At 37.2% G+C, this 144,179-nt stretch overlaps 1 protein-coding gene and 1 pseudogene across 47 annotated transcripts; one reads left to right on the top strand and one right to left on the bottom strand.

Annotated features, from left to right (window-relative positions):
* Positions 1-36,416: 36,416 nt before the first annotated feature.
* HFM1 (helicase for meiosis 1) lies at positions 36,417-143,598 on the bottom strand. 47 transcript variants are annotated; one of them, XR_014052639.1, is made up of 38 exons: positions 143,343-143,500; positions 133,026-133,133; positions 131,498-131,807; positions 125,052-125,317; positions 124,752-124,799; positions 113,040-113,110; positions 112,463-112,595; positions 111,584-111,735; positions 110,942-111,019; positions 110,591-110,749; positions 108,362-108,562; positions 108,190-108,278; positions 103,444-103,487; positions 103,236-103,337; positions 102,683-102,828; positions 101,615-101,709; positions 100,872-101,005; positions 99,998-100,045; positions 97,887-97,967; positions 90,434-90,525; positions 88,891-88,997; positions 88,750-88,797; positions 84,277-84,374; positions 84,066-84,194; positions 77,846-77,931; positions 77,247-77,330; positions 76,966-77,123; positions 75,485-75,588; positions 74,885-75,031; positions 56,690-56,770; positions 56,327-56,442; positions 50,316-50,395; positions 49,193-49,299; positions 44,534-44,647; positions 43,099-43,189; positions 37,967-38,073; positions 37,717-37,868; positions 36,417-36,973 (listed from the first exon to the last, which is right to left on the bottom strand). XR_014052639.1 is itself a non-coding variant. In XM_081486457.1 (38 exons), exons 3-38 carry the CDS (start codon positions 131,785-131,787, stop codon positions 36,904-36,906), a joined length of 4,104 nt encoding a protein of 1,367 aa, XP_081342583.1. In that variant the 5' UTR covers positions 131,788-131,807; positions 133,026-133,133; positions 143,343-143,500; the 3' UTR covers positions 36,417-36,903. The 47 variants fall into 47 exon arrangements, 28 of the variants coding, with proteins under 28 accessions (XP_081342583.1, XP_081342582.1, XP_081342589.1 ...); XR_014052636.1 differs by having other exon boundaries at positions 143,455-143,500; XR_014052635.1 differs by having other exon boundaries at positions 36,417-36,970; positions 143,455-143,500.
* Positions 114,929-115,421, top strand: LOC145504956 (LIM domain transcription factor LMO4 pseudogene; annotated as a pseudogene).
* Positions 143,599-144,179: the final 581 nt, after the last annotated feature.

Raw genomic sequence — 144,179 nt, 5'->3', positions numbered from 1 at the left:
TTGGTTATTTTCAAGGCAAAGGACATTTTCATATTCTCCATATGGTCGCTTTCAAAGTCATCATAACGTAGGGGAATAAACATAGATCTCAGAGTAAGTCAGAGTGCATGTGTGTGCGCTACGTCGCTTCAGTTGTGTCTGACTCTTTGCGACCCTATAGACTGTACCCCATGGACTCTCCTCTGTCCATGGGATTCTCTATGCAAGAATACTGGAGGGGTTGCCATGCCCTCCTCCAGAGGATCTTTCTGATCCAGGGATCGAACCCACATCTCTTACATCTCCTGCATTGGCAGGCGGGTTCTTTATCATTAGTGCTACCTGGGAAGCCAGAATAAGTTAGAGTTGGGTTCAAATCTCTGTTTTGTCTTTTATTAACTGCATACTCTTTAGCAAGTTTGTTTTGCCATGTATATAATGGGGTTAATAATGCCTACCTACTCAGGGATATTATATAGCTTAAGCAAGTTCTTGTATATAAAATGCCCACAACATCCAGTAGACTAAAAGTTAGAGCAATTTAAATTTTGGTTTTGGTTATTCTATTAACTTATTTTTATACCTATATATCATTTTGTACATTAAAAAACCCTAAGTACCACCATCTCTCAGGCTTCCCAGGTGGTGCTAGTGGTAAAGAACCCATCTGCCAATGCAGGAGACATAAGAGCCTTGGGTTTTATCCCTGGGTCAGGAAGATTCTCTGGAGGAGGGCATGGCAACCCACTCCAGTATTCTTGCCTGGAGAATCCCATGGACAGAGGAGCCTGGAAGGCTACAGTCCATGGGGTCGCAAAGAGTCAGACACGACTGAAGTGACTTAGCAGGCACACACAACCCTCTTTCATACCTATTGCCCAGGTTATTTTCTTAGGGTAATAAGAAAATAACTTAAAATGCGAAGGATGGTTTTCTTTTCTTAGATACCACACATATATTTGCAGAGGCAGATAGGTAACTTTCCAAAGTTCCTCAAGCTTCAGATCATCATCATATTTAAGAAGGGAACGTGCCCCAAGTGAGATCATTAATGTGCAGTGCACAGTGGAAGATATATTCCTCCCTAACCTGTAACAGGGCTTCCCTTGTGGCTCAGATGGTAAAGCATCTGCCTGCAGTGCGGGAGACCTGGGTTCGATCCCTGTGTCGGGAAGATCCCCTGGAGAAGGAAATGGCAACCCACTCCAGTACTATTGCCTGGGAAATTCCATGGTCGGAGGAGCCTGGTAGGCCACAGCCCATGGGGTCACAAAGAGTCAGACAACTGAGTGACTTCCCTCCCTGTAACCTGTAACACATACTCTCTGAAGAGCCCTGTAGAGCAGGGTGTGGACCCAGCTGCCTGCTGGTCAGAATGACCAAATTCTGTATTCTTGTGTGTGAAGAAAATTAAAAACCAGAACCCAGCAATCACTTTTTCTGATCCAGCTCTGTGGTAGCAGCTAATGAACATTTAATTGTGATTAGTTTCATTCCACCTTAGAACATCTGACAATAAAACTGTTGGCAGAGCTGCAAACAATAACCAGAAAAGACTGAATCTCTAGGAAAAATAACCAGGCGACAAAAGGGGTCTCTTGCTCTGTCCGTCTAATTGCCGTTGTATTTCTGATCTGACAGTGCCCTGTGCAATGGGCCTTTTCTGTCCATCCTCATTCTTGGGTGCATAGTCACTCAGGAGTCCACCTTCTCATTTCTTTCTCCTGCTGGATGGCTTTTTTGCCTTGGTATAGCTCAAAGATGATGGGGTCCTGCATAGCCAGTGCCAAGTCTATGGTCAGGAAGATGAGTTCAGACAATGTGGGCAAGAGGGTAGAAGCCCCAGGCTGTTGAAAGGCTCTGGGCAGACCAATGTCCTCTGAGAGGAGAAAACTGTCAGAAAATAAATGCTTCCAGGTGCTAGAGGAGAACAAAGGAGTCCTTTTTTTTTTTTTTTTAATCACAGAAGTTACCAATCTTATAGATATAAAAAAATTAAAAAGAAGAAGCCCACAATGAAGAAACTTGACTTTAGCTCTTTTTAAAAATTAAAAATAAGGAACACAATACACTTGCCTTAACAAATCTGGCATCGTTTTATGGCTGGTGAAGGGGGTGGATATGAGTGAAAGGATATAGAAATTTGAAGGATTATGAAAGAGAAGCTCGGCTCAGGCACACATCAGGCAATCGCTTGAGTTCCAAATACATCTTTACCTTTAGGATCTAGAAGAAGGTGAGAGCGCAGCACCTGCGTGAAGCCCTAGAAAGAATCTTTGTAAAGTTGGTGTCTCTCAAGCAGCGCAGGTGAAAGAGGAGCCCCAGCTCAGACAGAGGGCAGCCTGCAATCAACCGGTCCAGCAGGAAAAGAGCCCCAACTGGATGCTGAGGTAGAACGAAGAAAACCTGGTCAACCCTGGGCCAAAGCTGGAGAGAAGTAAGGTGAGCGGAGCTCAGGATCAAGGAGGACAATCCCGGCCACGTCCCTCCCCCTGCGCATGCGCCCTCACATCCACGCCACACCCTCGGGTCTTGAGACCAGCAGCCCATCGTTATCCCTGTTTACCACGTTCCTCAAGAGAGGCCCCAAACTCAGTGATCATTCCTCATACACTGGACACTTTATGCACATCCAATCCAGTCTGTCACATCTTCTGACCCCCTCTCTTCTTTTCTCCTGATGTTCTCCTGCTGTGCTACCTGGAATTCACTGTCAGTTGGCAGCAATATGCCTATTCAATCCTCTGCTTTTCTGAATGCTTCTTACTTTGTGCTGACACATGCTCTTCTGAGGACATTGCTTCTCTCGTGACTTTATGTGGTAGTGGCTCCCCGGCTTCGAATTAACTGATTCTTCCCCCTTTCACTGACCCTGAAATCCCTCATGTCCTCTTTTCCCAGCTTAAGTCTATGTTGGGTCATTATAGTCACTCCCAAATTTAAGCCTGGCCTCCTCGCCTAAGCTACAGTTGGATATCCACTTGCCTATTTGACATCTCCACCAGTAGGTTTCTCAAGCTCTAACTTGTCCAAAATCAAGCTCAAAATCTTTCCCATCTGCTCTTCCTACAGTCTCCTCTGTTTTAGTAAATGGCAACCCTTTCTTCTAATTGCTCAGGTCAAGACACTTCTTGTCATCTTTAGGTCCTTCTCCATGTGCCTCTAGTGAGATATAATTGACATGTAACAGTGCGTAAGTTAAAGGTGTACTACATGATGATTTGATAAATGTATACACTGGGAAATAATTACTCACCCATCAACTCACTTAGTTACCTTCTTCGTGGTGAGAACATTTAGGTTCTACTCTCTTAGCAACTTTCAAGTATATATAGAGTGTTGTTAACATAGTCACCGGAGAAGGCAATGGCACCCCACTCCCGTACTCTTGCCTGGAAAATCCCATGGATGGAGGAGCCTGGTAGGCTGCAGTCCATGGGGTCATGCAGAGTCGGACACGACTGAGCGACTTCACTTTCACTTTCCTGCATTGGAGAAGGAAATGGCAACCCACTCCAGTGTTCTTGCCTGGAGAATCCCAGGGACGGGGGAGCCTGGTACGCTGCAGTCCATGGGGTCGCTAGGAGTCAGACACAACTGAGTGACTTCACTTTCACGTTTCACTTGCATGCACTGGAGAAGGAAATGGCAACCCACTCCAGTGTTCTTGCCTGGAGAATCCCAGGGACGGGGGAGCCTGGTGGGCTGCCATCTATGGGGTCGGACAGAGTTGGACACGACTGAAGTCACTTAGCAGCAGTAGCAGCAGCAACATAGTCACCATGCTATATATTAACACACCCAAAACTTACTCATTTTGTAACTGGAAGTTTGTACCTTTTGACTGCCTTCTCCCACATCCTCCACTCCACCGTCCAGGCAACCACCAATCTACTCTCTGTTTCTGTGAGTTTGTTTTTCCTTTCAGATTCCATGTGTAAGTGAGATCATACGGTATTGGTCTTTGTCTTGTTTCACTTCACATAATGCCCTCAAGTTCCATCCATGTTGTTGCAAATGGCAGGATTTCCTTCTTTCTCATGGCTGGATAATATTCCATTATATATAAAGATATACCACATTTTCTTTATCCACTCATCTGTGGGTGGATGTTTAGGTTGTTTCCATGTCTTGGTGATTGTAAGTGATGCTGCAATAAACATAGGGGTACAGATAATCTTTTCAAGATAGTGATCTCATTACTATCTCGTTACTACTAGATAGATATCTGAGTGATTCTCTCAGATATCTACCTAGAAATGGAACTGCTGGATCATATGATGGTTCAATTTCTGATTTCTTGAAGAATATTCAAGATTTTCTAGAGTGGCTGCACCAATTTACAGTCCCACCAACAGTGCACAAGTTTTCCTTTTATTCACATCCTTGCCAACACTTGTTACTTCTTGACTTTTAGATGACAGCCATTCTGACAGGTGTGAAGTGTTAACTCATAGTGGTTTGGATTTGCGTTTTCCTGATGATTAGTGATATTGAGAACCTTTTCGTGTACCTGTTGGCCATTTGTACATCCTCTCTTGAAAAATGTCTGTTGAGGTTCTCTGAGTCCTTTCTTTCTCTCATATCTTATAATCTGTCAATAAACCCTACTGGCTCTACCTTAAAACTACACTCTGGGTTGGACCATTTATCACCATCACCACCATCACATCGTGGTCCAGGCCACCCACATCTTTTGCCTAGATTCTGCCAGAACTTCCTGTTTATTCTTCCTTGCTCTCCTTCAGCCCATTCCCCACACAGCAGCCAGAATGACCCTGCTAAAATTAAAACGTGCTGGGTCACCACTCAGCCCAGAACCCTCCTATGACTTCCCACATGGTGCAGAGTAAAGCCAGGTCCTTACCAAGCCCTGCAAGGCATACCTGATCTCGTCCCAGCCCTGCCCCATTCTGGCCTCATCTCCTGCTTTTCCCTCCCACCTCTGCTCCTGCCACAGAGGTCTCCCCACTCCTCCTCAGGTGCCAGGAGTGAGCTTCTACCTCATTCATTTGCACTTGCCTTTCCTCCCTATCTAAGTTTAGACCTTCTCAGAGAGGCCTTGCCCTGGCCAGTCCAATAAACCTCACTCCAGACTCCTTTTATTCCCCTCCCTGCCTTATGTTTACTCTTTATCACTGCCTAACACACTAATCTCTTATATACTGTGTCTTTGCTTTATTTTATCTATCTATTTTCTGTCTCTTTCAGGCAAGCAAGAGATTTTTGTCTCTTTTCTTCACTACTCAGTCCTCACTGCCCCAAATAGTGCCTGGCATACAGTTGTGTAATAAATGGGTGAATCCCCAGGCTCTGGGAGTGGCTCTTTGGTGAGAGCTCAAAGAAGGAAGGTGGAATTGCACTGCGGAAGTGGTGGAACCATGGTTTGTAGGAAGAGAAGACATGGGAGGGAACCCAGGTGACAAGCTCCTTGAAATGAGGGCCTGCCTCATGGTCCCCATGATTTCCACAGCATCTGCCACATGACTAGGCCCCAGCAGCTGCTCAGAAATATTCTTCCAATGAGCATATTTTCTTTAGATTGAAGAAATCTGAAAAAGGAATGGGGCAAATCCAATCAGAGTTGTGATTTTAGAATCTTCCTATAAATCCTCAGATTACACAGGAGTCTGTCACCTGGGTACCCTTTTGTTAGGCCACCTTTTTCTTCAATAATTAAATAAAAATACCTCAAGTCTTGTGGGGCACAAGCTATGGGAAGTCCAGTGACCTCCTCCAGAGGGTCTCAGTAAACCCTTGGGCCTCTGCTCTCTCAGTCACCCCTCTCACTAACCTCTTAGGCTTGCCAACACTCCACCTGACGTGTGTCAGCATCATCTTGGGCTGCTCCCCTCTCTCGTCCCATGGAGACCACCCCTGTGAGCCCTGCTAATACAATGTCTGCAGCAGGCTCATTCTAAGATTGGGGTTATACAACAATTTTGTTGTTGTTGTTTAGTCACTAAGTCATGTCTGACTCTTTTTGCAACCCCATAGACTATAGCCCGCCAGACTCCTCTGTCCATAGGATTTCTCAGCCAAGAATACTGGAGTGGGTTTGCCATTTCCTTTTCCAGAGGATCTTCCCGACCCAAGGATTGAACCCAGGTCTCCGACATTGCAGGCAGATTCTTTACCAGCTGAGCCACCAGGGAAGCCCCCTATACAACAATATATGACATATTTAATATGAAAACTAGTTATCCCTGTTCCTGAAAGTTCTTTGTCTTCCCTCACACTGACCACCACTGCCCCCCGACCGGCCCCAGCCCAAGGTTTCTCACTGTCCCACTTTTCTCCTCAGGCCACACACAGACCCAGACAGGATAAGCCTGGCCTGTATATATAGCTCTTTTCTTTGGGTCTGGCAGAGTTCCTGGAGACACCGTCGCCTCCAATGTCAGGACACTGAGACCAGGTCTTACAAAGCTGTTTCCATTTCAACTAACTATGTGTGAATTTGGAAATATGGTTTGAATTATCTCAGTCTGTTATTTTGTGAGCACTATTTCCAACCTGGAAATGGTTACAAAATTGCTTCCTTCTCAACCCAAACGTGTGGTGGAAAAATTAAGAACAATTCAAATGGGTCTCACCTCACCCAAGAGCTAATAATTCAAACCACAAAGTCCCACTCAAACCCTGACTTTATCAGCCACTGTGGATTAAGGGGAGGAAAAAAAAGAAGGTCAGGCATTGGAGGAGGTGCTCCAGCTGTTTGCACTCACTAGGCCATGGGGTGTGGGAAGGAATTAAAGCTACCAAAGACCTGCTTGCACCTCACTTCAATCATACATGTCTTAGGGGTCAAGTTGCAAAGAACCACTTGCGTCTAAGAGCAGGCTTCCCTTTAGGAGGACAAGCTGGCCTCCCAGCCACCTCTGGAGGATCTCTAGCCTGAAGATCAGCAGTGTGTGTGGCTGGTGATTGTGGATCAACACCCATTCTATTTCAGTTCACCTAAGGCAGCAGTTCTCATAGTGTGGTCTCCACACCAGCCACATCAGCGTCAGCTTTACCTGGGAACGGGTAGATACAGACCTCTCAAATCCCGCCCAGACCCACTGAATCAGCAACCTTGGGAGTGGGGCCCAGGAATCTGTGTCCTCAAGTCTGAGGACTACCGACTTGGCCTTCTGTACAGCCTCTATGCAAAGTCCAGCCTCCAAGCCTGGTGAAATCCGATCAATCCTTTTCATGTGAAAAAACAAAAAAAGAGAAAAGAAGCCTGACTTTATTTTTACAGAGAGATGGACAAAAAAGGCACAGAGAGGATGCTGATGTGATGATCTAAATTACTAGGCACAGCAGTGGTCTGCGTATCCATGTCTTTGGAGGTCAGGTGCTGGTAAGGTCAGTCCTCCAGTGACCAGCAAAGAATGCACGAATGAATGAAGAAGTCCCGTGAACTGGCCACTGAGCTGTCACAGTACCCCAGGGTCCTCTCTTAGAACCAACCGCTTTTAGGTGTACCTGTTGGAAGCTGTGGCCCTCGCAAATCTGTGCCAAATTCTGTACCAACATCCCTCCATCTCACAACCCTAGACAAGTATTTCTTCTTCGTTTTACAAACAAGAAAACTCAGGAAATTAACTGTTCACGTTCACACAGGAAGTAAGTGGTGGAGCTGGAATTCATCCTAGAATGTTGAACCGCAAAATGCCTGCTCTCTCTCACCTGCAAAAGCCTGCCTTGTCTGATGAGAAGTGGTGAGGGGGGTTACAGGGCAGCACACGGGGCGCAGGAGAGGGAAATGCTCAGGCTATGGGTGTGTTTGTCATTCAGTCATGTCTGACTCTTTGCGACCCCATGGACTGGAGCCTACCAGGCTCCTCTGTGTATGGGAATCTTCAGGAAAGAATACTGGAGTGGGTTGCCATTCCCTTCTCCAGGGGATCTTCCCAACCCAGGGATCGAACCCTCAGCTCCCACCTTCCAGGCAGATTCTTTACTGTCTGAGCCACCAGGGAAGCCCAGGCAAAGTGGGATCTGAAAATCACAGCCCAAGAGCCGCAGCAGCCACTACTGAGTGGTAACTGGTAACAAGAATTTATTTTCACAAAGAAGTTCGCATGTCTTCACTCAAATCTAAAAGGAAGGGAAATATGCAATTATGGTAGAAATGCTAAAATGCAATATGGTTACACTGAATGGATTAAAATTTAAATATCATTTAGGGAAGACTGAGGGAAAACAAACCCATTTACTGATGATGTTGGCTAGATAAAGTGTCCCTGCAGTATACTTCTATTAAGCGCACAGTGATCTTTTGAAGAATGGGTTTAGTCTTCAGTTCTGGATGGGTGAATAGTGTATCCATTTCCTGTATTTCACGCCATGAACTCAAGCAATGATGCTCAAAGAATTGCTTCTGCAGTTTGGGCAGTCAGCATACCCCTGGAAATGCACTTCAGAGAGTTCAACTGAAACCAAGCAAAAGACAGCACTTGGTTATTACTATTATTGTTTTAATAAGCATCTTCAGCAAACCTACCAATCTTCCCTAAAAAAAAAAAAAAAAAAAAAAATCTAATTCTTTTTCCCTGGTGACAAGGGAATAACATATGAAAATATTGCCTTGCAGTACAAAGAATGATGCAATGACAGGCAACACTCAAATTGGTGATTATTTAGTACTTGGGCCTCCTACCTGTTTCTAACATGTTGATTAGTTCTGCCCTTGCCAGGCGGGGTTGTGTCTTCCATGTCAAATGCTAGAGAAAACAGCAGCATTCCTATTCCAAGGATGGAAGAAACATTAATTATTCCTTGGAATCCTGTGGGGTGAAGTGGGATTTTTTTTCCTTCCCTTCCCCAAACACAACAGGAGAATTATTTCCTAATAAAACTTCCACTAGGCCAGACTAGTGTAGATGGAACATAATTTTTAATAGGCAGTGGCCTGGAACCTGACAAATACTGGCAGAGCGGGTGCCCCTGTTTTAAAAAGCTGAATGTGGCTGACAGTAATACCATCGCTTCCTTACGTCTATTAGAGTCAGTGTAAGGTTAGACAAATACATTCCCACCGGCACAAAACAGCAACCTTCCAAAATGTATGTCAGTGGTGTATTTACAGCCAAATCCAGAAGGGGCTTGTACTTCTTATGCTGCTCCCATTAATGAGACAAATGTCAGCATCCATAAGCTATTATTTTGTTCCTGCTTATCAAATCTTTCAAAAAATTGATAACTAGTCTTTATAGATTGTGAAAGTCAGATATAACTCTGAATGTATTACCTCACTGGACCCCTTGGGGTAAACTTATCACCTGGAAACCATTTTACATGGACGATTTGACTTTCATGTGGAGTGTCATAGTGCACCCTGGATGGAAATCTAAAATAAAATATCTGGACTACAACCTTCCTCTTGGCGGGATTTATGATTCCCTCAGTACAATAATTTTGAAAATTGTATCCCTTATGCTTCAAGACTTGATATATTATTAACTGCTTGAATTGGAAAAGCTTTCCAATAGGCTTACGTGCTATCTGGAGGCATGGATTAATTTTTTTGGAACTACAAGCTTATCTCCAACTGTTTTTCAGCAGTCTAAACTGCCCACTTCATCTTCTGTCTAGAGCAGATGAGAGTGTCCATCTCCTCTCTGGCAGCAGAGCTGGGAGGCTGTGCTTTTAGCAAAGCTCTTCCAGAAGACAATGACCATTGATCCACTAGAGAATCGGTTCTGTTCAGTTAATCACACCCCAGAGAGACCCACACCATCCACTGGTTCTCTTTCTATTTCTCATGGCATTTTCTGGTTTTAATTCTACTGTGAAAGAACTGAACTGGTGTACAGAGAATGCTGGTAGGAGGGAGTTGGTGGAGGTGGGGGTGGGGAATATTGTTTTTGTGAACTTAGGGAATAGATTTTTTTTAACTTTAAGGGACTTGTACTGCCACAGGGAAACTATCCACGTGTCTTCTGCTTTCACGGCCCTTCTTCTTATCCCAGACGCTGTGCCTTGAAAATCAGCCATGATTTTCTGGTGTATAAGAACCACCAGACTGTCCAAAGGCAGAGAGACCCAGGAAGCTTTCCATGGGACTCTTCTTATAAGACTCTTTCCCTTCAGCCATGTCAGCTGGGTTGGGAATACATGGAATTATCTGTTTTACAGTCAATTCTGTATGTAGTCAAGATAAGGCTTACTGTCCTAATCTGGGGACAGCTTCTATAAACACTAATTCTGCGGACATGAAAGTTCAGGGCTTGAGAGCACATTGCAGTAAAAACCAACATGTTCTGTGGCCCAAGGTGCTAAGAACATGGGAATGTATTTAGGATCAGTCACATGGCTCAGTGGTAAAGAATCTGCCTATCAAGCAGTAGACACGTGGGTTTGACCCCCAGGTCAGGAAGATCCTCTGGAGAAAGAAATGACAACCCACTCCAGGATTCTTGCCTGGAAAGTCCCATGGACAGAGGATCTTGGCGGGCTACAGTCCATGGGATCAAAAAAAAGTCAGATAGGACTTAGCGATTAAAAATGACAACACCACAAGAATATTTGAAATTCCCTGAAATTTCACAGCTCATGTATGAAAGAATTAGAGGCTCTCTCCAATTGGATAACAATGCTATAACAACAGAAGCAGAAGATATTAAGAAGAGGTGGCAAGAATACACAGAACTGTACAAAAAAGATCTTCACAACCCAGATAATCACGATGGTGTGATCACTCACCTAGAGCCAGACATCCTGGAATGTGAAGTCAAGTGGGCCTTAGATAGCATCACTACGAACAAAGCTAGTGCAGGTGATGGAATTCCAGTTGAGCTATTTCAAATCCTCAAAGGTGATGCTGTGAAAGTGCTGCACTCGATATGCCAGCAAATTTGGAAAACTCAACAGTGGCCACAGGACTGGAAAAGGTCAGTTTTTGTTCCAATCCCAAAGAAAGGCAATGCCAAAGAATGCTCAAACTACTGCACAGTTGCACTCATCTCACATGCTAGTAAAGTAATGCTCAAAATTCTCCAAGCCAGGCTTCAGCAATACGTGAACCGTGAACTTCCAGATGTTCAAGCTGGTTTTAGAAAAGGCAGAGGAACCAGAGATCAAATTGCCAATATCCTCTGGATCATCGAAAAAGCAAGAGAGTTCCAGAAAAACATCTACTTCTGCTTTATTGACTATGCCAAAGCCTTTGACTGTGTGGATCACAATAAACTGTGGAAAATTCTGAAAGAGATGGGAATACCAGACCATCTGACCTGTCTCTTGAGAAACCTGTATGCAGGTTAGGAAGCAACAGTTAGAACTGGACATGGAACAACAGACTGGTTCCAAATAGGAAAAGGAGTATGTCAAGGCTGTATATTGTCACCCTGCTTATTTAACTTATATGCAGAGTACATCATGAGAACGCTGGGCTAGAAGAAACACAAGCTGGAATCAAGATTGCCGGGAGAAATATCAATAACCTCAGATATGCGGATGACACCACCCTTATGGCAGAAAGTGAAGAAGAACTAAAGAGCCTCTTGATGAAGGTGAAGGAGGAGAGTGAAAAAGTTGGCTTAAAGCTCAACGTTCAGAAAACTAAGATCATGGCATCTGGTCCCATCACTCCACGGGAAATAGATGGGAAACAGTGTCAGACTTTATTTTTTTGGGCTCCAGAATCACTGCTGATGGTGACTGCAGCCATGAAATTAAAAGACGCTTACTCCTTGGAAGGAAGGTTATGGCCAACCTAGATAGCATATTTAAAAGCAGAGACATTACTTTGCCAACAAAAGTCTGTCTAGTCAAGACTATGGTTTTTCCAGTGGTCATGTATGAATGTGAGAGTTGGATGGTGAAGAAAGCTGAGTGCCGCAGAATTGATGCTTTTGAACTGTGGTGTTGGAGAAGACTCTTGAGAGTCCCTTGGACTGCAAGGAGATCCAATCAATCCATCCTGAAAGAGATCAATCCTGGGTGTTTATTGGAAGGTCTGATGTTGAAGCTGAAGCTCCAATACTTTGTCCACCTCATGCGAAGGGTTGACTCATTGGAAAAGACCCTGATGCTGGGTAGGATTGGGGGCGGGAGGAGAAGGGGACGACAGAGGATGAGATGGTTGGATGGCGTCACCGACTCAATGGACATGGGTTTGGGTAAACTCTGGGAGTTGGTGATGGACAGAGAGGCCTGGCGTGCTGCAATTCATGGGGTCGCAAAGAGTCGGACACGACTGAGTGACTGAACTGAACTGATACACCAAGGAGTTCTATCATCCAGTAAATGTTAACACTGAAGGTTTAAAAATACATGGAGGATTAGTTACCTGACTCATTTAATGAATAAATAATGCAGTGATCAGATGCTGAATTGATATGAGTAAAGTCTGTTACTTAAAAGATCACAAGATACTATTTTTCTATAAGAAAATCTAAAGTTATCACTTGAGGAATCATCCTTTACAGCGAAAAGGTCTCCCTGAAAGGGGTGCGGACTGGCTGGCAAGGTGAAGGGGCTGGTGTGTATTTCTCTGGCCTTCCCAGCAGACAATATTCAACAAGATAAATAAGCTCTATCTTGCAGGTGGGGAAGAAGCCAATAAGCATTGAACTGATGCACAGCCAAAATTGGGGGCAAATTTCAGAGGAATTCCTTGAGCCAGCATGGGGACACTTGCCTGGAAGCAGTGCAGATGATTCCAGGGTCTGTCTCTTACTAGCTGTGAACCGCAAGCCACAGGCCATTTTTAAACCTTCTCTGTGTTAACTTTACTGGATGATGAAAGTCCTTGGTATATATACACTTTCAAAAGAGATAATTAAAGATGACTAATAAATAACTAAACAGCTAGCAAGGAAAAGAATGATTTATTCATTTATTTCGGCTGCACTGGGTCTTCATTGCTGCATACAGACTTTCTGTAGTTGCAGAGAGCAAGGCCACTCTTCCTTGACCAGGGATTGAACCCAGGCCCCCTGCGTTGGGAGGATGGAGTGTTAGCCACTGGGCCACAGGGAAGTCCCCCTCTCCACTAATCTTTTAGCCAGGCTGTTGGAAAAACTTTAGAATATGAAAACTGGAGCTTCCCTTGAGTGAGTGACTAATTGCTCAGTTGTGTCTGACTCTTTGCGACCCCATGGACTGTAGCCCACCATGGTCCTCTGTCCATGGGATTCTCCAGGCCAAAATACTGGAGTGGATTGCCATTCCTTTCCCCAGGAGATCTTCCTGACCCAGGGTTCTAACTTGAGTCTCCTGCATTGCAGGCACATTCTTTATCACCTGAGTCACCAGGGAAGTCTTTGACTCTTCACAAAAAAGGTTGACCCTGCAGAGGACAGAGTGAAAGCAGAGAAATCACTACTGTCTCCTCCCTGGGGAGGTTCCTGGGCATTCAACCCTCTTTGTTAGCTGTATAGAAAACCAAGTTTGCAGTTGGTAACTTTGGCTGTCACAGAGCCTATGCATTTGTAGAGCATTTAGCTTATTGACCTAAATGTTCTCATGTTTAGGAAAAAAAATGTAGTATAATTAATTCACAATAAAAATCTTCTCATAGAAGATAAAACTCATCTAACCCAAACAGAATTGAATATGTGACAGGATGCAGTCATCAGCATGCAGGAGCCTTAAAAATTACAATATCTGACCTTAATATGTGTGAATCTATCAGGATTCCATTGTCGACATGTATATTTTTCAATATTCTTCTCTAAGATGAAATCATGTCATTTATATGCAAATGACCACATCCTCAGCAGCTGCTGCTTCTCTGTTGAAGCTGAGGGACTTATTTGCACTTAATAAAGCCTCATAAATAGGTTTTGCTTCTAAAAGGGTGGGGAAGCAGGAAACCCATCATAGCCTTTTACAGTTACAAGCTTCTTTTTGTTTTGAAAGCGAGCGGACATCTCTAAGAGGACGGTTCTCAGTTACCAAAAGGAACAGAAGTCCTCACCCAGTCAGCTTGCCCCTTTTCTGCTTGGGAAACAAATGCTTCCGTCTTTCTTGGTACCTTCTTCCCACCACAGCCATGGCCATCGCCAGTTTGCATCTGGGTTGTAATTTAATCCAGACTCTAGTACAAGGACTGCTCTCCGAGTGGAACCTCCTGCCAGGTGGGAAGAGCAGGTGTCCAGCCCCAGGAAGACCCCACTGGCCCCCTCAGGCTGTTCTGTCTGAAAGGAGAAGGAGGAGGAGGAGAATTCCTCTCCAAGTGGAGGAGAATTTTTCCTTTTATGAGTTATGAGTTTCCCTTTAAAACACTCCACACAGGGAAGGGACAGCATACGAGGACTGTTTGTACCCTCTGAGGGCTCAATCAAAAAGCGTTAAAGGAACATTAAAAACTCAGCTTAATTCATGGGGTAAGTACATAGAAATTCTCCTTCTCTCCTCCCACTCCCATCCTCCTAGCTGGTCTTCTTTGTCAACAGAATTGGATGAAAAAGGAAAAGACTATATGCATTAGGTGTCCATATAATATGAATTCTACCCATTTTCTATTAACGCTCCCATAAAACCTCCCAGGCTCCTACACTGGGGTCAACAGAAATGTTCCATTTACCATTTAAGACCACTTAGGACATGCTTAAAAAAAAAAGAAGAATATTATAGGATAATTGTCTCCTGCTGTTAGATGCTAAGATAAACCTGAGGCACTTATGAAAAATAAATAATGATGGGAAGCAGGTCATTTATTTTTAAAGCACCGTGCTGCTGATTTGGTAATAATGACCTATTATCCCTGTCAGAATAATAGAGTGTTCCTGGAGTTTCAGTTCTGGTGTGTGAGCAACTGGCATGATAGAGATGATTACACTCTCTGATAAATGTGTATAATCATTGAATACACTAGTTGACAATACCATCATTAAATTGTCACCAGCTAGGCAAAGAGACAAACATCTCTACCATATCAACCTAGCAGAGATGTTTATAACTGCGAAAACATCCAAGCACAATACTAATGTAAAAGACACACACACACACACACACACACACACACACACACATATAAAAATCCAGCCACTAGAAGCAAAATGTAGCCAGGGAAGAGCTGACAAGAAGTGATACATGGGCCTTTAGTCAGGAGTCCTGGGCTCTAGTCTCATCTCTCTGAGCCTCAGTTTCTTTAATTTAAAAAATAGAGATCATATCTGTCCTGTGCACTTCACAATATTATTATCAGTATCAAAGTTGTAAAAAATACATAATACAGTTGTAAAAAATACAAAAAACACAAAATATACAAAATGAGTATATATGCTCAGTCATGTCTGACTCTTTGCAACACCATGGACTGTAGCCCACCAGGCTCCTCTGTCCACGGGGTTCTCCAGGCAAGAATACTGGAGTGGGTTGCCATTTCCTCTTCCAGGGGATCTTCTTGACCCAGGAATCAAACCCTTGTCTCTTACGTCTGCATTTGCAGGAGGGTTCTTTATCACTAGCAGCACCTGGGAAATCCCCTGCAATCTTTGTCAGCATCCATTTCCAGAATTCTTTTCATCTTGCATCACTGAAATTTTGTGTCCATTAAACAATAACCTTCAATTCCCCCCTCCTCCCAGCCCCTGGCAACCACCATCCTATCTTCTGTCTCTATGAATTTGACTGCTCTAGGAATATAAATGGAATCATACAGAATTTATCCTTTTGTGTCTTGCTTATTACATTTTGCATAATGCCCTAAAGGTTCATTCATGTTGCAACATATGTCAGAATTTCCTTCCTTTTTAGCTTAATAATATTTCATTGTATATATAAGCTGTTCTTGCTTATCCATTTATCTGTTGATGACTACCTAGGTTCCTTCTACCTTCTGGCCATTGTGAATAATGTCATAGTTTATATGAATAGGAAAATAGAAGTATATTCTATTTATGAGTATTCTAAGTATGAATATGTTTCTTTAAGACCCTGCTTTCAATTCTTTTGGGTGTATACCTAGAACATGGTAATTCTATGGTTAATTTTTGAGGAACTCCCATACCGTTTTTTACAGTGTCTGCACCAGTTTACATTTCCACCAGCAGTGCACAAGGGTTCATTTCTCCACGTTCTCAACAAGTCTTATTTTCTGTTGTTTTTTTTTTTAAATAATGGCCATCCTAATGGGTATAAGGTGGTATCCACTGGTTTACTTTTAATACAATGATGTACAAGAACCATTGTCTAATATTATCATGAAAATTTTCACATTTGGGATGACATTTTCTTTTATTTTTATTGAACTATAATTGATTTACAGTATGTTAGTTTCGGGTGTACAGTGAAGTCACTCAGTTATTACAGACATATTGTCTATTTTTTTTCAGATTCTTTTCCTTTATAGGTTATTATAAAATATTGGAATGACATATTTTTTAACCATAGATTAGATACTAATTTGCCAAGTATGTTTACAACTACAGTTCAGGGTGATTTAGGAACTCCTCTAATACCTATCATACATATATATATGACAGGTATATTACAGATATAGCTTTAATGGAAATTTGCCCCCCAGAAATTATTTATATGCTAAATTATACATATAATTCATACATACATGAAGAGTGATACTTAAGAAGTTTTATAATTTATAGGCATGTGTGATCAGTCTCCACTTGTGTGTGATTCTTTGTGATCCCATGGGCTGGAGCTGGTCAAGCTTCTCTGTCCATGGAATTCTCCTGGCAAGACTACTGGAGTGGGTTGCCATTTCCTCCTCCAGGGGATCTTCCGGACCCAGGCATCAAAGGTTACCACTGAGCCACCTGGGAAGCCCCCAAGTTCCAAGTGTTTTGCTTAATTTTGTATAAAGAATCGAGGATAAAAGATACTGTGCATGGTTGTAAATACCTTTTTAGAAAATGTTTTTAGGTTTTAAAAACCTGGGAGAGGGAAATTAACTCACAAAAGGACTGATTTCTTCCCATACTTAGGAACCCTCACGAACACTCCATTTTGCAAAAGGCCTGAAAATAAACAGGAACAAAGTGAGCCTCTGCTACAGGACCTCCAAGTCTTGCATTACAGGCACAGGAAAGTTATTTCAATTCAATTAAAATGACATCAGTGTGGTTCTGCGCCATAAGCCCATTGGATTCTGCTGGCAAATGGTCACATATTTAGTGGCTTAAAACAACACAGATTTATCACTTACAGTTCTGGAGGTCAGAGGCCTCCTGGGGATAAAATCAAAGCTACTTAATTTTAAAACCCAGGGCTCCATCCCCTCCAGAGGATCTAGGGGGAGAATCCATATCCTTGCCTTTTCCAAGTTCTAGAGGCTGCTTGCATCCCTTGACTTGTGACCTCTTTCTCCGTCATGGACTTCCCAGGTGGCTCAGATGGTAAAGAATCTGCCTGTCACGCGGGAGACCCAGGTTCAATCCTTGGGTCAGGAAGATCTCCTGTGGAAGGGAATGGCTACACACTCCAGTATTCTTGCCTGGGAAATTCCATGGACAAAGGAGCCTGGCAGGCTATAATCCATGGGGTCACAAAGAGTCAAACACAACTGAACGACTAACACTACTACTACTCTCCATCAATGTGGCATGTTCAAATTCTCTCTTTCTCTCCTGAGCTCTGCTTCTACCCTCACATCTCCTCTGATTCTGACTCTCCTGCCTCCCTCTTGCATTTATAAGGACCCTTGGGAGTAGGCTGGGCTCACCTAGATAATCCAGAATAATCTCCCCATCTCAAGATCCTTAACTCCACATCTGCAAAGTTCTTTTTGCATGTTATGTGACATACTCACAGACTTGGGGATTAAAATGTGGACATCTTTGGGTGTCTTATTTTGTCTACCTCAGGTGTGGATTACACATTCTTTCCTCAGTCATAGGGCCTAGATATTATCCGTATTTTACTGTCAGTACTTCAAATGGGACACGCTGGCATTCAGAAAAGCCAAAGTTAATCAGATAAAAAGCAGATAGCAGCATGCACTCTTTCACATCACCAAGAGAATCAAAACAGTATGACAGTAAATTTGACTTCTTGTCATGTTGAATTCTTCTTTCAGTGCTACATTATCAGAAAGAGGCAGTATTGTTTTAATGTAATTTATATAGTGCCTTCCCCTGAGTGATGAACCAAATATTCCTCAGTATCCTCAGAGAATTAGGCTATCTCTTTTTATCCCACCTCAGCCACTCCAGCAATATAATATGCTGCACTATAACATCTGTGTGCAAGAAATAAATCAGACTCACTAAATTTAAGGATGTTCACTTAAAGAAATTCCTTTGGAGTTTTGTTTTTTTTTCTCACTTGAAAATGCTCTTCTTTGGGTATTATAAAGCCATTAACCCATATTAGATTAATTAGGTCAATTAGTCTTTAGGTAGTAATTACCACTCAGATGGCTTTGAATAGTTCCTTTTTAATAAAGGTGTGCCTTGAAAAGAGATTATCAAATTCCTGCCATATAGTAGCATTAAGGAAACATGCATTTAGCAGTTCTTTCTGCAATGTGGTTTGGGTGTAGCAGTGACACTGGGTAGAAAAAGCTTAAGGACTTTACCTTCATGAGTTTCTCATTCACATTCAATCGTTGTTAAAAGCCACATGGGCATTTTCCGTTCAGAGAAGATGTTAATAGCTCTGAATGCTGAGCCTAATTCAAAGCAACTCCCTCTCTTTTTCTAACCTGTCAATAGGAATTCCCACATTTTTAGACTGTCACTGGCCCCAGCACCTAAAATGGGACTCCCATCAGCCAACACATTTATCTGAAACTTTTTGCTTTCTGCTTCTCTCCTTCAACAACATTCCCGTATTTATGTTAACATTGACAATAGCTGCCACTTAATGAGTATTTGCTAGGTTCCAGACATTTCACTTTTTAAAATATTTCATTTATTTATTTATTTGGCTGCCCTGGGTCTTAGTTGCAACACATGGGATATTTAGTTACAGCATGTAGGATCTAGTTGCCTGACCAGGAATCATACCACAGGCCCCTTGCATGGGGAGCATGGAATCTTAGCCACTGGGCCACCAGGGAAGTCTCCCATTTCACATTTGTTACTCATTATTCTTAATTGTTACCGTGAGTTAACAGCTATTTGTTGAAATATTTGCTCTAGATACTAGAGATAGTCAAGTGGATATCCTTTCTCCACATCACAGTTGAGGAAACTGAGGCAGAGGACCTTAGTGAGGAGCTCAGGCCCTTGATGAGGGTCGTTGCAGGCAGCTCAGGGGTTTACAGGGAGCCCAGGGTCTGTCTTGCTCTGCAGCATGGCTCCTCCCACCCACCAGTCCGCTCCAGTGGGGAGAGGGGTACTGGAACTGCTGTCTCCTTTCAAAGCTGGGTTTGAAAACTCACCAGACTGTTTGGTCCATAAGGTTGCTAATGAACTCCAAACCTTCGAGGAAAGTTTAAAGGCACTTTAGGAACCAAGTTGAAAAATAGATAACTCACAATTACTTAGAACACAAGTTTCACCCCTAGTAATTATAGGTTTTAATTTTTTTTCAGGAGTCTGATACACATACAGGTGTAAAAAAGTTGATGTACTACTTAAATGAATACATATAAATGGCATGAGGCATAGTTCTAGGTGCATCCTTGCCGCTCTTTCTATGAAGTGGAAGTGAAAGTGAAAGTCGCTCAGCTATGTCTGACTCTTTGCAGCCCCATGGACTATAAAGTTCATGGAATTCTCCAGGCCAGAATACTAGAGTGGGTAGACATTCCCTTCTCCAGGAGATCTTTCCAACCCAGGGATCAAACCCAGGTCTCCCACATTGCAGGTGGATTCTTTAGCAGCTGAGCCAGCAGGGAAGCCCATAGTTCACTCAATTTCTGATGTTTGGATCAAAAAGCAGTGCTAAATTGACAGTTGTGCACTGACATCATCATGTTTTGTAGTCTTTGATTTCCCACGGAACAGAAAGGACTCTGTGAGCAAATTTACTCTATTGCTGAGGTCTGGACATTTCAGTCACCTGGAATATAAAGAAAACTTTGTTTCTGTAGGTTTGTTTTGCTGCTGCTGCTGCTGCTAAGTCGCTTCTGTCGTGTCCGACTCTGTCCGACCCCATAGACGGCAGCCCACCAGGCTCAGCTGTCCCTGGGATTCTCCAGGCAAGAACACTGGAGTGGGTTGCCATTTCCTTCTCCAATGTGTGAAAGTGAAAAGTGAAAGTGTAGTCGCTCATTCGTGTCCGACTTTTAGCGACCCCATGGACTGCAGCCTACCAGGCTCCTCCGTCCATGGGATTTTCCAGGCAAGAGTACTGGAGTGGGGTGCCATTGCCTTCTCCGAGGTTTGTTCTACAAGTGTATTAAGTTTTAGAACCTAAAGCCTAAAGATTTAGGTTCCTAGAAGAATCAGAAATTTTCATATTGGGCATGTAAAAATGGAGTTTCTGGAGGGCAATTTGACAATAATTTGTTTCAATAATTTAAAGGTACATTTCTAGTGAAAGATGAATGTATAAGCCTGCTCATTGCAATACCAGTTATTAAAGAACTGAAAACAATCTAAATATATATGAATAGGGTAGTCATTAAATGTTTTGCACAACATGTTCATTCTGTTGATACATGAAAATTGATTATGTATAACATTTGTATTGTATTGCTAAATGAAAATAAAGATAAAAAAGACTATAATTTCACTTTAAAGTGTGCATGTGTGTAGTTGGATGACTATATTTCAAAATATGCAAACTGTGATTACCATCCAGTGGTGGGATGGAGGGTGATTTTAACTTCTTTGTACATTTCTGTATTATCTGAAATTTCTTTTCATATTTCCCATTTAGATCACTCAAACCACCCCCCACTGACAACAATTCTAATGCATGATATAAATCTTTTAGTTTGCCTATGTTTCTACAAAATATATTTTTTTGTTTTTTTTGTACAGATATTTTAAATTTACTTAGATAGCTTCACCTTCTATTTCTTAACATTTTTCACCTAGTACTGATTTTTAGGCCTCTGTTGCTATGTGTACTAGTCTATTGTTGAATTACTTTCATAGTATGAGTACTATAAATAAGCATATGCTATTTTCATAATCAGAAAAAGATCCAACAAAACTCTTTTTATTGAAAAAATTTCTTCTAACATAAGAGCATAAAACCATAAATTATATGATTTTGTAAATGGAATATCCAACTGGAGAATTATTTATTACACTGAAAATTTTATTTTTCTAAACACCTCTACTTTAGAAATATATTTGGAATATGAAACTTTTTTCCATAAGTGTAGAAAAGTCAAAGAGCAAAGAGAATATTTCTGTGAAGACTCTAAAGTAATTTATTTTAGGAGGCAAAATTTTCAAAAGACAAAGTTATTTTGATAGTGGAAAGTAGTGAAATGAACTTAATAAAGTATGTTCTCACTATATATTAAAAATTAAATTAAAATCATTTAAAGTAAAAGAAATATGACATCGCAATGCAAACAGAAATTGAAGAGAATCCCAGAAGGATAGGAAATGGTTGATGGACAGCACAGGAAAATGAAAAGACAATTGGAGGAAATAATAAAGCCTATGGGGAAAAACTTGAAATTTATACACTGAAAGTTCATAATTTTCAACATAAAAATCTAATAACAACTGATAATCCCTTTCCTTTCTTTAAACTTTAATTTAAGGATAAAAATAGAACTTTAAGAATTACTTTATACAATCATATTTTTATAAGATAGATATTAAATACTCTCAGTAAGATTTGTGTTTAACTTTCAAACTTCTCTTCAAAACAGTATATTCCTAGATGAGAGATGCAGAAAAAAATCACATGTAACTATTTATTACGGGGGAAAGTGGCAAGATGAGAGCCATATTTCAAGCAGATAATGTTTAAGTCCTATGATCCTGGAAAATGTCACAAATAACTGGGCTTCTTCTCTTTCTTTTTTTAGGGTAGTTTTCACATACAGCAGACAGAAAGCTTTATGACACAGCACTAGCAGACAAAACTAAGTTTTTACAAAAAGGATTTTGTTGAACACAGGCTCTCTTCTCTCTCTTCAAAATACTGGGTTTCAAAATGAAGTCATTGACCTAGGAAAGATAAACAAATAGGCTTCAGGGATCTGAAGGCAGAACAAAAAGCAGGTTAAAGAACAGAAGCTTAAGTGTGAAATCCGAAAAACAAAATAATTACCTGAGGCTCAGTGCCAAATGGGAAGAAGAGATGTCTACTGATGTTGACAGGTGACCTGCAAAGGGGACAACTCACTCCAGTATTCTTGCCTAGAAAAATCCCAAGGACAGAGGAGCCTGGCAGGCTACAGTCCGTGGGATCACAAAGAGTAGGACATGACTGAATCGAGTCAGAACGCACATGTATAAAATATATACATAACAAGAGAATTTACCTCATAGGGCTATTGTAAAGATTAAGGGTATATGCCATCTATGTTCTATGTGCCAGATGGCCTTACTTAGGAAGTTTTTTTTTTAAAAAAGAAAGTATGTTTAACATTTGGGCATCCACCTGAGACTCAGATCTGAATTTTTACACCGAGATTAGTGTAATTGCAATGTTTTCCATAGATCATATTGTATCTGAAGATATTGTTATTATTAATAATATTAAGAAATAAGACTTCTTGCACAAATCTATCACTATTAATGATATAGTGAGTAGAAATATGGTCAAGAAGTTGTGTAAGAGAGAAAAATCAGAAAACAGAAGCAGCTAGAAAGCCATTTGCTGTGGTGCAGATATTCAGTTGCAGAGAGCTAATTCCCAAACTAAAACTAAGGAGAAAAGGCATAAGTCGTCATCATCATTCTCACCATCATCCCAAGACTCAGATAGCTCAAGAGAGTCTCAGTCTTCTTCTGATTCTGAAAGTGCTTCTGAAGATAAATTTTTAAAAAGAAAAAAGAAACATATGAAAAAATTCCTGAAAACACAAAAAAGGAAAAATTAAAGAAAAATGCATCTAGTGAAATGAGGCACAAAATCTTGAACATGACTCCAGTCTATTGTCCATTCAGAAGAGATACACCTATACTTGAAAATAGATTCCTACCAGGAGCATGAGACCAGAACCTCAGTGGAAAAGGAAAACCAAAAATCAAATGGTCAAGAAAATAACCATGTACATGACAAAAATAAAAACTTGATCATGTTATCAAGCAAGCCCTAGGACAAATGGAGACAAAAATGGATGAGTGAGTTGTGCAAATTATTTCTATTTTGTCTCAATTTTCAAGGTTACAGACCTGTTGATGAATTACTTTATGTTATTTCTGTATTTTCATTGTTTTTAGGTTTTTGGCTTTTTTTTTTCTTTTTAATGTGACTTAAACTTGAGCTGATCTTTTGATAATCTGTAACCTGAGTAATTTGTCTTGCTAAAATTTTAATAAACTTGAAATGAAAAAAATTGTAGCAAAATTCTTTTAGCTTTAAAAAAAATTCTAATTGGTAAAAGTTGTTTCCAAAGTTAACAATTTAGAAATAATAAAAACAAAGGTGACTTTAGTCATTTGTATAGTTTTAAAGGTTTGAAGCCATCTACTGTCACAGGAGGTAACTTCAGGCAAAATGTTAATGTCAGCTGAATTTTAATTCCTCTTTTAATAAAACATTTTATAACTACAACATAAAATTCATGACTGTAGGTTTATGGACACTTTTCTAAATCTTTCAGAATGCTATGTGGGGTTTGGGTTATTTTGTTTGGGTGTGTTTGGGTTCATTTTGTTTTGCTGAAGTATGTAGGGATTTTTAAGGCAGGTGTTAGTTTAGGGAAAGGTTTCTGAATTGAAATGTGAAAATAAGAAAGACAAAGATTGCTGTTTTAAATTATCTGCTCTAATTTTTTAAAATTTTATTTATTTATTTATTTAGGGCTGTGCTGGGTCTTCACTGCGTGCATGTTCTTCTCTAGTTGCAGTAAATAGAATATTCTCTAGTTGTGATGCATAGGCTTGTCATTGCTGTGGCTTCTCTTGCTGGGGAGCACGGAATCTAGGGTGTGCGGACTTCAGTAGTGTGGCACGTGGGCTTAGCAGTTGTGGCTCCTGGATTCTAGAGCACAGGGTCAACAGTTGTGGCACATAGGCTTAGTTGCTGCGAGGCATGTGGGATCTTCCTGGATCAGGGATTGAACCGTGTCTCCTGCATTGGCAGGTGGATTGTATTACTGAGCCACCAGGGAAGCCTGAATTATTGCTTTTATGTTATGTTAATAAAACAAAACTCTACAGGGCATCTAAGTGCCTCTCAAAGCTACATAACAAAATACCCAGTTGATGTATGAGAATTATAAAGATAATTTAGACAGTTGGTGAAGAAAACAACCTATACTGAGAGGTAATTAAAGAAGAGCTATACCACCATGCTACATTTAAAATAGGAAATATATGTGCAGAAAACCAAGTAATCATCATTACTCTTTTATAATTGTCTTCTGGAATGGATCCTCTTAAAATTCTGATATCATCCTCTTCTCTTCCTTTCCAGTGAAAACAAGTGCTTCTTATGCTTTAATGTGCACATAATCACCTGAGGATCTTGTTAAAATGTAGATTCTGACTCAGAAGGTCTGGAAGGAGGCCCAAGACCTTCTAATCAACTCCCAGGGATCTCCCATGTTACCAGTCTTTGGATCAGACTTTGGGTAGCAAGGTCTTTAACTATTGGCAGCCAGGAGTTGAAATACCAAGAAATAATAAGTGCCAGCATTTTCCCTTTTGTTTTGTTTGTTCCACTAACTAATCAAAACTCAAAACTAAATTCTTAGCTTACTTAGCTTAATTCTAAGCTTAGCTTAGTTTACTCCTCTTTGCCCTGATTTCCTCCTCACTGGTACCTTTTCTATACAAACCTGTTATTATCTAGGATGCATTGGTATCCAATGCTCTCCCTCTAGGTTAGGGGTCCTTGAACAGTATATTCCCTACAGTTCCTGTTGTTCCCATTTTCTAGAAATGGAGTCTTGGTAAAGAGACTATTTCATAATCTACTAAGGAGTAAATTGTGATAACATCTAGAAAAGTGAGTAATCCAGTGATCATTTGTATTTGGCTTTAGAATGTATTAGAATATGCCAAAGATTTATAATTAAATTTTACTTATCGTAATATTAAAATAGATTTGTGTGCTCTGACCATAAACCAACCAAGAGTGTTGGTGAGGAGGGAATGGGAGTGGAGGGGACCTATTTGAAAGCATGAGGAAGTATATGGAGGAGGGAGGTCTAAGATTAAAATCTTTTCTATGGATGATAATCTGTGGAAGTCAGGAGTTCATTATTCAAGTCCTCTATGATTTAACACAACTCAGATATGACAACTAAATATTGTATTATCTCACCCCTCCCCAGTGGGTTATTTGAAGTGCTGTTAAGGACAATTTATTTTTAGTACAAATAGTTACCATTCATTGAACACATACTATGTATCAGTACCTAAATTAAGAACTTCCTATGTAGTGGCTTACTGAATTCTCACTCCATACCTATGAGGTAGCTGCCAAACAGCCAATTAAGGACATTTTTAATCGAAAAAAATTTCTGAAAATTTAATCCAACAAAGATTTTCGTGAAAGCTCTGTTGTATGATTCATTCTATAGGAATAAGTTAACTCAATGTATTTAGAGCATAACTAATAAACAGGAAAACGTAGGGTTATTATTCACTTCATGGAAAGAATACCCAATGACTGTATTCCTTTAAGTGGTCAGTATACGTAACAAGGTTTTGAATTACATATATTTAACATACACATAATTTTCCAGGTAAGCACTTGCTCAAATAGCAAATTATCTATCCAAGTGTTTCTAAAATTGGCCTGATGATAAAAAATGACCTGGAGTGCTTCTTAAAACCATAGAACTCCTAGTTCTGTTCACTGGAGTTTCTGAATCAGCTACTCTGAGATTAAGTCTGCCAAGTTTGTGTACTTACTATATTATCCATACATTTCTTATGATGAGCAAAGTTTGGGAAACATCAGTTTGCAAGTAAAGTTCAAGTTTCTTATTTTAACATCTAAAGTCTTCCACAAAGTGACCTCAAGATACAGATCAAACACCTACAACATTTACCTATGTTTATAATTATCTATTCATTATTCCTCCCTTGGAGCTTTGCTCAAACTGTCTCCTCTGCCTACAATGTCCTTCTCTCATGTATTAGCCCATCAAAATCTTATTCACCTTTCAAAGCTTCGTTCAAATTTTTACCTCTATAAAGGCTTCCCTGACCCCATAGTCAGGATAATAATCTCCCTCTTACAGACTCTTATAGTTCTTTATTTTTAGAAAATATTCTTTATTTACTTTGGTTGAGTTGGGTCTTCGTTGCTGTACACGAGCTTTCTCTAGTTGTGGCTAGCAGGGGCTACTCTTCATTGCGGTGTGGGCATCTCACTGTGGTGGCTTCTCTTGTTGTGGAGCACTGGCTGTAGGTGTACAGGCTTCAGTTGCAGCACATGGGCTCAGCAATTGGGGTGAACTGTCTCTAGAGTGCAGACTCAGTAGTTGTGTTGCATAGGCTTAGCTGCTCCATGGCATGTGGAATCTTCCCGGACCAGATATTGAACCCATGGTCTCTGCGTTGGCAGGTGGACCCCTTCCACTGTACCATCAGGTACAGTATTCCAGAACTCCTACAGTTCTTTAGGGGGCAGTCCTCAATGGCGGAGGAATAGGACAGGGAGACCACTTTTTCCCCCACAAATTCATCAAAAGAACATTTGAATGCTGAGCAAATTCCAAAAAACAACTTCTGAATGCTGGCAGAGGACATCAGACACCCAGAAAGGCATTGTCTTCGAAAGGAGGTAGGACAAAATATAAAAGATAAAAAGAGAGACAAAAGAGTTAGGGACAGAGACCTGTCCCAGGAAGGGAGTCTTAAAAGAGGAGAAGTTTCCAAATACCAGGAAACCCTCTCACCGGCGGGTCTGTGGGGAGTTTTGGAATCCCAGAGGGCAACATAACCAGGAGGAAAAATAAATAAATAAATAAATAAATATATAAATAAAGCCCAGAGATTACGTGTCTAACAGCAACTCCCAGTAGAGAAGTAGCCCAGATGCTCACATCTGCCACCAGCCAGTGGGGGCTGAACAGGGAGGAGCGGGCTGCATTGCTAGTGTAAGGACTGGGCCTGAATGCCTGAGGGCAATCTGAGGGAACTAACGTGAGATAGCAACCCAAATTGTGGGAGAGCCAGAGAGAGAGAGAAAAAAAAAGAGAGAGAGAGGAGAGAGAGAACTATCCCGCAAAAAGCCCTAACCTAAGGCACTGCCGGCCTGCTCACAGAACAAAGGACTGAGCGAATAACAGAGGAGAGCTAGCCAGCTACAGACTGGCCCATCTCCCGCCAGAGAGGGGGAAGCAGGAGGGGGGCTGCCAGAGCCTGAAAGGGGCAATCTCAGCCCCAGAGACAGCATTCCCTACCAAACTACAATCGGACTTCTGGTTGCTAACCAAGACTTCCTGGGATTCTGGACGGTTGACATCCACCGGGAGCATCGCAGCCAGAGATCAGCTCCCCAGAAGAGACACACAGCACACCTGAGAAGGCACGCCTACTGTGCACTCAGAAAACCGAGCGGCTGGGATCAGGGAGGTGATAAGACGCACCCTCCACCTGGGGAGACTGCACTTGCCAAGCACCTGGTCGCCGGAGCTGCTCGGACCTGGGAAGGGCACAAAACGCAGGCCCAACTGAGTCTGCATCTTTGTGGAGTACCCGAGAACCTGAACCTGAGAGGCTTAGACCTGGGAAGTGCACGCAACCCAGGCCCTGCCTCAGACAGTTACCAGCAGAGCAACCCAGAGCCTGAGAATTGTAGACTGGGAAAGCACACATGCCGTGAGTGGGGGCAAACCCAGTGCGGCTGAGACACTGCAGGCATCTCCCACATACGCCAGTGATATTTATTTGCAGTGTTCCTCCCTGCCCACAGCACGACTGAACAAGTGAGCCTAAGTAAGTGACCACCTTCGCCTCCTTGTGTCAGGGTAGAAATTAGACACTGAAGAGACCAGCAAACAGAAGAAGCTAAAATAAACAGAAGGAACCATTTCGGAAGTGACAGGTGCAACAGATTAAAACCCTGTAGTTAGCACCAACTACATTGGAAGGGGCCTATAAATCTTGAGAAGTATAAGCTGGATCAAGGAACTATCTGAAACTGAACTGACCCCACACTGCCCGCAACAGCTCCAGAGAAATTCCTAGATATATTTTTACTATTATCATTTTTTAAATTAAAAAAAACATTTTATTTTTAAGTCCTCTATTGCTCCTTTAATTTTCATTTTTATAATCTATTATTACCTTGCAAAAAACCCCCTATTTTTAAAGCAAACTTCACATATATATTTCATAAATTTTGTGACTTTGGTTTTTTTAAGATTGTATTTTTGAGAGTCTAACCTCTACTCTAGAGTTTTAATTTTTGCTTTTTGGTATTTGTTATCCATTTTGTACCTTTAAGAATCCAATCTTCAGTACCCATTTTTTCTTAGGAGTGTGATTACTGGCTTGATTACTCTCTCCCCCTTTTGACTCTCCTTTTTCTCCCCCAGGTCACTTCTATCTCCTCCCTCCCCCTTCTCTTCTCTGCCCAACTCTGTGAATCTCTTTGTGTGTTCCGGGCTGTGGAGAACACTTAGGGAACTGATTACTGGCTAGATCTATGTCTCTCCTTTTGATTCCCCCTTTTCTCCTCCTGGTAACCTCTATCTCCTTCCTCCATCTTCTCTTCTCTATGTAACTCCGTGAACCTCTATGAGGGGTCCCAGACTGTGGAGAGCACACAGGGAATTGATTACTGGCTAGTTTGCTCACTCCCCTTTTGATTCACCCTCTTCTCCTGGTCACCTCTATCTCCCTCCTCCCTCTTCTCTTTTCCATGTAACTCTGTGAACCTCTCCAGGTGTCCCTCCCTATGGAGAATCTTTTCATCATTAACCTAGATGTTTTATCATCAGTGCTGTATGGATGGAGAAGTCTTGAGGCTACTGTAAGAATAAGACTGAAAACCAGAGGCAGGAGGCTTAAGTTCAAAACCTGAGAACACCAGAGAACTCCTGACTCCAGGGAATAATGATCGATTAGAGCTCATCCAAAAGCCTCCATACCTACACTGAAACCAAGCACCACCCAACAGCCAACAAGTTCCAGAGCAAGACATACCACGCAAATTCTCCAGCAACGCAGGAACACACCCTGAGCTTCAATACACAGGCTGCCCAAAGTCACATCAAACCCATAGACATCTCAAAACTCACTACTGGACACTTCACTGCACTCTAGAGAGAAAAAATCCAGCTCCACCCACTAGAACACCGACACAAGCTTCTCTAACCAGGAAACCTTGACAAGCCACCTGTCTAAACCCATCCACAGTGAGGAACTGCCACAATAAAGAGGAACCACAAACTGCAAGAATACAGAAAGGCCACCCCAAACACAGCACTCTAAACAAGATGAAAAGGCAGAGAAATACTCGGCAGGTAAAGGAACATGATAAATGCCCACCAAACCAAACAAAAGAGGAGGAGATAGGGAGTTTACCTGAAATAGAATTCAGAATAATGATAGTAAAAATGATCCTAAATCTTGAAAACAAAATGGAGTTAGAGATATATAGCCTGGAGACAAGGATTGAGAAGATGCAAGAAATGTTTAACAAGGACCTAGAAGAAATAAAAAAGTCAATCAATAATGAATAATGCAATAAATGAGATTAAAAACACTCTGGAGGGAACAAACAGTAGAATAACTGAGGCAGAAGAGAGAATAAGTGAAGTAGAAGATAGAATGGTGGAAATAAATGAAGCAAAGAGGAAAAAAGAAAAAAGAATTCAAAGAAATGAGGACAACCTCAGAGACCTCTGGGATAATGTTAAACGCCCCAACATTTGACTCATAGGAGTCCCAGAAGAAGAAGACAAAAAGAAAGGCCATGAGAAAATACTTGAGGAGATAATAGTTGAAAACTTCCCTAAAATGGGGAAAGAAATAGCCACCCAAGTCCAAGAAACCCAGAGAGTCCCAAACAGGATAAACCCAAGGCGAAACACCTCAAGACAGATATTTATCAAATTAACAAAGATGAAGCACAAAGAACAAATATTAAAAGCAGCAAGGGAAAAACAACAAATAACACACAGGGGATTCCCATAAGGATAACAGCTGATCTTTCAATAGAAACTCTTTAGGCCAGACGGGAATGGCAGGACATACTTAAAGTGATGAAACAGAAAAACCTACAACCCAGATTACTGTACCCAGCAAAGATCTCATTCAAATATGAAGGAGAAATCAAAAGCTTTACAGGCAAGCAAAAGCTGAGAGAATTCAGCACCACCAAACCAGCTCTTCAACAAATGCTAAAGGACCTTCTCTAGACAGGAAACACAGAAAGGGGGGATAAACTTGAACCCAAAACAACAAAGTAAATGGCAACGGTATCACACTTATCAATAATTACCTTAAATGTAAATGGGTTGAATGCCCCAACCAAAAGACAAAGACTGGCTGAATGGATACAAAAACAAGACCCCTATATATGTTGTCTACAAGAGACCCACCTCAAAACAAAGGACACATACAGACTGAAAGTGAAGGGCTGGCAAAAGATATTCCACACAAGTAGAGATGAAAAGAAAGAAGGAGTAGCAATACTCATATCAGGTAAAATAGACTTTAAAATAAAGGCTGTGAAAAGAGACAAAGAAGGACACTACATAATGATCAAAGGATCAATCCAAGAAGAAGATATAACAATTATAAATATATATGCACAGAACATAGGAGCACCGCAATATGTAAGGCAAATGCTAACAAGTATGAAAGGGGAAATTAACAATAACACAATAATAGTGGGAGACTTTAATACCCCACTCACACCTATGGATAGATCAACTAAACAGAAAATTAACAAGGAAACACAAACTTTAAATGATACAAAGGACCAGTTAGACTTAATTGATATCTATAGGACACTTCACCCCAAAACAGTGAATTTCACCTTTTTCTCAAGGGAACATGGAACCTTCTCCAGGATAGATCACAGACTGGGCCATAAATATAGCCTTGGTAAATTCAAAAAAAATGAAATCATTCCAAGCATCTTTTCCGACCACAGTGCAGTAAGATTAGATGTAAATTACAGAAGAAAACTGTTAGAACTGGACATGGAACAACAGACTGGTTCCAAATAGGAAAAGGAGTACAACAAGGCTGTATATTGTCACCCTGCTTATTTAACTTCTATGCAGAGTACATCATGAGAAACGCTGGACTGGAGGAAGCACAAGCTGGGATCAAGATTGCTGGGAGAAATATCAATAACCTCAGATATGCAGATGACACCACCCTTATGGCAGAAAGTGAAGAAGAACTAAAGAGCCTCTTGATGAAAGTGAAAGAGGAGAGTAAAAAAGTTGGCTTAAAGCTCAACATTCAAAAAACTAAGATCATGGTATCCAGTCCCATCACTTCATGGCAAATAGATGGGGAAACAGTGGAAACAGTGGCTGACTTTATTTTGAGGGGCTCCAAAATCACTGCAGATGGTGATTGCAGCCATGAAATTAAAAGACGCTTACTCCTTGGAAGGAAGGTTATGACCAACCTAGAGAGCACATTAAAAAGCAGAGACATTACTTTGTCAACAAAGGTCCGTCTAGTCAAGGCTATGGTTTTTCCAGTAGCCATGTATGGATGTGAGAGTTGGACTATTAAGAAAGCTGAGTGCCGAAGAATTGATGCTTTTGAACTGTGGTGTTGGAGAAGACTCTTGAGAGTCCCTTGGATTGCAAGGAGATCCAACCGTCCATCCTAAAGGAGATCAGTCCTGGGTGTTCACTGGAAGGACTGATATTGTAGCTGAAACTCCAATACTTTGGCCACCTGATGCGAAGAGTTGACTCATCTGAAAAGACCCTGATGCTGGAAAAGATTGAGGGCAAGAGGAGAAGGGGACGACAGAGGATGAGATGGTTGGATGGCATCACCAACTCAATGGACATGGGTTTGGGTAGACTCCGGCAGTTGGTGATGGATAGGGAGGCCTGGCATGCTGCAGTTCATGGGGTCGCAAAGAGTCAGACATGACTGAGTGACTGAACTGAACTGAACAGGAGAAAAACTATTAAAGATTCCAACATATGGAGGCTGAACAACACGCTGCTGAGTAACCAACAAATCACAGAAGAAATCAAAAAAGAAATAAAAATATGGATAGAAATGAATGAAAATGAAAACACAACCCAAAACCTATGGGACACTGTAAAAGCAGTGCTAAGGGGAAGGTTCATAGCAATACAGGCTTATCTCAAGAAACAAGAAAAAAGTCAAATAAATAACCTAACTCTACACCTAAAGCAACTAGAGAAGGAAGAAATGAAGAACCTCAGGGTTAGTAGAAGGAAAGAAATCTTAAAAATTAGGGCAGAAATAAATGCAAAAGAAACAAAAGAGACCATAGCAAAAACCTACAAAGCTAAAAGCTGGTTCTTTGAGAAGATAAATAAAATTGACAAACCATTAGCCAGACTCATTAAGAAACAAAGGGAGAAGAATCAAATCAACAAAAGTAGAAATGAAAATGGAGAAATCATAACAGACAACACAGAAATACAAAGGGTCATAAGAGACTACTATCAGCAACCATATGCCAATAAAACGGACAACTTTAAACAAATGGACAAATTCTTAGAAAAGTATAACTTTCCAAAACTGAACCAGGAAGAAATAGAAAATGTTAACAGACCCATCACAAGCATGGAAATCAAAACTGTCATTAGAAATCTTACAGCAAACAAAAGCCCAGGACCAGACGGCTTCACAGCTGAACTCTACCAAAAATTTAGAGAAGAGCTAACACCTATTCTACTCAAACTCTTCCAGAAAATTGCAGAGGAAGGTAAACTTCCAAACTCATTCTATGAGGCCACCATCACCCTAATACCAAAACCAGACAAAGATGCCACAAAAAAAGAAAACTACAGTCCAATATCACTGATGAACATAGATGCAAAATCCTTAACAAAATCCTAGCAAACAGAATCCAACAACATATTAAAAAGATCATACATCATGACCAAGTGGGCTTTATCCCAGGGATGCAAGGATTGTTCAATATCCACCAATCAATCAATGTAATACACCACATTAACAAACTGAAAGATAAAAACCATATGATTATCTCAATAGATGCAGAGAAAGCCTTTGACAAAATTCAACATCCATTTATGATAAAAACCCTCCAGAAAGCAGGAATAGAGGAAACATACCTCAACATAATAAAAGCTGTATATGACAAACCCACAGCAAACATTATCCTCAATGGTAAAAAATTGAAAGCATTTCCCCTGAAGTCAGGAACAAGACAAGGGTGCTCACTCTCACCACTACTATTCAACATAGTTTTGGAAGTTTTTCCCACAGCAATCCGAGCAGAAAAAGAAATAAAAGAATCCAGATTGGAAAAGAAGTAAAACTCTCACTGTTTGCAGATAACATGATCCTCTACATAGAAAACCCTAAAGACTCCACCAGAAAATTACTAGAGCTAATCAATGAGTATAGTAAAATTGTAGGATATAAAATTAACACACAGAAATCCCTTGCATTCCTATACACTAACAATGAGAAAACAGAAAGAGAAATTAAAGAAACAATTCCATTCACCATTGCAATAATAAAATACTTAGGAATATATCTACCTAAAGAAACAAAAGACCTATATATAGAAAACTATAAAACACTGATGAAAGAAATCAAAGAGGACACAAATAGATGAAGAAATATACCATGTTCATGGATTGGAAGAATCAATATAGTGAAAATGAGTATATTACCCAAAGCAATCCATAGATTCAATGCAATCCCTATCAAGCTACCAACTTTATTTTTCACAGAACTAGTACAAATAATTTCACAATTTGTATGGAAATACAAAAAACCTCAAATAGCCAAAGCAATCTTGAGAAAGAAGAATGAAACTGGAGGAATCAACCTACCTGACTTCAGGCTATACTACAAAGCTACAGTCATCAAAACAGTATGGTACTGGCACAAAGACAGAAATATAGATCAATGGAACAAAGTAGAAAGCCCAGAGATAAATCCACGCACCTATGGACACCTTATCTTTGACAAAGGAGGCAAGAATATACAATGGAGAAAAGACAATCTCTTTAAAAAGTGGGGCTGGGAAAACTGGTCAACCACCTGTGAAAGAATAAAACTAGAACACTTTCTAACACCATACACAAAAATAAACTCAAAATGGATTAAAGGTCTAAATGTAAGACCAGAAACTATAAATCTCCTAGAGGAAAACATAGGCAAAACACTCTCTGACATAAATCACAGCAAGATCCTCTATGACCCACCTCCCAGAGTAATGGAAATAAAAGCAAAAATAAACAAATGGAACCTAATTAAACTTAAAAGCTTTTGCACAATGAAGGAAACTACAAGCAAGGTGAAAAGACAGCCTTCAGAGTGGGAGAAAATAATAGCCAATGAAGCAACTGACAAAGAATTAATTTCAAAAACATACAAACAGCTCATCCAGCTCAATACCAGAAAAATAAACGACCTAATAAAAAAAATGGGCCAAAGAATCAAACAGACATTTCTCCAAAGAAGACATACCGATGGCTAACAAACACATGAAAAGATGCTCAACATCACTCATTATCAGAGAAATGCAAATCAAAACCACAATGAGGTACCATCTCACGCCGATCAGAATGGCTCCTATCAAAAAGTCTACTAACAATAAATGCTGGAGAGGATGTGGAGAAAAGGGAACCCTCTTACACTGTTGGTGGGAATGCGAACTAGTACAGCCACTATGGAGAACAGTGTGGAGATTCCTTAAAAAACTGGAAATAGAACTGTCATATGACCCAGCAATCCCACTGCTGGGCATACACACTGAGGAAACCAGAATTGAAACAGACACATGTATCCAGTGTTTATTGCAGCACTGTTTACAATAGCTAGGACATGGAAGCAACCTAGATGTCCATTGGCAGATGAATGGATAAGAAAGTTGTGGTACATATACACAATGGAATATTACTCAGCTATTAAAAAAGAACACATTTGAATCAGTTCTAAAGGTGGATGAAACTATACAGAGTGAAGTAAGCCAGAAAGAAAAACACCAATACAGTATACTAACGCATATATATGGAATTTAGAAAGATGGTAACAATAACCCTATATGCAAGACAGCAAAAGAGACACAGATGTATACAACAGTCTTTTGGACTCTGTGGGAGAAGGTGAGGGTGGGATGATTTGAGAGAATAGCATTGAAACACATATATTATCATATATGAAACAGATCGCCAGTCCAGGTTTGATTCATGAGACAGGGTGCTCAAGGCTGGTGCACTGGGATGTCCCAGAGGGACGGGATGGGGAGGGAAGTGGGAGGGGGGCTCAGGATGGGGAACACATGTACACCCATGGCTGATTCATGTCAATATGGCAAAAACCACTACAATATTGTAAAGCAATTAGCCTCCAATTAAAATAAATAAATTAAAAAATGTAAAAGGAAAAAAAGGCCAAAAACAAACAAACAAAAGAACTCCTATAGTTCTTTAAATCTCTACTGCAGTGATTCTCAAAGTGTAGTCCCCGGAATAGCAGTATCAGCATCACTTGGGAATTTGTTAGAAGTGCAAATTCTAGGCCCCTTGTCAGATCTATTGAGTCAGAAACTGGATATGGTGCTCAGCAATCTGTTTTCAAAGAAGCTCTATAGAATATTCCAACACATCCTGAAACTTGAGGCCCATTTCTCTAATGTATTCTATATTTATTATTGCTATATTATAGGTCTTAACTTCTCTGCCAGAATGTAAAGTAAGCTCCATGAAAGCGAAAACAGTGTCTTCATCATTTGTGTCCTTTGCACTACCAGACACAGTACGTTTCACTTAGCAGATCACAATCAGTCTTCTTAAATTAAACTGCTATTTCTTTAGTGACAAAGTCTATGTATGCTGGATGAGCAGACTGTAGTGAAACAATTTTTCATTTTAATGGTGTTTAATAACCTTTAAAGGTTGTAGCATGATTGATTCAGATGCAGAAACACCAGTTGTAAAGATGACTAAAGTAAGGGTTGGTTGCTTTTACTTTTCAACAGAGACAAAGCCTCTTAGACTTGTTCTAAGTTTAATACATATGATGCCTCATAAATGTTTACTAATAACAGCCAACAACCTCATCTTCTTCTCTACTTCTATTGTCTCTAAGGCTTTTATATCTGAAGAAAAATTCCTAAAATTTCTGAAGTGGCTTCAACTTCACACTGTATCTATAAATAAATCAGATAACAAACACTACTTAGAGTGCCTATGATACTACTTATTAATAAAGAAATCTGAGAGATAACTCACTGGAAAATAATATCAAATAACTTTTGCTGTATTAAAAATCAACGTAACAAAGTTTTATAATTCACCACACTGAAAAACAAGTTAAAGGAAGACAGTCTACACTGATTAATGTTTCCTTTATTGTTGCTTGAAATGATATAAGAATAGGTTCAGACAGCCACTGGATTCTTAAAAATCTTTGGTAAAAAAAAAATCCTTTAGTAAATTAATGGTGAAAAATTGATACAATAAATAGATTTACTGATCTACAAACATTTTGCTTTCACAGAATTTCTTCTTAAGAAAATATTAAACTGGTTCTGGTCTAAATCCAATTAATAACCACATAATTATTTCTAAATGAAGCTTAACTATCAGCTTATGAAACAAAGCCACTGTAAAAGTGCTTTTCATGAAGCTACAATATTACAGGGGAAAAAAATCAGTCCAAATATTTTGTTGCAAAAAAAGTCAACAAAGTTGGTCAAATCCAAGAAAAAAAAAATCTGAACAAGTATGAACTAATTTTAAAAATAAAAATCATGCTTTGTAAGTAGGTATTTTTATACTTTGTCTTATTAATATAAAAGGCATTTTTGTCTGTTTTAGAAAATACCATCAAATATTCCCAGTAAAGACTTCATTTCGTCAGCTTCATCATCAGGATGATACCTACTGGGGGGAAAAAGAAAATGTAAAAGTAACTATTTTTATAACACAAATTTATAATAAATAATGTACTAAAAATATAAAATGTATACACTTGAAGATTGCTGAGAGGTAATTTATCAAATGAACTTCAATATGCATAATCTTATAGGAAGTCTGGAGGAAATCAGAGTTCATGAACTATGAAAGGTAAAGACAAGTATATTAGATAGATATTTCTTCAGACATATTGAAAAGTAGTGCCTTTTAATCACTGTCAGCAGGTCTCGGAATCTTGACTATTCAAGAGGGAGAGGGAAACTGCTAAACGTAACCATAAAAACGATCAGCAGTAGGGGCACTGATTAGACTTAACCTGACTTCTTCTTTGAACCTGTAGAATTATAACAGAACTTGGTGGCTGAAATATAACTAGAACATTAGAAAAATTAGCTGATCCCATTTCTCAAGTGACTTCATATTTCATATTATCAAAATATTGCATTCAAATTAGTAAAAAAAGTTTATCAATGTAAGACAGTGTTTTAATTACTAGCATCAAATACATAGGTTCTCAAAAATTGAGATATTTGATATCTGAATTATCTTAAGGAGCTTAGCTTACCAGCAGTCTAAAATTTTTACATATTTAAGTAAATAAAACATTTAGGTTCTGATCTTTAAAATGAACCAAGGGAAAAGGAATGCTGAACTTCTTTGTAGAAAGCTTTCAGTTGTGTAGTCTTAAAATATTTTTAAAGAGTTCTTACCTGAAATCAATCTCCTTTTTACATTCACTTCTAATAAAGCAATCTACTTCCTTATTAAGATTTGAAGAGTCTGATATTTTTTCAGAGTGAGTAAAGCATAGCTTTTCAATCTCTGGTGACAGACTTTGTTGTTTTCTTTCTTGTAAATGGACCTGTATTTTGAGGTTAAAAAAGTCAGCAACCATTGAAGGTTTAACTATTCAGGCAGTATTTAAAAGAAAAAAGAGAGAAGTGTTTCTTCTTATAATACTTGCATTTCCAGATTGTCCAGGTAATTGTGTCATGGAGGATGCACCAAATTTGGACATAGCAGAATTTGATAAATAAATATCTGGCTTCTCATGTGATGAAACAAAACTAAAAATCAAAATGAATTACTTGGTCAAGTATGGCAAATAAGAGAAACAAACCATTCTAATTTAGATCAACAGCAATTCTTTGGAAGATATGATTGGTTTATCATATTTATCACCCATAAAATTGATGCTCTATTTCTTAGACTCATGGTGAAGTTGGTGTATCTCCTTTCTTTTTGACAAAAAAGCAATTTATATATTCCAAGTTAAATATGAATACTACTTTTAAAGGCTTACAGAAACAATCATTCATCAGTTTTCATTAGAATTGTGTCTTACGCTTAATCATCTGTCATCATGCAGTCAATAAATCTACTCTAAATCCCACTTGCTTAACTTTTAGTATCCTTTCCCTATTCTGGTCTCACTGTAGACAGGCATCTCTAGTTATGTTCTCATGTGTAACTGTATATTAGTGTTCATCTTTAATCTTTTATATTAAATTCATTCATTAAAAAACATTTATGATTCACTACCATATGCCAGATATTGTACTAGGAGCTAAGTATAAGTAGTAAACAAATCCTTAGGAGGCTATCATCTATAGAGGTGCAGACAATAAACAAACAGTAAACATAATTACAGATCCTGAAGTGATATGAAGGAAATGAATTGAGTAATATTATAGTAGATAACATGTGGAGCACAGACCCACTTTAAAAAGACGGTCATGGATGCCGCTCTGAGGAGGTGACAATTTAAGCTGACACAGGCTAAAATGTGAAAGTCATGCAAGGAGCCATAAATAGTAGATGGTGTAGGGAAGAATCACACATATTGTTAGGACAGAATCTTTTTATCTCTTATAGCAAGGAATGGCAAGGAATTAAAACAGTAAAAAGAGTATGAAAGGAAGAGCATGTGTCTCCTTCTCATCACAGACCCTCAGCTCTCACAGGCCTTCCCAGCAGCAACTTCTGGCACCAGTTTCTCAGAGGTTTCTTGATAGAACTCCATTTTAAACCCACCTATTTTCTGTTGGTCACTTTTAAACTCTTCCAAAATTATTTGTACTTTTCTAAAGTTGTGGTGCACAACACTGTTCATATGCCTTGTTACTTTCCTACTCTGATTTGCCTACTTTCTTTACATCCATGGCTTTGTTCCACTGTGACGCTTCTAATCTGTTTACTCTGTATGACTTAGAGTTAGAACCAATGAATGGAAATGATAAAAAGACAAATTTTAAAAGCTAGTGAATGACCTGAGAGATCCAAACATGAAACGAGCACTGTAGAATGAATATGCTCCTGGTTACTGGAATTGTCTTGGTGGAAACAGCATGATTACTTGCTGGTAATGTTGGATGGTTATTCAAGGACCCAGTGGAAGGGAGACTAAATGACATTTAATCCCCTTCAACTCTGGAATTCTATGAAATCTATGATTCTGTGATGCTGATACTAATGTTCAGTAAAATGACTAAATAATAGCAAAAAATATCATATGACACTTAAAAACTTAAAAAAAATTTTAAAGTAGGAGAAATAACTCTTTAGTAGAAAACTGAACCTTGAATAAAAAGTTACCAATATTTCTTCTTTGTGGAAAAGTTTTAGCTCTGGCTATAACTTCTCTCCCCTAAGTTCTAATCAGGTCCAACATCTAAATATATTTTACATTTCTACAAAGATACTTTATGTTGAACATTCCTAATATTATTTTTTTCAAATGTCTCATATGCTCTATATCCTTAAATAATATTTATCTCTACCCACTTGTCATTTATTCTTCCCTGTTCCTTTACTGCAATATTCTATCAATTTCTAAATCCACTCTTTGTTATCTATGAAATGACTCAAAAACCCAATTCTATCTCTCAGTTTCTATCACCTCTGCCCCAGTTGAGGCCTTATCATAGCCTGTCTTTCTCACTGGCCACTATGCTCCTGGTGGTCCCACTCTCTACAATTCATTTTGCATATCACTGCTGGAATGATATTTTTCTGACTGAATTATATACCCTTAATAGTTAGAAGCTTAAATAGCCTTATATAGCTTAAATATCTTGGATGGTTCTTTACTGCCTACTATGGAGATCAGAACTCATAGCCAGCTAGGCTACAATGGGTCTATAAGCATTATTATTATGTTTTGGATAAGGGCTGCTGCAGATACTTAAAAAAATTAGTTGTCAAAATGTAAATGTCAGGAGATGTCACATAAATTTTAGATTCTCAGCTTTTTTGAAAAATCAGAAAATCTGACAACACTAGACTTACAGTTTCTGCACTGCAACACCTGGTTAACTCTGAGCAATGGTTATCCCCTTTAGAGGGGGCACTCTGCAGTTAACCTTGGCCTATCAGATCTGGAAGCAGTTTGAGTTTGTGAACCCTGACCTACTGGATACAGCATAGGTATCTAAACATGGCATTCATGGCCCCTCACAGACCTCAGCAATCTCAGCCTTAATTCTGTGGCTATATAAACCCACTTTACTGACCCTTGAGCACCAGATGCCTTTTCAAACCTTATCGCTTTACATACACTCTTCTACCTGGAATGCATACAGTTCAGTTGCTCAGTCGTGTCTGACTCTTTGTGACCTCATGGACTTCAGCACACCAGGCCTCCCTGTCCATCACCAACTCCCAGAGTTTACTCAAACTCATGTTCATTGAGTCGGTGATGCCATCCAACCATTTCATCCTCTGTCATCCCCTTCTCCTCCAGCCTTCAATTTTTTCCAGCATCAGGGTCGTTTCAAATGAGTCAGCTCTTTCATCAGGTGGCCAAAGTACTGGAGTTTCAGCTTCAGCATCAGTCCTTCCAATGAATATTCAGGACTGATTTCCTTTAGGATGACTGGTTGGAGTTCCTTGCAATCCAAGGGACTCTCAAAAGCCTTCTCCAACACCACAGTTCAAAAGCATCAATTCTTCGGCACTCAGCTTTCTTTATAGTCCAATTCTCACATGCATACATGACTACTGGAAAAACCATAGCTGACTAGATAGACATTTGTTGGCAAAGTAATGTCTCTGCTTTTTAATATGCTGTCTAGGTTGGTCACAGCTTTTGTTCCAAGAAGCATCTTTTAATTTCATGGCTGTACTCACCATCTGCAGTGATTTTGGAGCCCTCCAAAATAGTCTGTCACTGTTTCCATTGTTTCCCCGTCTATTTGCCATGAAGTGATGGGACCGGATGCCATGATATTAGTTTTCTGAATGTTGAGCTTTAAGACAACTTTTTCACTCTCCTCTTTCACTTTCATCAAGAGTCTCTTTAGTTCTTTGCTTTCTGCCATAAGGGTGGTGTCATCTGTGTATCTGAGGTTATTGATATTTCTCCCAGCAATCTTGATTCCAGTTTGTGCTTCATCCAGCCTGGCATTTTGCATGATGTACTCTGCATATAAGTTAAATAAGCAGGGTGACAATATACAGCCTTGATGTACTCCTTTTCCTATTTGGAACCAGTCTGTTGTTCCATGTCCAGTTCTAACTGTTGATTCTTGACCTGCATACAGATTTCTCAGGAGGCAGGTCAGGTGGTATGGTATTCCCATCTCTTGAAGAATTTTCCAGTTTGTTGTGATCCCGACAGTCAAAGGCTTTGGCGTAGTCAATAAAGCAGAAGTAGATGTTTTTCTGGAACTCTCTTGCTTTCTTGTTGATCCAGTGGATGTTGGCAATTTGATCTCTGGTTCCTCTGCCTTTTCTAAATACAGCTTGACCATCTGGGAGTTCATGGTTCACATATTGCTGAAGCCTGGCTTGGAGAATTTTGAGCATTACTTTGCTAGTGTGTGAGTTGAGTGCAATTGCGCAGTAGTTTGAACATTCTTTGGCATTACCCTTCTTTGGGATTGGAATGAAAACTGACCTTCTCCAGTCCTGTGGCCACTGCTGAGTTTTCCAAATTTGCTGGCATATTGACTGCAGCACTTTCACAGCATCATCTTTCAGGATTTGAAATAGGTCAACTGGAATTCCATCACCTCCACTAGCTTTGTTCGTAGTGATGCTTCCTAAGGACTACTTGACTTCGCATTCCAGGAAATCTGGCTCTAGGTGAGTGTTCACACCATCGTGGTTATCTGGGTCATGAAGATCTTTTTTGTATAGTTCTTCTGTGTATTCTTGCCACCTCTCCTTAATATCTTCTGTTCTGTTAGGTCCCTACCATTTCTGTCCTTTATTGTGCCCATCTTTGCATGAACTGTTCCCTTGGTATCTTGAATTTTCTTGAAGAGATCTCTAGTCTTTCCCATTCTGTTGTTTCTCTCTAATTCTCTGCATTGATCACTAAGGAAGGCTTTCTTATCTCTCCTTGCTATTCTTTGGAACTCTGCATTCAGATGGGAATATCTTTCCTTTTCTCCTTTGCCTTTCACTTCTCTTCTTTTTTCAGCTATTAGTCTTCTCTTTTATACCTGTCAAACTAGGTTTTGTTTTTGTAATATTTATTTATTTTTGGCTGTGTCTGATCTTAGATGCAACACACAGGATCTTTGGGATCTACATTGCAGCAGGTGAGTTCCTTCCGTTACGCCATGCAGGCTCAGAAGTTGCAGTGCGTGAGCTTAGTTGCCCCGCGGCATGTGGGATCTTAGTTCTCTAACTAGGGATTGAACCTGTGTTCCTTACACTGGAAGACAGATTGTTAATCACTGAACCACCATGGAAGTCCATCTCCCTGTTAAACTCTTATTCAGTTTTCACATCTTGTAAAAAAGTGAAGATTCCTCACCTCAGCCCCAGAGACCATGATTCAGTAAGTCTACAATGGGGCCCAGGAATGTGCATTTTTAATGTGTTCCCCTAGAAGTCGGACATAAGTGAGCGACTAAGCACACATGTGCGCGTGCACACACACACATACACACACACACAAGGTAATTTTGATTTGTGTGGTCTGAGGAGAGGACTTTGAGAAACACTGCTCTAAGATTAGGAGGGCTTAGCTTGGCTGATACCCTACTGCTTCTCTGCCATCTAATGACATGATCTTCCTCTCCACTTACATGTCATGAAAATATAAACTCATAAGTATTTGAAACCAAAGTTCTAAAACTTGCCTCTTTGATGTTTCTCTTTGGAATTGGCCTTTTGATTCTTGGAATGGTAGCTTACTTTCCCCAGTACTTGAATTCAAAGTGTTTCCAAATCCTAGGTAAAGGGATAACATTTTGAAATAAAATACCAGGAAACAGATGAATAAAGCTTTTCACAAGTTCTACAAGGACTCTCTCCAAACAGATATGATCTGGTTATAGAGAGAACGAAAAATTCTCAACAATTAAATTTAGTGTACATATATAAAACAAAGGAATGAAGCTAACGGAGTAAAACTACATAACACATAGGTTAGCTTATTAGTCACTATATTAAAAGGTCCCCAAACCACTTTTATTCACTTATAAGCCATGTAAATGATCAAGTCAAAGTTACTCAATATTTTCAGTGATCTGCAAGGGGCTGATTTCCTGCTGTCAGCCATCCTGGGACAGAGTCTCTCCATCTCGCTATCTTGTCTTATACTTACCAAGGTTTTCACTTTTCTGTTTTAGTGAAATAGGCTGAATTTGCCAGTAACTCAAAGGCCTAGTTCCATTATTTTTGGACTGTATATGATTTAAACACAATATCTAATACAGAAGAAACTAATCTTTTCCTCTTAATTATTTATACTTGAAATGTCAATTCAGGTATTATTTCTGCTAGAAATAATATTTTATGTTGTTTACTAGCATATAAAAATATTTTAAAAAATGGAATATTTTAAAATATAGCAGTTGTTTACATGCCCATCCTAAACTCCCTAACTATTGCTTCCCCCCATCCTCCTCCCTGCCCCTGCCAACCCCAGAAACCAGCAAGGACCTACTGTATTGCACATGGAACTCTGCTCAATGTTATGTGGCAGGATGGGTGGGATGGGAGTTTGGGGGAGAATGGATACATGTATATGTATGGCTGAGTCCCTTCAATGTTCACCTGAAACTATCACAACATTGTTAATCAGGTATACCCCAATGTAAAATAAAAAGCTAAAAAAAGATGGAACATTTTTGTCTTTCAAAAACATTACCAGACCATGTGAGATCTTAAAATGGAGAGCAGGATAGTCTCTTTTATGAGGGAAAATTCAATAAACAATCTGAATTTGAATACAGCCTTTAACAAGAGAAGGGACAACAGAATAGAAAAAGCTCATTTGCTATATCATCATTATGGAATAACCTTGACCTCTCTCCTAGGGATAGGAAATGTTATTTGTGAGAGGGCCACATTTTTAGTTTTGCTAAAAATTATAATCTGAATAAATCAAAGCTAATTAAGCACATGCACCAAAAAGGCAAATAAAATGTTTCAAAAACTTGACTGAAAAACATTCGAGGAATTTCTCATGAATTATTTCATTTTAAAATACATACATTTCAAATAAAAGACATACAATACATATATACAAAAATACATACAGACAAGTGAAATGTATTTCATGCTATTTACCTGATGTTTTTGTCTTCTCAGTTTCAGCTGAAAAGCTAGTAATTTCTATTAAGTTTTCATCATCAAAATCATCCCAAACTTCATTTCCCAATTCAAAGTTCACATTCAAAACTTCTGAAAATGAGAAATTACTTTTAATTGCATCTGTCAAATTCTGGTTTCCAGATGCATTAAGATTTCTGTTAAACAGAATTGTTTGAGGGGCTTTTTCACTTGAAGTTGTAGAATAGGTCCATTGAGAAAAATCTGTCATGTGTTTGTATAAGTAAGTATAGGTACTTCTAAAACCATAAGCATCATTATCTATTGACACATGAAACACATCTTTCAACTATTAATACTAAACAGAGGTCTTGAGTAGTAGTTTTCTAAAGCACTGGGGTCAAGCATTATTGAGTACTGTAATCAACCAGTTTTATTTACTACATTACATGTAGTGATTGATTGCTACACTAAATTTAATTTTCAAGCTATTTTTCTAGAGAATATTAATTTTCCCTCTTAATTCCTGCATAAGAATAATCTTATTCCAAGATTGGATTGTAATAGCTTCTAAAATGGGCTTCCTCTCCCATCTCTTTTCCTTACATGTAGTTAATTTTGAGTATTGCTATGAAAATAGATCTTTTTCTCCTGCTAAAATATCCTCAGTGTTATCCACTGTATATAGCCTGGGTTTAGAGCCAGACTACCCACTGTATATCCACTGTATGTAGCATGGGTTAGAGTCAGACTACCCAGGTGAAAATTCCACCTCTCTGATTTACTGGTTGGATGATATTAGACAAGTAATTTAAACTCTGAGCCTAGTTTGCTCTTCTGCAGAACAGGGATAATAATAGTACCTAACATGTATGATTATTATGGAAACTAAATGTCTTTACCTGTGCGGTTTTCTGTAGTAGTGTGTTAATAAATAGGCAATATTTTGCTTCTCCAAAAAATTTTGTGCATATATATGTATTTATTATATGTAAAGGATGTGTAGCACACAATTTACACATGATAAAATACATAGCATGCTCAATTGTAAATTCCATACATCTAATTGATTATCACTGAATGTTTTCATTGAATTTTGCCAAACTCTTGTGTCTGTATCAACATATGGTTGCAATTGATAAATGTAGTTCTCACATTCATTTGTCAATTCTAATGCTGGTTGATATTTTTGTTGACTTTAATAAAAGTAAAACAACAAAGACATATGTTGGAACTTCACTCATTCAACCAAAGCTTAAGCAACTTCTTTGCTGAATTAGATAATAATTTGCTAATGCTAGAAGAATATTCTTTCAATTTTCCATGCTATCCACAATGTAAGGGCTACAGACATGACACTGAAAAATGTGCACTATTAACATTTTCTCCATCACTTTCTTAAGTATAAACAATAAGTCAAGCCATGGTTTGTATTGTTTGCTGACTTCTATGATGTAAAGATTCCTACTATGACTGATTTCAAGCTACCAGTGTGACACAACCGAATGTGAAGTTGGGAAGAAATGCACAATAGCACCTCTTTATGAAGCATTTCCATCGTACAGATACAAATATAGATGTAAATCTCATGTGTTAGTGTTAGTCACTCAGTCATGTCTGACTCTTTGTGACCCCATGGACTGTAGCCCACCAGTCTCTGTCCATGGAATTCTCCAGGCAAGAGAATTCTCCAGGCAAGAATACTGGAGTGGGTTGCCATTTCCTTCTCCAGGGGATCTTCCCAAGCCAGGGATTGAACACAGTTCTCCTGCACTGCAGGCAGACTTTACCCACTGAGCCACCAGGGATGCAGATAATTATAAAATGTAGTAGAATAATGAGGAAATGGTTAGTTTTTAATATTTACAGTCTTAGTTTTTAATATAACTTATTTAATTGAAACTTTATATAATTAAACTTTAATAATGCCTGAAAGAATCCCCTTATACTCTCACAAGCCAGTATAAGCTCACTCCAGTAAAATTTTTCTTCACTAACCTCTACACTATCCAAAACTTTCTCTATCCTTTCATTCTACCTCTAACTCCAGTTCACATTATTCTACTTTTGTACCTTGATAACACATACATGTCTATGTTCTACAAAGAGAAGTAGGTACCAAGTGCAGTGGAAATATAGAGGACCATCTGGCTAGATGGGCTGCTGCTGTTTAGTTTCTAAGTCATGTCCAACTCTTTTTCGACCCCATGGACTATCACCCACCAGGCTCCTTTGTCCATGGGATTTCCTAGGCAAGAATACTGGAGTGGGTTGACTGCTATTTCCTTTTCCAGGGGATCTTCCTGACCCAGGGATTGAACCCAATTCTCCTGCTTGGCAGGCAGATTCTTTACTACCTGAGAAGCCCTGGGTTGATGGGAACTGGCAGCTAAAGAAGGAAGAGATTTGAGCATATTTTATGCTGGAAAGAAAGAGACCATAGGGAGAAGATATTGAAAATAAGGGCAAAAGAAGAGAGACAGCTAGTCTCCAAAAGTTCCAGAGGAGGCAGAACTGGAAAAATTAAGATTACAGATTAAAGGATAAACCTTAAATAGAAGAAAAGATAATTCTTTTTTTCAAAACAGTTAAGGATGAGTACAGAAACAGAGAAATATATAGTTGTGGGGTGGAAAGTTGAAAGAGTTCATATATTATTGGTTTGATTTTCAATTCTCCACTGATAACTAAAAGTCAATTTCATTTTATAGAAATGGTATGGCTTGGGAATCAAGAGATATGGAATCTATTTCTAGCCTTGCCATTAATTAGGTATGTGATTTTGGACAAGTCATTTAATCTCTTTGAGTCTTGGCTTCTTTCACCGTAAAACGAGAAGTTGCACAAAGGTCCCTTACAATTTAAATTGTACAATTCAACATGCTTTCTCATATAATTTCTAAAATCTTTTCTTCTTCTCTTCTTGAACATGGAATACAGATGATTAAAAAATGCCATGTTTTTCTTAAAACAGTCTTAAGAGCAATATTTGAATACATTTAAAATATGTTTTGCCACCGAAGACTAATGTGTAAAAAGTATAATGAATATACTCAATTACTATTAATAATAGTACAAGATACTATACTAAGAGTTTTACATATATTACCTCATTTAACCCTAAAATTCCTAAAATATAACCAGATGATGGAATTGAGACAAACTGGGTAAGTTTTGAAAAGTCACTCAACTATTAAATGAGCTAGGATTTGAATCTAGACATATTATTTCTACAACCTGCAAGTTTAATTACTATATTATACAACTTCTTTAAAAAAGTAGGGGAGGCATTCAGTAAAAGATGTGTATAGTTATTATTGGGGTTTAGAGTATTTAGATGAGACTTTTATATCATAATACAAATCACATTTGGAATGGCGGGTGGGAAAGAAATAGAAGTAGAAAAACTATGTAAAGACAACAGGAAAGTAATCAGAGAGAAGGATAAACTCTGGTATGGAGAAGGGCAGGGGATGGAGTAGCTATACGAGGAGTAAGTTAGAGGGCTATAGGTTGAAGAGAGATAAAGTTAAGAGGGCTAACAATCTTACACTTTCTATCCATGTTGTAATGATATTTTTCAGGCTTTCAACAAATTGGATAAATGCTCTGATATTCTAGGTGAGGTTAGGGGATTTTTTTTAAATTTGATATTGGGTCTAATGAGTGTCACAGTGTCATAAGTGGTGGTGGGTACTCAAGTCCTTGCCTACTTCAGATCTTAAATTAAGGCTAATGACAGCAAGAGTGAAAGAATGAAAGAAAGGGTGGCAATAGAAGTAAAAGACAAAATACACACATGAAATTGTTTTCAGAAAACCCCAAGCTTACCATTTCTATGTATAGGTACTTGAATAAACAACTTTATGGCCAGAATTATTTCTTACATGTTTTAACAGACTGGCTATTGGTACCATGACCCAAAGAAATGGTACTATTAACGGCAGGATAAGGACTAAGGAGGAACCAGGCCCAACACTGAAGAATTTATATGTGTTATTTCATTAATTTAATGACAGACACAGATACAAAGCAAATTCCTATTACAAATGAGTTATATCCCATAAACTGGGTTATAGTCTCACATTATCATAGAGATTGTAAAAATCATAGTTTTAAGATCTACAGAGATATTAAAGTCACTAAATTTTCTATTCCTTAATTTTAAAGATAAGATTAAGCTCAAAAGAAGTTAAATAATTTTACCAAGGTCACACAGCTATTTTGTAAAATGAAACTAATTTTATAAACAAAAAAGTTACTTCAAATAATTCTAAAGACACATAAAAGTAATAGTTTGGTATTTTAATACTTAAAATGTACAAAGAGCCCTTATAGTCTCAGCTTTTCCTCATATTATCTTTTTTAATTAATTAATTTATTTTAATTGGAGGCTAATTACTTTACAATATTGTGATGGTTTTTGCCATACATTGACATGAATCAAATAGTCAATGCTATGCAGGAAAAGATTTTAAAAATCTATGACAGACACAGAAAGACGATCTGAAATAACAGACCTAAGACTTTGAAATTGCTTCAATAACTGAAGAGAAAAATGTGGACAAGTTAGTAATCATAATAATTTTAGATGTTGGTGTTTCAATAACATTGCTTGTCAGTCCAAAGTAGTGATAAATCATATTCTCTCTCAAGTCAATATCAACAGTAATTTACCTTTGTCTTGAAATGCAGATGGTTGTTGTTGTTGACCTTTTGCATAGATTTCATGCTGATCCCTCTGCTCCATTACAGTCAATTCAGGTGTGTTTAAATATTCTGACCTTTATAAAGATAAATAAAACCATGAAAATGTTAAAGAAAATATTACAATTAATCTGACTTTGAAAACTACTTATTCATATAAGTGAGAAAAAAAGTTAGTTCATCTACTCAGTGCTTCTATGATTACCTGTATTAGCCTGAGTAGTAAAGGGTTAAAAAAAAATTGCTGTTGAGTGGAAGTGACAACTACTTAGGTCATGTAGTCATCTTCACATGCCCCCTTTGGATAGATTCCTGATATCTCTCTGTAGCCTTAAAAATTTATTGCTAATGCTTCTTTCAGTTAGATAACAAAAGCTAGGATTTCTTGAAGTACTGTTGGCCTCTGTTTTGATTGGTCAGTGGCTGTTCTGTACTGACTGTTAAGTATATTAAATGTCATCCCAGCATATGGAATGCCCTTATCTGGAAGGGAAATTACATATACTGTTTTCTTTCAGGCATCCTAATATAGGAAAAGAATGCTGAGTTCTCATCTAGAGCCCTCTGCTTACTAGGAATATGAGTTTTGGTTATTTCATCTATATAATGAGATAAAAATACCTTGACTTATAAGCCAGGTTGTTGCTAAGGTCAAAAGAAATAATGCACAAAAGCTCAATGTTTATGTTATAAAGTATTTTATAAATCTGAGATATTATTAATATAGAGTGGGCCCTAAACAGAAAAGATTGGACTTTATACACTAACATGATTTCCCTTTTTCAAGTATATTCTTGTCACCTGTTAAGTTTATAAGGCAGAGAGAACCTGAGGACATGACACATAGGATGACTAGTTTTTCCAAGAAAGAGATGATTTGATCTATGTTAAAAGTATACTATAACTACAGAGTTCTAAAAAAACCTGGGGGTACAAAATATAAAACTCATATGATGTCATTACCTCATTATAGAACTAACTAATTACTATGATTTAAAGGTAGCCAGTAACCATCTTTCTCTAAGTAAATGATTATTTGGAGAAACAGTTTATGATGAATAGTTTACCTCAGATATTAACATTATATTTGTACCTTGCTATACTGGGAAGTGAAGGTTTTGGAGCGAAACCAAAGTCTTTAAAGTCCACACTTGGAGATTTATTCATCTGCATCTATTAATGAAAACCAACAAGTTCAACTATCAATTTCACATCAATCAGTTCAGTTCAGTTGCTCAGTCGTGTCTGACTCTTTGCGACCCCATGAACTGCAGCACACCAGCCCTCTCTGGCCATCACCAACTCCCGGAGTCTACCCAAACCCATGTCCATCGAGTCGGGGAGGCCATCCAGCCATCTCATCCTCTGTCGTCCCCTTCTCCTCCCGCCCCCAATACTACCCAGCATCAGGGTCTTTTCCAATGAGTCAACCCTTCGCATGAGGTGGACAAAGTATTGGAATTTCAGCTTCAACATCAGACCTTCCAATGAACACACAGGATTGATCTCTTTTAGGATGGATTGATTAGATCTCCTTGCAGTTCAAGGGACTCTCAAGAGTCTTCTCCAACACCACAGTTCAAAAGCATCAATTCTTTGGTGCTCAGCTTTCTTCACCGTCCAACTCTCACATCCATACATGACCACTGGAAAAACTATAACCTTGACTAGATGGACTTTTGTTGACAAAGTAATGTCTCTGCTTTTAAATATGCTATCTAGGTTGGCCATAACCTTCCTTCCAAGGAGGAAGCGTCTCTTAATTTCACGGCTGCAGTCACCATCAGCAGTGATTCTGGAGCCCAAAAAACTAAAGTCTGACACTGTTTCCACTGACTCCCCATCCATTTCCCATGAAGTGATGGGACCATATGCCATGATCTTAGTTTTCTGAACGTTGAGCTTTAAGCCAACTTTTTCACTCTCCTCTTTCACCTTCATCAAGAGGCTCTTTAGTTCTTCATCACTTTCTGCCATAAGGATGGTGTCATCTGCATATCTGAGGTTATTGATATTTCTCCCGGCAATCTTGATTCCAGCTTGTGTTTCTTCTAGCCCAGCGTTCTCATGATGTACTCTGCATATAAGTTAAATAAGCAGGGTGACAATATACAGCCTTGACATACTCCTTTTCCTATTTGGGACCAGTCTGTTGTTCCATGTCCAGTTCTAACTGTTGCTTCCTGACCTGCATACAGGTTTCTCAAGAGACAGGTCAGATGGTCTGGTATTCCCATCTCTTTCAGAATTTTCCACAGTTTATTGTGATCCACACAGTCAAAGGCTTTGGCATAGTCAATAAAGCAGAAGTAGATGTTTTTCTGGAACTCTCTTGCTTTTTCGATGATCCAGAGGATATTGGCAATTTGATCTCTGGTTCCTCTGCCTTTTCTAAAACCAGCTTGAACATCTGAAAGTTCACGGTTCACGTATTGCTGAAGCCTGGCTTGGAGAATTTTGAGCATTACTTTACTAGCATGTGAGATGAGTGCAACTGTGCAGTAGTTTGAGCATTCTTTGGCATTGCCTTTCTTTGGGATTGGAACGAAAACTGACCTTTTCCAGTCCTGTGGCCACTGTTGAGTTTTCCAGATTTGCTGGCATATCGAGTGCAGCACTTTCACAGCATCACCTTTGAGGATTTGAAATAGCTCAACTGGAATTCCATCACCTCCATTAGCTTTGTTCATAGTGATGCTTTCTAAGGCCCACTTGACTTCACATTCCAGGATGTCTGGCTCTAGGTGAGTGATCACACCATTGTGATTATCTGGGTCGTGAAGATCTTTTTTGTACAGTTCTTCTGTGTATTCTTGCCACCTCTTCTTAATGTCGTCTGCTTCTGTTAGGTCCATACCATTTCTGTCCTTTATTGAGCCTATCTTTGCATGAAATGTTCCTTTGGTATCTCTAATTTTCTTGAAGAGATTTCTAGTCTTTCCCAATCTGTTGTTTTCCTCTATTTCTTTGCACTGATCGCTGAGGAAGGCTTTCTTATCTCTCCTTGCTATTCTTTGGAACTCTGCATTCAGATGGGAATATCTTTCCTTTTCTCCTTTGCTTTTCACTTCTCTTCTCTTCCCAGCTATCTGTAAGCCCTCCTCAGACAGCCATTTTGCTTTTTTGCATTTCTTTTCCATGGGGATTTTCTTGATCCCTGTCTCCTGTACAATGTCACGAACCTCTGTCCTTAGTTCATCAGGCACTCTGTCTATCAGGTCTAGTCCCTTAAATCTATTTGTCACTTCCACTGTATACTCATAAGGGATTTGATCTAGGTCATACCTGAATGGTCTAGTGGTTTTCCCTTCTTTCTTCAATTTAAGTCTGAATTTGGCAATAAGCAGTTCATGATCTGAGCCACAGTCTGCTCCCGGTCTTGTTTTTGCTGACTGTATAGAGCATCTCCATCTTTGGCTGCAAATATAATCAATCTGATTTTGATGTTGACCATCTGGTGATGTCCACGTGTAGAGTCTTCTCTTGTGTTGTTGGAAGAGGGTGTTTGCTATTACCAGTGCGTTCTCGTGGCAAAACTCTATTAGCCTTTGCCCTGCTTCATTCTGTACTCCAAGGCCAAACTTGCCTGTTACGCCAGGTGTTTCTTGACTTCCTACTTTTGCATTCCAGTCCCCTATAATGAAAAGGACATCTTTTTTGGGTGTTAGTTCTAGAAGGTCTTGTAGGTCTTCATAGAACCATTCAACTTCAGCTTCTTCGGCGTTACTGGTCGGGGCATAGAGTTGGATTACCGTGATATTGAATGGTTTGCCTTGGAAACGAACAGAGATCATTCTGTCGTTTTTGAGATTGCATCCAAGTACTGCATTTCGGACTCTTTTGTTGACCATGATGGCTACTCCATTTCTTCTAAGGGATTCTTGCCCACAGTAGTAGATATAATGGTCATCTGAGTTAAATTCACCCATTCCAGTCCATCTTAGTTCGCTGATTCCTAGAATGTCGACGTTCACTCTTGCCATCTCCTGTTTGACCACTTCCAATTTGCCTTGATTCATGGACCTAACATTCCAGGTTCCTATGCAATATTGCTCTTTACAGCATTGGACTTTGCGTCTATCACCAGTCACATCCACAGTTGGGTATCGTTTTTGCTTTGGCTCCATCCCATCTTTCTTTCTGGAGTTATTTCTCCACTGATCTCCATTAGCATATTGGGCACCTACTGACCTGGGGAGTTCATCTTTCAGTGTCCTATCTTTTTGCCTTTTCATACTGTTCATGGGGTTCTCAAGGCAAGAATACTGAAGTGGTTTGCCATGCCCTTCTCCAGTGGACCACATTCTGTCAGACCTCTCCACCATGACCCATCCATCTTCAATACCTTTTAATAAATGAGACAAACAGCAAAATTTCTGCTGACACATATAGTCCCCAAACCAACAAATTATAAGAAACACAGGCTAATTCTCAATTCGAATCTCCTTCTCAGGCCCTTCTTAAATGTTGATATTCTTCATTGTTCTTCTTCACTAGGCCATCTTCTCTTTTAACTCTACACGTTCTCAAAAGATCTCATTTATTCCCATGGCTTCAGTTACCATCTACACATGAACGACTCTCAAATCTGTAGCTCTCTGTAGATTTGAGCTCAGTTCTCTTTCCTGATTTTCTAGCTCAGTTCTCTCCTGACTTTCAAACAGCTATATCCAACTGTTTATAGAACATCTTTACCTAGACATCTTGTAGGCCTCTAAATTCAGTATTTCTCAAATGAACTTATCATGTCTCTATTCCTCCAAACTTGCTTTCCCTTTAGAGTTTTTACCCTAGTGAGGCCCCATTTTTTCCCCAATTGCTCAAGTCAGAAAGTGAAAGTGAAGTCACTCAGTCGTGTCCAACTCTTTGTAGCCCGCCTGGCTCCTCCATCCATGGGATTCTCCAGGCAAGAATACTGGAGTGGGTTGCCATTTCCTTCTCCAGGGGATCTTCCTGACCCAGGGATCGAACTCAGGTCTTCCACATTGCAGGCAGACTCTTTACTGTCTGAGTCACCAGGGAATCCCAGAAGGCTGGGCATCATCTTTAACAATTCCTTCTACTTCACCTCCCATAAGCAATTAAGTACCAAGGTAGCTGATTCTACCTCTGAAAAATATTTTAAACCCAGCCACTTCTCCCCATTGCTACTGCCACTACATGAGACTAGGCCATTGTCTTGTCTGGATTACTGCAAAACCTCCCAAATGAATCCTTACACTCTTTTTCTATTATCTCTAATCCATTCTCTACATTGCATCCAGAGTGAACTTTACAAACAGCCACTGATTAAAGTCTTTTAGTGATTTCCCTTTCAGGATAAAGTCCAAATCTTTAAAATAGCAAAATTATTTTCATGATTGAGATCCTACTTATTTCTTCACCCTTATCTGTCTCCACCCTCCTACTTGTACATGAACTCCAGATATACTACATCACTTCAGTTTTTTAAAAGATCTGTATCTCTTTCTCTGCCTTGGGCCACTGCATATTCTCTACATCTGAAATAATTTTCTAACCCTCTTCACCACTACTCTGATATTCACCTCTGTCCATACTTGGCTTATGCCTATATATTCTTCAGATCTTAGTCACGTTTATCAGGAATTCTTTCCTGGCCTATTGAAAATGGAGTGAATGTACTTTCTATATAAGTTCAAGTTATCTTACACTTCTGTCACAGAATCACTCATCACACTGTGTTGAAAAAACCTACTTACTTATTTGTATCCTTCACTCAACTAAGCTCTATGAGGACTGAGACTAAAATTCTCTCATCATTGTATCTTCCACATCTAGTGTAGTGCTTGGCACATTTTTGGTGTTCAATATAGGAACATAGGAAGGAAGGAAGGAATGATGTGGAATAAATATGAAAAAAAAAAAGGAAAAATTTGGGATACTAAAAAATAATTGTCTCAGAAAAGGTGGTTGTCATTTCAAACTGCAAACCTCTCCATGTTTCCCAGTAGTCTCTGTATTTTAGCCTCATAACTCAGAAACTTCTTTTTATAAAAAAAAAAACCCTAGAAAAGAAACCAGTCAATCCTGTAGGACATCAACCCTGAATATTCATTGGCAAGACTGATGCTGAAGCTGAAGCTTCAATACTTTGGCCACCTGATGAGAAGAGCTGACTCACTGGAAAAGACCCTGATACTGGAAAGACTGAGGGCAGGAGGAGAAGGGAGAGACAGAGGATGAGATGGTTGGATGGCATCACCGACTCAATGGACATGAGTTTGAGCAAACTCTGGGAGACAGTGAAGGACAGAGAAGCCTGTCCCTGCAGGGGGACAGGAAGGCGTGCTGCAGTCTGTGGGGTCTCAAAGAGTTAAGACACGACTTAGAGCTGAACAACAACAGAAAAGAAACAAGCGCTCTGTCATTTTCTTGGCTCTGTCCTGTGGCTTGATCAATTATTTTGCCCGGGATATGATGACCAAAGTTTAGAGTTAGTCTGCTAGTGACTTATCAACCAGAAGGAATTTCCATTCCTTCATCACTTGAAAGGGAGACTCTTGCTCAGCACTCATCTAGGAGAGTGATGAGTCACTTTCATAAGTCACAATTAAAATCAGCTTTAGACTTTCCAGCCCAGTCCACCACAGATGAAGCCATGAAAAGGCAAGAGGATCTAGTTTTAATTGCTGAACCAAAGCAAGCTACATACCTCTCTCCATTTCCCTCTCTCTGGTTTAAAAAATAAAGAATAAAAGGCTAATGAAGGAAAAGTTTGTATAACTATGCTCCAAACATGGATTTATAGATTAATTATAAAAAATTATAGTATCTTTCCCTATGGGCTTCCCTGATAGCTCAGTTGGTAAAGAATCTGTCTGCAATGCAGGAGACCCCAGTTCAATTCCTGGGTTGGGAAGATCTTCTGGAGAAGGGATAGGCTACCTACTCATGACTGAGTCAGACATTTCCTTCACACTTTTCCTATAGAAACCATATTATGAATAAAAGTCATATTCCTAGTCAAGCCTTCATGTAACTCTAAAGTACTTCTGTGGATATCTATCTAACTGATACACAGAATAATGGTATACTCATATACATTTAACTATAGAACAAGGGATAAATGTTATTAAAACTAACCTTCAGACGTTTAACTGGAGGAACAGATGAAATAGCATTTCTATTTCTTAAATCAGATAAATATGAAGAAATTGTTGATTCTTTCACTTCTGACTTCTGCGCAACTCCAGTTTTACCTATGAAAGGAAATTATCTAGATTCTTTAAGTTCAATTTTAGGTATTATTCAAACAAGACCAAATTTCTGCAACATTTCTAATCTAATATTTAATTTTTAAAAATGTTGCCCACAAAAGAATAAAAATTAATTGAGTTATAAGCTACATAATATAAATATCATGCATAGATAATCAGGGTATGATTAGTATTCCTCAAAGATCTTTTAATTTTTAAAATCTGAAATAAACTGTTTTATGGAACTCACAGCAGTCATGCCCACATGTATGTTTATTTTTACAGTGATGATTACATTCTCGGTTCCCAGGTTTTTTGCAGGCAGTCTTTCCTGAATTAATGAAAGGGAAAAAAAACCTCTTTTTCACTGTATCTATTAACACAGCTGTTAATTATAATTAATTTTTATCCACCTCTTTCCTTTCTGGTGGTACAAAAAGATCATGATTTTCACACTTCCTCAAAAATTAACCCATTTAATATGCATTTTCAAAAGATATTCTGATAACAATCAGTCCCTGTCCACCATCAGCTCTATCCCAGCTTTTCACAAGAAGCACTGAGTCACCTATAAGGTTCTCTTAACCTCCCTGATGTAACAGAACTAATTATCACAGAATGTCAGTTAACTCTTGCTGAATGAGGGAAGAATATGGGTGGAGTTTTGAAACATTTTTTTCTACTTTATACTTAAGCCCAAAGAATCTGGAAAGAAGCAAACCCTATGGCATTTTGTTGGCACCACAGACAGCAGCTAATAGATAGGACACCATGCATATTTAATAAATGTTAGAAATAAATGCTTTAGGGATATAAATAATTTGCTACATGAATTCACAGAAAGGAGAGATTGCTTTCAGCTTGACCCCTGTAAGCTAGAATTAATACACCTAAATACATAATTTATTCTTCATTTATTATATTTAAGTAGGCTTTTTCTTGATTCCAACTGTCCAAACATGTAGGAAGGGAGAGACATTTGAACTGATCCTTGAAGGGCAGACATAATCTGGACATGAGAAGGGGACCACAGGAAGATGTCCCAGGTACAGAGCATAATATCCAAAGGCAGCAAACCACAGACTAGAGAAAAGAATTGGTATATTTCGCTGGAGCACAGATTTTTAAATGAATTACAAATGCTGGAGATACTGAAGAGCTTTCAATACTTCTGTAATCTTTCTTGGACCTTTACTCTTCATTTTCAGTGTTATTCAATCAACCTTTTTCAAAGCATGGCATATCTAAACAAAGATAATATCTATATAGTACCCTGGGGTAAATGAATAAGGCTGCTCATATGAGGGAAATAGTTAGATACCATGAGACTGAGGAAATCAATGTATTAGGTACTGAAAAAGTAATAAAATATTACTGTCAGCTGGAAGCTGACAGCTAAACCATAGTGTTCCCAATTGAACACAAACAATTTTGGCAAAATATAAACAATACTCAGATAAGGCCACTCTATGATTATAATGGAAGACAGATATGAGACTACTATTTAACTATTTCTGAAAGTAGAGACAAGGACACTGAAGAACCACAAAAATAACTAAACATCTCCCTCTTCTGGCTAACACAAATGACTACTATTTCTTTAATCCACTCATCTCCAAGACAAGATATATCAAAATATCCACTACCCTACTTGCCAACAGCACCCAATCTAGAACTGACCTCTGCTTTCCCTAATTCCTTCTAAGAACCACCTGGCACAAGCTGAACTCCTATAGTAGGCTTCTTCTGATTCCCTGAGATGACCCACAGTTCTGCAGATGCTATACTCTCCTTTGAGGCAGCAAGTTAAAAACTACCTAACTTTCTTCAAATATGGGCTTCCCAGGTGGCACAGGGGTAAAGAATCTGCCTGCCAATGCAGGAGACACAAGAGATGCAGGTTCAATCCTTGGATCAGGAAAATCTTCTGGAGTAGGAAATGGCAATGCACTCCAGTATTCTTGCCTGGAAAACAGCATGGACAGAGAAGCCTGATGGGCTACAGTCCATGGGGTTGAAAAGATGTGATATAACTGAGTGACTGAGCATCATCATCACCTCAAATACAGGTATGCTCCTAGTGGCCCTTGTGTGAAAGTTTTCAACATTTTACAAGGTGTGCCACAGCTTACTGGTTGAGAAGTTTTGTCCCAGTTCATGATCTCTGGTTTCCTTGAATCCAGTCCTACCATGCTATAATTTATTTTATATGCTGTTGCTTAGTTAATTCTCCCCAAATTCAGCTCTGATCAGATAATCTGCTCACTTAGAAACGTTAGTTACTTCCTTTTGCCAACAAAATTAATTCCATATTTAAGGTCCTCCACGATGTAATTCTTATCGTCCCTTTTAGGACCCACATTAACCCTTACCATCAAAATACATCTATTTACCATTAGTATTCAAACAGTCCCAAGCCTTTCTATGATTGTACCTCTTATATTACCTCTTGTCTTAGAGACTTTGTCTATCAGAAGCCTATCAACTTTCAAGACTGACTTAAATAGCACCTCTATCATGGAGATCTAATCATTAGGAAATCACTCTGATCACCTAAATTGCAAGTGGTTTCTCCTTCCTTTGAGCCTTTATGGCATTTCTTTGTCCCTCTCACTAACTGTATGCTGCCTTATACTTAACGTATTTACATGAAAAACACAGTGAGGAAATACAGGGCACCCTAAACTAGAGTAAGATAACGTGAGTCCTAATGTGGGCTGTTCTCTGTAGAAAACAGGGACTAAAAATAATACTGTTTTGTTATCTCACAGAAGTAAAAAGATAAAATGAAATTATGTATGTGACCACGTTTTAAAACTAAGTAATAATTAACTAATATATTAGTCTATGGATTAACTCTACTATTACATTAAATAGAGGTTATACAAGTCAGTATAGAATTATTTTGACTGCTACGAAGGAGAGGAGCACAATGCTACATAACAGGGGAATGGTCTGGTTAGGAATGTTTTGGAAAGCTTCCCTAAGGAAGTAATAATTGGACCGAGGACTGAAAAAAGAGAAGCATTTACAACGAGTAGGAGAAAGAATGTTTCAGGCAGAGGGGATAGCATATGAAAAAGCTCTAAGACAAGGGAAAGCATGGCATACAGAGAAATTAAAAGAAGGTCAATGTGGCTGATGTTCAGTAAATAAGAGAGAGTGCGAAATGAGACTACATTGGTAGAAAGATCAGTCTATGTTCCTAGGGAAATGGCTCTACCAAGGCACTCTGGTGATTGCATGTCACCACCTAGGCAAGGCTCTGCTAGTTACAGAATGCCCTCTGATCTTCCCTGGGACATGTCAAGATATGTGGTCTTGTGAGGAACTGTTTGTAGGCCATTTCTCATCTGCTTCCTTGGCTTGTAGGAGGCTCCCTATCTTGCATAAGGCTGCCAAGAGGCAGTTTCTCATCTGTCTCCTGGTTCTATCCAGGCATACAACTGTCCACTTTGCCTCTTTCAGGCATAGCTATAGGCTATAAAATTGCTTAGCTATAGCCTAGAGTTGACTCCTCAAAAACAAAGCAACTCATCTTTCATGTTATCTGGCCCCTCCAGTTCAGCGTCATCCTGTGAGATGATGGATACATGCAGCTGATATCATGCTGATCTTGTTTTGCCATCTGTGTAAGTAATAAACTGTCTAAACACACTTGGATCTCTTGGGTCCTTACTAGTCAACCCTATTGGAGGTGAAGCACGACTTACATAGCAGCTGGCACCCCACTGCTACTTAGGAACTCGCTGTCTATGTGATAATATGGAAACTTGTTGAGACTCTTAATGATTTGTATTTTTATTCTAAGAGCTATGGGAGACACTGAAGTGTTTTAATCAAAGAAGGAACATAACTGAATCTGCATTTTGAAAACGCAATCTATGGAGTGTTGTATGGAAAATGGATTTGAGAGAGGACAGAGTAGATGCAAGAAAACTAGTTAAGAGGTTACTGTAAGAGAATAGATTTGAGAGCAGACAGAGTAGATAAAAGAAAATTATGGTAACAGACCAGAGTGGTAGTATTAGCAGATTCTAAGAGAATGAACTAATTTAAGAGATATACAGAAAGTAAATGTATTTTTCATGCAGAATCAAGTTAGTGTTTTCTTTCTTGAGCAATACTTTATTTTCCCTGAAGCTTTACTGCCTTCCTTTTAGTCTAGCAATGTCTACCTTAAGTTGCCGTATTAGTTCATTCAATATTCCAAAGATAAGGACAACTACATGAAAACAACTTGCCTGCTTACTCCCTCTCAATAGTCATCTCTTTTATTGAACCCTCCAACCTCCTCCCAATGCAATCTAGGCCTGTACTATAGTTGTCATCCTGGAACTTCCTTTCATTAAGCTCCTGGGTTGAATCTACTATTGTTGGATTCTTTGACTTTTTCTTTATTGTTTAACTGTTTTGTTTGATTGTGCTTATCCTTGAACAACTGCATGAGAAAGGATGTATGAAAGTTAAAATTTCTGAATAATTGAATATATTAAGATGTATTTACTTTCACACTTAATTAGTGTGGCTAGGTAGAGAACACAGGGTTGGAAGTCATTTTCTTCCCCTGGACTTTTAAGTGCACTGTCTTCTAGCATCCAGTATTGCTGATGAAAACATTAAACTACTTCAATTTTCATTCCTTGGAAGCATTTATGATTTTCTCTCTATCCATGATGCTCTGAAATGTTGTCTTCTTTGTAGATCTTCTTTCATTCATCCTAACTAGCACTGTGCTAAGTTGCTTTAGTTATGTCAGACTCTGTGTGACGCTATGCACTGTAGCCTGCCAGGCTCCTCTGTCCATGGGATTCTCCAGGCAAGAATACTGGAGTGGGCTGCCATGCCCTTCTCCCGGCGGATCTTCCTGATCTGGGGATGGAACCAGCATGTCTCTTATGTCTCCTGCATTGACAGGCAGGTTCTTCACCAGTAGTGCCATCTAGGAAGCCCTAAGTAAACCCTTTTGATGTGCAGATTTATGCCTCGCTTTAATTCTAGCAAATCTCAAATTATTTCTTCTGATTTGTTTTTTCTGTCTTTCTGGAACTCTTATTAGTTGGGTATCAGGCTACAGATTGCCGTCCTGTCTCTTGTTTCCTGTCTCTTAGCATTTTGCTTTCATTCAGATTATATTGACTTTATCTTCTGGCCCTCCAGCTAGGCTATTTTTTTTTTTTTTTGAATCATAGTTTTTATTTTCCTGTGCTCACTCTTCTTCTTTAATTGATTTTTTTTTCATGGAATCCTATTGTTTTATAGTTGCAATTTAATCTTTAACTTGTCTGAGATTACTAATCTGTTTACATTTTATCTGTGAATTATCCTGTTTTTCTTTTATCCACCTTCTGTTTACTTATTTGGGGCTTTCTTTCACATGTTCCAAATTTTCTTCAAATGTCTCTTTATCCATGGTTGTCTGCCTATGCAGCAGTCCTATTATATCTTCATAGAAGAGAAAATTAATTCACAAAGAGGTGAAGTAACATGTTCAAGACTATGCAATAATAAGTAGCAAATTTCAGATTTTAATTCAGGTAGTCAAACTCCAGATTCTGTTCTCTCAACCACCCTGCTTTACTGGTTATAGCAGCTGCCTTACTTCTCCCCCATATAATGCATTTAATTTAGTTATGAAATTTTATCAAGTAATTACTTACTTGATGAAAGTGAAAGAGGAAAGTGAAAAAGCTGGCTTAAAACTCAACATTCAGAAAACTAAGATCATGGCATCTGGTCCCATCACTTCATGGCAAATAGATGGGGAAACAACAGAAACAGTGAGAGACGTTATTTTCTTGGGCTCCAAAATCACTGCAGATGGTGACTGCAGCCATGAAATTAAAAGACGCTTGCTCCTTGGAAGAAAAGCTATGACTAACCTAGACAGCATATTAAAAAGCAGAGACATTACTTTGCCAACAAAGGTCTGTCTAGTCAAGGCTATGGTTTTTCCAGTAGTCATGTATGGATGTGAGAACCGGACCATAAAGAAAGCTGAGTGCCGAAGAATTGATTCTTTTGAACTCTAGTGTTGGAGAAGACTCTTGAGAGCCCCTTGGACTGCAAGGAGATCCAACCAGTCCATCCTAGAGAAAATCAGTCCTGAAGATTCATTGGAAGGACTGATGTTGAAGCTGGAACTCCAATACTTTGGCCACCTGATGTGAAGAACTGACTCATTGGAAAAGACCCTAATGCTGGGAAAGATTGAAGGCAGGAGAAGGGGAGGACAGAGGATGAGATGGTTGGATGGCATCACCGACTCAGACATGAGTTTGAGCAAGCTCCAGGAGTTGGTGAGACAGGGAAACCTGGCGTGCTGCAGTCCATGGGGTCGCAAAAAGTCAAGATACGACTGAGCGACTGAACAGAACTGAATTTACTTAGGGAAGGAATCCATGGTTTATAGGCTGGGAAGAATAGGAGGAAATGCCTTGCAGGTTGTTGTTTTGCAGTAAGGGATAAGAAGTCACTTTGTCCCTTTTCCAACAACATCTAATAGATGAACTTATAAACATTACCACATAATGGTGCACAATGACTATACACATTAGTTACCAGTGATGGAAATTATAACTAGGATCTGAAAGTCTAATTATATAGATTCTGGGGACACCCCAAAATTTCAAAGCAGAGTTGAAAGAGTTGACAAGTCTTGCTAGGAATGAGAGTTTTATTCCAGTTTGTTTACAGAATACTAGCATATGGATGGAGAAGGCAATGGCAACCCACTCCAGTACTCTTGCCTGGAAAATCCCATGGAGAGAGAAGCCTGGTAGGCTGCAGTCCATGGGGTCGCGAAGAGTTGGACATGACTGAGCGACTTCACTTTCACTTTTTACTTTCACGCATTGGAGAAGGAAATGGCAACCCACTCCAGTGTTCTTGCCTGGAGAATCCCAGGGACGGGGGAGCCTGGTGGGCTGCCGTCTATGGGGTCGGACAGAGTCGGACACAACTGAAGTGACTTAGCGGCAGCAGCAGCATATGGATATTACCTAAGTGACAGAAACTTCTAATATATTTCTGTTAGAAATGATACTTCAGAAACATAAATGCTCCTCCACCTCCACTCCACTCCCTGAGTTCTGAGAATTGTCTGAATTTGTCCTATTAAAAAACACAAGCTTACAGAGATTTATAACTGGCAAAATATGGTTCTGAGAGAAACTTGACAAAAGATGTACATTTAGGTATCAAATTAACAGATCCCATACTCCATCATTATCAAAATCTGAAATGTATATATTTCCTTAGTTCTGCCACATAATATATTAATTTATATGTTTTTAAAGCTCCAGTTCCAAGTATTTAAAGCAAAATAAATCATTAATGTGAAATAGAGATGCATTTGAAGTGAATACATAAAATTACTTTAACAAGGTCAATAATGACCAATAGGGTAAGGTCAGGAAAGATTTTTTAAAAATCTAGAAAAAAAACAAATTAAAAATAGGAGGCATCCTTGCCATACTTAGGTTCACATCCTAACTATGTGTGCACATGTGCTTCAGTCATGTCCAACTCTTTGTGATCCCATGTACTATAGCCTGCCAGGCTCCTCTGTCCATGGGATTCTCCAGGCAAGAATACTGGAGTGAGCTGCCATGCCCTCCTCCAGGGGATCTTCCCAACCCACGGACAGAACCAACATTTCTTCTGTCTCCTGTATTGGCAGGTAGGTTCTTTAGTACTAGTGCCACCTGAGAAGTCTCCCTCTTAACTATAAATTCAAATAATTTGGATGTTCATAAGCTTTTGGAGTTAATATTTTTAAAAGAATATTACTTTCATTTTGTAGTTCCTGATATATTCTAATCACATTTATGCACTTTATAATTTTACTTTTTAAATGAGAAGGCAAATCTCCTTTTAATTTTTGTCAAATATTATACTGTCATTTTGTTATTTATCAAAAAAAGGGTAACACTGATGAATTGGAGTCCTTGATTTGCAATTTAATGAATATATACACCAAAGAGTTCAAAGAAAAGCAGACTGCCCTTTGACTAGTATTTAAATGTACACATTTCCAAAGTGCCTGGGCACTAATATTTTCCTTGCATTCTTCAAATACATTAAATTTTCATACTCAAAAGGCATAGCCAATGCAAATAAACTTATTAATGTCAAATTAATTTTCTTCAAATGAAACAAAGCCCATACTTCTTATTGAGAATGCATTTAAAGGATCAGTTCAGTTCAGTTCAGTTGCTCAGTCGTGTCCGACTCTTTGCGACCCCATGGTCTATAGCACGCCAGGCCCCCTGTCCATCACCAACTCCCAGAGATTACTCAAACTCATGTCCATTGAGTTGGTGATGTCATCCAACCAGCTTGTGCTTCTTAAAGGATAAGAAGTTTAAATGCTAAAAATAAAAATTAAAACAATTTTTACAACTGAAAATATGTATTTTCACACTGCCTGATGTTAAATAGCAAAAACATTTTTCCTTAAAATTTACAAAAATTTTTATCTCTTGGACTATAACTGTGAGCAACTACAGCTAAAAAATGTTTTCAAAGTGTTATAGGAAGCATAATAAAAATTTTAAATTCTATTATGTACTCTAAGGTATATAATTCTGTTTAAATATGGTCTTACAATTTGAAAAAATAAAATATTAAAATATTTGTTGAACCTGAAAGCACATTTGGAAACAATCACTTAAGCAACTAGATTTTCTGAGCTAAATATTTTAACATTTAATAATATGGTCAGACAAGAGGTCAAAAAAACAGAAATTTGTATTGTTTTGAAAATGCTATTTTCATAACCTTAGTAGGGTAAATCTATGATTCCATCATTGTGTAAGTTTACTGAGAAAGAAAATGCAGGTAGTGTATGTATGTCATATATGAAGAGATAATTATACATTTTTATTTGGGGATATTCGATTTTGTATATATGAACTGAATTATATATCTAGAATGTATAACTCAGATATAATTCAGATATAATGTATATTTCAAATATAATCTGACTGTATAAATCAGAATGTATAATAGGATGGATGTATTTATAATATGTGTATGTGAACGGGGTATGTGTGTAATAAAACACTCGCCTGATAGGAAGCATCTTTGATCTGTTTTCCATAGGGTCATACTGAAAATCTGGGGGACTTTTGCTCTTAAAAAAGTCTCATGCTAATACTAAGTATAGTAAACATCCTAATTTTCACTACAGTTGCAAGCAACAGAAACAATTCAAGCTATTTTAAACAAAAACAGTTACAACAAAAAACCCCTTGTGGGGGTGGTGGAAATGTATTACATTGTTGATCAGCCAACAAGTGGAGTCCAACTCCTTGTGACCCCATGAACTGCAGCACGCCAGGCTTCCGTCCTTTATCATCTCCCGGAATTTGTGCAAACCTATGTCCATTGAGTCCATGATGCCATCCAACCATCTCCTCCTCTGCCTCAATCTCCCTACTCCTCCTGCCCTCAATCTTTCCCAGCAGTCTTTTCCAGTAGTACTGGAGCTTCAGCTTCAGCATCAGTCCTTCCAATGAGTATTCAGGGTTGATTTCCTTTAGGATTGACTGGTTTGATCTCCTTGCTGTCCAAGGGACTCTCAAGAGTCTTCTCCAGTGCTCAGCCTTCTTTATGGTACAACTCTCACATGTGTACATGACTACTGGAAAAATGATAGCTTTGACTATACAGACCTTTGCTGGCAAAGTGATGTCTCTGCTTTTTAATATGATGTCTAGGTTTGTCACAGCTTTTCTTCCAAAGGGCAATCCTCTTTAAATTTTGTGGCTGCAGTCACCATCCGCAGTGACTTTGGAGCCCAAGAAAATAAAATGTGTCACTGTTTCCACTTTTCCCCCATCTATTTGCCATGAAGTGATTAGCCTGGATGCCACGATCTTTGTTTTTTGAATATTGAGTTTTAAATCAGTTTTTTCACTCTTCTCTTTCACCGTCATCAAAAGGCTCTTTAGTTTGTCTTCATTTTCTGCCATTAGAGTGGTACCATCTGCCTACCTGAGGCTGTCAATATTTCTCCCAGCAATCTTGATTCCAGCTTGAGTCTTCCAGCCTGGCATTTTGCATGATGTACTCTTCATATAAGTTAAATAGTCAGGGTGACAATACACAGCTTTTACATACTCCTTTCCCAATTTGGAACCATCTGTTGTTCCATGTTCAGTTCTAACTGTTGCTTCTTGTCCTGCATACAGGTTTCTCAGGAGACAGGTAAGGTGGTCTGTTACTCCTTTATCTTTAAGAATTTTCCAGTTTGTTGTGGTCCACACAACCAAAGGCTTTAGTGCAGTCAATGAAGCAGATGTCTTTTTTGGAATTCCTTTGATTTTTTTTTTTATGATCCAGTGGATGTTGGCAACTTGATCTCTGGTCCTTTGCCTTTTCTAAATCCAGCTTGTACACCTGGAAGGTCTCGGTTCAGGTACTGCTGAAGCCTAGCTTCAAGGATTTTGAGCATTATTTTGCTAGCATGTGAAATGAGTGCAACTGTATGGTAGTCTGAACATTCTTAAGCGTTGTCTAATTTTGGGATTGGAATGAAAACTGACCTTTTCCAGTCCAGTGTCACTACTGAGTTTTCCAAATTTGCTGGCATATTGAGTGCAGCACTTTAACAGCATCATCTTTTAGGATTTGAAACAGCTCAGCTAGCATTCCATCATCTCCACTATCTTTGTTTGTAATAATGCTTCCTAAGGCTCACTTGACTTTACACTCCAGGATGTCTGGCTCTAGGTGAGGGACCACACCATCATGGTTATCTGGGTCATTAACGCCTTTTTTTGTATAGTTCTTCTCTGTATTCTTGCCACCTCTTCTTAATCTCTTCTGCTTCTGTTAGGTCTTTTCCATTTCTGTCCTTTATTGTGCTCATGTTGGCATAAGATTTCGCCTTGGTATCTCCATTTTCTTGAAGAGATCTCTAGTCTTTCCCATTCTATTGCTTTCCGCTATCTTTTTGCATTGTTCACTTAAGAAGGCTTTCTTATCTCTCTTTGCTATGCTCTGGAACTTTGCCTTCAGTAAGGCATATCTTTCCCTTTCACTTCTTTTCTCAGCTATTTGTAAGGCCTCCTCAGGCCTTCTTGCCTTCTTGCCTCAGACCACTTTGCCTTGCATTTCTTCTTGGGTATGGTTCTGGTCACCACTTCCCATACAATGTTATGAACCTCTGCCCATAATCTGGTTCTTCAGGCACTCTGTCTACCAGATTTACTCCTTTAAATCTATTTGTCACCTCCACTGTATAATCATAAGGGATTTGTTTAGGTCATAGCTGAATGGCCTAGTGGTTTTAGGGAAAACCTAAATTTCTTCAATTTAAGTCTTAATTTTGCAATAAGGAGCTCATGAGCTGAGCTACAGTTTTGTTTTTGCTGACTTATAGAGCTTTTCTATCTTTGACTGCAAAGAATACAATCAGTCTGATTTCAGTATTGACTGTCTGTTGATGTCCATGTGCAGAGTCGTCTCTTGTGTTGCTGGAAGAGGGAGTTTGCTATGACCAGTGCATTCTCTTGGCAAAACTCTTAGCCTGCTTCATTTTATACTCCAAGGCTAAACTTTCCTGTGACTCCTGGTATCTCTTGTCTTCCTACTTTTGCCTTCCAATCCCCCATAATGAAAAGGACACCTTTTTTTTTGTTGTTGTTATCTCACAGAATCCAAAAGCAGTATGGCAGCTAGGGATCAGGAGGGACTGAAACCAAGAAATGGAAAGCCAGTAGAACTTCAGTTCTAGCGTTCTCCACTTTTGCTTCTTTCTGTACCTTTGCTTCAGTTTTCTCTTACATGGTCCAGCTATCTTTGATAATTTCTGTACATGGTAAAGGATCACTACTGATAGCCTCGATTTTATATACTCTCAGTGCAATCCTAATTCTAAATTGTCTTTCTTAAATGGAAGTATCTCTTTCCTTCTAGGAATTTGGACTTTGGCCTGAATAAAAGAAGGTTATGCTAGCTACCGATAATTTTGCTGTTGGAAAAATAGTGGCCAGAACGAAGGTCCAAGGAGAATGTAGTATAAACAAGACAAACAACCTACTTGCCCCTTTCTCCTAGAATCACTAATCTACTTTCTGTCATTATGTATGTGTCTATTACAGACATTCATACAAATGGAATCATACAATATCTGATCTTTTGTGGCTGGCTTCTCTAATCAGCATGTTTTCAAGGTTCATCTATATTGTAGCATATATTAGTAGTTTATTCTTCTTTATGGCTGAGTAACATTCCACTAAATGAATATGCCACATTTTACTTATCTGTTAGTTGATAGATATTTGAGTTGTTTCTATTTTTTGGCTGTTAGGAATAATGCTGCTATAAACATTCACATACACATTTTTACGAGCATTTTTTAATCCATTTGGACATATACCTAAAGGAGGAATTCCTGGATCACACGGTAATTCTATGCTTAACTTTTTAAGGAACTGACAAAATGTCTTCCAAAGCAGCTACACAATTTCATATCCCCGCTACCGAAAGTCTGAGAGTTTCAATTTCTCTGCATCCTTGCCAACATTTGTTATTGTCCATCTTTTTTATTAAAGCCATCCTACTGGGTGGTAACACACTGGTTTTGATTTGAATTTATGTATTCAGTAATGATGTTGGCCATCTTTTTCATGTTGTATATTGGCCATTCGTAGATCTTCTTTGAAAAATATCTACCTAAATTCTTTGACCAGTTTTAATTGGGTTGTTTGTCTTTTCATTTGTTGAGCTATAAGATTTCTTTATACATACTAGATACTACTCTTTTATCAGATATATGATTTGCAAATATTTTCTCATTCTATGGATTGTTTTCCACATTCTTTTTCTTCACTTTCTTGATAGTTTCATTTGAAGCACAGAAGTTTTCGATCTTGATAAAGTCCAATTCATCTGTTTTTTTTCCCCTTTGGTTGCCTGAGCTTTGGGTGTCATATCTAATAATATGCCTAATACTGCCTAATCCAAGCTCATGAAAATATACACCCAAGTGTTCTTCTAAGGGTTTTACAGTTTTAACTCTTATCTTTAGGTCACTGATCCATTCAGAGTAAATTTTTATATATAGGATGAAGTAGAGGTTCAAACTAATGCAACTGGTTATCCAGATGCCCAGCCATTTTTGGTGAAACACTGTTCTTTCCCCACTGAATTATTTTGGCATCTTCGATCAGAGTCAATTGACCATAGATTTATTTCTGTACTTTCAATTATATTCTATTGGTCTATTATTATATCAGTACTACACTATCTTGGGAATCACTGATGGCTCAAATGGTAAAGAATCTGCCTGCAATATGGGAGACCCAGGTTTGATCCCTGCACTGGGAAGATCCTCTTGGGGAGGAAATGGCAACCCACTCCAGTATTGTTGCCTAGAGGATCCCAAGAACAGAGGAGCATAGAGGGCTATAGTCCATGGGGTCTGTGAAGAGTCAGACACAACTGAGTGAATAACAACATAACACAAATACACTACCTTGATTACTATAGTTTTATAGTAAGTTTTGAAATCAGGAAATGTGAGTCTCCATGTATGTTCTCTTTTTCAAGATTGATTTGGCTATTTTGGGTCCATTACATTTCCATATGAATTTTAGAATCAACTTGTAAATTTCTGTCAAAAGAAGCTGGAATTTTGAACAGGGACTGCATTGATTTTTTAAAATAATTTGGGAAATGTTGCCATCTTAATGATATTAAGACTTCCAATCCACAAACATGGTATATCTTTCCATCTATTTACATCTTCTTTAATTTCTTTCAATGGTGTTTTATAGTTTGCAGTGCTCACATCTTGTCCTTATTTTGTTAAATTTATTAAGCATTTTATTCTTTTTCGATGTTGTGCAATTTTTAACATTGACTCTGTATCCAGTGATGTTTCTAAATTTATATATTAATTTTAATAGTGTGTCCACAGAGTCTTTTATATTTTCTAGGTACATAATCATGTTGCTTTCAAGTAATGATAGTTTACTTCTCCCTTCCCAATCCTTATCCCTTATATTTCTTTTCCTATATAGTTGTACTGACTAGGACTTCTATCACAATGTTAAAAAGAAGTAGTAATAGAGAAGACCATTTCATCATTCTCCATTTAAATGGGAAAGTTTAAAAAAATATTTCAATATTGTGTATAACGCTTGCTATATATTTTTAATAAAAAATTAACACTGGATTTTTGTCAACCTTTTTTTGACATCCATAAAGAGGATCACATGTTTTTTTTCCCTGTTAATGTAAGAAATATATTGATGCATTTTTAAATGCCAAGGCTTTCTTGCACAGGTGGAATAAGCTATACTTAACCGTACTGTATTATGCTTTTTAAATATGTAGCTAGATTCCACTTGCTAATAGTTCGAATAATTTCTCTTTCTTTTAATGTCCTTTCCAAGTTTTGAAATCAAAGTCATGCTGGCTTTTGAAAATTAAAACATTAGAAAGTATTCATTTTTTTCTAAAAAAGTTTGGGTAAATTTTACATTGCTGTGCTGTTCTGTGTGCTCAGTCATGTCTGACTCTTTGTGACCCCATGGACTGTAGCCCACCAGGCTCCTCTGTCTATGGAATTTTCCAGGCAAGAATACGAGTGAGTTGCCATTTCTTACTCCAAGGGATCTTCCTGATCCAGGGAGCATAGCCACATCTCGAATGGTGGAATATAATATAATCCAGAATCTGCAGATACAATGTCTGCCATACAATAAGAACTTATGAAACCTGCAAAGAGGCAGGACCATATAACTCATATTCAACTATATAAGAAATGAAGTCATCTGAACCTCAGGATTTCTTTATGGAAAGATCTTTTTAAGTTTCTTCAGTTTTATTACTAGAGTCAAGACTACTCAGATTTTCTATTTCTTCTGTCAGTTTTGGTAAGATTTCTCCTCAAGGTATTTGTTCCTTTTTACCTAAATTATGTCAAATTCATTGGTAAAGTTATTTATAATATCTTGGCAGATTTTTTATGCCTATAGGATCTGTAATGATATCACCTGTTTTATTCTTGATATTGTTAATTCATGTTTTATCTCTTCATTTTCAGTCTTATGTGGTTTTCTGTGTATTTATCTCTTCTTGGGTTTGCTGAAATTCTGAATCTGTGGGTTGATGTCTTTCACTGTTGTGGAATGTTCTCAGCTTGTCTCTTTGAATACTGCATTTGTCCCATTCTTTCTTTACTCAGACTTTATGCATATGTTAGTATTTTGAGTATTACACTCTTTTGTGTTCTTTCTGTTCTCTAATTTCTGGGCTTCCATTTGGATATTTTCTATTGATATTTCTAACAGTTCATAAATCCTGTGTTTGAACATATCCAAACTAATATTAAACCTACCTAATGAGTTCTTCACTTCAGCTACTACATTTTTCAGTTCTAGAAAGTTCATTTAAATCTCTATGGATTTCAATTTTCTGGTGAAAATTTCCATCGTTTCATTCATTTGTATATTTCCTCTCCCTATTTTCTTGAAAATATTAATCACAGTTGTTTTATAATCTTTAAATGTCAACTCTACCATTTGAATTGCCTACAGGGCTGTTTCATTTTCTTATATAGTTAATTATGAGTCATATAGTCCTGCTTCTTTGCAGGTTTCATAATTTCTTATTGTATGGCAGACATTATATCTGCAGTTTCTGGATTTTGTTATATTCCACCAGCAAGGGCTTGCTTTTTTCCTCTGTCAGGAAAACATAGTGAATGGCCCACAAACTGTGATGCAGCCCCAAAAAAGTGCAGTTTGGTGCTGTTAACCTGATAAATAACAGCTAATTGTTGTGTGTATAATGTAGAATAAAGAAGATTAGTGGCATTCTATAATTTTTGAAATCCTTGAGAATCAAATTTCTCAGCATGGCAGAAAGGAGATACAGATCATTGAGTATAGATCTTTGACTTTAAGGATAAATACTATAGTCCTGAATTTGATTTGGACATTTAACTATAAATCAATTATGCATTTTATCTTTAAAAACAAAAAATCACATATTTCATAATTCTGTGCATGGAAAAAGGTAAGAGAGAATCTCTCAATGGCAATGAGCTCCTCTAGCACACAAATTATTTATCTGGAAAAGAAACCAGGGATCTTTGGAGAAAAGGCTTATTACAGGTCAGAGGCTGGAATTATAAAAGGTAAGCCTAGAACATCATCCCACACAGCACGAAAGCTATCAAAACTACTAAGAACATAGCAAAAGGATTCAGGAGCCAATCTGGTATATCTAAATGGTATCAAGATGATATATCTATGATATTTATGAGTAATCAGATATTTTACATTAACTCAGTATTGGATAATGATTAGTTACCATTAGTTTTTTATGTAATGCAGTTATTTTTTCTTAAATCCTTACCATTTACAAATATATACTAAAACATTTATGGAGGAAATAATATAATATCTGATTTTCTTCAAAAAAAATACAAGGAGAAATCTGAACAGAGGTACAGATGAGACTATAGTAGCCCTGAGCTGATAACTGTTTTAGGTGGGTGATGGGTACATATTATACTTCTTTCTACTTCTCTATTTGAATGTCCCATAATTAAAAAAAAAAATTGTTTGTCATCTGCTTTGTCTTATCAAATCTGTTAATTCTTGTACATCACTTACTCTCTCCCTAACGTGGCCATAAGAATGGAGTGGGTATGAAAAGGGGAAATATATATAAAAAACTGGTCAATTTTTTCTCCAAAAACCACCCCAGAAGATTCATGAGCTTTCTTTGAAGAAAGGAGTACATATGCTGCAGTGTCTCTTTGGAAGGAGCCTGAGGTCCAGCAGCAGCCTAAGTGAACCTCAGCTGAAAGGAATTGTGACAACGGTATTCAGCCAGCAGGGATATTTCCTGCAGATGCACCCAGATGGTACCGTCAATGGGAACAAGGACGAACACAGCGACTACACCCTCTTCAATCTAATCCCTGTGGGCCTGTGTGTGGTGGCCATCCAAGGGGTGAAGGCCAGCCTCTATGTGGCCATGAATGGTGAAGGCTATCTCTACAGCTCAAGATCAAGCCCTGAGCCTTTAGAGTGGGCTCACTGACTCCAAGACCCTAGACTACCAGAGAACTAACCCTAGGGAGTATCAAATAGTGAGAACTTACACAAAGGAAATCACCTGAATACAAGACCCAGCATCACCCAACCACCAGTAGCACCCTGTGAAGGATGTCTCATCTAAACAACAAACAAAACAAAAATACAAACAAAATCATCAGCAGACAGGATTACCACCTTACTCAGCCTTGCCCATCAGAGGAAAAACAACAACAACAAAAACTCAGCACAAATTTCATCCTATACAAAGCTTACACAAACCACTGTATCAACCTTAGGAGGGCAGAAACCAAAAGGAAGAAAAAATTCAACCTTGCGGCCTGGGAAAAGGAGACCTCAAACATAGTAAGTTTAAAAAATATATTGAAAAGGCAGAGAAATACTACACAAATGAAGGAACAAACTAGAAACACAGAAGTCCAAATAAATGAAGAGGAAATAGGCAAATTATCTGAAAAGGAATTCAGAATAATGATAGTAAAGATGATCAAAAACCTCAAAAACAGAATGGAGAAAATGCAAGAATCAACAAACAAAGACCCAGAAGAATTAAAGAATAAACATACAGAGACAAATACTACAATAACTGAAATTAAATACTCCAGAAGGAATCAATAGCAGAGTACCTGAAGCAGAAGAACAAATCAGTGAGCTGGAAGATAAAATGATGGAAATAACTTCTGAAAAGCAGAATAAAGCAAAAAGAATGAAAAGAACAGAGGATAGTATCAGAGACTTCTGGGACAATATCAAATGTACCAACATTTGAATTATAGAGGTCCAGAAGAAGAAGAGAAAAAGAAAGGGTATGAGAAAATTTTTGAAGAGATTATAGTTGAAAATTTCCCCAATATGGAAAAGAAAATAATCAATCAAGTCCACGAGGGGCAAAGAGTCCCATATAGGATAAACCCAAGGAGAAACATGCCAAGACACATACTAATCAAACTAACAAAGATTAAACACAAAGAAAGAATATTAAAAGCAGCAAGGGAAAAGCAACAAGTAACACACAAGGGAAACCCCATACATTTAACAGCTGATCTTTCAGCAGAAACTCTGTAGGCCAGAAGGGAATGGCAGGATATATTTAAAGAACTGAAAGGGAAAAACCTACAACCAAGGTTACTGTACCTGGCAAAGATCTCATTCAAAATTGATGGAGAAATAAAAAATCACCCCAACTTGACAAATACTAACTATAAGAATTCCTATGATATATCATTAATGCAATTATTAGAAAGCCTAAACATCTAATTGCAGAGTATCCACAATCTAAATGAAGCAATACTATACTGATGATACCATCCCCAGCCTTATATTTGCTTTAATGAAAAACAGAAATAAACACAGCTATTTACCTTTTTTGGGCCCTGCTACAGTAGATCTATCTGAATGTTTAGAATGGGAAATCTCTGTTTCTGATTTTTTTTGTATAATTATTTGATTTCCAAATCTCTTGGGTCCTAAGTAAAAGACCGTAAATTTCCGCTGTATATCAAGTCCAACTGGAAAAAGAAAAAAAAGCATACAAAGCTTAAGTCATATATATCCATGCATGAGACAATTTATTTGTTTTTATACCTCTTATATTTTATACCTTGTTGAACTAAAAAGTCTAACAAGTTCAGGAAATAAAAATGTTTTAAAGAAACTTTAAAAGGTATAACAAATGAAAAAGTACACATCTGTCATAAAAATAAAAATCAATGCTCCTACAATAATTGAAATTTACCTTAAAAAATAAAATGTCTATAAATGAACAGGCGAAATTTAATTTTATTATCCTAGTCTACACTATCTTTACATACCCAAATACATGACACTTCCTTTAAAATTATTCATTTTACTTAAATTATTTTTACACAATATCACATGTTGTTTTTCTGTTTACATAAAGGAAATTTTTAAGTGCTCTCCTATTTTTTACATTCATGTATTCATTATTTTAATGAACTTACCATATTCTGAACTAATTAGATTTATGCTAAGATCTTCAGATTTAAGAGTTCTCCTCACATCAAACTTTTTAGCCCAATTTCCAGCTTTTAGCAAAACAGAATCCCTGAAAAAAGTAATGTGTCACTTAAATAGTGATTTTGAATGTTAAATGAAATAATAAATTAATCGTCAAGGCTAATTGATACTAAGGTATGTCCCATCTGGTAGTAAACTTAAGTCAGTTTCTGAAAACTACTTTCACCAAGTTCTTTGGATAGGGAAAATGGAATTTCAATGGAGCTACTATTTCCATAATCTACTTAACTATATGTTCACCCAACAGCTGGCTCTAAGTTGCATACAATCACTTCCAGCCCACCTGTACATATAGTTGTTCTTGACAATCTATGATCTTGCCCTTAAATCACTACCACTTTTAAATAGCTATACATAAGTGACATGGATTTGTGAGAACTTTGAGTACTTTTTTAATGATATGAAATAGTTTGTACCTAAGAACATCATATCACCAGCAGTCAATTCTGTGATTGAACTTATTTTAGCCTCCTATAGTCAAAGTCATTAGATTTACTTGTCACAGAGAATAAAGATTTATATAGTTATATATTCTCTGTAAGTGTATTATGACTAGTTACAGGAGAGTAATTATCAGTGAAAAGCATATCCTTATCAGTCACTGCAGCCTCTTTAGGATCCTTGCATGGGGTGTTTTAGGAAAGTATCTTTCAGTACACTGGCAACAGTTAGGAGATTCCCATTTCAGTTACTACCATCCTGAACTTACAGGTACATCATATGCTTAGGAACATAGACTTTGGAGTCAGAATGCTGGGCTTCGAATCTAGTTTTTGCTATAAACTACCTATATAACGATTAAACAGTTCAATACCTGGAACTTACTAAGTGCTCAAAAAGTATTAGCTGCAGCTACAACTATTAGCCTCAGAATTTGCTTATGACAACCTGGGAGAAAATATATAGGAGTATCAGAAAAAAGGCTGAAGTAAAAATTATAGAATGATATGCTAGAAAACAAGATATAAGGCAAGGTATCTCCTTTATCTATTGGATATGGTTGCCCGGATCCTACAGTGGCTCTAGCAGTTAAATTTTAATACAGAAATAGCAAATATATTTTGAAGATTGCACTCAAAGAGTAATAAGGTCATGAATTATAGGAGAAAAGCAACAAAATAAGAAAGTTCAGCAATAATGAATTAGAGCTACTCCTAAAGGTCATCTATTACTTGTTTCAAATCATGGTGATAGACTTTATACTTTGTTAATTTGAATACTAAATAATCTAAAACAGACCTAATATTAATACCTTCTTTAATAGACAATTTCTTTTATCCCATTATAGAATCAGGAAAATGTAATTTAATTGACCCCACCATGATTTTACTACTCTTTTCTTCATCAGAATTTTTCTTTTGTAATACATGCTTAAAAATAAAATAAATAGAAATTTCATGCTTACATAATTTTGTGCTTAAAAACCAGTTGATTATCTGCATCACCTATGATCAAGGTGACATAGTGAGAATTTGGTGCTGTTCTTTTAGTTTGTAGCTGTTCAAAGTTTCTTAATATAACAGTCACTAATATTTCCGCCATGGTATCACTATATCTTGTAATCTTTAAAAAAGGATAGGCATAAAATGTGTTAAAAATAACCTTACTACTTATACTCAGCTCCCAATCAGTTATGGGTAGCTTATTCCTGAAAATCAAAACATATGAAAAATGGAAAATGCTTACCTGTTCCACTTCAAGTTCATATTTTGGTAGATACATCACTGTTTCTTTTATCTGAGTTCCAAAAGGGGGATGTCTATTTAAAATCTAAAACAACATACTTATTATCATTATGTTCTTACTACTACACTAAAAACTCTTTTAGTAAAATACCTTTTAGAGTTAACACTTTTAATACACTTATTACCCAAAATTTTAAGTTAAAAATATATATGACTGCTGCCAAGTCACTTCAGTCGTGTCCGACCCTGTGCGACCCCACAGACGGCAGCCCACCAGGCCCCCCCCGTCCCTGGGATTCTCCAGGCAAGAACACTGGAGTGGGTTGCCATTTCCTTCTCCAATGCATGAAAGGGAAAAGTGAAAGTGAAGTCGCTCAGTCCTGTCCGACCTGTAGCGAACCCATGGACTGCAGCCTACCAGGCTCCCCTGTCCATAGGATTTTCCAGGCAAGAGTACTGGAGTGGGTTGCCATTTCCTTCTCCGATATATATGACTATGAGAGGGAAAATCATTTTTTTAGTAGAAATAAAGATAAAAGGTCAGGCTTTGGAGTGTATACAGAATTCAGGTAACATTAGGAATAAGTAAATATTAAATACCAGCTCAAGTTCCCTTGCATCTGTTTCTTCTATTTTTTTAAAGGAAGTCAAACCTGCATTTACCATAGCATTTGATAATGTTATACCTGTGGAAAATTAATCAAACAGTAGTTTTTAAACAATACATTTTAAACTAAATCTACACTTAAATATGTAACAACTACATTACTAAAAAAAGAAAATCTTAGAGTCAGACTAACGATTTTTAAAGTTTTAAAAAGATAGTCTCAATTGGATTGATTGGGCTGTGACATTATTTGGTTGTTCATATTTATTTTTTCAAACTCAAATAGAACACTCATATGCTTTATAAAATAAAGAGGAATTCTTTGATTCACGTGATGTCTCAACACTTAGTTTTACCTTATGTCATCCACAGAGGAAGTACCAAGAAACATCTATGGTTACAGTCGTGTTTTTTTTTTTTTAAAGGCAACATGAGTCAAGGATGGAATATTGTTTTATGAAGCTGTGGCTCTCTGAGCATTTGTCTTAGAAATTGAGTTCTCTCTCTGTTGCTGTACTAATTTAGATAATTTTACTCTTCTGTCTAAAATTAGCAATGTCTTTCCATTGCATTTAGAATAAAGTAGCAATTTCAAACTCTCTTACCTATGTGACTTGACCACAGCCTACCTCTCCAATTTAATTTCCTGCCATTCCCCTCTTGCTGACTATACTGCAGCCACATAGGCTTTAATTTTGCTCCTTAAACACATCAAGAGCTCGTCTGCCTTTGGACCTTTTCTGTCTCTTTATGCATTTAAGAAACTGTAATTTTTAATTCTGACATTCACATGAATGAATTTAGCCAAATCCTCAAATAGAAACTATTGTCAGAAGTATAAAATTCCTAAGTAGTACCACCTTGTTTAAGGAATATATATTACTGGGGAGGGTATGATACTCCTTTCCTTACTCAAAGCTGACTATTTTTGAGAATTTCTTACTCATTCTTAAGACACAACTCCTAGTATTCTTAATTCCTTAATGTTAATTTCCATTTTCCCTTATAACCTTTCCTGAGTTTTAATTTTTAGCTGATAAACACTGTTGAAAATCAACTTGTATTCATTATTTTTTCCTGATACTCAATTTACTTTTTTGTTTGGATTCTCTCACTTTTCTATTACATGAATTTTGCTGGGCAATATTTGTTTCTTTCTGTTCAGCTGTACTGAGGAAGTGTGAAAAACATGTTTGTGTTGACAATTTGGAAGGGATAGAATGCAACTGATGCCCAGACTGACAATATTCTAGAAACTCAGAAAGACTGACTTCTTCAAATTTAGTGAAATTTTATTAATAATCATTTTTATGGATAATTCATACTTTAATCATTTTGCTACTGGTGAGCATTTAAGATTATGCAATTATAAATAATTTGTACCTTTGTACAAATTTGTATAAATCTTTATTTGTACCTTTGTGGAAATATTTCTATAACTTTAACTGTTAGTGAAATAGCTATTTTAAAGATTGTGCATTTTAATAGATATTGTTAGACTTAAGCTCCAACCAACACTGCATGAGCATGTTCATAACCTTATTTTATCTCCCTACAAGACTTTGAGTTTTTGCTCATTTGGTGAGTGAATATTTTTTCATTTTTACAATTTTATCGACTGAATATAACTGATTTACAATAAACTTGACATGTGATTTCGTGTATTTGTGTGTGTATGAGAAACTATCACTACAACCAAGCTAATTAACAATACTTTTGCCTCTAAAAGTTTTCTTGTGCCCCTTTGTAATTCGTCATGCCCTTCCCACACTGTCCCTAAGCAACCACTGATCTGCTTTCTATTACTATTCTATTTTCTAGTCTTTCATTTAAATGTAATTAGTCTGGCTTCTTCTACTCTGTATGATTATTTTAAAATTCATCCATGTTGTTATTTGCGTCAACACTTCATGCCTTTTTATTGCTGAGAAGGCAATGGCACCCCACTCCAGTACTCTTGCCTGGAAAATCCCATGGACGCAGGAGCCTGGTAGGCTGCAGTCCACGGGGTCGCTAAGAGTCAGACACGACTGAGCGACTTCACTTTCACTTTTCACTTGCATGCATTGGAGAAGGAAATGGCAACCCACTCCAGTGGTCTTGCCTGGAGAATCCCAAGGACGGGGGAGCCTGGTGCGCTGCTGTCTATGGGGTCGCACAGAGTCGGACACGACTGAAGCGACATAGCAGCAGCAGCAGCATATATATCCATATCATGCGATATAACACTATTGTCCATTTTCTCTGTTCATGGATATTTAGGCTGTTTTCAAATGTCTTTGTTACTAGAATTGTCAGAAAACTAAGATCATGGCATCTGGTCCCATCACTTCATGGGAAATAGATGGGGAAACAGTGGAAACAGTGTCAGACTTTATTTTTGGGGGCTCCAAAATCACCGCTGATGGTGATCGCAGCCATGAAATTAAAAGACGCTTACTCCTTGGAAGGAAGGTTATGGCCAACCTAGATAGCATATTGAAAAGCAGAGACATTACTTTGCCAACAAAAGTCCGTCTAGTCAAGGCTATGGTTTTTCCAGTGGTCATGTACGGATGTGAGTTGGACGGTGAAGAAAGCTGAGCGCCGAAGAATTGATGCTTTTGAACTGTAGTGTTGGAGAAGACTCTTGAGAGTCCCTTGGACTGCATGGAGATCCAATCAATCCATTCTAAAGGAGATCAATCCTGGGTGTTCATCGGAAGGGCTGATGTTGAAGCTGAAACTCCAATACTTTGGCCACCTCATGCGAAGAGTTGACTCATTGGAAAAGATCCTAATGCTGGGTAGGATTGGAGGCAGGAGGAGAAGGGGACGACAGAGGATGAGATGGTTGGATGGCATCACTGACTCGATGGACATGGGTTTGGGTAGACTCCGGGAGTTGGTGATGGACAGAGAGGCCTGGCGTGCTGCAATTCATGGGGTCGCAAAGAGTCAGACACGACTGAGCGACTGAACTGAACTGAACGTGGTTTTATTTCTCTTGGGTACCTAATCATGACAGGACCAGGTTGCATGGTAGATTCATGCTGAACTTTTAAAGAAATAATCAGATGGTTTTCCAAAGTGGTTTTAACATTTTACATTTCCACAGTGAGAGTTCCAGCTGAACCATATTCTCTCCAGCACTGTCAATTTTTAATTGTGTACTGTGTGTACTGTGTAATTTTAATTGTGCTAAATTAATAAATTCAATAAATTTTGATAAATATAATTAATTAACAAATTTAATTTTAATTGTGTGGATGTGTACTGGTATCACATTGTCATTTTAATTTGCATTTCTCTTATGACTAATGATGTTGAACATCTTCTCAGGTGCTTATTTGCCATACACACATCTTCTTTGATGATGTGTCTGTTTCAATTTTTTCACCCACTGTTTTATTCAGTGGTTTGTCTTATTATACATTCTAAGTACAATTCCTCCATCAGATATATGTTCTGAAGATATTTTCTTACAGTCTGGTAGCTTATTTTCTCTTCTTCCTTCTCCTTCTTTAACAGTATTTTATGAAAAGCAAAGTTTTAAGTTTTGATTAAATCCACTTTTTCTTTCTTTTATAGTTTGTGCTTTTGCACTATATCTAAGACATCTCTGCCAAATCCAAGATCACTTGCTGACTCTGAAGATACAGGAAAAGGGCTATGATCAAGGAATCAAGTATTCTCTACAAGTTGAGGGCAGGAAAATGGATTCACCCCTAACGTTTCTAGAAAGGAAAACAGCCTTGCCAAACCTTGATTTTATCCCAGTGAGACCCACATCAGAAATCTATAGAACTTTAAGATAATAAATTTCTGGTGCTTTAAGCCACAAAGTTTGTGGTAATTTGTTATAATGGCAATAGAAAACTAATATAGCATAGTTTTTCTAATTTTAGCTTCTGATTTTTTTCTTACTAGTATGTAGAAATAAAATTAATTTTTACATATTGACCTTGTATCCTTTAACCATGCTTAACCTTTCCTACCTTCCATGGAATTTTATACATGGATGATCATGTGACCATGTATTAATAAAAAATTTTTACTTCTTTCTTTTCTAACCTGTATGCTTTTTGTTTCTTTTCCTTGGCTGATTGTACTGGTTAGAACCTCTAGTATAATGTTTACTGGAATTAATAACAGTGGGCATCCTTATTTCATTCCTGATCTTAGAGGTAAAGCATTCAGCCTTTCACTATTAAATATAATGTTAGCTATAGGTTTTTCATAGATGTCTTTTATCAGTTTGAGAAATTTCCTTCTTTTTTAAATTCATTGAGAATTTTATTAGAAATGGATTTTGCATCTTGTCAAATTTTTTAACATTACTGAGATGACCATCTGGCATTTTTTAGTTTGTTAATATGATAAATTACACTGACTGACCTCAAGTGGTAAACTAATCTTGTATTGCTGGAATAAACCACATTTGGCCATGATATGTTACCCCTTGTATTTATCACTGGTTCAATTTGTTAACATTTTATAAAGAATTACTGCATTTATATTACTAAGGGCTACTGGTCTGTCCTTTTCTTGAATGTCTTTGTCAGGTTTTGATAACAAGGCAATGCTGGCCTCATAGAATGAATTGGGAACTATCACCCCCCTTTTACATTTTCTGAAAAAGTGTTTATAATTAACACCGCTTCTTATTTAAATGTTCAGTAGAATTCACCAGTGTAGCCTTCTATGCATGGGGTTTTCTTTGTAAGTTTTAAACTACAAATTTATTTAATAAATATAATCCTACTCATGCTGTTTCTTCTTGAGTAGCCTCTGTCAATTTGTGTTTTCAAGGAATTTTCCAATTTCATCAAAGTTGAGGAATTTAATGACATAAGGTGTTTTATAACATTTTCATTCTATCATTTTGTAATCTATAAGATCTACAGTTATATCTCACATTTTTGTTATTGGTAATTTGTATCTTTTCTCTTTATTTCTTGATCAGTCTGACTAGAGTGTTAATGATTTTAAAATCTTTTTGTTTCATTGATATTTTTGTTTTTAATTTATTTATGTTCTTTCAAAATTATTTATTTTCTGCCCACTTTGGGTTTAATTTGCTCTTTTTCTCATAACATGGAAACTGAAATCACTGTTTTGAGACCTTTCTATTTTTCTAAGATAAGTGTTTTAGTGCTATAATATTAATAACCATCTTACCTAAGTTCAAATTTTTCTGAAAGTTGTGATTTCCTAAATGTTGTATGTAACCTCCTCCCTAATTTAGAAATCTTGTATTTGTGGAGTGGGTGTGGCATTTGTTTTGCCAGGACTTATATACTGACAGGAAGGTGAGCCGTTAATCAAGAAACTTTCTTCTACTTTGACCTTACTTTCATGATCCAATCTCCACCTTCACCCCAGCTCCCAGGACTGGTCAGCTCCTGACTGATTTCCCTCACTGATTTCAAACTTCAAGGAAATACAAAGTAGTACTTCCTCACAAAATAGTCAGAGATCTTTGTTCTAAGGAATAATCAGAGAACCCCTAGCAACCTACTATCTGAAATTTTAATGTCCCCAAGATGCATATAAAGTTAATAAGACTATCAGTCATGAAATAACAACTGTCTTTTTGGAGTCCTAGCTATCTAAGAAGGAGTAGGGTCACAAAGCCTGAGACACCAAACTGGAAAATTCCAATGTTTGAGGCATATCCCAGTCTTTGTAAATAGCACCCTCTAGAGTTTTTCAGTTCGTGTTCTGAGCTAGATCCCAACAGACAAGAAATAAATTTGTCTACAGAATTTTATAGTATCTCTATGAAAATCAGTGCTAACATTGAAATGTTACTGAAAAAAGAGAAAAAGGTATAAATAAGTGGCATAATTTTTTGTAATGAATTAGGAATGACCTGGACTGCTAGCTCTGTACCTTGTCATTGAGATCAAAACCAAATAGTCATAAAAGTAGAAGAAAGAACACAATATAGTTACCTAATTACTAAAACAAAATTTCACTCTTGGTTTCAGAACAAATTTTAAAATAAGAGTATTAATTTTTATTAGATTTCCAAATTGATTTCAAATGAATTCTTTAAGCAGAAGAAAATGAAAATCAGATTTTCAACAGAAGGAAAGTACAGTAACTTATTTAGGCCCATAGACATACTTTTCCTTAAAGGTCTACCATCACAGAACAATTTTCCTAACAGTGAAATACAAAAATAAATTGCAGACATTGATACACTGCCTACCTGTACTCAGTACCTACCAATTTTTTCCAGCTGTTTGGATACATGTGGAGAGTTTTCCCAAAGTTTACATCTAAAACATTTAGCTAAAATCAAGCTGTTCAATAATACAGCAAACTTTTCTTGAGTAGCCACAAAATCTGATAACCCTAAAAAAAAAGTTTCCAGTATTAAATCTAGTATACTATTTTACTGGGAAAATACTGAAAAGGTAATAAGCCTGTAACATACATCTTGTAATTCGTGAGCCATTTCTGAAAATCTTTGAGGTATCTTGTGTCAAAGCAAAGTCTTGTACGGGAATGCATCCTAGCTGAGCCTGAATAAGACTAGGGAAAGAAGAAATTTCATTACTTCTTTTTAAAAGTTACTATCTCACAATATTTGACATAGTGACTGAAGTCTGTCTTCTTAAAATTCCTCTCTGCCTTGATTTCTGTGATATTATACAGCTCTGTATCTTTTATCATTATTGTTGCAGGTCATTGTTGACTTCCCCCTTCCCAGCCTCTGAAAGTTCAGTTCTTATTTCTCTACTCTTCTTTATTCACTCAACCTCTTTCTCTCAAAAAAAATCTCATTTCTTCTCAAGACTTTCATTATAATCTCTAGACTGATAAATTTCAAATGATCATAGGACACTTAGACTGTTTTTTCTTTCCACCTCAACACATCTAAAATTGTTTTCATATTCTTCTCCAATGCAGCTCTGTCTTTGAACTTTACTATATGTATTATAGAAAACAACACAATTTATATAATCAACAAATATTTATTCAGTGCCTACTGAGTTGTAAAGCATTCTGTTAGGTGCTGAAGATTCTGTTCAACATTTGAAGGTTGGTAGCTTATTAGTTGATTATTAGAAACAAGCAGTTGCTTGGCTACAAAAATTTGAGTGGTGGGAAAAGGGGAGAAAAGGAGTTACTATCTATTGTACCTACTGTATCTCAGGTCTTTGCTACCTCTTTTGTCTGTCTACTTATCTAAACAGGCCTTGATATGCAAATCCCCTTAAGATTCTAACTAAAATTATTAGACTCATATTTTCTGGGGGGATCTCTTATAAGATCAAAAACTGGTATACAAAGAGAAAGGGTAGAATAGTTATATTTCATGGCTTGCTTTTAGTAAACAATATATGAAAATAGGAAGCAGCAACTAACTCGCATCTCAGAACGGATGTATATACCTGAAACTATAGACTAATCGGGGCTTCCCTCGGTAAAGAACTTGTCTGCCAATGCAGGAGACATGGATTTGAGACCTGGGTCAGGAAGATCCTCTAGAGAAGGAAATGGCAACCCACTCCAGTATTCCTGCCTGGGAAATTTCATGGACAGAGAAGCCTAGCAGGCTTCAGTTCATGGGATTGCAGAAGAGTCGGACAGAACTAAACAACAACACAACAGACTAATTACTTCTTTTGGCTATAACATGTGCTTCTGAAAATTATTTTGTTACATCTATTTAGAAATGGTTATACACCCCAACGTTCACAGCAGCATTATTTATAAGCACCAAAGAATAGAAGCAACCTAAGTGTCCACCAACAGACAGATGGATAAAGATTGTGGTACATAAATATACAATGAAATACTACTCAGCCACAAAAAAAGAATGAAATTTTGTCATTTGCAGCAACATGGATGGATTTGGAGTCATTATGCTAAATGACTGGAGGAGGGCATGCCAACCCACTCCAGTATTCTTGCCTGAAGAATCCCCACGGACAGAGGAGCCTGGCAGGCTACAGTCCATGGAGTTGCAAAGAGTTGGACATGACTAAGCGACTAAGCACAGCACAGCATGCTAAGTCAAATAATTCAGACAGAGAAAGACAATTAATATATGATATCATCTTTATGTGTTATCTAAAAAATACAATAAACTAGTGAGTAAAGCAACAAAAAAGAAACAGATTCACAGATCCAGAGAACAAACTAGTGATTACCAGTGGGGAGAGAGATGGGGGCAGGGCAATATAAGGGTAGGAGGAATATAGGATTATTATGGAATTATACGAAATTATGTGTGTGAAACTTCTGAAAATTGTAAAGCACTGGCAGGAAAGCTATGACAAACCTAGACAGTGTGTTAAAAAGCAAAGATATCACTTTGCTGACAAAGATCCATATAATCAAAGCTATGGTCTTTCCAGTAGTCATGTGCAGTTGTGAAAGCTGGACCATAAAGAAGGCAGAGCACCGAAGAATTGATGCTTTTGAACTGTGGTGCTGGAGAAGACTCTTGAGAGTATCCTGGACAGCAAGGAGATCAAACCAGTCAATCTTAAAGGAAATGAACCCTTAATACTCATTGGAAAGATTGATGCTGAAGCTGAAGCTCCAATACTTTGGTCACCTGATACGAACAGCCAACTCACTGGAAAAGACTCTGATGCTGGGAAAGATGGAGGGCAGGAGGAGAAGGGGGTGACAGAGGATGAGATGGTTGGATGGCATCACCGACTCAATGGACATGAATTTAAGCAAACTCTGGGAGATAGTGAAGGACAGGTAAGTCTGGTGTGCTGCAGTTGTGGGGTTGCAAAGAGTTGGATATGACTGAGCAACTGAACAACAACAAAAATTAGAAATTAACAACAAAAGAATGACTATTTTAAAAAATTACTACTTTAAAAATTTTAAACAATTTAAAATAATTCTTAAAGAGGAAACCAAAACTAAAAACTAAAGAAATTATAAACTAGTTAGAAAGAACAGCAATAGATTTAGAAAACCTATAGAACAGCATTAGATTTACCACTCAAAGTGGTACTCACTGGAAAATTTGTCTGAAATATTTTATAGAAAATTTTAAAAAACCAAAATAAAGGGAGAAAAATACAATTGAAAAGATTACAAAAAGAAGTAGTTGGGAAAAAAATAAAGACAAAATGAGAAATTAATGAAATAGAAAATTATAGTAAAGATAGAAAATGTAAAATTAATAGAATATTAAATATGATTGATAAGTCAAAAATAAATGGCTTGAAAAGATCAAAATTTAGAAATCTCTAGCAAATCTGATCAAGAAAAAGGAGATGATACAAATAATATTAGAAATTAGAAAAGACATATATTTAGAGGAAATTTTACCTTATTAGAAAACAAAATACTTTATGTCATAAAAACTGACAAACTGGGTGAAATGAATAGCTCAGGAACATATAAATTAACAATAATTTATTCAAAAAAAGTTAGTAACCTGCAAAGAACAGAAAACATGAAAGAAACTGCAGAGAAATCCAACTTTTAGATTCAATGGTGAGCCATAACGGGTTGCTGGCTCTCCTCTTTGAACTCAAGACTATTTTTACAAATAAGTGAGAAAGAGGGTTGATGGATTCCAGAGTCAAATCCAAAAAGTGTGAGAAATTCTCTGGTGGTGAAACACTAGAAACTTGACAACTAAAACAGTAATGAGACAAAGATATTTGCTCTCTCTGAAACTAGAGAACATATACTAAAAGTTCTATCTACAATAAGATAAGAAAAATAGAGTTATAAACTATCAGAAATCAAGAGATAAAACCATCACTATTTATAGATAATATGGTTGTCTCTCTAGGTAATCCCAGCAAACCATCTAAGGGACAACTCATATTGTTAAGAGAGTTCAATGAGAACCAGATATTAAACTTTATCTCCCAAATACCTTGACATCTCAGAAACAAACTTCTCACTGTTGTATACTACTCATCAGGCAGCTCTACAGCTTGGAGGGCAGAAGTTAGTGTTCTGTTTCTTAGCCATATCTCTAGAATTAAATATCCCTAGAGATCATACAGAACTTAGAGATCATGTACCCCAATTCTCTCATTTTACAAATAAAGTAAGCGATGCCTAGGTAAGTTGTGACTTGCTTGAGGTTATGGTGCTATACTGAGAGCAGCTGTAGAATTAGAATCTAGGTCTAGGTATTTGGGAGATAAAGTTTAATAAGACTTTAGGAGGTATCCTAGAGAAAGAGTGACCTCTTTTAGCTAAGAAGAAAAAAGGAAATTCTTTGGCCAACTGGTTTTATTGAGTCCCATGAAAAAAATCATTTTTACTTGAAATCACGTGATCTAAATCAAGTTGTTTAACACTAAGATATAACAATTCAGAAAACCAAACACTTGGCATAGCAGAAAAAGTATCATTGCCTGTGAGACTGCAAACTGAGTAAAGTCATTACAAGCTACAATGTAATTTTAGTTTACTCTTCCAATTACTCTCCTCTATACAGACTTCCCATTCCTGGCAGAATAGTCATCCCATTATTACATATGCATGCCTTCACTCAGGTTATTTCTTTTAATATGTCTTTCCTAGAACATCACTATTGTTTTATAGACATTTACTACATGTGTTTTCATACTGTCCATTATTTTTATACACATGGTTCTCATTCAAGCCAACTTCAAAGTTCCTGTGGATGAGAAGCACATCTTCCTTCTATTGTCTACCATGCCGCAACAGATCACACTCTCAATGTTTGCTGATTTAAAAATTCACAAATTATCTTTGTTAATTAAAGACTGAGAGTTTGGAGAAATTAATTTTACATCTGCATTCTGACTCCTCATTCTTATGTAAATATTCTTTCTTTGTATTAAGGAAAACAAATTCAAAATATTTTCAACTTATAAAAAACCTTCGTAAATATGAATCATGGACAAGTAATCAGTATTTTAAGACATTTAACAACTATCTTTACCAATTTACTTTCATTTCTCTTGTTTTAATCCTTCCTTCCATTGGAAATCTGGAAATAAACAAGACAAACTTTTATTATTATTACTTATTTTAGCTGAATGAAACCTTTTTAAAAATTATTTAAAACATTTAATTTCTGTACCTGATAGTTACCCGATTTGGATCTTTGTTCAAAGTATTCAATGCTTTCTTTTCATTTATTCTTAATTGTACATCTAGAAATTCCTTGCAGCTGGCTATCATTGTGACCTATAAAATTTCAGCATTTGTTCATTTGGTTATGTCCATTCTTTACTTCTTTTCTCTCATTTATTTTTCTGTACTTAATTATTTTTAATGCTGCTTTGGGACATCACATTTAGCACATTTTGCCTTATACATTTTCCTTCTTTAAGGATTCATTCATTCACTGACAAATATTTACAAATACCTGTTATATATATATGCCAGACCCTCTGCTACACACTGGGACTATACCAATAACATTGTAAAGATTAATAAGATGAAATTTAAAATATTCAGCCTATCATGTACCATATGATAAGCACTCAATAAATGAAGATTTCATTACTACCACTATTACTACTGTTATATTATTGTTCAGGCTTCTATAGTTTACAAATCGTTATACTTACTGAGGATAATTTTTTAATGAAAAAGAATGCTGTTGGTATAAATTTGTATTCTAGAACCTACCTAATTCTCCCAGATGATTTTGAGCAAAGCACTCTGCTTTGAGTTCTCACACCTGTAAAATGAAACTAGCACCTTTTCTAATTCTCTTTTACACTTACAGAACTCAAAATCAGATGCGTTAATGTTAACTCTTGATTTCTTCTCAGTAAAGAATAATATTCAACACAACACTGTCAACTATACTTCAATAAAAAGTAAATTAGAAAAGAATAGCATTTACATGAAAAAAAGCCTTCTACTCATCAATTTTTGTACAATTTTTAGTATCAATATAATAATCTTATTGCAATAATAAACTTAGATATTTTAAATAAAAATAGTTTAAATTTGAGAATAAATATAAAAGTCATGTTTCATGTTAATATCCCAGTTAAGGAAGGAAGGAGCAATATAGTTACCGGTGCCAAAAATATGACTATGCTTTTATTCACTGCTGTAGCTACAAAGGTACCCCACTGGCAATATTTTAGGATAGCCTGTTTTTACTTCCCATTTTCTCCAAAATTAGTTCTTTTTTCTGGCCTATCACCAATACTATTCTCTTTCTACTGTTTGTTATCCTGATGCAAAGGATTTAGGGAAGAGTTGCAAGTAAGAGGCATGTGTCTTTCATTCATGGCAGACTTTCCTAATATATCATTGCATACCATCTTAGAATCTTTCTCAACATACTATACTTGGTAGCCACTACCAAGGTAATCAGAATTATCACATAAATTGAAAGGTAGTTGCTATCCTTTCTTCAGGTATGTATATAAATTTTCTTAGCCCTAATACAAATATGCAATTGGAAATATATTCTAAGGAGTAATATTCCATATTTTACAATTAAAGGCAAATAAGGAGGAAAAATATAAGCACTATTAGAAATGGTTTCTTTTCTGCTCATTTATTCTTAAATTGCAGGAGATATACAAATCAGTCGTTTCCCCCAATATTATTTTATACTATATCATTGTATACTTATTTTCTTGTGAAAATTGATTTACCAGATCTGATAAAGTTTCTTTTCCACTGATTGTACAAAATTTCTTCACTGTCTCAAATGTAATATAATACCAAGCCATCAATCTTCCTGCCTCTGTGGAGACAGATGGAAAAATAAACATTCCAAATCAGCTGATACAACTTGCATTTTCATCAGTTTAACAAACATTTCTTTAGCATCTCTACTGTGCCTTTAATAGCATCAGGTACAAAAGACACCAAAAAATCTAGAAAACAGTTTCTGGAAGCTACAGTTTAGCTGGGGAGATAACCACATGTGAAATAGCTAGACTAGAGGACAAAATCCAGTTAATAACAATGCTTACATATACCAACTTATGTACTGAGGAGATTAAGCCTAAGAGAATGGTCAGTGTGGGATTACCTTCTAGAGAAAATGGGCTTTGAGTAGCATTTTAAAGTAAACTATAGGCCTTAGCAGAAAGAAGTACAGCCATTATGACCTCAGGAAAGAACAAGACTTGTTTACCAAAAGAGTAAAGTTAAAAAGACTATCTTTAGAATACTCTAAAGAGAGATATAGCTTGATAAACATACAACTACAAATTCAGGTCAAATTGACCTGCTTCAAATACTTGAGCTACCACTTACTAGTTATTAGGTAATCATGTGCAGGTTACTAGTTTCTTAATGTAATAGGGGAATGATAGAAACATGCATCTCATATGTTTGTCATGAAGAAAAATAAACTCAATAATATACGCATAGTACTTAACACAGTGCCTAACATTAAATAAATGTTTCCTACTTTTATTATCAAAACATGATGAGTGATAGAATATGGGGACTCTGAAAGATCCTTGAAATGCTATTAAAGGAGCTTAGATTTTGGTTCTGATTTGTAAAATAACAGAGGACCACTTGAAATTCTTGAGCATTATTTTAATGAAATTGGAATTTGAAACTAAATTGTTTTGGAAATAAAACATTAGGTTGGCTGAGGGTAGGAGGATGGGCAGAGTGAGGATAAGTAATCGATGAAATGGAATTCATTTAAGAGGTTACTGGCTTCAATTATAAGTTGTCAAAAACAGCTCAAAGAATTTCAAGTCTTGTGAACACACAGAAAACAGCTGAAAAGAGGAAAATGGTATACTGTTCTCAAGGAAAGGTCTAATATTTACCTATGTGCTACAGGTTTTGCTGAAGAATAAAGAATGTGACATTCCATCACTTAGAGTCATCAAGAACAAGGTACAGAGGATAGAACTTAGACTCAGGAATAGCCACTTTCTCAGTTAGGAGTCTAGTGAACATGTTCAGCCAAAACGTGAGTAATGCAGTGGTTCATAAAAGTGAGATTCTAATAGCTGTGTGTGAGACAGTGAGAATATGACTACCAAGGGAACTAGTATATATTATATTTGAAAGTGAAAGTGAAAGTCTCTCAGTCTTGTCTGACTCTTTGTGACCCCATGGACTATACAGTCCATGGAATTCTCCAGGCCAGAATACTGGAGTTGGTAGCCATTCCCTTCTCCAGGGGATTTTCCCAACCCAGGGATCTAACCCAGGTCTCCCACATTGCAGGCAGATTCTTTACCACCTGAGCCATGCTCCTCTTATCGTGTGCTGTGCTGTGCTAAGTTGCTTTAGTCGTGTCTGACTCTGTGTGACCCTACGAACTGCTCCTCTGTCCATGGGATTCTCCAAGCAAAGAGTACTGGAGTGGGCTGCCGTGCCCTCCTCCAGGATCTTCCTGAGCTAGGGATCGAACTCATGTCTCTTATGTCTCCTGCATTGGCAGGCGGATTCTTCACCTCTAGAGTCACCTGGGGAGCCCCCTCTTATCCTGCTGCTGCTGCTAAGTCGCTTCGGTCGTGTACGACTCTGTGCAACCCCATAGACGGCAGCCCACCAGGCTCCCCCGTCCCTGGGATTCTCCAGGCAAGAACACTGGAGTGGGTTGCCATTTCCTTCTCCAATGCATGAAAGTGAAAAGTGAAAGTGAAGTCGCTCAGTTGTGTCCGACTCCTAGCGACCCCATGGACTGCAGCCTACCAGGCTTCTCCGTCTATGGGATCTTCCAGGCAAGAGTACTGGAGTGGGTGGCCACTGCCTTCTCCCCTCTTATCCTAGATGTTTTTAAATTACTATAGGGTATCTCCCTGCTGGAGAAAATGAAAGTTTTTGAGAAAAGGCTTATGTTTGCTGGCTGATTAGTAAGAATGAAAGTTACCTAGCTAAGGGATATAAATAACCTAGAATGAAACTGTGAAGAAAATGAGTCAAGGGAGACAGAATGAAAAGAATTTTAAAAGATTTGCAAGTGAAGAGAGAAAATAAAGAGACAACTCACTATCAATATAGCTTTTGAATGATAAGTATTCTCATAGTAGCAAATACAGGGTATTTCAAAGTAAAGTCATAGAGTTGGAGCGAGGGAAGGGAACTAGAGGTGATGAGAATGCACCTCTCATATCTCCTACTGCAAGAAGTGCTCTGATGGATGGCCCCAGCTGCTGTGTTCTGAATCTATCACTATGTACACACCAAGATCACTTTTTATGAGATGCTCCAAACAAATGACTGAGCATGGCAGGAATATTAAGGTAGACCTTAATGGGACTTCTTGGATGGGCAACTTTGAATTGAAGATTCCCCATCAACTTTGCCAAATGGTCTAGGACTGCACTGCAGGACAAAATTCTCCTTCCTTTTAGCTTTTCTCCCTTTCCTCCTTCCTTCCTTCTCTCTCCTTCATAGAGGTAAGATTTGCATCCCAGTTTAATGACTTTCTGTGTCTCTTGCAGTTACTGTCCATTTTCATAAGGTTGTTAATCCTTAAATTTGCACAAAATAAGACTTGGTCTTTTGAGCCCTTCTTCCATATACATTAGCAAGCTGAAGAGCTAAAAACCCAGACAAGAACACAAGCATACAGATAAAAATACCTAGATACTTGAGTATTATGATTACATATTAAAAAGGCAAAAGCAAGAAGCAGAATTACTGGAACATACAGACTAAAATTTAATGCAAAAAAAATAAAGAGATAAAAGAAAATAATAGTAAAACAAAGGATCATGAAGTCATAAAAAAGAATTAATTATAAATAATATGTGAAGAGCATCCACCCACATTAATGGCAGGCTTAGTAATTATGATGGCAAAAACCACTTCAGCATTCTTGCCTTGAAAACTCCATGAACAGTATGAAAAGGCAAAAAGATATGACATTGAAAGATGAACTCTGCAGTCTGGTAGGTGCCAGGAAGCCTGGCATGCTGCAGTCCATGGAGGCACGAAGAGTTGGACACGACTGAGCAACTGAACAACAACAAAGTAATTATGAACCAATCCCTCTGCTGAAGGCAACCAAATCAGAAAAAAGAAATACATGAAATATCTTTTACTAATCAGCAAAGAACTAACATGATATTTATCTGGGAGGGCACTTAAAACCAAAAGAATAAGCACACACAAAATATTTATAAAAACTGACCACATACAGGTCCATAAAACAAGTCTCAACAAATCTCAAAAGACTGAAATCATACAAAGAACATTATCTGATACAAAGCAACTGTTATCACATATCAAGAACATTAACAATGAAACTCAAAAAGAAAAATAATTAGAAAACCATCAGATGTACAAAAGTTACAAACTAGATTTCCAAATAATTCATAGGTCAAAGAAGAAATAGTGGAAATTAGAAAATACAACAAACTGATTGATAACGAAACAATTACAAACCAGTTAATAAAATTCTTATCCTTAAATAAATACATAGTATTCCTATATTTTTATGTAAACCTTTATTTCCTATAAATATATAGTATATGCATTCCTATTGCAGCCATGAAATTAAAAGATGCTTACTCCTTGGAAGGAAGGTTATGACCAACCTAGATAGCATATTGAAAAGCAGTGACATTACTCTGCCAACAAAGGTCCGTCTAGTCAAGGCTATGGTTTTTCCAGTGGTCATGTGTGGATGTGAGAGTTGGACGGTGAAGAAAGCTGAGCGCCGAAGAATTGATGCTTTTGAACTGTGGTGTTGGAGAAGACTCTTGAGAGTCCCTTGGGCTGCAAGGAGATCCAACCAGTCCATCCTAAAGGAGATCAGTCCTGGGTGTTCATTGGAAGGACTGATGCTGAAGCTGAAACTCCAATACTTTGGCCACCTCATGCGAAGAGTTGACTCATTGGAAAAGACCCTGATGCTGGGTAGGATTGGGGGCAGGAGGAGAAGGGGACGACAGAGGATGAGATGGTTGGATGGCATCACTGACTCGATGGACATGGGTTTGGGTAAACTCCGGGAGTTGGTGATGGACAGGGAGGCCTGGCGTGCTGCGATTCATGGGGTTGCAAAGAGTCGGACACGACTGAGCAACTGAACTGAACTGAACTGAACTGATGCATTCCTATAAATTCTCATATAAAACTGCATACTAAAAATAACAATGCTTATGGAAAAAAAGTATTGAGGCAAACAACAAATTCATACAACACTGTAACAAAAGAACTAACCTAAATAATCCTAATAAAAATACTAGCACAGTTAAAAAATACATGTTAAATTCCTCATAAAGAAATATGTACATTCATGTACATATAACACTTTGTGTGTGTTTAAAGTAACTTAATGGTTTAGGGTGTAACAAGAGTTGAGGATGTTGAGTTAATAAACACAAAGGACAAAATATCCAACGATTGGGAACTGCATGTGTTTTCAAAGCAGAATATATGACCAACCTCAGCACAGAGGAGTAGGCAAAAGGGCATCACGCACAATAATTCTTCTGAGAATTCAGCTGTATTCAGCTAGAAAGTATATTTTATGTTAAGCTGCTGTGATGCTAAATTTTATGTGTCAACTTACCTGGGCCATAGGCTGCCCAGATACTTGGTCAAATATTATGCTGAGTGTGTCTGTAAGGATGTTTCTGGATAACATTAACATTGAATTGACACACTGAACACTAACAGAACATTAGTGTTCTTTGCAATATTAATGGATATTTCATTTAAAAGATTTCTCTGGGCAAATAAAAATGTAAAAATCCTAGGCTAACTAATTTTGGCTCTTTCTTACTGCCCTTCTTTTAGCACATTTAATATGCCATTGAACTCCATGAGTCTCCAAAGAAGATAGTTTAGAGTAAAACTGCATTCTCTATTTCAATTTGGAATTTCTTCCACACACCCTCAGAATATACAGTGTGATAAATTGAATATGACACAAAGATCTGAGTAGATTTTCACTATACTATTTATTGAAATATCACTCCCAAGGCAGTAGTTCTCAATTTTATGTGCAAAAAATGCATCCAGGGTTCAAGCTTAAAATCTAAATTACCAGGTTTTACTCCTAGAAGTTGAGGATTTTAAGTCTAGAGCAGGGCTCATTAGTTTCATTTTTAACACAACAGCACTCTCAGATGATTTTGAAAGTAAATAGTTAACCCAACCACACTAGGAAACATTACCCTGCTATGTGATAAGGAATATTTTCAGCTCCACGACTGGATTGCCCTTTTGGACACATCCTGCCTAGACATGCAATGAGTGAGGAATAAAGAGAAACCAAAGACATCAAACATTTTATAATTTTAGGCTTAACAAACTGGTTAAGTTATTGAGAAGGAGGGGCAAGTAGAGATATTTTCCTAACCTTGGACAAAAGAGAGCAACAACTCATGTTTTCAGAATTTTTTTTCCTATAATGTTCATTATCCCATTTGATCATCATAACAACCTAATAAGGTAAATATATATATTATATATTCTTGTAATATGTATTATTTTGCAGATATATATTAGTACTAAGGCTCAGTGAGTTTAAGGTCCCAGCTAGCATAGTGGCAGAAATGGAACTGAAATCCAGCTATGTGAAACAAAGATTTTATGTTCATATCATTGTACAGTATTCCAGGTCAAATTAACAGTTATATGCTTCCGAGTGTCAAATTTCACATCATATATGTAAGAAAAATTTCCAATAGAAAATTAATGGTCAAATGTTACAGTAAAGGTGAAAGACCAAGATCAAAGCCACAATTACATAATGACTATAGCTTAAGCTGTGAAGGTAACATGTTTTCAAAGAAATTATCATAAACTGAGAATAAAGGTCCAACATCTGCATGTTTAAGAAGCCCACAGTAAGGCAAAAAAAGTCAGCAAACAGAAATTCATTAAAGAAGTAGAGAAAAGAGAATCAAAAGCAAGTTAAAAAGAAGAAAATTAATCAAGTAGTAGTCACTGATGATGGAGAAAGACGGCAAATAGTACATATATCATTTATTAGGTATGTTTAAAGGCAGAAGAAATGGTATCAGTGGATTCGAGAAGTTCCACAGGGAAAGAATGACAGTGGGAATAAGATTCTTGAGAATTAAAGTATATAAAGAATAGATGATTAAGTTATATTAGTGATCTCTCCTGTTGTATAGCACAGGGAACTCTACTCAATGCTCTGTGGTGACCTAAATGGGAAAGAAATCCAAAAAAAAGGGAATATATTAATATGTATATATATAGCTGATTCACTTTGCTGTACAGTAGAAACTGAAGTACAACATTGTAAAGCAACTATATGCCAATAAAAATTTTTTAAAAATAAAATGACCGGGTTAAAAATAAAAAAGGAACAAGTTATATTAGTGATTCTCATGCCTCCTCAGTGAGACATCCTAGAATACAAAGAAGGTAATTCTCACAAACAAATTAGATTTACCAGAATGAGGACCACGGGAGAAGGAAAAAAATGTTATAAATCTAGGGCTGAGAGTTAGGGAGGTAAATTGTTTTTAAAACCCTTATACAAATAAAGACATGACACAAAATCATATATTGCCATGGTATGGTTGCAAGTACATAAAAATGCATTTAAAAATAGAAGGATACATGAAATGTTAGATAGTCATACATTGATTTTTTTAAACTTTTCTATGCTTCCCAATTTTTATTAGGCAAAGTATCTCTTTTTAAAAAGATTAATTTGTTATAATGAAGCTGATATTTTTCCCCAAGAAACTTCTAATCATGTGTGCTAAAAACTACAAAACATTCTTTCTTGCTTCTATTACATCCTATATATATAGAATCAAAAAGAGAGAGGCAGAGACAGAGAGAGAGAAGGCACCTAAGTAACCATCTTCACAAGCCTTGTTTGAATAAGTAAGAATTGGCAAAAGGTTAGCTACAAGAGTTATAATGGGACTGAAGCAACCCAAAGATTTGAACTTTTCAATCCTCTGCTAAAAGTCACCAAAGTTAGTGAACACAAATTCCATGCCTGTCAAAAAGGCAGCTCTATAATTTTATAAATAGGACTCATACAAATTCATCATGCTAATAATGATGATACCCTGTTGAGAACTGAAACCACAATTTAATTTTACCATCATCTAAATTTTAGTGGAACAAATGTTTAAATTTAGTCTTAATTGTTAAATTTACTAACAACAATGAAAAACTTACCAGTTGGTTTGACATTACTATCTTCATCCATTTTTATCAGGTCCAGAGATGACAAATCATTCAGATTCTTCAAACACAATTCTGTTCAATTATAAAAAAACACATTTTAACTTTTAGTAAAGTAAAGAAGCAACAAAAAACAGAATTTATTATTAAATATTCTGAAGTTGTGTTTCTGTGTAATTTTTCCGGGAAGAACTGTAGTCCCTACTTAAGTAGTAAAAGCAAAACAAACGAAAAAATCTCATTTAAACAAAAGAGCCACCTAATAGGCTGAAAAATTTTTATAACAGTAAAAATAATAAAAATAACACTCAAGTGATAACATTTACAACTTAAAATGATATATTTGTATTATCTCATTTAATCCTCAAAAAGACCTGAATGAAATTGAAGGTTTAGGCTATGTAAAACATGTGAGACGTGTTCCAAGAATAAAGAGAGTGCAAGGACCTGAAGTGGGAACAACTTGATGTGGTTAAGGAACAGCAAGATAGCCAATTTGGAGAGAGTGGAAAAAAGGAGGGGAAAGTGACAAGAGATGAAGTCAGAGAAACAGGCACGGGGATATCAAACAGGACTTCGTGGTGAAGGTTTGCATTTTACTCTAAGTGTGATGGTAAAGCTGCTTCCCAGGTGGCGCTAGTGGTAATGAACCCGCCTGCCAATGCAGGGGACCTAAGAGATGTGGCTTCGATTCTGGGTTAGGAAGATCCCCCGGAGGAGGCCATGGCAACCCATTCCAGTATTCTTGCCTGGAGAATCCCATGGACAGAAGAGCCCAGCTGGCTACAGTCCATAGGGTCACGAAGAGTCAGACATGACAAAGTGTTTAGCAAAAACATACATCGGTAAAGCTACTGGAGAATACAGAGCAAGAAAATATGACCAAATTTAGGAAACAGCATACTCTATGATAAGGATCCTTCCTAAGAAATTTAAGGCAGACCTCCAAGGAAACCAAGGAGAATACAAAGCAAGAAAATATAACCAAATTTAGGAAACAGCATACTCTATGCTAAGGAACTTTCCTAAGAAATTTAAGGCAGACCTCCAAGGAAACTGTATTCTATCCAGTTACTTAACAAATTCGGATATTCGTTATAGGGAAAAATTAGCCATTCTATAATAATTGAAAATAAGACAAATATGAACTGTCAAGAACAGTTAAGAAAAGTTAAATCATCACAGTTACCAGAATATAGCAAGATACTTCTTGATGATATTTCATGAAGTATTTCTCATTTCATGTGTATTTGATTATTTTGATAAAAAAAATATGCTTTTAAAACTCCATTTCAAATTTTGTCAATACAGAAAGGATAATACAACTATTTTACAGATCTGTTTCTCAACAGCAGCATTATTAATGTAAGCTATCACTTATCAGCATTTTTTAACAATATATTTATTCTTTAAGAATGATAATTTTACTACTTCATCCTTATCTCTGAATTTTTATTTGCCATATGTGTATATCCAAGTAGAGAATAAATTAAAATTGGCTAAATATTTTTAGGGATCTAACACTTTTTTCTTTTACTGGAAGACAGTCTCAGTACAATGTAGAGGCAGCAATTTTTACTCCTAATAAATGCTCAACAATCTTCTGATATTTTCAAAGATATGTAATGAAATACTGAGTTCAAAAATGAAGGAATGAAAATACTCATTTCAAAAATGAAATAATGAAATTAATTGAAAACTAAAACTGAGGTTTGACAGGAATACTTCATTAGCACAGACTGGGATAAGAAGTCCATAATCAAGCTAGGCTTATATTTTCAATTCAAATTAAACTAGAAAAGGAAAATAAATAATAAAATTGTATATCTATAGGCAACATTTCCAAAGACCAGGATCATTTTTAAAAACAAATGAACATGTCATACAAAGGAAGATATTCTGATAAAATTAATAGATTAATTCAGAAAAACGAATGTATGTGTGCAAAGCTTTATTTACCTGTGAAAAAAGAAATCCATATATTTTTTCTGCAAATAAAGTAATTTTAAAAAACATTTTACCAGACTATTCTTACTTTCACAATAACTAGACTTTTTCATTAAAATTTATAGAATATAATTTTTTTAGAAGAAAATGCATCTAACCTTGTAATTTTGATTCAATTCCATCTTTGTTCAATCCAGATGCAAAACCTATATAAGTTATGAAAATTTATTAAAAATAAAATAGAATGAGATTTATTCATCCTTAGAGGCTTACTTTGATACCCCAGTTAACTAGAAAAGAGTAGTCTAACTAAATCTTAAATAGAAGAAAAAAGCACCAGAAAGTAAAAAAAAGGCTTAAACATCTATAGAAAATAACCATTGTTGTGAAATCCTTTCAATAACAATTGGCTTTCTTTTGTTAATTTTATTGTATAACAGTGACCAGGAATACTATATGTATTTTTTCCTCTTAGAGATCTGAAACTTTTGAACCTGTGGTATTAAAACGGTATTATAGCAAGTCAGGTTTTAATTTGATATTCTGCAATCCCAAGTATTTTTACTTTATAATATTTACCACATGAAAGAACCCTCTAGAAGCAACATAACCATAGGTGTTAGCTCTAGAAGGAAGATGAAAATTCCAGCAGCAACAGTATTACTATATATTTTGGTTTGAACACCAGTTCAGACAAAATTCAAAAATTGTTTTTGATTTTAGCCACCACGGAAGCCTTTTAACTTATTTTAAATAATTCTAAGCATTTTAAAAATTTTTTCTGGAGACAATTTTTTTCTAAAAGGTCTATTTTTAACGGTGTAAATTTCAAGCCTTATTAAAAGACTAGAAGTAAAACAGATAACGATTTCTCACGTTAGTCTACTCTTGTCTCTAAATGTAATCGTTATAGTTGTTACTTTTACTTCTGCTAACCTATTAACTTCTGTAATCTATTCTGTGACCTATTAGTAAAAACTAGGCCCAATTGGCTTGATAAAATTACTACTCTTCAAAATCAAAGTAACAAACCATAATGAGATGGATTTTTCAAGGCTCTGATATAAAGCAAGGTTGATCGTATCCATTCCAAAGCAATATTCACATTTGTGATGGTATGCAATACTATCTCTGCATTTAAATGCTCAATAAGATGTCTGTGCAAACTAATGGGGAAAAAAAACTTTTCATTAGTAATATGTATTTCAATGTCATACAACTCATTGTTTAGAATAATATTTGAATAATTTAATGATATAGTTGAATATAACTGAATAATATTGCTACTTTAATAATCCACAAAAGTTACCTTAATTTTGAAAAATATGAGTAAACCTTAATGTCAGTTTAACTTTTCAAAAGTGATAGATTTCTCTCTACTCCATGACTCTAGAAGACAATATTGCTTTAAAAAAAAAGGGTGGGGAATAGATTACATCCTATTTTCCCCAAGAGTATCATGATCAAACACTTTACTAAAAGGTCTCAGGTTACCTGTCTCCTATTATTATGTAAATTTTAAAGATGTGAAAATTATATTCCTCTCATTACAAATTTGGCCTTTTATAACAAGAATACATGTAACTGCATGCTGATAAAAAATGCTAAACAACTATTACACTGTCTTTTTCTAACTATTAATTTCTCAAAAGAATTAACTTTCTAATTAGGTTACTGAAAAATTCCAAGAAAATGGCCTTAGAAAATCCCTAATCTATTAAAAGGAAAAATACAGGACATATTAACATTATTTTTTGGACTATTTTACATATTACCTGCTTTCTATAGTGTCACTGCAAGCTAGCATCTGAATATACTTCTCTTTTGTGCTTAACCGAGTCATAATAACTGCAGTAGCTGTAGTGTCAAACTGGAAGAAAAAAAAAGAGAGAGAAATTCAATAAAGAAAAGAAAAAGAGAGAAATTTAATAAAGAAAAGTACACGTTGATACTAGTTTTCTTCAATAACTCAAGATTTTCATTTTATATTAAACAATTCCCTGTCTGAAACAACAGGTCAAAAAGACCTTAAAGATGCTTCTGAATTGAATGTTAACTGAAAATTTACCTTAAAATCCTCCCAACAGTATAGACATAAAAATACCACTTTGGTTTCAATGTAACAATCTTGGCAATAGTAAAACCAAAACAAACTTAAGTAACTGGTTAAAAGCTGCAAGATTTGGTGTAATTCACATATAATTTAATTTATCGTATAAAAATTATAAATTTGTATAATATTTTTATATTCTCTGAAAAGATATTCCTCCTAAATTTTACCTTAGTACATATATGAATGACTTTTTTATTCAAGAATTTGTCAGATTAGGCCATGTTTTGTAATGTATATGGGCTGATTTTTAATTGTCACAATATCTGAGGACCACTACTGGCACTTTGTGGTAGGATCCAGGGATGCTACATGTTCTGCAATGTATAAGAGTTCTATGCAATGAAAAACAGTCCCATCCAAAATGCCAACAGCATTTCCATTCAGTATAAAAAGCAAACAAAACAAAACAATCCCCAAAGTCAAAAAAAACCAACCCAAAAACCCTGTATCAGCATATACGTTCACAAACTCAATCATTCATCAACAAGTAGGAGTTTAGAGGGAGTGAAGGGAGTACTTGAGATTTGTGAAGGGAGTATGTAGGACTTTGGTGAGACTTGTTTTACTTCTAGTCCTCCATGAAAGTAGTAGATTTTCTTAGTTACATTTATTTTTAAACCTACTCTAAATGTGAAATATTAATCTTTTGTTTAACAAAGAATACACATTTCTTTTTGCTTTTTACATTGTCTTTAAAATGAATTACAAAAAGTGAAACACTGTCACTTACTTGAGGTCGACCAGCTCTACCAATCATCTGTAGAATATCTGTTTCACTGTATTCTTCAAACATTCCTCCAGCATAATGCATTGTAGATTTTATAACCACTAGGTGAGCAGGCAAATTGACTCCCATGGCTAAGGTACTGGTAGTAACTGTATAAAATTAAAGAATATTACTTTTAAGTCATATAACTTTATTGTTTCAGGTAAAGGTTTTCTTATAAAAGATATATTTTTATAAATTATAACAATAAAAACTTATATATAGGAAATTTAGAATAAAAAGGAGAAAGAAAAGAACATCACCATGTAAAATAATATATCTTAAAGCTGAAAAACTACTAATTCTTACTTTTCAAACTGCACAGTGTTTGTTAAAATGATAAAGAACTAAAACTGCAAGCGAGTTTACTGTAGCACATATTTGTATGGGTAGTTATACAATTTACATTCTTGGAAGAAAAACAGAAATAAGTAAGAATACCTGAGTTTTTTCTTTTTTTCTCTTAAAATATATTCCAAAAGATCTTACAATATCCACAAGAATATGTTTTACTTACAAAGAACTGGTATATCTCCAACAGTAAAAGCTCCTTCAACTACTTTTCTATCTGACAGTTCCATACCAGCATGATGATAAGCAACACCATGTATTAAGATATCTACAAAAGAAAAATGTCATCTGTCATGTACTTTTACAGTTAATTAGTAATTGGCTCCTTTGATCTATAGCTGAAAATATGATTTATAAATTATCTCTAAACCTACCTCTCAGTTTTGAATCTTTTATGGAATATGCACACTTTTGTAACCTATTTAAAAAACACAAAATTATTGAGTTTTTCCTATTAGCATAAAAAACTTGGATAGTGTATTACTTAATTATTTTGAAGATTACAGATATCAAAATATGTTTATAACATCATTTTTCAAAAACCACCTTCAGTAAGTAGAGAATATTTAACTTTCACACTGAGAAGTCCCTAATTTTACAACTAGGCAAAACAAAAACAGAAACCTCTAGATAATCCAATTTTTAAAAGGGCAGAGGATGACCTGAATAGACATTTTTTTTCAAAGATGACATCCAAATGGACAACAGGACAAGAAAATGTGCTCAACATCATTAATCATCAGGGAAGTGCAAATCAAAACGACAATGAGACACCACCTCACACCTGTCAGAATGGCTATTATCAAAAAGACAACAAATAACAAGTGCTGGTGAGGATGTGGAGGGAAGGGAATACTTGTGCACTGTTGGTGGGAATATAAACAAATGCAGCCACTATGGAAAACAATATGGAGACTTCACAAAAGTTTAAAATAGAACTACCATATGATCCAGCAATTTCATTCCTAGGTATTTGTTCAACAAAAATAAAAACACTTAATTCAGAAAGATATATGCATCCCTATGTTCACAGCAGCATTATTTACAACAGCCAAGATATGGAGGCAACATGTGTCCAACAATAGATGAATGGATATATAAGATGTGGTACATACACACACACACACACACACACACACACACGTGGACTATTACTCAGTAGTAAAAAAGAAATAAAATCTTGCCATTTACTTGTAACCACACGGATGAACTTAGAGGGTATTATGCTAAGTGAATTAAGTCAGAGAAAAGCAAAAATTATATGATTTTCCTCACATGTGGAATCTAAAAAACAAAACAAATGAAGAAACACAGTATACAAATAGAGTAATAGATATAGAAAACAAGCCAGGGGGGATGGGGAAGCAACGAAATGTGTAAGGGAGATTAAAAAGAACAAACATACAGTTACAAAACATGAGTCATGAGTACAAAATGTGAAGTGTGGGAATACAGTCAATAATATGTATCAATATCACCTTATATAGTGACAGATCATTATGATGATCATGACAATCGTCACTAGACTTATTATGACGATCATCTCAAAATGTATAGAAAACACCAAATCACTCTGTTGTAGAACAGGAACACTGACCCCACAATGTTGAAGATCAATTATACTTCAAAAAAGAACCAACAAATTCATGGAAAAAGATGGTTGGGAAGGGGAACTAGGTGAAGGTAGTCAAAAGGCACAACTTCCAGTTATAAGATAAATAGGTTGTTGTTGTAGTTCAGTCACTAAATTGTGTCCAACTCTTTGAGACTCCATGGACTATAGCACATCAGCCTCCTCTGTCCTTCACTATCTCCTGGATTGCTCAAATTCATGTCCATTGAGTTGATGACACTATCTAACCATCTCATCCTCTGCCATCCCCTTCTCCTTTTGCCTTCAATCTTCCCAGCATCAGGGTCTTTTCCAGTGAGCTGGCTCTTTGAATCTGGTAGCCAAAGTACTGGATCTGTGCTTCAGTAACAGTCCTTCCAATGAATACTCAGGACTGATTTCCTTTAGGACTGACTGGTTTGATCTCAAGAAGCATCTTCTCCAGTCCCACAATTCAAAAGCATCAGTTCTTCAGTGCTCAGCCTCCTTTGTGGACCAACTCTCATTTCCATGCATAACTACTGGAAAAACCATAGCTTTGACTATATAGAACTTTGTCAGCAAAGTAATGTCTCTGCTTTTTAATATGCTGTCTAGGTGTGTCATAGCTTTCCTTCCAAGGAGCAAGCATCTTTTAATTTCAAGACTGCAGTCACCACCAGCAGTGATTTGGGAGATAAAGAAAATAAAATCGGTCACTGTTTCCACTTTTTCCCATCTATTTGCCATGAAGTGATGGAACCAGATGTCTTAATTTTAGTTTTTTTAATGTTGAGTTTCAAGCCAGCTTTTTCACTCTCCTCTTTCATCCTTATCAAGAGGCTCTTTAGTTCCTCTTCACTTTCTGCCATTAGAGCAGTATCATCTGTATATGTGAGGTAGCTGATATCTCTTCTTAATCTCTTCTGCTTCTGGTAGGTCCTTACCAGTTCTGTCCTTTATCATGCCAATCCTTACATGAAATGTGCCCTTGATATCTCCAATTTTCTTGAAGAGATCTGTCTTTCTCATTCTATTGCTTTCCTCTATTTCTTTGCATTGTTTATTTAAGAAGGCTTTCTGATCTCTCCTTGTTATTATCTGGAACTCTGAATTCAGATGGGTGTATCTTTTCCTTTCTCCCTTGCCTTTTGCTTCTCTTCTTTCCTCAGCTATTCATAAAGCCTCCTCAGGCAACCATTCTGCCTTCTTGCATTTCTTTTTCTTTGGGATGGCTTTGGTCACTGCCTCCTGTACAATGTTATGAATCTCCATCCATAGTTCTTCAGGCACTCTGTCTACTAGATCTAATCCTTTGAATCTATTTGTCACCTCCACTGTATAATCATAAGGGATTTGATTTAGTTCATACCTCAATGGCCTAGTGGTTTTCCCTACTTTCTTCAATTTAAGCCTGAATTTTACAATAAGGAGCTCATGATCTGAGCCACAGTCAGCTCCAGGTCTTGTTTTTACTGACTGTATAGAGCTTCTCCATCTTTGGCTACAAAGAACATAATCAGTCTGATTTTGGTATTGACCATTTGGTGATATCCATGTACAGAGTTGTCTCTTGGGTTGTTGGGAAAGGGTGTTTGCTATGACCAGTGTGTTCTCTTGACTAAACCCTGTTAGCCTTTGTCCTGCTTCATTTTGTACTCTAAGGCCAAACTTGCCTGTTCTTCTGGGTATCCCCTGACTTCCTACTTTTGAATTCCAATCCTTTAAGATGAAAATTACGTCTTTTCTTGGTGTTAGTCTAGAAGGTGTTGTAGGTCTTCATAGAACTGTTAAACTTCAGCTTCTTAGGTATCAGTGGTTGGGGCATAGACTTGGAATACTGTGATGTTGAATGGTTTGCCTTGGAAATGAACCGAGATCTTTCTGTCTGTTTTGAGATTGCACCCAAGACTGCATTTTGGGCTCTTCTGCTGACTATGAGGGCTAGTCCATTTCTTCTAAGGGATTCTTGCCCACAGTGGTACATATAATGCTCATCTAAATTAAATTTGCTAATTCCCATCCATTTTAGTTCACTTACTCCTAAGATATCGATGTTTAATCTTGCCATCTCCTGCTTGACCACATCCAATTTACTTTGATTCAAGGACCTGTATTCCAGGTTCCTAGGCAACCTTGTTCTTTACAGCATTGGACTTTACTTTCACCACCAGACACATCCACAACTGAGTGTTGTTTCTACTTTGGCCCAGTCACTTTATTCTTTCTAGAGCTATTTATTAGTAATTGCCCTCCTCTCTTCCCCAGTAGCATACTAGATACTTTATGATCTGGGTAGCTCATCTTTCTGTGTCATATCTTTTTGTCTTTTCATACTGTCCATGGGGTTCTCCAAGCAAAAATACTGGAGTGAGCTGCCATTTCCTCCTCCAGTGGACCAAGTTTTGTCACAACTCTTCACTATGACCCATCCATCTTGGGTGGCCCTGCATGACATGGCTCACAGTTTCATTAAGTTACCCAAACCCCTTCACCGTAACAAGGCTGTGATCTATGAAGGGGAATATAAATAGTTACTAGGGATGTAATGTTCAATACGATAAATATAATTAACACTGCTGCATGTTATATATAAAAGTTGTTAAGAGAGTAAACCCTAAGAGTCTCATCACAAATGAAAAATATTTTTATTTCTTTAATTTTGTATCTATAGGTATGGATGACAAATAATCACTAAACCTAATGTGTAACCATTTCATACTATATGTAACTCAAATCATTATTCTTTATACCCTAAACTTATACAGTGCTAGATGTCAATTATATCTCAATAAAACTGGGAAAAATAATGAAATGAATAATTATAAATAAAACCATCCAAAAAAAGAGGGAAAACCTCTGAAAGCTCAGGAAACATTTTCACTACCAATTAACTTCCTGAAGTTAACTAAATTTTTTCAAAATGTAAAAAATTCTTAAATTTAAATGCATGATATGCAGAAAAACTATTTAAAAAAAAAATCTATGGAGAACAAAGTAAACAAAATGTTGGGTATGTTAAACAAGTTTAGAAACCTAAGTAACAGAATCTTGGATAGAAAGAACTCCTAGAATGTTAACATTTAACAATTAGGTAGAAGAAGTGAAAAGGGACTGAGACTCAGTAGAAAGTAAAATAGGAAGAAACATGGTAGACAATCATCATGAAAACACAGTCTAGTGTTTTTAAATAAGGTGAGAATGGTCAAATGTGTTAGAGGCTCCTGAGAGATGACTTGACAAGACTGGCTTTAGTAAAAGATTACAACAGATGGATTGAAAGTGAGTAAAAAATGAAGAAATATGAATAATCTTTAAAATCTGGCTATGAAATAAAGAAGACAGGATCACAGTTGTACTAAGATTCATTGTCTTATTAATCCTCCAAATTACTATTATCCTTATTTTACAGATGAGGAAGCAGGCTTGGAAAAGTCAAGTAACTTGAAAAGGTCAACCCAGTTTTCTCATCTCATTTAGGTTATCCCTGAAAGTCTTTCTACATACAAAAAAATATTTTTAAATATACCTCTGTTTCTGTTCCACAGTCATAATAAATTTTGCATCTTTCACAAGAACAGAAGCAGCCTGTTGTACACCTTTCCTTGTTGCACAAAACTAAAAACGAATGAATAATTTTTATATTAATCATATTAAAAATTAAACATTACATTAAAAAATAATCAACCAACAATCCATACCACAAGTGTGGGTTTCTGATCAGAGTACGTCTGTATAATACTGGCAATTTTGTAGTTGAGGGTTAAATCAAACTTGAATTCAGTTTGGTTATCACTGCAGGGAAACCCAAGAACCACTTTCCGAAGTTTCACTGGTCTATGTCTCTCATCCATTTTCAGACATACAGCAGATCTTTCACCATCTGAAAGCCATTCTGCAATCTTTAAATAACAGAAACATACACAATGAATTTTTTTTCTAGTAAAGTTTTATGGCTAAAATGCCCAATTACAGATCACCTTAAAGTCAAGATATAAAAATATTTAGTCAAGTAGTCTTTTTCAACATTACATATTTTAAAGACACTATTCAATTGATATATTGGTAAATATTTTCAATTAGCAGTGTTTCAAGATTACACCCACTTTTTAACATGATAAACTTTCAATTATTATTATTTTGTTTTATTTTCCTCCTACAGAGTACAAATTAAAATTAATTTCAACAAAGAAATTTAATTTCTCAGTAGCACTGTAACTTCTTTGCTATTTTGCAGAACTATGCTCAGATATAGCTGACACTTCTTTTGCGTTATACTGAATACTAGCTGAATAGTAGCAAAGTAATGATTGGCATAAGATGGCAAAGGTTGACAACTTTTCTAAACAAAGAACAAATAAACACTTGTGAGATGGAAATGCCAAAAGCATATTTCAGACTCAACTCTAGAGTCCTTAATTAATTTCTGGAACTGTGGAGAGCAATCCTTAACTTCACATAGACTGGTTAGGCTTCATGCTCTGCTCTGAAACTGTTTCTTTGACAGGAAGATTAATGAGTTTCTAATTGCATAGGAAGGAATTACTAAGACATCTTCAAGGCTCTCATCGGTAGGGATGAGAACAAGAATTTACAACTAGAGAGGCCAAGGATAAAGTCAAAAACTGAGGAACAGGACTTATAGAAAGAGACAGATGGTGTTCACAGAAGTAATGATTATCAAAAATGGGAAGAGAGTTTCAAGAATTAGTGTATTGATATTTAGTAACTGCTTACAAATCAATATAAAAGTTTAGTATCCCAATGTCAAAGAAGGATAAAGTCTATGACCTGGCAAGTTGCAAAAAAAAAAAAGAACTTAAAGTGATTGACTAAAATATTAAAAATATTTACTTCAGTAGTAATCAAAGCAGTACAAAATTTTAAAATAAAGTACCATTTTAAATAACAAATGAGAACTATTTATAAATAATAACAATAATTTCATTACACTATCCAGTGTTAAGACTACAAATAAATAGCTGATGGTAGAAGTATAAATGAATATAACATTTATTGACATGGAAACACTTAAAGGTAGCATGCAAGTCATAAATGAGTATGCATATTATGAATTTATCAATACATCTAGAAGGACAAATGCTGGATTTTTGTTGTTTATACATACTTTAAAATTTACTCTATTAGTCTTGAATATAAGCAAAACAAGTTATCATTTTAAAAATAAAAATGATTAACTGTGTTAAAGTAAAGGCAAAATTTTACACTGGATTAGAGAATACTGTATAGCAGCTTTCATGAAAACAATTTCTAAGAATTAGCTGAGGGAACAAGTCACCTTACAAGTAGGCTGTGAAGTAAATAGGAGTGAGAAAGCAGAGTGAGATTGTCCTATTTTTCAAGCTTGCCAAAAAACTGAAGAAAAAAGTAGGACATGTATTTGTATTTGTTATAGAAAAGTATAATATTGCACAATTATTTCTTTACCTGTTCATGTACCCTATTAACTGTGAGATGCTCCTGAAGAGAAGGGTCTATATGTTTTCACTTTTGCATCTATCATGAGTGCCTATGACAATTCCAGGCAAACAGAAACGGGGGAGGTGAGTGGCAATCATTCAACTAATTATTTTTATTCTCTATCGTATTTGCTAGACAACTAGAGTCACCTGGTTACAACAAACATATTAGTCAACTTATTATGAAGTGTCTAAAACCCATGAAATCATGACTTTTAGATACTAATAAACAATGGACTTGCACCAAACATACTTTATTAAATCCACTCAACCAAATTTCATGGCCTTAATACTGTCATATCTATGAGATCTAACCATAACTTTCCACAACATACTTTCCAGTTAAATTGGTTAGGTGATTTACAGAAAAAAACTCTTCACTTTTCTCTAAGATTAAATATTTCACTAAGCCATAAAAAAAAAAACTGATAGATTAAAATTCTGGCTTACGTCCTCAGCATTTGGAATTGTTGCAGATACAGCCACAAATCTCATTGGGATAATATTGTTGGTATATTCTACAGCATGACATAAAAACTGCACAGTTTTCATTCTGCTGACTACAACTTCAAGAGTTGGTCCACGATTTTCATCTTTTACAACATGTACCTGAGAAAAAAATTAAGACTCATTAGCTAAAAATAAAAATCTATCTAGTCAACTAAAATATAAAACAATGTTAAACACACTTCCCTAAGAAAATAAGCATTTTTCCCTTGAAGGGATAAAGCACGTATAGAGTTTTTCCATTTAAATCATCTCTTCATGTTTATATCTGAAAGTGAATAATGTGTTCACTACCTCATCAATGAGAAACAATCGAACCAGTTGGACCAAAGAGTTGTCTTTCCATTTTCTAGTCATGCTATCCCATTTTTCCTAGAAAAAACATGCAAGTGGTTTAATATGATAAGGAATTATAATAAGTATTATTAACATATTGATAAAATTTTAAGATGACATTACAAATGATGGGCAATATTTTAGCTATTAACATTTCAGTTAATATTTCTGTCTTAAAAGTATCCAAAGAGACTTAAGGAATTTTGATAATATTGTGTTTAAAAAACTGAACCCCCATTTTATTTTTAACTTTAATTCAAAATTATAGTCTAATTACCCTTTTTAAGCTCTGCCAAGGTCCTCCCTCTATAATACATAATATTTGGATAAAAGAATACAGCAACAAGTATGATTATAAATTGTCCACAATAACAAACTGCCTATCCATATCTTCGCCAATTTACTCCCTTTAGTTGTTTACTTTTTACTTAATTGACTTGTTAGTATTCCTTATATACCCTGAACAGTAGTACTTTTTGTTTGTTTGCTTCACATTGCAAATACATTCTTCTACTTTGTATTTTCTTTTAGTTTTTATTCATGGTAAAGAGAAAGATATTTTCTAAAAGACAAAAAAATATATATATAAATAACACCTACTGGAGTTGTCATAATAATATGGGCATGCTGAATCTCAAATAGGTCATCCATTACTGTATCTCCAGTGAGTTCTTTACAATTCAATCCTATTGGTCCAAATTTTTTTTTCCAATCATCAAAACGCTGACTACACAGGGCTTTTATTGGTGCCACTGCAATATAAGATATCCATTTTGAATGTCAGTGCAATTTAAAAATTATTTTCACAAATGTTAATAAAGTTAGCACACATCTATATGCTACCTAATATTTATAAATTAAAAGTTAATAACATAAACATATTCAGAAATATAAAGTTAATCACTGAGCAGAACTAACAAGAGAAAATTGTTCAGGAAATTGTAACTAATAGTGAAGAAAGGTAAGGCAGGAAATTATCACCCTTTTGATCACTGTCTTTTTTTAACCATGCATATAAATTTGGAGGGCTTCCCTCACAGCTCAGATGGTAAAGAATCCACCTGCAGTGTGGGAGACCTGGGCTCAATCCCTGGGTTGGGAAGATCCCTTGGAGGAGGGCATGGCAACCCACTCCAGTATTCTTGCCTGAAGAATACCCATGGACAGAGGAGCCTGGCAGACTACAGTCGACAGGGTTGCAAAGAGTCATGACATGACAGAGTGACTAAGCACATAAAATTTAATATATCTCTTAAAAAGAAGAGTAGAGAGAAATCTGGAAAATGTGTTTTGAAATCTGGGAAAATGTGTTTTGAATTCAATGTTAACAGAACAAAATGTGATATGTCTTTATATAAAAAGTATGAGAAACTAAATAATAATTCTTATGTCTTGAATTTGAACTTACTTCTTACTTTTACCTCAATGGTTTTTCTTTATTATGATTAATTATTACTCTTTCAATATACAGATACTTACTGTAAACGATTTTAATGCTTGACCATGGCAATGGTACTTCCATTAACAGTCTTGTTATAGCTAGTTCAAACACTACAGTTTTCCCAGAACCAGTTGGAGCACAAATCACAAAATTCCTATCTGTATAAAGAAGCTAAAAAAATAAAATTTAATCAATCATAGAATAGATAGAATTTTTCAATTCTCAATTTGTTAGAAAATATGCCTTAGGAAGAGTCTATGGAATAATAGTTCAAACATCTTAACTTCTAAAATTACTAAAATAAACTTGCTTTAGATCTGCCACTCTCACAAATTAATATTATTAATAATTTATCATCAAGTTTTGTCAAAGTAATATGCTAGACCTAGAGGTAAATAATTTATTTAGCTTTCAGAGACATTTTTGTAAATCTAAACAACCCACCTATGAAAATTACATGCATTCATTTAACAAACATTTTTTGAGCTCCTATAATGTACCAATCACTGGTAGTACTAAGGACATAAAAATGAATGTGATCTGGTCCTTGTCCTTAGAAAGCACACAATCCAGTAAGAAAAGGTAGACAGGTAAATAATTACACAAAATACTTACATCATCAAAGGCTTTGGACTGTATATAATTGAAATATGGGAATTCTTTGAAAATACTTCTAAATTTAGCAGCTGAGAATAACATTAAGGAGTCAAATATTTCAAAATTTTAAAAATTGGTTACTCAACAGAAAAATTGAATCAATATTGACTGACAATACTTCATTTTATGGTTGGATGGCATCACTGACTCGATGGACATGGGTTTGGGTAGACTCCGGGAGTTGGTGATGGACAGAGAGGCCTGGCGTGCTGCAATTCATGGGGTCGCAAAGAGTCGGACACGACTGAGCAACTGAACTGAACTGAACTGAATACTTGCTGTTTTGGCATCATAAGAAAGGAACAGACAGCTATAGAAGGAAGGATGGAGACGGCACCATAAGAGGCTCAACTAAAAGAAAGGATCAGTGAACTTAAAGGATAGGACAGTGGGATTAATGCAATCAGGGGAGCAAAACCAAAAAGACTGAGAAAGAGTGAAATTGGCTTAAGGGACTTATGGAACAACATCACGTGGACCAATATACACATTATAAGGGTCCCAGAAGAAAAAGACATAAAGGGGAAGAAAGCTTATTTAAAGAAATAATGTCTGAAAACCATCCTAGCATGGGTAAATAGACACCCAAATCCAAAAAATCCCAGAAATTACCAGAGAAGGTGACTCTCAAGAGACCCATATTGAAACACACAGTAATTAAATTGCCAAAAGTTAAAGACAAAGGGCTTCCCTGACAGCTCAGTTGGTAAAGAATCCGTCTACAATGCAGGAGATTCTGGTTCAATTCCTGGGTTGGAAAGATCCACTGCAGAAGGGATAGGCTACCCACTCCAGTACTCTTGGGCTTCCTTTGTGGCTCAGCTGGTAAACAATCCGCCTGCAATGCGGGAGACCTAGGTTTGATCCTTGGGTTGGTTAAGATCCCCTGGAGAAGAGAAAGGCTACCCACTCCAATATTCTGGCCTGGAGAATTCCATGGAATATACAGTCCATGGGGTCACAAAGAGTTGGACACAACTGAGCAACTTTCACTTTCACTTGCTGAACAAAAGACAAAGAGAGAACCTTAAAAGCCGCTACCGCCGCCGCTAAGTCGCTTCAGTCGTGTCCGACTCTGTGCGACCCCATAGACGGCAGCCCACCAAGCTCCGCCATCCCTGGGATTCTCCAGGCAAGAATACTGGAGTGGGTTGCCATTTCCTTCTCCAGTGCATGAAAGGGAAAAGTGAAAGTGAAGTCGCTCAGTCGTGTCCGACTCTCAGCGTCCCCATGGACTGTAGCCTACCAGGCTCCTCCGTCCATGGGATTTTCCAGGCACGAGTACTGGAGTGGGGTGCCATTGCTTTCTCCGACCTTAAAAGCAGCAAGGGAAAAACAACTTATTACAAAGTAATTCCCATAAGACTACGAGTGACTATTTCAGCAAAACCCTGGTGGACCAGATTGTGTAATGATAATTTTTGGGTGTGGAAAGAAAAAACTGCCAACCAAGAATGTTTTATTTAGCAAAGTTTTCCTTCAATTCTGAAGTTTTTGCTAGAAAAATACTGAAGGTGTGGCAGCAGTTGCTGCCGCTGCGCCGCGCTGCACGAGCCGAGGGCTCCTGCAGCTGCTCGCGCTGAGCCGGAGGCGAAAAACGGAACGGCGAGGACCAAGAATGACACTTCTGCTCCCCCGCAACCCAGCCTCAGAGCTGCGCGTTTAAAAAAAAAAAAAAAAGGCAGCCCTTAGCCCCTTCTTCCACTTTTCTGCTTCTGCGAGAACATTGCCCCCTCCCTCCGGCTCCGCCAGCTGAGGCACCCCTTCCCTGGAAGCCGAGGGGCTTTTTGCTCGCATTTCGCCTCCGTTGCCTCTTGCAATATTGCAAGATAGGGGGAAAGCAGACCATGGTGAATCCGAGCAGCAGCTCACTGCTGCCCCTGGTGACGGCAGCCTCCCTCTCCTGGAAGCGGTGCGCAAGCTGCGGGGGCAAGATTGCGGACCGCTTTCTGCTCTGTGCCATGGACAACTACTGGTATAGCCGGTGCCTCAAGCGCTCCTGCTACCAGGTGCAGCTGGATGACATCGGCATGTCCTGTTGCACCAAGAACGGCATGATCCTTTGCAGAAATGACTACATTAGGTTATTTGGGAATAGTGGTGCTTGCAGTGCTTATGGACAGTCTATTCCTGCGAGTAAATTCGTCATGAGGGTCCAAGGCAATATGTATCATCTGAAGTGTTTTACATGCTCTACCTGCCAGAATCGCCTAGTCCCGGGAGATCGGTTTCACTACATCAATGGCAGTTTATTTTGTGAACATAATAGACCTACAGCTCTCATCATGGCCATTTGAATTCACTTCAGAGCAATCCACTACTGCCAGACCAGAAGGTCCGCTAAAAGGTCTGAGTAATGCAGAATGCGTGCCTTCATCTCAGATCTTGTTCATCACAGGTGGATCCCATGTGTCTTCAGTAGACAAGTCACTTTTGTAGCTAGCACCAGTGCCAGCTCCATGCCATTGCACCTTCTTTAGTCTTGATTGCTCTTCCCACATTTATTGGTGTATTGAAATGATTGAATATGAACATTAAGGACTCCATGAACTTGAGCTAATGGGAGACTGTAGAGAAAATGAAAAAAGATCCACTGGAGGACATCTTTGGAGGGGGATGGAGCTTGGGAGGAGGGAAATGACTAATGAAGCTAATTAAAAGAAGCATTCAAATCTGCTTTCTACCCTCATTAACAATTAGCAGGGCACTGGCCAGAGTTTGTACCCTGTGTTTCACCTTAACAACATTCTGTTTGCTCTTTGTATATTTAAGTGTTGTAAGGAAATGTGTTTCAATCAAAACTGAATATGAGATAAAGGAAAGAGATGTGGCTTTTGTGATATTCCATCACAAACACTTTTATTGTATCTCTGTAAAATACATTGTATGTACGCATATAAGTGTTTTTATCCTAATGTTGCTACTCCCATGGCAAAGACCAAAAAAAAAGAAAGAAATTGGAAAAAAAATCAGGCTCATAGCAGCTACTGTGTAGAAATTTCCCCCTACTTCTAATTTGCAGAATGAAGAAAAAATCTTTTGTGATATTTTCAGAGACATTTGCTCTAGTATGGTGTATTTAAATAATAAAAGCTTAAAAGTAATAAAAAAAAAAAACTGAAGGTGTTGGTTACCACTAGACCAGTTTTACAAGAAATGCTAAAGGAAGTTCTTCAAGCTGAAATGAAAGGATGCTAATTAGTAAAGGTAGTTAATCACTTATACCTCCAGTATAATGGTTAGAAGATAAAAGTATTGTATCTATAAACAACAAGCTCCTGAACAACCATTAGGGTTAAAGAAGAAATCAAAAGGGAACATACCTTGAGACAAATGAAATGAAAATACAACATATCAAAATTTATAGGATCCAATAAAAGCTGTTCTAAGAGGGAAGTTTATAGTGATAAGTACCAAAATGAAAAAAAAAAATCACAAATAAACAATCTAACTTCATACCTCAAGAAACTAAAAAGTGAGGAATGAAAAAAGTCCACAGTTAGCAGAAGGAGGAAATAACAAAGATTAGAGGAGAAATAAATAAAAAGAAACACCAGAAAAACAACAAAAAATGTCAATAAAGAATAAATTTATTCTGAAGAATAAATTTAAGCAAAAGATCTGTATGTTGAAAATTGTAAGACATTTATGAAAGAAATTGAAGACAAAAATAAATGGAAAGATATTTCATGTTCATGGATTCAAAGAATTAATATTGCTGAAAGTCCACACTACTCTAAATGATCTACAGATTCAATGCAATCTGTATCCAAATTCCAACTGCATTCTTCACAGAAATAGAAAAAACAAATAAAAAATCATAGAAAACCACCAAAAAAAAAAAAACCCATATAAAGCAATAAATACTAAGAAAGAAGAACAAAGCTCTCCAGCTTTGTTTCCATAATATGCCCTGATTTCAAACTATACTACAAAGCTATGGTAATCAAAACAGTATGATATTGACATCAAAAACAGACATATAGATCAATAGAAAAAAATATCCAGCCTAGAAATAAATCCATGCCTATATGGTCAATTAACTTTCATCAAAGGAGCCACAAACTAGGAACGGTTAATCTCTTCAATAAATGGTGATGGGAAAACTGGATATCCACATGTAAAAGAATGAAACTGGACCCCTATCTTACATCATATGCAAATATAAGCTCAAAATGGATTAAAGACTTTAACAGAAGACTTGAAATCATAAAACTCCTAACAAAAACAAAGGGGAAATGCTTCTTGACACTGGTTTTGGCAATGATTTTTTGGATTTGATACCACAAGTGAAAGCAACAGATGCAAAAATAAACAAGTGCAACTATATCAAACTAAAAAGCTTTGGCACTGTAGAAGAAACCATCAACAAAATGAAAAGGCAGCCAATAGAATGGGAGAAAATATTTGCACACCACACATTCACCAAGAGTTAATATCCAAAATATACAAGGAACTTACAAAACTCAAAAAACAAATAATCCAGTTTAAAAATAGGCAAAGGACCCGAACAGATATTTTTCCAAAGAAGGCATACAAATGGCTAACAGCACATGAAAAGGCACTCATCATCCCAAGTCACCAGGGAAATGCCAATCAAAATCATGAGATAGCACCTAACACCTGCAGATCAAAAAGATAAGAGATAAATGCTGGCAAGGATATGGATGAAGGGGAACCCTTGTACACTACTGGTAGGGACGTAAGTCGAAACAGTCATTATGGAAAAGAGTATGGAGTTTCCTCAAAAAATTCAAAACAGAAGTACCATATGATCCAGCAATCCCTGGGTTATATCCAAAGGAAACAAAATCAGTATCTCAAAGAAATGTCTGTACACCTGATTTCATTGCAGTTATTATTTACAGTAGCCAAACCATGGAAACAACCTAACCATTAAGAAATGAATGGATAAAGAAAATATATATACAACAGACTATTATTCAGCTTTTAAAAAGGAAATTCTGCCTTTTGTGACAACATGGATGAAACATCATACAAAGTGAGTTAAGTCGGACAGAGAAAGACAAATCCTGCATGATATCACTTACAAGTGGAATCCTAAAAAAAAAGTCAAACTCATATAAGGTCAAACTCATGAGTTGCCAGGGGCTGGGGATACAGGAGGAAACAGAGGCTGGTAAAAGAATACAAACTTTTAGCTATAAGAAGATTAAGATATGAGGACCTAATGTATAAAATGGTGAGGAGAGTTGAAAATAACTGTATTATTTGCTGAGAGAGTTGAACTTGTGTTCTCACCCAAAAAAAATTTTAAAAGGTAAATATGTAAGTGACAGATGTGTTAACTAACTTGATGGTGGGAAAGTTTTGTAATGTATATGTTTATCAAACTACCATACTGAACACTTTAAATATATTATAATTTTATTTGTCAGTTATACCTTACTAAAGCTGGGGTGGAAGAGGAATTAAATTATTCCAGTCCCCAGTCACATTCCACATTCTGAAAAGAACTTATAAAGTCCTTGTAGAGAAACAAGACTATCCAAGGGTTATACTTTGACCATAAGATCTGACAGAAGAGATGCAAATATATTATGTGAAAATATATCAGAACTAAGCACGAAATTTATCTTTTCCAGAGTGACACTTTTTCTTATTCATCTTGACTAGGCCACTTGATTTTTATCTCTTTTTTAAAATCTCAAATTTGATTTTTTTTAACTGTTGATTATGTTTCATTAGCTGATATATGTTGTTGCTGGTCACTTAACCCCTTAATTCCTTTGTTTTCGGTAATTTAGTTGTGCTAAGTGGTGGATTTAATTGCAATTATCAGCATATTGGCTCAACAGGAACTTAAATCAGCCTTCCTCTAAGAAAGCTCAAAAATGTTAGTAGATACAAAGAATAAACTGTCTCCTTTCCAAGTTAAGAGTCTATTGCCAGTTGGGGAGATATTAGTACTTACATGGTATTCTTATTAGTCTTGAGTCACATTTGTCAACTATACTTAGTAAACACTATGCAGAATACATTACTAGATTTAGAAAGCTGAGGAAGTTGTAAATAAAGTAGAAAGTGAGTCCAGAAACTGAGGCTGTTACAATCTATTAGGAGATATAAAACAGATAATACATCTCAGAACACAAGTATGTAGTTATTTAAGCAATTACATTTTTATAAAGATAAAAAAAATTTGACAGATTGTGGTAAGTGATCCTGTTAAAAGTTAAACCAAAGCACATTACAGCTCTGCTCAAATTCCCCCATTTCTCTCAAAGTATATGGCCACAAGGCCCTATATAATCTTGCCTCCCCACTTCACATTTGTGTTTCTGACCTCATGCCTACTACTCTTGTTTCTGATTCATTTCCTCCAGCTTCTTTTTCTAAAGATCTACCCTGATTCCTGGGCTTCCCTGATAGCTCAGTTGGTGAAGAATCTGCCTGCAATGCAAGGGACCCTGGTTTGATCCCTGGGTCGGGAAGATCCACTGGAGAAGGGATAGGCTACCCACTCCAGTATTCTTGGGCTTCCCTTGTGGCTCAGCTGGTAAAGAATCTGCCTGCAATGCGGGAGACCTGGGTTCGATCCCTGAGTTGGGAAGATCCCCTGGAGAAGGGAAAGGCTATCCACTCCAGTATTCTGGCCTGGAGAATTCCATGGACTGTAGAGTCCATTGGGTCGCAAAGAGTCAGACACGACTTCACTTTCACTTTTCTTTCTTTACCCTAATTCTTCTATTTAATTCTAATCCTAAACGCCTACTCCAGCATTCCCAGTTTAATCTCCTTTACTCTGCCCCATATTTTTCTTTTCTCATATTATTTATCACGTTCTAAAATACTATAAGGTTCTATGAAGACCTACAAGACCTTCTAGAACTAACACCCAAAAAAGATGTCCTTTTCATTATAGGGGACTGGAATGCAAAAGTAGGAAGTCAAGAAACACCTGGCATAACAGGCAAGTTTGGCCTTGGAGTACAGAATGAAGCAGGGCAAAGGCTAATAGAGTTTTGCCACGAGAACGCACTGGTAATAGCAAACACCCTCTTCCAACAACACAAGAGAAGACTCTACACGTGGACATCACCAGATGGTCAACACCGAAATCAGATTGATTATATTCTTTGCAGCCAAAGATGGAGAAGCTCTATACAGTCAGCAAAAACAAGACCAGGAGCAGACTGTGGCTCAGATCATGAACTGCTTATTGCCAAATTCAGACTTAAATTGAAGAAAGTAGGGAAAACCACTAGACCATTCAGGTATGACCTAGATCAAATCCCTTACGAGTATACAGTGGAAGTGACAAATAGATTTAAAGGACTAGACCTGATAGACAGAGTGCCTGATGAACTATGGGCAGAGGTTCGTGACATTGTACAGGAGACAGGGATCAAGAAAACCCCCATGGAAAAGAAATGCAAAAAAGCAAAATGGCTGTCTGAGGAGGCCTTACAGATAGCTGGGAAGAGAAGAGATGTGAAAAGCAAAGGAGAAAAGGAAAGATATTCTCATCTGAATGCAGAGTTCCAATGAACAGCAAGGAGAGATAAGAAAGCCTTCCTCAGCAATCAGTGCAAAGAAATAGAGGAAAACAACAGATTGGGAAAGACTAGAGACCTCTTCAAGAAAATTAGAGATACCAAAGGAACATTTCATGCAAAGATAGGCTCAATAAAGGACAGAAATGGTATGGACCTAACAGAAGCAGAAGATATTAAAAAGAGGTGGCAAGAATACACAGAAGAACTGTACAAAAAAGATCTTCATGACCCAGATAATCACGATGGTGTGCTCACTCACCTAGAGCCAGACATCCTGGAATGTGAAGTCAAGTGGGCCTTAGAAAGCATCACTACGAACAAAGCTAGTGGAGGTGATGGAATTCCAGTTGAGCTATTTCAAATCCTCAAAGGTGATGCTGTGAAAGTGCTGCACTCGATATGCCAGCAAATTTGGAAAACTCAGCACTGGCCACAGGACTGGAAAAGGTCAGTTTTCGTTCCAATCCCAAAGAAAGGCAATGCCAAAGAATGCTCAAACTACCGCACAATTGCACTCATCTCACATGCTAGTAAAGTAATGCTCAAAATTCTCCAAGCCAGGCTTCAGCAATACGTGAACCGTGAACTTCCAGATGTTCAAGCTGGTTTTAGAAAAGGCAGAGGAACCAGAGATCAAATTGCCAATATCCGCTGGATCATCGAAAAAGCAAGAGAGTTCCAGAAAAACATCTATTTCTGCTTTATTGACTATGCCAAAGCCTTTGACTGTGTGGATCACAATAAACTGTGGAAAATTCTTCAAGAGATGGGAATACCAGACCATCTGACCTGTCTCTTGAGAAACCTGTATGCAGGTCAGGAAGCAACAGTTCGAACTGGACATGGAACAACAGACTGGTTCCAAATAGGAAAAGGAGTACGTCAAGGCTTTATATTGTCACCCTGCTTATTTAACTTATATGCAGGGTACATCATGAGAAACGCTGGGCTAGAAGAAACACAAGCTGGAATCAAGATTGCTGGGAGAAATAGCAATAACCTCAGATAAGCGGATGACACCACCCTTATGGCAGAAAGTGAAGAAGAACTAAAGAGCCTCTTGATGAAGGTGAAGGAGGAGAGTGAAAAAGTTGGCTTAAAGCTCAATGTTCAGAAAACTAAGATCATGGCATCTGGTCCCATCACTCCATGGGAAATAGATGGGGAAACAGTGGAAACAGTGTCAGACTTTACTTTTTTGGGCTCCAGAATCACTGCTGATGGTGACTGCAGCCATGAAATTAAAAGACGCTTACTCCTTGGTAGGAAGGTTATGGCCAACCTAGATAGCATATTTAAAAGCAGAGACATTACTTTGCCAACAAAAGTCCATCTAGTCAAGGCTATGGTTTTTCCAGTGGTCATGTATGGATGTGAGAGTTGGACGGTGAAGAAAGCTGAGCGCCACAGAATTGATGCTTTTGAACTGTGGTGTTGGAGAAGACTCTTGAGAGTCCCTTGGACTGCAAGGAGATCCAATCAATCCATCCTAAAAGAGATCAATACTGGGTGTTCATTGGAAGGTCTGATGTTGAAGCTGAAGCTCCAATACTTTGGCCACTTCATGCGAAGGGTTGACTCATTGGAAAAGACCCTGATGCTGGGTAGGATTGGGGGCAGGAGGAGAAGGGGACGACAGAGGATGAGATGGTTGGATGGCATCACCGACTCGATGAACATGGGTTTGAGTAGACTCCGGGAGTTGGTGATGGACAGAGAGGCCTGGCGTGCTGCAATTCATGGGGTCGCAGAGAGTCGGACACGACTGAGCGACTGAACTGAACTGAAAATACTATAAGACTTATTTATATACTGTTACAATTGTTCCCCACCTCCATCTCAAAAATGTTAACTTCTCAAGGGTAAGAATTCACTTTCTGTTTTCTTAACTGGCATATCCCAAACCTGGCACATAGTAAGAACTCAATTTATGCAGGTTTGTATATATTAAATCAAGCAGATAACTCACAAATCTTTAGTTTTCTTTCAGTTGTATACTGTGTCAGAATACTCATTCCAAAACAAAAACATAATACTGAGTTTGTCAATCCATCAGCTTTTGAAAGAATCTCATTTTTTCCTTCAAAATATATCTTTTCCTTTAAAATATTTATTTTTAACAAGCCCACAAGTTGGTCATCATGCTGGTTTTTCTCTCATTAGGTAGTTCCATGTCAATTTACACTTGCAAAAATGAATCTATGATTCAGAGTAGATGTAAAATCAGTTTTCTAGCTTATGAGAAAACTCAACTACTAAGTACATCATTTATCATCACTATCAACACTTGATATTGAATTTTTCCTTTTGTCCAATAAATTCTCAGCAGTCTCCCAGTAATTACATGTTATAATAGTGTATGGGGAGAGGGGATGTCTGCAGACCTGAAAATGACAAAGTACAGTGGCAGGATCAATGTGACCAAACTTCTATAGTCCTCAGGATTCAAATATAGCAAAATTCTGTAAAATAATCAGAAAATAAGTCCAAGAAATCCCCAAACTCTCAAATTATCATGAGTAAGATACAGTCTTCCACTTTAAATACACACTTGGAAACAATAAAGTATACTAAGTTCAGTGAGTTTTGACAGAAAATCAATATAAAGGACACAAGAGTAGGCAGCAGTCTTAACTAACAAAGAGACCTAAATAGTAGAACCACTTCAGCTGTGCTAAGATAGTAAGAAAATCTTTAAAACTTTTCAAAAGTAAGTGTCATAATATGGCAAGTTCAGGTATGGGAAAAGAATTTCCCATCATACAGATAATGAAACTAGCTTTAACTGTTTACTGCTAACCTGTTTCCTACATTCCCACACCAGAATTTATTTAGGCCACCAGAAAGAAGGAAGTGCAGCGAGACTGAGACGCCATGGTGAATAGGAGCACTAATGGTTAGCCATGTGTGACATTATTATATCATCGTTTATAATCCTTCTATAATCTGCTCCTCCCATTGCACCCATTCATTTATCTGCATTGGAGGCAACTTTTCACAAGTGGCCAAGCAAACATTTTCTAACTATACTTCAGAATTATCTCAGTTCTCAGGATACCCAGGATAAGAATCACTCATCTCTAGATTTCTCCAGCTCAACTACCTAATATCTGAAATTCACTTTCTGTTTTGCCAACTAGATCATTACTCTTGTGGATTCTAGAACATTCCCCAGCTTTGAGTCACTAATTCCATAATCCTAAAGCATGGTTTTGGTAATGTAACTTGACTTGCTCAAAAATACTTCATGGTTTCTCTTCATGGCTTAATAATATATAAAAAGTAAAAACAAAAACTTCTGACTTGGTATTCATGGCATTAAATGATCTAATCCTAATATACCTACCCATCATTATTTTCTATTAATACTACTCTTTTAATCATAACTTTTTTCACCCTAGCTGGAATTCTTATTCTTTTCAAACATATTCCATACTTTCTTATCCTCCCCCTTCTTCATGGGCTACTTTTTTGCCAGAACAACTTCCCTACTTTATATGGCTTCCAATGTATTTAGGGTTAAGAAGATATACAAGGTTTGGTCCTTGCCTTCAAGGAGTACCTAGGTCAAAGGGAAATAGTCACAGAAACAGCTGATGAATTATAAAATAGAATAAATATACTATATCAGACACACACAAACTATCAAAGAAAAAATGTTACCTTCAGATACGTACTCAAAACATACATACTCAAAATATTTACGTTGGAAATACCCAGAAATATAAAATAGTATAAAATACAAATTAGGTTCTTTCAAAAATTATTCAATTTGTAAAAATGTCCCCAATCCATAGAATGTCCCATTCTTAGTCATTTCCCCTACCCATGTTTATACCAATACCTAAAGCATAAGAAATTATCTGTATCAATTTGTAAGTAAATATGCTAAGAGCTCATTCAATAATACAAATCTCATATCTGTACTTGCCACTAACTGGTAACCAACAGTTCACAACTGGCACCAGTCTGCAGACGACACTTTTAGTAGCACTATCACACATATTGGGACTCTTACATGACCCAAAAGATCCACATTTCCCTCTTTTTCTCTGTCAGCCAAAACAAACAGAAATGCAATGAAATAAAATGTTTTAAAATTATGACTTAAAAATATAATGCTGATGTAGTAAAATACTTTAAAGGATACGAATTTCTGTGACAGCCTTCAAGGAATCTAAACCTTCTTCTGTTACCCCTAGGAAAAAAAAATCCTACATTCTTATGGATATTTTTAAACTTTTCCATAAAAGCTACTTCAATAGAATTTGTATAAACTTTTTACTAAGAGCATAGATGAAATAATATTAGATCATAGGTAAAAAAATGCAGTATAATAAATTGCACATAGAGTGACAACCTACTCAAATTTATTTTTGTATTCTTACCTATACAAAGAAATACAGACTAGACTGTACTCATAAAATCAACTGAAAAAGCAAGAAATTACCTTGAACTGTATGAGGCTGGGATGCAACTGGAAAAGATGGTGCTCTGATTATGCGTTCTCTGATTTCAGAAGCAAAAAGTGTATCACTGGCTGTCAAAATGTTACAGTCTGAATATTGAGGTTTCTGCTTACTATTGCTACCTTTCCATGATTTCCCTTTGTTCATTTCTGTTTGGACAATTTTCACTGAGCCAATATTACAGTCCAAGTTTGCAATGTCATTGGAATAAGCATCCTCATGTATATTATCAGATATTTTAAATAACCTGCAAAAAAAATATTTGCATATGTAATCGTTACTTAGAATGTAAAAAACTAGCATAAAATTGGTTCCTTTAAAAATACCTATAGATCATGGCTTATTAGAACACAAAAGCTAATCATTCTGCTAAAGTATGATTTGCTAAATTTACCACCAAATTCTGTCTTTCACTTTCTTAAAATGCAAATAAATCCATCTGTGGTGGCCAGCCTCTGAGACAGCTCCGATGCTCCTTGTATCCTGGTGCTCACACTTTTTTGGAGTTACCTTCTTTGAATCAGGACTTGCCTATGAGACTAGCAGAGTGCTGTGGAAGGACAAGCATGTGACATCTAAGGCTAGGTCATAAAAGACTGTCACTTCCACATAGTCTCTTAGATCATTCATTCTGAGGGGACCTAGCCATGATAGCATGAGAACACTGAAGCAACCCTACAGAGCAGCCCATGTGGACAGGTTCTTGTCAGTAACCAGCACCAACTTCCCAAGCACTGTTCAGTAATCATTTGAGTGTAAGAAATGGCTCTCTGCAAAGTTCTGTGAAACAAAGAAAGGCCATCTTTAAGCAATAGAACCGACAGCAGGTTATCAGTTTACAGAATTCTGTAAGGAATGACACCCAAATAATTATGATAGGAATACAAAATATTTTCTGTTATTTTCACTATTAATCTTAATGATAGGTTTTTTGTGTGTTAGTCACTTCAATTGTATCCAACTCTTTTCGACCCCATGGACTATAGCCCGCAAGGCTCCTCTGTTCATGGGATTTTGCAGGCAAGGATACTGGAGTGGGTTGCCATTTCCTTTTCCAGGAGATCTTCCTGACCTAGAAATCAAACCTACATCTCCTGCATTGCAGGCAGATTCTTTACCATCTGAGCCACCAGGGAAGCCCAAGTTTGTGTATGAGACCAATAGTCATGTATGGATGTGAGAGTTGGACTATAAAGAAAGCTGAGCACCAAAGAATTGATGCTTTTGAACTGTGGTGTTGGAGAACACTCTTGAGAGTCCCTTGGACTGCAAGGAGATCCAACCAGTCCATCCTAAAGGAGATCAGTCCTGAATATTCACTGGAAGGACTGATGCTGAAGCTGAAACTCCAATACTTTGGCCACCTGATGCGAAGAATTGACTCATCTGAAAAGACCCTGATGCTGGGAAAGATTGAAAGTGGGAGAAGGGAATAACAGAGGATGAGATGGTTGGATGGCATCACTGACTCAATGAACATGAGTTTGAGTAAACTCCGGGAGTTGGTGATCGACAGGGAGGCCTGGCCTGCTGCAGTCCATGGGGTCGCAAAGAGTTGGTACGATTGAGCGACTGAACTGAACTGAATTGAATCTTTCAAAAAACTAGAGACATGTATTCTAAAACAAACTATAGAGCTGCATCCTCCAACAGTAGCAGTTCTGTTTTTGAAGACAGAAAATTCAAAAGCAGATGGTTAATCTTCCATAATACAACAGAATCTCATTTTAAAATGGTACTGAAAACAAGGAAAACACTGATGCCAACAGTGCTGTATGCTGTGATATCACTTAAAAGCACAGATTTTGGAATCAGACAAACCTGGGTATAAATCAAAAGCTCCTCCACTTTCTATCTGTATGACTTTAGAGTTTGAAATAGATTTTTCAAACTGTAAAAATATTATCCACACAACTACTTATTTAAATTCCCTGAACCTCAGATTCTTCCTAGGTCCTCTGGCTCTTCCACTCCACACTCTCTTATGTCCTTTGCTTCTTTACTGAATTTTATATTTACTTCCTGGTCTTAACAATAATATTTACTTGCCCTGGAAAACTCTCACTCTTAAAAAAACTCTTAAGTGGACAAAACTGCTAATTCTCTCACATTTCTTCTCCATACCAAATTTACACCATTACTTTTCCACTCTCTCACAAAAGTATCTGTGCTATCTAGCTATGCAACATTGTATTCTTCCTCATTGCATATATCCTATATCAACCTCTGGTCATTTTAGAATCTTTTCCTCTTAATTACAAGCTCTTCCATAAACTGGGTTGTTGTTGTTCAGTTGCTCAGTAGTGTCAGCCTCTTTGTGACCCCATGGAATGCAGCATGCCAGGCTTCCCTGTCCTTCACCATCTCCCAGAGTAACTGAGTTACTTCACCATTTACGTAGACAACCCATTCAAAATTCTACACTCCACGTTTCTTAGCCTTTTATCTCTAGTAGCTTTCTCCCTCATCTGATTTCAGTCACCTACTCTCCTGCCTTAGATGTTATCATTATCCTCTTCTCAAAACAACAATTCTAAAAAACCATTTTCTGACCACAACTTCCTATCCTTTTAGCTTGTTTGCTCAAGGTACTAATGAGGTCAAAGAACAAAATTACTATAATTAACCTCTTTATTTTCTCCTCTTTATCTTTCCCTTCACGTTTCTCAGGTACCTTGAATGGATTAATACCATGACATATCTTTTCAATCACTCTCTTATCAATATTCTAAACCCCTGTCTCCTTTTATACTTTTATCATACTTATCTTGCAAATCTGAAATTCTATGTAAATCTACCTACTATCTTTTCATAATTGCAGTCAAGTGGTAGAACACTACTGAAAAAAGCACAACTGTTAGGTAGATGAATAATATTCAAACTTATCAGCCAAGACTGAAGAAACAAAATCAATATACAAAAATCAATTGTATTTCTACACACCTTCAATAGACAATCTGAAATTCCATTTAAAATAACATCAAAAAGAATAAAGTACTTATGAATAAATGTAACAAAATAAGTATAAGACTTGTCCACTGAAAACTACAAAATATCTTTGAAAGAAATTAAAGAAAACCTAAATAAGTGGCAAGATATCCCACGTTCACAGATTGGTAATACTAAGCAAAATGCTTTCTTAAATCTGTGAGTAATTCTAGCAAAGTATTATACCGAATGCATGGTAGTGGGAACTCCCAAATTTGTAGACTGCAAGGCAGAAATTTGGGTAGCCTGTCACCCTATTTGTGGCTGGCATTTGAAGCAGGGTAGTCTTGTGGGACTGAACCCTTACTTAACTCTTGGGGCCTGATGCTAACTCTGGGAGTTAGTAATAAAATTGAATTGTATTGTTGGACACCAATTGGTGTTGAAGAATCAGATAAATGGATGCTAAGAAAACACTCCAGACTTTCCATTTATGGTCAATGGATTATCAGTGCAAGTGCTATGTCATTCAACGGGGAAACAACAGTTTTGTTTTGCTTTTAACAAATGGTGCTGGAACAACTGGATATCTATGTACAAAAGAATGAAGCTGGGCTCCTACCTTATACTATATTGAAAAATTAACTCAAAATGGATGATAGACCCAAATGTAAGAGCTAAATCTTAGAAGAAAATGTAGGAGTAAGTCTTTACAACCTTAGATTAGGCAATGGTTTCTTAGATAGGACACCAAAAAATCCAATCAGAAATTAGAAAAATTGGACTTCATCAAAATTAAAAAAATTTTGGGCAGCTAAGGATATGAACAGAAAAGTGAAACACAGCACACAGAATGTGAGAAAATATTTGCTACTCGTATAACTGATAAGGGATTTTCAACCAGAATAAATAAAACCCTTACAACTCAACAATAAAAAGACAACACAATTTAAAAAACAGATAAAGGATTTGCATAGACACTACTCCAAATAAGATATGCAAATAGCCTATAATCACATGAAAAGCTGCGCAACACCTTTAGTCAGCAGAAACACACGAATCAAAACCACAATGAGACATACATCACATCCATTTTGTATGGCTATAATAGAAAAGACAGACAACAAGTACTAGCAAGGAGGTGGAGAATTCAGAAACTTCATATACTGCTAATGAAATTGTTCAGTGGTATAGTTACTTTGTAAAACAATTTGGCAGTTTCTCAAAAAAAGATAAATATAGAGTTAACATATGACCCAGCAATTCCACTTCTAAGTATAAATCCAAAAGAATTAAAATACATTTGACCCTTGAACAACATAGGTTTAAACCACATTGGTTTACTTATACTTGGATTTTTCTCTTCTTCAATAAATACTACAGTACTATATGATCTGAGTTGGTTGAGTCCACTGATGCAGATCTACAGATAAGGAAGGACAAATATAAAGTTGTACTTCAATTTCTAACTTCCCAGGAGATCAACACCCTTATTAAGCCCTGTGTGTTCAAGGGTCAAATGTATATATTCACACAAAGACTTACACCTGAATTTTAATGGCAACATTATTCATAATAGCCAAAAAGTGGAAACTCAAAAATTCATCAATTGACAGATCAATAAACAAAATGTGACATACCCATTCAATGAAACGTTACTGGCCATAAAAAGAATACAGTACTGATGTACGACAGAACATGGTTGAACCTTGAAAATGTTGTGCTAAGAGAAACAAGCCAGACAGAAAAGGCTCCACTTATAATATGAAATATCTAGAATATGAAAATCCACAGAAACAGAAAACAACTAGTAAATGCCAGGGGCTGGGTAAGAAATGGGGAGTAACTTAATGAGTATAGAGTTAGTCTGGGGCAGCAAAAATTGTATAGTAGTGATGGTTGCATAACTCTGTGACTATTCTAAAACCTATAAATTGTACACTTCAAAATAATGAATTTTATGATATGTGAATTACATCATAATAAAATTTATTTAAAAATTCACAGACATCAACCTCAACTGGGACCTTCATAGTGTCCAACAATTCTACCATTATTCTAATTAGACTGCTTTCCCATTCTCCATAATTTCTTCCACTCTTCTCATACTTGCTCAATGCCCCTACTTTCCCCCTCAAACTCCACAAATGACTTCATCTCTTATGTCACAGAAAAAACAAAAACTATCAATGATATCTCTTCTGAATCCTAAACCCATATATCCAATTGTCTATTTGGACAATTTGTAAGTACTTAAAACAACATGTACAAATTTGTACTCATCACCTTCCCCTATTTTTCCTTTGCAATTTCTGTATCATAAAAGAACACTATCATCCTTCATCAATCTGGCCCAAGCCAGACACCTAGGAATCAGGTCCTAAGTCAGGCTACCATTTTCTCTCATCTAGACTAATAAAATAATCTAAATGACCCTTTACAATGTATTCTAGTTCTCTTCTAATGTATCCTACTGGGGCAAAAATGGACTTTAAATAAAAAAGAATATCTAATTTTACTTCCCTGCTTAAAACCCAGGACCTCAGGGCAACAGTTCTCAAACTTTTGTGTGCCTAACAATCATCCAGAAAATGTGTTAAAAATTAAGATTCCTCGGTCCCATCCCCACCTTGATCCAGAGTGTGATTCAACAGATCTAAGGAAGGAACCAGGAATCCAAATTTTTGACAAGCACTCCATGTGATTCTGATGCAGTGAGTTCACAGGCCACAATTTAAATAAGCACTACCTTAAAAGTACAAAATGTTTCACTCCCTACAAGATTCTGAATGACTTGGCCCCTCCATACTTTGTCTCTTAGCATGCTCTCATTCTTACTTTAAACTAGAAAAATTTCTAAGAATAAGCCAAGCTCTGTGCTACTTTAGTCCTTTTGCACAGACTATTCCTTCTGCCTGGAACACTCTCCTTTATTTGCACTCAGCTTGACTTTATTCTTCCTTAAACTTAAAAACCATTTCTTCAGGGACATTTTCCCTGATTGTGCATAGCAGATTAGGATCCCATATTAACAGCCATTCTCAAACGATGGTCAAGATTCAGAGAGTTCATAGGATCAAAACAATTTCCATAACACTTTTTTCCCATTATTTATTTTACAGTATGGTTAAATATCAATAGATATAACCCAAAAAAGCAAAAGCTCTATGGGAATCCTCAATAATTTTTAAATGGAAAGGGGTCCTGAAAACAAAAAGTTTGAGAACCTCTGCTCTAACCATATATCTCATCAAAATAATTGTCATACAAAAAGTAATTATTTTTATTTACTACTTGCCTTTCCCTCAATAAACTGTAAGCTCTCTGAAGGCAAGAACCTATGGCTAGAACTCAGTTAAGTGTGTCGAGTACACAGTAGACCTCTATTTGTTGCTGATTTTTTTTCTTATTCAGATTCTACCATACTTCAAACTTCTGGACATACATATAAATATTCAACTGTAACACTGAACATCATTTATTTCATTTAATTAATTACCTTTTGCGGAAGGCTGACGTGCTCACTCCTTTATCTTGTGCAGAATTAACTAACTTTGTATCATCCGGAACATTTTTCTCAAGCTCTGTCTCAGTGCCAATGTGATTTTTGCATTTCTGAGAAGAACCATATGTCAGCTTGCCAGCAACATGTAAGTCATTGTTACCTGTCCCTCCTAAATTTAGATCATCTTCTTCATATTCATAAGAAGGGAAGTCAAACTGGAATTTTTGAGTTTGTGAAACATAATTTGTGTCTTCATTAGTTATCTTTAAATTTGATGGTAGCATTTTTGATCTTTTATTCTGCCCTACAAAAAAGAAACACTTTAATTACTACACATTCTCCTTGAAAACAAACTTTAAAAATGATGATAGAAAAATTTAATAAAATTTTTCAAAAGAGCTTACTAGGTGAATATGAAAATAACAAAATGATCTGTAATACCATGTGTGATTTTGAAATACAATAGTTGTTACTCTTATGGTATATCATAACTGAAGGATAACCCGAAATTAGTTAAGAATTATTGAGATTAAGTTTGAAATTTAAATTAAGCCTACATTATAAAATAGGTTTAATTTCTGACCCACAGAGTCAACCATAACTGGAAGTGGGTTGCAAGAATCCTGGGGTGGGCTGCCATTTCCTCTTCCAGGGGATCTTCCAGACCCAGAGATTGAACCCATGTCTCTTGCGTCTCCTGCACTAACAGGTAGATTCTTTACCACTGCACCATCTGGGAAGCCCAAAAATCAAGATAATAGAATGTTTTCATCAAGGCGACAGAACTTTAAAGGTGTCTTTACAGAGACTTTATAAGCATCTTTGAAAGTTTGGAAGGCATTTGGAGGCCTTTGGAGGCCTTAAATTTGCCTTATCATTTACACTATACTAGTATACATACATATTATATATATGGATGTGTGTTCTATTAATACACACAATAGAATTACTACATTCTATATATAATTTGCTATATACAAGAGTATAAAATATACAAAAATTTTGAAACTTAATAATAAAATGTACATGCATGAACCTACTACTTAATTTAAAAATCAGTTTTACCAACGATATCACATTAGATCACATGTACTGTTTGAGTGTGTTTGTTTTCTAACTTTGTAATGATGATAACAAACTATATAGTTTTTGCATCTTGTTTTTTTCACTCAATATATTTCATGAATCTGGTTTCCTAAACCAGAGGATCCTACTTTTAGTAAAGTCTAAGACAAAAACTAAATAGCAGTGACAGTTTTAGTGGGATAAGGAAACAAATTCACAGAACAATATAACAGGTGTGTGTGATAGTATATTTTGTGCCTGTAATATACATATGTGTGTATATGTACGTATGGAGAAGGAAAATGTTTCAGATTTTAAGGTTTGGTGAGCACTATTTTGAATAAGTCTCTAACTTTCATTAAGATAAAAGAAATGAATATTTCAATATTAGATATTTTACACTGACATGAGCTGAATGGGTTTGACTTCACAACTTATATGTGATAGTTTACATAACTGTTTATGACTTTCTATTTCTTCCTCTAATGCCTGAGTATCTGGAATTTCCGAAATCAGTGGAGCAGGTGGAAGAAACCAATCCAAAGATTTTTCACTGTCTAGGTGGCTATATAAAATACAAAAATATGAATTTATGTTAACAAAGATATAACATCAGAAACTACATATTTATTAACTAAACATAACTCAGTCACAGACTGGAAAAGGTCAGTTTTCATTTCAATCCCAAAGAAAGGCAATGCCAAAAATTGCTGCACAGTTGCAGTCATTTCACCTGTCAACAAGGCAATACTTAAAATCCTTCAAGCTAGGCTTCAACAGTATGTGAATTGGGAACTTCCAGATGTATAAGCTGGATTTACAAAAGGCAGAGGAACCAGAGATCAAATTGCCAGTATTTGTTTGATCATAGAAAAAGTAAGGAAATCCTAGAAAAACATTGACTTCTGCTTCATTGACTATGCTAAAGCCTTTGACTGTGTGGATCCCAATACTTTGGAAAATTCTTAAAAAGATGGGAATACCAGACCACCTTACCTGCCTCCTGAGAAATCTGGATGCAAGTCCAGAAGCAATCATTAGAAATGGACATGGAACAACAGACTGGTTCAAAATTGGGAAAGGAGCACATCAAGGCTGTATACTGTCACTCTGCTTATTTACCTTATATACAGGGTACATCATGAAAAATGCCAGGCTGGATGAATTACAGGGTGGAATCAAGACCAGGAAAAATAGCAATTACCTCAGATACACAGATGACACCACCCTTATGGCAGAAAGCAAAGAGGACTTAAAGAGCCTCTTGGTGAAGGTGAAAGAGGAGAGTGAAAATACTAGCTTATAACTCAACATTCAAGCCAAATCAATCTTGAGAAAGAAGAATGGAACTGGAGGAATCAACCTGCATGACTTCAGACTATACTACAAAGCTACCGTCATAAAAACAGTATGGTACTGGCACAAGACAGAAATATAGATCAGTGGAACAAAGTAGAAAGCCCAGAGATAAATCCACGCACCTATGGACACCTTATCTTTGACAAAGGAGGCAAGACTATACAGTGGAGAAAAGACAATCTCTTTAACAAGTGATGCTGGGAAAACTGGTCAACCACCTGTAAAAGAATGAAGCTAGAACACTTTCTAACACCATACACAAAAATAAACTCAAAATGGATTAAAGGTCTAAATGTAAGACCAGAAACTATAAAACTCCTAGAGGAAAACATAGGCAAAACACTCTCTGACATAAATCACAGCAAGATCCTCTATGACCCACCTCCCAGAGTAATGGAAATAAAAGCAAAAATAAACAAATGGAACCTAATTAAACTTAAAAGCTTTTGCACAATGAAGGAAACTACAAGCAAGGTGAAAAGACAGCCTTCAGAGTGGGAGAAAATAATAGCCAATGAAGCAACTGACAAAGAATTAATCTCAAAAACATACAAACAGCTCATCCAGCTCAATACCAGAAACATAAACGACCTAATAAAAAAATGGGCAAAAGAACCAAACAGACATTTCTCCAAAGAAGACATACAGATGGCTAACAAACACATGAAAAGATGCTCAACATCACTCATTATCAGAGAAATGCAAATCAAAACCACAACGAGGAACCATCTCACGCCGATCAGAATGACTGCTATCAAAAAGTCTACTAACAATAAATGCTGGAGAGGATGTAGAGAAAAGGGAACCCTCTTACACTGTTGGTGGGAATGCGAACTAGTACAGCCACTACAGAGAACAGTGTGGAGATTCCTTAAAAAACTGGAAATAGAACTGCCATATGACCCAGCAATCCCACTGCTGGGCATACACACTGAGGAAACCAGAAGTGAAACAGACACATGTACCCAGTGTTTATTGCAGCACTGTTTACAATAGCTAGGACATGGAAGCAACCTAGATGTCCATTGGCAGATGAATGGATAAGAAAGTTGTGGTACATATATACAATGGAATATTACTCAGCTATTAAAAAGAACACATTTGAATCAGTTCTAAAGGTGGATGAAACTATACAGAGTGAAGTAAGTCAGAAAGAAAAACACCAATACAGTATATTAAAGCATATCTATGGAATTTAGAAAGATGGTAACGACGACCCTATATGTGAGACAGCAAAAGAGACACAGATATAAAGAACAGACTTTTGGACTCTGTGAGAGAAGGTGAGGGTGGGATGATTTGAGAGAATAGCACTGAAACATGTATATTACCATATGTGAAATAGATCACCAGTCCAAGTTCAATGCTTGAAATAGGGCACTCAAAGCTGGTGCAGTGGGACAACCGAGAGGGATGGGATGGGGAGGGAAGAGGGAAGGGAGTTTGGGATGGGGAACACATGTACACCCATGGCTGATTCATGTCAATGTATGGCAAAAGCCACCACAATATTGTAAAGTAATTAGCCTCCAATTAAAATAAGTAAATTAAAAAAAAAAAAAAAACAGCATTCAAAAATCTAAGATCATGGCATCTGGTCCCATCAGTTCAGTTCAGTTCAGTTCAGTCACTCAGTCGTGTCTGACCCTTCGCGACCCTGTGGACCACAGTATGCCAGGGCTCCCTGTCCATCACCAACTCCCGGAGTTTACTCAGACTCATCTCCATTGAGTCGGTGATGCCATCCAACCATCTCATCCTCTGCTGTCCCCTTCTCCTCCTGCTCTCAATCCTTCCCAGCATCAGGGTCTTTTCAAATGAGTCAGCTCTTCGCATCAAGTGGCCAAAGTATTGGAGTTTCAGCTTCAACATCAGTCCTTCCAATGAATATTCAGGATTGATCTCCTTTACGTTGGACTGGTTGGATCTCCTTGCAGTCCAAGGGACTCTTAAGGGTCTTCTCCAACACCACAGTTCAAAAGCATCAATTCTTCGGCACTCAGCTTTCTTTATAGTCCAACTCTTACATCCATACATGACTACTGGCAAAACCATAGCCTTGACTAGACAAACCTTTGTTGGCAAAGTAATGTCTCTAGGTTGGTCATAACTTTCCTTCCAGGAAGCAAGCGTCTTTTAATTTCATGGCTTCAGTCACCATCTGCAGTGATTTTGGAGCCCCCAAAAATAGTCTGCCACTGTTTCCACTGTTTCCCCATCTATTTGCCATGAAGTGATGGGACTGGATGCCATGATCTTAGTTTTCTGAATGTTGAGCTTTAAGCCAACTTTTTCACTCTCCACTTTCACTTTCATCAAGAAGCTCTTTAGTTCTTCTTCACTTTCTGCCATGAAAGTGTTGTCATCTGCATATCTGAGGTTATTGATATTTCTCCTGGCAATCTTGATTCCTGCTTTTGCTTCATCCAATCCAGCGTTTCTCATGATGTACTCTGCATAGAAGTTAAATAAGCAGGGTGACAATACATAGCCTTGACGTATTCCTTTTCCTATTTGGAACCAATCTGTTGTTCCATGTCCAGTTCTAATTGTTGCTTCCTGACCTGCATACAGATTTCTCAAGAGGCAGGTCCCATCACTTCATGGCAGATAGATAGAGAAAAAATGGAAACAGTGACGGACTTTACTTTCTTGGGCTCCAAAATTCCTGCAGTGACTGCAGCCATGAAATTAAGACACTAGCTCCTTCAAAGAAAAGCTATGACAAACCTAGACAGTGTGTTAAAAAGCAGACATATTACTTTGCTGACAAAGGTCTATATGGTCAAAGCTATGGTTTTTCCAGTAGTTGTGTACGGATGCGAGAGTTGGACCATAAAGAAGGCTGAGCGCCAAAGAATTGGTCCTTTCAAATTGTGGAGCTAGAGAAGAGACTCTTTGAGAGTCCCTGGGACAAAGGAGATCAAGCCAGTCAATCCTAAAGGAAATCAGTCCTGAATATTCATTGGAAGGACTGATGCTGAAGTTTCAATACTTTGGCCAGCTGATGCGAAGACGCAACTCATTGGAAAAGATCCTGATTCTGGGAAAGATTGAAGGCAGGAAGAGAAGGGGACAGAGGAGAAGACGGTTGGATGGCTTCATCGACTCAATGAACATGAGTCTGAGCAGACTCCAGGAGAGGGAACCCTGGTGTGCGGCAGTCCATAGGGTCACAAAGAGTTGGACATGACTGAGCAACTGAACAACATTCAGTTACAAACTCTTAAACTTAATACACTACCTTTCTGTGATGACTTCGATTTATCCTTATACAGCAGCATATAGCATATCCCTATACATTCTCAATCTTTTTTCCTTGTGTGTTATGGGATTAATGACACTGCTCTGAGGTATGCTACCTAAATAATGGCTATAACTTCATTTTATTTTCTCCAATTCAAATGCTTGTGACAGGGACCTTAAATCTGCTCCAATATAAAAAAAGAAAGTAATAAATCATTCCAAAACTTTAGCATCTTAACCAATACAAGTTAACAAATTACTGATGATACACTGGACAACTAATCATGGGTCATACATGTGTAAATGACACCAAAACATTATTACAAATTAATGTCTTAACCCAAATATTGCTGGTCCAAAACCATCTATGACAACAGAAAAGCCAAGAAACCAGTTGAAATTGACAATCAGTTTGAAAACCTGTAGTAATTGATGAGATTTTGTCACCCTATTGGCATCTGCCTATTGCGTTCTTGTTCAGCTGTGATCCTATTAACATGTAATGTTTTAATATTTCCTTTCCAACCTAAATTGACTTGTCCTTCATTAGAACAAAGATAAGTGTTACGAAACAGAAAATAAATTTGAGAAGAACACCACATAAACTGTCTAAGCCAAGTCCTGAGGATTTGATGATCTTTTTCCTTATTGCTTTGTTTAGGGTTTTATCTCCCAGAGAGGCCTAGTCTTTTACTTTTCTATATCTCACAGCACCTCAAACATAGCTGCTGCTGCTGCTAAGTCGCTTCAGTCATGTCCATCTCTGTGCGACACCAGAGATGGCAGACCGCCAGGCTCCCCCGCCCCTGGGATTTTCCAGGCAAGAACACTGGAATAGGTTGCCATTTCCTTCTCCAGTGCATGAAATTGAAAAGTGAAAGTGCAGTCGCTCAGCCATGTCCGACTCTTAGTGACCTCATGGACGGAAAATCCTCCGTCAAACATAGCTACTGCAGCTCTATTTTCCAAATCAAAAATCTGCAACACATTACTTGACAATATCTAACAGATTGCCTGACAATACACCAAAGGCTGCAGTCCATGGGGTCGCGAAGAGTCAGACACGACCAAGTGACTTCACTTTCACTTTTCACTTTCATGCATTGGAAAAGGAAATGGCAACCCACTCCAGTGATCTTGCCTGGAGAATCCCAGGGACAGGGGAGCCCGGTGGGCTGCTGTCTCTGGGGTCGCACAGAGTCAGACACGACTGAAGTGACTTAGCAACAGCAGCAGCAGTTTTATCTTTGGTAAATTTATAAATAAAAAATAAGGGATCAACAGAATGACATTTCAGGTATATACTTGGTAAACATGGAATTCAGGTATAAGGGAATAACTTAAGTTTAACATGTTATAATTTTAAAAATAGATTCTTGCCTATTTGGCTTTCATTTATTTGGGTTTCTGGTTTGTTCTGTTCAAGTTACTTTTGGCTAAAGTAAAGACTGAAAGTAATGGTCAAAGAGTAGCTCAGGACAATGAGTGATGATGGCAACTTTTGGAAACAAAGCGCAGTGTGCCAAAGGCCAAGTGTGATAGGCAGGTTCAATGCAGGCAGTAATCAGGGGTGGAAATAAAAATGTGACACCAAAGGAAATATGAATTGGGGAATACTGGCTTTTAAGGATTTTCACATGTGAATCACTTTAATTCTAAGTTTTCTATATATTCTATTCTTTTTTAGTGAAACATTAAGTAAAAATAAAAAACCTAAAACAATAGACTGCTATTTTTTAAAGCAGACTTACTTTTCAGCTTCATCTTTTTTTTCAAAAAACAAATTATCCAAGGAAAACATGAAGTCATTTGATTCCAACATTGTTAAAAGTTGGACTTTGTCATAAATCTAAAAAATACCAAAATCTAGTTTATAGCCTACAAAGATGTAAAAAAATTTTCTAGATCCATAAACTATAATTATTAATTTCCTAAAATAACCACAGTCTTTCAGTAATGTCTTCTGAAACTTCCTCCTAAGTGCTTAAATATTCAAATACATTACTCTGTTATCCACTCACTCACACATAGTCACACATGTATGCCTCTCTTTATGCTGCACAAATGCTTAAACGTGTTTTCTTCTATTCTCCACCTGACATATTCCTACCCATACTCGTGGTACAGGTCAATGTCATTTCTTCTTCAAAGGTTTCTCCGAATGTGTCCTATTACGGAAAACAGAATTAGTGACTCATTTTGGGCTCTTAAAATACTTTGTTCATACCATTATTTTTGAGTATAGTGCATTTTATTGTGATATTGTATAGGATAGTACATTTTATTGTGAATGTGTGTGTTTCTAAAAATATACTGTGTACATACGTAGGGATTTCCTTCAAACTCAAGGGACAGAGTCGACTTGCTTTAAAATAAATAGGAAAATGTTAAGGAATACTGATGAAAAAGATTGGCAATGAGTTAATAATTGCTAATTCTACGTAATAGGTAGGTGGAGTTCCTTATAATGTTGTCTATTTTTATATATGTTTGAATTTTTCAAAATAAAAAAATTAACAAGTTTATGTTTATATTCCTATCATATAACACACATACATATGCTTAAAAAGATAATTTTTATATTCACCAGTGTTATCTAAATGTAAAGGATAAAAACATTCAGTATCGGTTACCTGAAAAAATAACAAAAATCTGGACTTCTCAGGTGGTGCAGTGATAAAGAATCCACCTGCCAATGCAGGAGACGCAAGAGACTCAGGTTTGGTCAGAGGGTAGAGAAGATCCCCTGGAGGAGGAAATGGCAACCCGCCCCAGTACTCTTGCCTGGAAAATCTCATGGACAGAGGAGCCTGGCGGGCTACAGTCCATGGAGTTGCAAAAAGTCGGACACGACTAAACACACTCTCGCACACACACAATAGAACCATGTCTATGGATACACACAATTCTTCTCCCTGCACATCAACACTACATCTCAATTTTTTTTCTAATTTCTGAAACATAAAACTCTTCACGACAAAATACGAAATCAGACGCACATATCATAAAATATAAGCCACAATTCTATTTATTCTGTGATAGTTAATATACTGCAAGTCTTTCGTTAGGATGGAAACAAGAATCAAAGACACTATATGAGCGCCATCTCGTGGAGAAATCCACATTATCAAGTCAGAGCAAGTCCCTTCAATTTTGAGCCCTCCCTGATGTGATGAAGAGACACATTATTACATCAGGAAGTATGTGGGGAAAAGAGAAATGTTTCCATATGTACCCCTTTACAAAATGCTACTAACAAAGGGCTAAATTTGATTACACTAGGACTGTTCTTACTTTATCAGAATATTGTGGGGTTTTTCATTTGTTTAGTTATTGGGCTTTTCTCCTTTCCATCTGTTTAGCATAGTTACCCTCTTCATTTTTCTCAATTTATTAATCACTTAGTCACCAAAAAAAAAAAAAGCAAAGTTCAAACAAATTATCATGGTTCTATAAATGTTTTAAACAATTTAATTATGTGAAAAATAGAAGCCTAGGATAACAGGGCAGAGAGGCAGAAGGGAGTTACTCAGAAATTCTAACTTGAGTCTAACATCTTTAAAGAATTTCAAAAGTTGAAAACAATTACTTTATAAAGTATAAACAAAAATGCCAGTCATGTTTCTATAGCATTCAAAAGTAACCAGTAAAATGTTCCTTTTCTAGTCTTAGGAGAACTATGTAATCTTAAACAACAGAAAGAGTTTCCCAAATTAAAACTCACCAGATCACTTTTTTTTTTTTTTTCACTTTTGTCCAGACAGTTCCTTTATTTTTTTTTTTTAATTTTATAAATTTATTTATTTTAGTTGGGGGCTAATTACTTTACAATATCGTAATAGTTTTTGACATACATTGACATGAATCAGCCATGGGTTTACATGTGTTCCCCTTCCTGGACCCCCCACCCACCTCTCTCCCCATCCCATCCCTCTGGGTCATCCCATTGCCCCGGCCCTGAGCCCTTGTCTCATGCATCGAACATGGAATGGTGTTCTGTTTCACATATGATAATACACATGTTTCAATGCTATTCTCCCAGAACGTCCCACCCTCACCTTCTCCCTCAGAGTCCATAAAATTGTTCCATGCATCTGTGTCTCTTATTCTGACTCGCATATAGGGTTATCGTTACCATCTTTCAAATTCCATATATATGCATTAGTGTACTGTATTGTTGTTTTTCTTTCTGGCTTACTTCACTCTGTATAATGGGCTCCAGTTTCATCCATCTCAGTAGAACTGATTCAAATGTATTTTTTTAATGGCTGAGTAATATTCCATTGTGTATATGTACCACAGCTTCCTTATCCATTCGTCAGATCACTTTTATATGGCTATGCTTCCTCAGAATGTAAGTAGAAACTCTTAAGGTTAACACACATGTGTTTGAACTCTTTATTCTAAAAGAAGCTGCAAGCAAAACAATAAAACTGCAAAGTAAAAATATTTGGTTCTGAAAAAATATTTCATAAACTAATCTAAAAACCTCCTATATAGACAGCAAATATTTCCAAGAGAACTTTTGTTTTGATGTCTAGTTCTGGCATAAAAGAGAATATAACTTGTTTGGGTCCATAATAAAAGCATTGTGTATATATTTTCATACTGATGCAGCCCTATGAAAGAAAACATCCTTTCTCTCTAAAATACTGCATCCCCATATTGTGCATTATTTTTCTTCACAGGACTAACTTATAACTGCTCAGTTGTTTATCTTTCTCCCTGTAGAGAGAGCCAGTACTTTTATTTACTAATCTATTCCTTTAGCTCATAGTAGATGATCCATAAGAATTCTCTTATGGATCTTATGGGTCTTATGGATCCATAACAATTCTCTTATGGATAAATGCGTTAGCAATGTTCAGTTTACAAAAATAATTTTAAATAAAAATAATTTTCCATCAATTCTGAGTCTTAAAATTTTATCCCCCAGATCTTTAATGCTCAGTTTTAAAATGTAATTTTTGTCTAGTTCAAGATACATGTAATCAAATTATGAAAGTTTTAAAAGACCATAAATTTGACACTTGAATTATGTAAATAAATTTTTTTTAAATATAGGCCTGACAAGGGACCTTGTCATATTTCAATATGAGTTTGTTATCGAAGAAATGATAGATTTTGAATTTTTAGGTTTAGAGTTAGATTTTCTGAGTACGTTTCTGTGTTAGATTACTTTTTACAAAGTTCTAGTTTCAGCGTGTATGAAACTGTTATTTTACTTTTTAAGTGTTCACTTTTGCTCTAACCACTCTTAAAACACTTAAACTGTTTTTGTAACTAATTTGATGTGTTAAAATGATCTACACCTTACCTAATTATTTTAGTGACAATTTAGCATTTTACCTTCTACAATCCTTATTGTATAAAATGTTCAGATCTGTTAGCTATCTCTTAAAATTTTTACTCTCAGAAATATACATTTCAAAAGTGCAGAAACCTAGATATGAAATACTGATTTGCCAGAAAATCGGTAGTCAGTGAAGACTCAGACCAACATTCACTGGAAAAACTAACCGTCACAAATGACTGCAGGGAAGTAAGTTGACAAAGAGAATGAACGTGGGAACAAATTACCACCCTAAGTCTCAGCCAGGAAGAGGTCTTTACAGTCGGAGGCCTGATCTCCATCACCGGCCCGGTGAGACGCAAGGGGCCGAAAGGCCACAGCAGGAACCGAATTGGGGTCTGAGGCAAAAACACCCCACTGATGTACCCTAAATCCGAGCAAGCCCACCCCAGACTCCCGGGCGCGCAGCGGAAGGCTTCAGGCCGGGCGAGTGACTAGGACGAGGGCGCGAGCGCGAGCGCGGGCGCGAGCGCGAGCGCGAGTGCGAGCGCCGCCACTGGGCCTGGGAATCTAGGGTCGCGTCGCTGCGGACTCAAGGCTACATGCGCGCCGCCCACCCACTCCGTCCCGGGCGTGAAACACACTTTGGAATAAACACGCGGGAGTCCGGAAACCGCCAAAGCAACGCACGAGTCCCCTAGCGTTATGGGCAGGCGGTCTGCCAACCCGTCCCTCACAAGCAGGAGCCGCCTCAGGCCTCGCCTCGCACCTTCTGACCGGAAGGCGGCTGAGGAGCCGCGCGGGCTAGGGCGGGGACGGGGTCCAGCCGGCGGTACTACACCTCCCCGCGCCCGTCTCCTGCTGCCCGACACTCGCCTTGGAAAATCGACCACTTCCCGGCAGCCACCCTGGCCTCCCTCCCCGCTGGGTCCCTGTTCTTCCATCTTTTCCTTCCTGTGAGAGCCCCGGGTCCCAGTCCCCACCTTACCCAGCGGGCGTCCTGGCTCCCCCGAACTCACCTCCTCGCCGGCCCTGGGAGCCGAGCGCCTATTCACCGGCCGGAGGACCCCCCAGTCTGGCTAAGCCGAGCTCCAAGTAATGGATCGCCGGAGCCCCCAACCTCTCCCTTCCCGCCTCTCCTTGTTTTCTCCAGAAGTTTATAATCCCTTTTAAATGTATGGCTTTCCGGATATTGTTGCCTATTTTCATTGAATAGAATGCTTAATCCTTCCCTCAGCTCTTGGTAATTTTAGTTTCCGTCCTTAAGAATTGGTCTATCTGAGGTACCTCATATAAGTGGCTTTATGGATTTAGACAGTGTTTGTCTTATGTCTGGCCTGTATCATTTACCATGATGTTTTCAGAGTTTATCCATATTGTAGCAAGTATCAGTTTTATTCCTTTTAAGGTGGGGCTTCCCTGATAGCTCGGTTGGTAAAAAATCCGCCTGCATGCAGGAGACCCTGGTTCAATTCCTGGATCGGGAAGATCTTCTGGAGGAGGGATAGGCTACCCACTCCAGTATTCTTGAGCTTCCCTTGTGGCTCAACTGGTAAAGAATCCGCCTGTGATTTGGGAGACCTGGGTTCGATCCTTGGGTTGGGAAGATGCCCTTGAGAAGGGAAAAGCTACCCACTCCAATATTCTGGCCTAGAGAATTCCATGGACTGTATAGTCCATGGGGTTGCAAAGAGTCAGACACGACTGAGCGAC

The sequence above is a fragment of the Giraffa tippelskirchi genome, chromosome 5 (assembly GCF_054371585.1).
Source record: "Giraffa tippelskirchi isolate mGirTip1 chromosome 5, T2T-mGirTip1v1.2.pri, whole genome shotgun sequence".
Classification (NCBI taxonomy): domain Eukaryota; kingdom Metazoa; phylum Chordata; class Mammalia; order Artiodactyla; family Giraffidae; genus Giraffa; species Giraffa tippelskirchi.
This window is presented reverse-complemented; position numbering and strand designations above follow the sequence as displayed.

What these genes read in the sequence shown, in the direction of transcription:
- HFM1 (XM_081486451.1), bottom strand. Translation starts at nt 138,995, where the DNA reads ATGTTGGAATCAAATGACTTCATGTTTTCCTTGGATAATTTGTTTTTT. An exon ending in GTTTTTAAGCACAAAATTAT is followed by an intron (nt 75,589 to 76,965) that starts GTAAGCATGAAA and finishes TACTTTTTTCAG; the next exon opens with GGATTCTGTTTTGCTAAAAG. An exon ending in TCTAATTAGTTCAGAATATG is followed by an intron (nt 75,032 to 75,484) that starts GTAAGTTCATTA and finishes TTCTTTTTCCAG; the next exon opens with TTGGACTTGATATACAGCGG.